Source organism: Xyrauchen texanus, chromosome 8 (genome assembly GCF_025860055.1).
Source record: "Xyrauchen texanus isolate HMW12.3.18 chromosome 8, RBS_HiC_50CHRs, whole genome shotgun sequence".
NCBI classification, from domain to species: domain Eukaryota; kingdom Metazoa; phylum Chordata; class Actinopteri; order Cypriniformes; family Catostomidae; genus Xyrauchen; species Xyrauchen texanus.
Window position 1 is genome coordinate 32,435,873 of NC_068283.1, and position 111,183 is coordinate 32,547,055.

A 111,183-nucleotide genomic window follows, 5' to 3' on the forward strand; every position below is an offset into this window, starting at 1 on the left:
AAGCATAAAAGTTATTGTATGCACTGCTGTTCATAGACTACTAGCTCCAGCGGTCATTGCTGCGTTTCTAAATGATAGCAACTCACCAGGACACTACACCAACTCTCCATTCATTCTCCTCTGACCATGCATTTATTTGTCTTTGACGGCCATCTGCTCTCGGTATTTCCTCATTCGCCCTCTCACGTCTAAACGGTTCGAAATTGTATGGCTGTGGGCCATCTTAAATGTTAACTGTGGGTCTTGCCACCTCTTCCTCATCCCAGTTAGACGCCATAGTAGTCAGTGCTAGTCTGCTAGAATTAGTTCAAGTAGCTGAGAACGGCTGAGGCTACATTCCACCGCGTCTACCTCATGTGACGTCATCGCCGAATCGCGTAAAAAATAACCGTTTCTAACCAAAAACTGGACTTTAACACCATTTTGGAGACATTTCTAACTTTATATACATATCTTGACTGCTTTATCTACCCATTAATCGACAGTGGTGTTTAACCTGCACCATGGGCTTTAAGATGTAAGGTGGGCTGTAGGACCCTGGGTGGGCCAAACAGTTAAGAGGGGTGGTGGGTATGGGTGTGGTTGATAAAGGTGGGTCAAGCTTATCACTTATCATCCAGCCCCCATTTTTTGGGCACCCATCTTTCAAGGCCCTTGCACCCCGGCTTCCCCAACTGAAGGATCAATGGTGTTTTGTTTTCTTTTCTTTGTTGTTGTTTTTAAACGAACATTGGAAATATGTGTTTAGGTTGGTAGGCTGCTATTAGACAACTATAAAAAGTATCTGAGGGCCCTTGTGATCAGCTTGTACTGTATGCACTTGTGTTCAGCTTTCTCTGCACTGAAAACATGTAGGCCTCTGTCTTATGAGTGGCATCACCCCTTGAAATGAGCCCTGTCACTGTGTTACCTTTTACCCCAGCGGCGCTCTTAGCAGCTGTGTTTAGTTCATGTTCGTATAAATGATGAGTTGGACCGGATTATCCCAAACATGCCGCTTTTATTTCTTCAGCACATATCCATACAATTATTCTGCTGTATTGCAGTGAACATAAATTCCCGGGTGGTTCAAGGGAATGTAACAGAACAACTCTATGGCTCTCCCATATTTTTTTACAGAGCCACACTACGACCACGCTTCTTCCCGGACTTCACTACCCATAAAACACTCCGTTAGAACTACAAAAACCACATTCTTACAATCTTAAAGTAATAGTTCTCCCCTCCACCCTTGTCCCGCAACACTACCCCCACTCTGGATGGTGATTATCTTTAACACCAATCCAGCACCCCTCATATAAACATGAAATGCATCAACATAATTTCACAGTGCAAATAACAGGCAGAAATACATTCAACATACTGTCTCCTGTTTTTTTTTTTTTGTTTCTTTTTTTCAGTCCAAAGGCAACTCCATTTGACGGAGCATACAGTCCATTTTTGCAAACTCCACTCAATAGAGACATTGGCCCATGTTATCTAACCCCACACGATGGGGTACACAGTCCATAAGGCAGAGGGGTAGCACGGTGCAGGGGGGCTTAAGAGTTCACTATGCACAGTCCATTATGAAAGCAACAGTAATCCAGTACAAATACGGTTCGAGTTCAGTAAGACGATGGAATTTCCTCTTCAAATTTCTCTGCCGAAAGAAGAAATTAGCAGAAGCCATTGCATTACATCCACACACACAAAAAAAAAATAGTTTACTCTTAGTTAACACAGCCATAGTTTTTTTCCTTATTCCAACACAACAAAACGGTTACAATCCACCCGGGTATGCACAAAAAAAAAAAAAATACATTAACAGACAGCACGTTTCAGATTTTTTTTTTTTTTTTTAAACAATTCAGTAGAACATTAGTGTACTGTCAACAAAGTTTTTTTTTTTTTTTTTCAACAATTAAGCATCAATTAGTCCAGTCACCAAACCACTTTGGTGGTCTTCTCACTCGTTGCGGCCTACCCCCTATTTGGCCGTTAACAGTCCCTGTTTGACTCTGTCGCACCGTGCTACCTTCACTGCACTGAACATCTTTATTCTCCTGTTCTGCCATTGGCACACAATATGTTTCGTCAAGTACAGGCACGTTGTCCATGCCGCTGACATTTACAGGTTCTTCCGTGAAGAGGCGAGTGAGGTCCAGGTCAAGATCACTGAACTCTGCTCCAAGACTGGGAATAGGAACCTCCTGGGGCTGCCAGGCTTCTGAGCCTTTAAACACCCAGCTGTTCTCCAGAGGTTGCCGGGAATGGTATGGCTTGAGCTTATCGTGATGAACGACCTTCACTTTTGTCTTTGGACTTTTCTGAATTCGATACACCAAATCATCCAGGTGTCCTAGGATAAAGTAAGGACCCTCATAAGCAGGAAGGAACTTCCTGATCTTATTTTTCACCCGTTTAGTCCCTTTTATGAGATACCACACAGCATCACCAACTTTATAGCGTGTCCTAGCAACTCTCTTGTCGTATTGCTTTTTGGCACGCTCAACAGATCGACCCAAAGCATCTCTGGCAATTTGATGTGCCAACTCCAGCCTTTCTCTTGTCTCAGCAATGTATTGTGGGGGAGTTTGAGCTGAGGTATTGCTGGGGGGCATTCCTGCTACTAGGTCAATGGGCTCCGTCAACTCCCGGCCAAAGAGCATCATATTAGGAGTGAAGCCGGTGGAGCTATGTTTGGTAGCTCGGTAAGCCATCACAGCAAAGGGAACCATGAGATCCCATTCCCAGTGACAACGTTCCGAAGTGGTGGCTAGGATTTTCTGGAGGGTAGCATTAAATCGCTCGACTTGCCCATCAGACTGAGGTCGGAAAGGGGTCGTTCGGGTCTTTTCAATTCCCAGTAGGTCACACATTGTTTGGAAGACCTCCGATTCAAAGTTAGAGCCTTGGTCGCTATGTAATGTCGACGGTGCTCCGTAGCGACACACCCATTCAGCAACTATAATCTCTGCAACGGTGACAGCTCGGTCATTGGGCAGGGGTAGGCTTCCACCCACTTGGTGAAATAGTCCTGCACCACCAGAATGTAACGATTGAAACGTTCAGTTTCATTCATGGGGCCCATCAAATCAACAGCGATCCTTTCCATAGGAACCCCCACCCGTATAGTGCCCATAGGCGCTTGAGGCCTCTTTGTGGGTCGGGCCTTTGCAGCACAGCTGGTGCACGTATGACACCAAAGTGTAACATCAGCTCGCATCTGGTACCAGTAATACCTGGTTTGCAGCCGAGACATTGTCCGCTCCACCCGAAGTGTCCACCCACTGGCCCATCGTGCATTTGATGCATGACATCCTGACGGAACACTTGTGGCAAGAGGATCTGTGGGTAAAACTCAGGACCCTCCATTAGATAGAAGCGCCGTACCAGAATGCCATCCTTTAGGTACAGTCTCTTCCACTGGCTCCAGTAAGCTTTAGTTGCCGGTCCATAGGGCAACACATTGTCCCAGGAGGGTCGTTCCACACTTTCCTCTAGCCACCTTCTGATGGGGGCAATATCGGTGTCAGTTGCCTGGGCAGAACATAGTTCCTCTGCAGTCCACCCAAAGAACGGAGCAGCACTTGCTATCATGACAGATTGTACTACCCCCACTGGACAGAACTCTGGGGTAGCAGTTTCAGGTATATTGTTTGCAGGTCTGATGTCAAAATCACACTGAACTGCCTGGTGACAGAGCTGAGGGCTGCTCAAAGAGGGTTCTTTGATGCTGCAGGCACAAGTTGAACGACATGGCCTTCTGGACAGCACATCTGCGTTTTCATGATAACGCCCAGGGCGATGCACAACCCTGAAATCGTACTCCCCAAGTTTCTCAAGCCACCGGGCCAATTGTCCCTCTGGTTCTTTCATTTTTATGAGCCACTGTAGACTACTATGATCTGTACGCACGATAAAAGGTCTGCCCAGCAGGTATTGACGGAAGCGTGCGGTGAACTCCACTACAGCCAACAATTCTCTCCGTGTGGTGCAGTAATTCTGTTCCGTAGGCGTCAACCCTCGACTACCGTACGCCAGCACACGTTCCTCACCATGTTGGAGTTGGGATAACACAGCTCCGATTCCAAAGTTGCTGGCGTCTGTATCGAGAATTAGGTCGCCACAGTCCATAGGATACCCCAGAACAGGAGCAGTGGTGAGTAGTTCCTTCAGCTTGTCAAAAGCTTGTTGGCTTTCAGGGGTCCACTGAAATCGGGCATGTTTTCTTAACAGGTTATGAAGAGGCTTGGCAACTGTTGCAAAATCTTTAACAAAACGTCTGTAGTAAGACGCCAAACCAATGAATTGCCGAATTTCATTAACATTGGTGGGCTGTGGCCATTCTTGAATCTTCTGCACTTTCTGAGGGTCAGTGGCGATGCCCTCCTCCGAAACAATGTGTCCCAGGTAAATCACCTGTCGGCGGAAGAGACAACACTTGGCGGGCTTCAATTTGAGGTTGGCCTGACGTAACCTCTCGAACACCTGCGCTAGGCGCTGAATCATTTCCTTGACATCCTTCCCCAGCACGATAATGTCGTCCAAATAGACCAGGCAGATTTCCCATTGCATTCCAGCCAAGACACGATCCATTAAGCGTTGGAACGTTGCCGGGGCATTGCAAAGACCAAAAGGCATCACATTCCACTCAAAAAGCCCCTTCCTACTACAGAACGCGGCTGCCTGTCGAGCCTCCGGAGTCAACTCCACTTGCCAATAGCCTGAGGCTAGATCTAAAGTGCTGAACCATTTCGCATTGGACAGTGTATCCAGGGTATCCTGGATTCGTGGAAGTGGGTAAGCGTCTTTAATAGTGCGTTCATTCAGAATTCTGTAATCCACACACAGTCGGTAGGTCTGGTCTTTCTTTTGTACCATAACAATTGGCGAAGCCCAGCTGCTATGGCTAGGGACAGCTAAGCCAGTGTCAAGATTTTGCTGGATCTGGTTATCAGCATTTTGCTGTTTCTCAAAAGCCATTCTCCTTGGCGGCTGTTTCACTGGCGGACCCGGCCGGGTTTGAATGTCGTGTTGCACCAGGTTAGTGCGACCAAGGTCTGTCGGTCCAGTAGAGAAAACATCCCCATAGGCACTAAGGAGTTCTGCCAGCTCACATTTTTCTGCTTCCCCAAGACCCACCGTACTCTCTGCATAAAGGGACTGTAGATGACTTGGAACAGCCATGGAGGTTGGGCTTGCAGATGGCAGCTCTGAGTTGGTGACTCGTACAACATCCGCAGGCTGGAGAAGCCCAGCAATGACTCCTTTCCTTATTCTCACAGCAACGGTACCTGGGTTATACAGCCTGATGGGTATTTGATTATTTGGTTGAGCATCAATTACAATCCGTGCAACCAACACCCGGTGTTTCTCCATGAACCCTTTTGTTGGGCACAGTAACACATCGCCCTGTACATTCTCTCGAAAATGGGCATTGCCTGGCACGATGTATTCACGTCCTGCCTCAAGGACAGCGGTGCGTGCTATTCGAACAACATGCACCCTGGGCTTGGTTTTAGGATTAAAGTAAGGTATTTGCTCACCGAACAATACAATTTTCTGGCTGCCAAAGTCGAGGCGTGCTCGTGCTTGCTCCAGGAATGGGTGTCCAAGAATGGCTTCTGTGCCCTCTATTACATCGGCTACAATGAAGTTAACACTGACTGTATGGGTCCCAACCTGTATCGGCACATGGACTTCCCCAAGAACATCAACATTTATAGGGCTTATTCCTTGCAGAGCCTGCACTGTCGATAACTCGAGCGGGGGTCGAACACCTGCATTAATAGCCTCATAGCAGTGACGAGGTAACACATTTCTCCTGGCCCCGCTGTCCAAGAGGGCACATAGCTCCATATTGTATAACAGTGTATGTATACACATTTCAGGACCGGTGCCCTTGACTTGAAGAACAGTGGAGGTAGGTTGGATGTCTGTAGACTGGTGTACTGCTGGAGTTACACGATGCAGATCGAGCCTGGGTGACGGGCAGTTCCGTCTCATATGGCCGATACCTTGACAGTTGTGACATATGATTTCTTCCCAATTCATTTTTCCTCGCTTATTGAATTTTAGTTGACGAGGTTTGGATTCGACTCTGAAGTGCTTCTGTCTCTGCCCAGGGGGTGACGACACTGAATTCTCTCCCTCACTTTCACTTTGTTCGGGGTATTCCCGTAATGCAGCTGCTCTGGTTCTCCGTTCCGTCTGTCTTAGGGTGGACTGCATGAGTTGGGTTACACTAGTGGCTGTTCGTCGTGTGGTTTCATATCTATGTGCGATATCATAAGCACGACCCAGCGTACGTGGGCACTCTTCCAGTAGTCTTTGCACGATGTCAGCATCTCCCATGGCATTAGTGAACACTTCAACACTGATAGAGTCCTGTTCTCTCTCAGAGCGATCTGCATAAACAATGGAGACTTTCTCATAGATATCATCCCTTAACACATGTAGCGGCTCACCTGTCTTGCGGACCCTCTGCCTCAGTTCTATCCCAATGGCAGCAGCGTGTTCAGATGATGGGCCGTACGCGGCGTCCACTTCCTCCACTATGCGAGCATAGTCCCATCGGCTCGACCTGGGGTTCTTATGGATCACTGCACCTGCTGCACCTACTAAACAAAACCTCATCTGCACAGTCATTGTCCTTTTAGACCAGCGGTTAGCTTTGGCGCAATCCTCAAAGCGATTTAGGAACTCTCTCCATGATGTTGAGCCATCAAACTGACCTGGTCGGAGCGTAGGAATTCTTTCTTTTGGGGTATTGCATTCCTCTCCGCTGTCAGATGATAGATCATATAATGCCTGGCGGGGCTTTCTTCCTCGCTGGCTGGGTCTAGCAAGCTCAGGAAAACAATGCTCATCAGCATCTGGGTAAACAGCATTACTTTCAGTCTCATAAAGGCTATGCTGAACTGTACAATTATCATGTTGACATGAACGGCGATTCATTGGTGTTATGTATTGTGACATTTGTTTAGCTGCAAGCTCTTTGCACGTGGCGTGTGGGTGGTTCAGATTCGCTGGAGTGCTCTGTATAAAACATGGTGTATCAATTCCACTGTCATGCATAAACTCATTTCCCACCTTGCTTTTAAATGGGTTGTTTTCTCTCATTGTTCGCTGATGCGACTCATAATAAGCGGGCCTGTAAACTGGAGCTGATTGAGGGCACGGGGCAAAACTTGTCTTAAATGGATTATTATTACTGTCAGTACCTGACATTTGAACATCCAATTCATTTAACCAGTCCGTGAATGAGATGGGCATACGTTTCTCCTCATTCTCTGCCATTACAGACATAGCAGGGTTCAACTGACTGCTCATATTTACATTGGAATATTTTCTTGTCATCCCCGTTTTCTCACGAACATCCGTCATTTTTGCTCCCTCTCTCTGATAACATCTGCTTCACAATATAATCCAGAATGTCCATATGACTCACCAAATGCGACGAACTTATCCCAAGACGAGCCCCCAGTGTTACCTTTTACCCCAGCGGCGCTCTTAGCAGCTGTGTGTAACAGTTCGTTTAGTTCATGTTCGTATAAATGATGAGTTGGACCGGATTATCCCAAACATGCCGCTTTTATTTCTTCAGCACATATCCATACAATTATTCTGCTGTATTGCAGTGAACATAAATTCCCGGGTGGTTCAAGGGAATGTAACAGAACAACTCTATGGCTCTCCCATATTTTTTTACAGAGCCACACTACGACCACGCTTCTTCCCGGACTTCACTACCCATAAAACACTCCGTTAGAACTACAAAAACCACATTCTTACAATCTTAAAGTAATAGTTCTCCCCTCCACCCTTGTCCCGCAACAACTGTCATTTCATTCGAAAATGTATTTTGTGTCTCTGTCAGAGTGTTGATGCATTTGTAGTTGTTTTGCAAAATTTAGCACTCTTTAGGAAGGTTATGGAGCAGATCTCTTTCTCTTCCCTACCACCACCCATTTCTTAACACACTCTGTATATCCTTTATATAAAAGATACATTTTTAAAAAAAAAAAAAACGTTTTTTCAGATTTCCTGATCAAACTACTTTGGTGTTTTCATTACAACCCCACCAAGCAAACAATATTTGTAAAAAAATGATTTTGTTTCTTGTGCTTTTTTATAAAAACCATAAAGAAATAAAGCCATAACTATATACTTTGGAGTCTCAAAAGGCACAAATTGCAAAGCAATATTATGTTGACAAGCCCCAGTGAGAAGAACTGACCACAAAAAAATGCTCAATTTTCACTACTGGCCAATTCATTGTCAACAGTCTTTACCTTGAGATTGTTAAATGGCTCAATGTTTCTTTATTCACATTTAAATGGAAAGATTTATCAGGACTTTACTTTGCCTATGTAAAAAAAAAAAACAGGACAAATTAAGAAATTCATAGACTGAATAATCATAGAAACTTAAAATACACAGACTACATTTCTTCTAAAAATTTTTTTTTTTATTATTAATCATTCATTTAATTTGCCCTTTCATGCTCAGATTAGAGCATGCAAAATTGGCACATTCAAGTTTCTACACCTCCTGTTTTCTCACTCCTGAGTGGAGCTAAACCACACCTAAGATTCCTATTTTTTTTCCACACACTGTCTATGTCCGGAATAGCATATTAACATACTACTCTTATTATTGCTGCACTAATTAGTATGTATACTGTGCACAGTATGCATATTTTCTGTATGCATGGAATACCCAGATGGCCTACTACTTCCATATCCATAGTGATAGATGAACTGGAAATAATATCAGTTGTGATATTTACCATCTCTTTCTTGACTCATTATTTAAACAGACTACAAAAAGTTTAACATTTTTGTTTTAAATTATATTACTAGATTTGAAAAACAAAAGTAGCATACTACCGTTCTAAAAATGTATCATGAAATATTGTCTGCTTTTTCACTTGGTATTTAAAAACAAAACAGCAGATAGCATACAGTGTATAATACTGTGCAGTAGAAGTAGTAAAGCAGTATTCCATTCTGAACATAGCCATTGTGATGTCATGTTTTCAAACATTCAGACATCCCTGTTTTTCCTGGCTGAGATTTGGGTCTAGAATTAGAATTCAGTGCTGCTAATCAAGCACACCTGAGTTCAAATTAATTTCCACTGATAAATGTTCTAGAGTATAGACTGGCACTTGTGATTAGTGTGACATGGAGGAGCACCTATAGTGAGCATGTTTAAAGCTGACTAAGGCAAAACAGCTAAAGGAGTGTTTAGGGTGTTTATGGAGGATGCTGATCTGGAATTATTTTCTTAATTAAACTCCTTCACAGTGCAGAGGCTAAATTAATTACATTTGTTTTCAGCAGTTATTTGCGTGTGTGCAAGATTATCTCAAAGTAACTAAAAACATGTGATGAATTTGTTGTCCATGTTCATATCTGATATTTTTTTAAGTGTGTGTGCACAGCTGCTTCTTTCCCATCACTCTTCCATGTGGCCAGGTTCTACCAGAAAGTCTCGGAACAAACATTAATTTACCATGTAGCGATAGACTGTGTGTAGTAACTTTGTGCTTTAGACCCGTCCGATGGAATGGTGCATCTCACAAAACCTGTCAAGAAAAATCCATGTCACATTTCACCCTAAAAGAAAAAAAATATATAATAATCATATTTTGCATTAAAAAGATTTAGTCTACTATTAGGCCCCTTGAATTTTTTTGCATTATGACATTATTTACAGGAAAATTAAGCACATTATTTAGCCTTTTTTATTTTTTTTTATTAAAATCAGTGAATGTTTTATTTACTAAAGTATAACAAGTGCTACCATGATGTATAAATATTTTCAAATAATAATGTTTTTACGTTACAGTAATGACCATGAGACTAGCATTACATTAATGAGAATTATGGTGAAAAATAAGATTAAAGGTATAAAAGGACATTTTATAAAATTATGAGCTTTGCATTTCTGCCTTTAAACCCTCAAAAGATTGGTCACCACTTCTATTGCAAGTGCCTCACTGTAAACTTGATTTTTGCCTTTTTTAAAGAAAAGGAGGGAATAGTAGAAATACATTTTTGTGGCAATCAACATTATGCCTCAAATGTGGTTACTTGAGCTTAACTTCTATTGAACCTGGAATATTCCTTTAATTATCCTGACAATAATTTCACGATGCAAAAAAAAGCTTAAGGGTCCTAATAGTAGACTTAAATTTTTTATGCAAAATATAATATCTTAATTTAGATTTTTGCCGTTAAATGTGACCTGGACACCTCATGAAATTCACAAATGTAGTTTACTAATATGAGTCTTCCTAGTAGAACTAATACAGAAGCTTCCATTTCTAGTATGCCTTTCATTCTCTTAACAACGAACAAAAAAGTTCAAACTTGCAGGTTTGCATCTAAATGTTGAACTCCTTTCTCAATGGAAGATGTATTTTGTGGAGGTGTACATACACAGATGTACATAAAGCAAGACATTGTTTGCTTCTAGGCTCATGTTTTACCTGTGAGTGGACTGACACTCCCCCAGGTGTATGCGAACAACACCTTGCTTGTGGAGTTTCAGTAATTGTTCAAACTCAGTCGGCATGGAGTGCACATTCTTCTTGCTCGCCCGATCATCGTAATAATGGTTGGTGATCGATCGATTGTCATGCGGATGTTTATTGAAAGGCCAAAAGCCATACAAATGGACGTTATTGCAAATCTCTATTGCTAAACTAGCCATGATGAGCCCTGTGCTGAGACGAACTGAGTTAAGGCCTCGCTCACGCCAGAACTTCTTCAGTCCCCTCAAGTACTCCGGGTTCAGGAAAACAGGCAGCAGGCCATCATTGCCAAAGTCCTCCAGTGTGTAAAAGGCACGCAGGGATACAGGTGTGTTGTGGCCATATGAGAAGGCAGGTAGCAGCAATAATGCGTGTCCGTAAGGATGAAGGCTTTCCGCAAATGGACGACGGCGCTCCATCAGTCCGCTGTACCTGGGTAGAAAACAGAAGGGAAGGAGAGAGATACTTCTGATTAGGTTTTACTTATTTTGTCTTATGATGTACCCATGATCTGAAAAGGGTCAAAGGAATGTTTCAGGGACAGATTAAGCTCTATAAACAGCATCTATGACAAGGAGGGCGTGGCCGGGCCTAGAGGATGCACGCCCGGCACCGAGTTGCCCAATCAGCAGAAGAGAGATAAGAGGAGGAGCGGGACACCAGAGAGAGAGAGAGAGAGAGAGAGAGAGAGAGAGATGCACGCAGCAGGGTTCGTGTGTGCACACTTTTGTTTAAGTTAAGCCTTTGTCAGTGTTTTATAAAACGTCTGTTGATAGTTAACCAGTTCCTGCTTCCTCCTTTATCCAACAAGTAGAGATTCATTACACTGGTGGCGAAACCCGAGATTGGGGGGAGACATGCCATCAGAGAGCCCTCGCCGCTGATGGAGGATTACAACGCCGAGGAGAGGATTGGTTTGATGGTACTGGAGTGGTCCACCAGGAGGCAGAGGAGCTGATACCATCCGCCAGGGAATAGAGTCGCCACTGCCACCCGCTATCAAGCTGGCCAGGACCATCCGACTCGGCAACGCAATTAAATTTGCCAGGCTCCCACCTCGTTTCAGCGGTTCGTTCCACCTCGATGCTTGGCAAAAACGCCAGCGCCTTACGGGCAGAGATTACAACTCTGTTACTCAAGGCAACGATAGAGCCCATCCCTCCAGCCGAAATGAAGGGTTTCTACAGCCCTTATTTCGTCGTACCCAAAACATTTGGTGGGTTGCGTCCAATATTAGACTTGCGAGTTCTCAGCCGGGCTTTACACAAACTCCCGTTCAAAATGCTCAGATTTTAGCAGATTTTAAAAAACAGATTTTAACCTGCATTCAGCATCAAGATTGGTTTGCGGCGGTAAACCTGAAGGACACATACTTCCACATCTCCATCTTGGCTCGACACCGACCCTTCCTACGGTTCGCGTTCAACGGCCAGGCATATCAGTATAAGGTCCTCCCTCCACTTTGGCCAGTCCCGGTCCACTCGTGTCTTCACAAAAGTCGCAGAGGCAGCCCTTGCCCCGCTATGGGAAGTGGGCATCCGCATACTCAACTACCTCGATGACTTGCTCACTCTCGAGAGTTACTATGCACTCACAGATAACAGATGCTCAGGCACCTCAGCCATCTAGGGCTTCAGTTGAACTGGGAAAAGAGCAAGCTCGCCCCAGTTCAGAGCATCTCTTTCCTCTGCATGGAGTTAGACTCAGTCTCGATGACAGCACGCCTCACAAACGAGCGCACGCAGTCGGTGCTCAGGTGCCTCGCTCTCTTTGAACTCGGCACAGTGGTTCCTCTAAAACAGTTCCAAAGGCTCCTGGGGCATATGGCATCCTCGGCTGTGGTCGCACCGCTCAGGTTGATGCATACGAGACTGCTTCAGCACTGGCTTCAGACTGGAGTCCCAAGATGGGCATGGCGCCACGGCTCATACCGTGTTAATACCGTGCCCTTCCTGCTGTCAGACTTTCAACCCTTAGACAGACCTCTGTTTTCTGCAGACTGGAGTCCCCCTACAGCAGGTGTCCAGACATGTCGTGGTCACCACAGACGCCTCTCAATGGGGTTGGTGTGGTGTGTGCAACGGGCACACAGCTGCTGGCTCCTGGATAGGGCCCCGGCTGCATATGCACATCAACTACCAAGAGTTGCTGGCTGTATTCCTTGCCCTGCGGAGGTTTCTCCCGCTGATCCGGGGCAAGCATGTCTTGATCTGTTCAGACAGCACCGCGACAGTAGCATACATAAATTGCCAAGGCATCGTGCGCTCTCGTCATATGTAATAACTCGCCTGCCATCTCCTCCTTTGGAGTCAGCAGAGACTAAGGTCGCTCATATCTCACTCATATCCCTGGCAACTTCAACACAACAGCTGTCTGGCCTAAGCTGTCGCATAAGGTCTCGCCCTGCGGAGAATGGAGGCTTCACCCCCATGTGGTCCAGCTGATCTGTGGATGGTTTGGCATGGCACAGGTAGATCTCTTTGCCTCCCAAGACAATTCCCAATCCCGCTCTGGTACTCCCTGACAGAGGGCCCTTTCGGGATAGTGCGCATTTCCCCCAGTGAGCCTTCTTGCACTGGTGCTGTGCAAGATCAGGGAGGACGAGGAACAAGTCACCTTCATGGCCCCTTACTGGCCCACTCGGACTTGGTTCTCAGATCTCACCACTCCTCACGGCAGCACCTCCCTGGGACTGGGCACCCTCTGGCATCTGCGACCAGACCTCTGGAACCTCCACGTCTGGCCCCTGGATGGGACGTGGAAGATCTGAGTGACCTACCACCTGCAGTCGTAGACCAAGCCAGAGCTCCTTCTACCAAGCAACTTTACGCCCTAAAGTTAAAGTTAAAAAAGTTACATTTGTGTTCTTCCCAGTCTGAAGACATGCGGAGATGTGCAATTCGGTCAGTGCTTTCAATTCTGCAAGAGAGGTTAGAGGGGAGGCTGTCCCCCTCCACCTTGAAGGTGAATGTAGCCGCTATCGCGGACTGGACTCTGTTGAGCTCAAGGCCCTCTCCTTGAAGACGGCCCTCCTGATCCATCAAGAGTGTTGGGGACCTGCAAGCGTGCTCTGTCAGCGACACTTGCCTGGAGTTCGGTTAGGCAGATACTCATGTCATCCTAAGACCGCGACCGAGCTACGTGCCCAAGGTTCCCATGACCCCCTTCAAGGATCAGGTCGTGAACCTGTAAGCACTGCCCCGGGGGGAGGCAGACCCAGCCTTTTCGTTGCCGTGTCCGGTACGTGCTTTGGGTATCTATTTGGACCGCGCGCAGCTCTTTGTCTGATTAGGCGGAGGCGGAAAGGGAATGTCGTCTCCAAACAGAGGTTAGCTCACTGGGTCGTTGACATTATCTCCCTGGCCTACCAGACCCAGGCCATGCCCACACCCTTGCGGGTTCGAGCACATTCGACGAGAAGTGTGGCATCCTTGTGGGCACTTGCCAAGAGCACCTCCCTAGCAGACATCTGCAGAGCAGTGGGCTGGGCAACACCCAATACCTTTTCGAGATTCTATAATCTCAGGGTTGAGTCGGTCCCGTCCCATGTTTTGTCAGGTCCGAGCCGGTAGAACTCAGTAATACGGAACAGCCGACCAGGTGTTCCGCTTGCACCTAGCGCCCTTCACCAAAGTGATGCAGTGCGCTCTCCCAGGTTAGCCACTAAGCTCTCGCTTCCTGGATGATCTTCCTCCCTAGCCTTCTGGCCTGCGAATTAAGTGGAGGAATTTGCGACTAGACACTTTACGAGCCTCTGTACTGGGGTAGATCTCCACAGGCCTAATTCCCTCTTCAGGCAACTCCCTGTGATGTATTTTCCGCAGGACGGTCCCACTGTCGGCAGACCACCGTCTCCCTTGGGCAGTCCTTCTGCCCCCAGTCACGGTGTTTGTAGTGCTCCTCCCTCATCAGGTAGGACCTACCACCGCGCCACTCCCACGTGTGGCTTGACAACCCATGTTGCGTATTGGCCACAAGTCACCTCCCCCCAGTCTGGGCAGGATGTGGTCTCTGCAGGGTCTTTTCCCCCTGAAAGAATAGGAACGGGAAAGATCGCCTTCCCCGATGCATTTCATAGCGTTTATGCTCTATGACGAGAAACATAGAGAGAGAAAAGGCCACAGTTGGCCGGCTTGCTTCCATGATAGTCATGTCGCCTGTTCCCCCTTAGGGGTGCTGGGAACCTAAGTTCTGTATATGACACCTTTTCTGGGGACGTTGGGGAGGGTTACTTGAGGCCGATACAGTTGCTTCTAGCACGCAGTAGCTTGCTTGCACCTGTGTCAGCAGTTCACGTAACACAGTCTAGTGCATGGCGCTTTTAAATGGGACTCCTTGTGTCACTACATTCGACACAACGTTGAGTAACCATGACGTTCCCCTTCGGTCAATGTTGTAACCTCCATTCCCTGATGGAGGGAACGAGACGTTGTGTCCCCCTTGCCACGACACTAGACCTACCACTGTAAATGGCCGTACCTTATTCTCGGCTCCTCAGAGCAAAAACATGACTGACAGACACATGCCTGCTTCCCTTTATACCCGTATGTCCGAGGCGGGACAAGAAAATTCTGTCTGCCAATTTCTCATAATCAGAGGTACACGAGGCTCTCAAGAAAGACCCCTTGTGTCACTACATTCGACACAATGTCTCGTTCCCTCCATCAGGGAATGGAGGTTACAACAGTAACCATGACACATTATGTAACACTTTTGTAAAACAAAGCCATGAGGGTGAGAAAATAACATAAATGTTATACACTCACCTAAAGGATTATTAGGAACACCTGTTCAATTTCTCATTAATGCAATTATCTAATCAACCAATCACATGGCAGTTGCTTCAATGCATTTAGGGGTGTGATCCTGGTCAAGACAATCTCCTGAACTCCAAACTGAATGTCAGAATGGGAAAGAAAGGTGATTTAAGCAATTTTGAGCGTGGCATGGTTGTTGGTGCCAGACGGGCCGGTCTGAGTATTTCACAATCTGCTCAGTTACTGGGATTTTCACGCACAACCATTTCTAGGGTTTACAAAGAATGGTGTGAAAAGGGAAAAACATCCAGTATGCGGCAGTCCTGTGCGCGAAAATGCCTTGTTGATGCTAGAGGTCAGAGGAGAATGGGCCGACTGATTCAAGCTGATAGAAGAGCAACTTTGCCTGAAATAACCACTCGTTACAACCGAGGTATGCAAAGCATTTGTGAAGCCACAACACGCACAACCTTGAGGCGGATGGGCTACAACAGCAGAAGACCCCACCTCATCTCCACTACAAATAGGAAAAAGAGGCTACAATTTGCAAGAGCTCATCAAAATTGGACAGTTGAAGACTGTAAAAATGTTGCCTGGTCTGATGAGTCTCGATTTCTGTTGAGACATTCAGATGGTAGAGTCAGAATTTGGCGTAAACAGAATGAGAACATGGATCCATCATGCCTTGTTACCACTGTGCAGGCTGGTGGTGGTGGTGTAATGGTGTGGGGGGATGTTTTCTTGGCACACTTTAGGCCCCTTAGTGCCAATTGGGCATTGTTTAAATGCCACGGCCTACCTGAGCATTGTTTCTGACCATGTCCATCCCTTTATGGCCACCATGTACCCATCCTCTGATGGCTACTTCCAGCAGGATAATGCACCATGTCACAAAGCTCGAATCATTTCAAATTGGTTTCTTGAACATGACAATGAGTTCACTGTACTAAAATGGCCCCCACAGTCACCAGATCTCAACCCAAGAGAGCATCTTTGGGATGTGGTGGAACGGGAGCTTCGTGCCCTGGATGTGCATCCCACAAATCTCCATCAACTGCAAGATGCTATCCTATCAATATGGGCCAACATTTCTAAAGAATGCTTTCAGCACCTTGTTGAATCAATGCCATGTAGAATTAAGGCAGTTCTGAAGGCGAAAGGGGGTCAAACACAGTATTAGTATGGTGTTCCTAATAATCCTTTAGGTGAGTGTATTTGGGTGAACTTTAACCCTTTAAATACAAGTCTTTAAAAGAAAATGTTTGTTCAACTTTATCTTAATTGGTTTTCATACTGGGCATTTTTGCTGCAGTCCTAATCGGAGTGCGGTTGTTCCTGCCATAATTCAGAAGATATGCATGTCCAGGAGAAGGCAACTATATCTGATGCTCACAATCTTTTTATGAAAAGACAGCTGGTTGTCCCAGCAATGTATTTGCAGTGCTGCTTATGTTCCCCTGCCACTCATGTTTTTTTTGTGCAATTGATGATGTCGTCATGCTTAAATTGGCAAAAACGCATGCCCAAGTTATTTTACTTCCTGAACAAGTGGGTACATGAGTACAGGTGGTTTTCTCCCTCATGAAAACAGAGTCACCGTTTCATTGCAACCAAGCTCAAACCACTTCCTACAGGTAGTCTTGGGTTTGTTACTACGGTCTGCTTCCCATTCCTCAAAACAGCTTTCATATGGCCAATTGTTCATGCAAACAGTGCTCTGTTTGGAGTAAACTGCCAGTTTGAAAGCCCCTTATACACTAAATATATTGTTTCTAATAGCACATATACAGTTGAAGTCAGAAGTTTACATACACCTTAGCCAAATACATTTTAACTCAGTTTTTCACAATTCCTGACATTTAATCATAGAAATAATTTCCTGTCTTAGGTCAGTTAGGATCACTACTTTATATTAAGAATGTGAAATATCAGAATAATAGAGATCATTATTTATTTCAGCTTCTATTTCTTTCATCACATTCCCAGTGGGCCAGAAGTTTACATACAATTTTTTTATATTTGTTAGCATTGCCTTTAAATAGTTTCACTTGGGTCAAACAATTTGGGTTGCTTCACACAATATGTTGCTGGAATTTTGGCCCATTCCTCCAGACAGAACTGGTGTAACCGAGTCAGGTTTTGTAGGCCTCCTTGCTCGCACACGCTTTTTCAGTTCTGCCCACACATTGAGGATTTGATTGAGGTCAGGGCTTTGTGATGGCCATTCTAATACCTTGACTTTGTTGTGCTTAAGCCATTTTGCTACAACTTTGAAGGTATGCTTGTCCATTTGGAAGACCCATTTGCAACCGGGCTTTAACTTCCTGGGTGATGTCTTGAAATGTTGCTTCAATATATCCACATAATTTTCCTTCCTCATGTGCCATCTATTTTGTGAAGTGCACCAGTCCCTCCTGCAGCAAAGCACCCCCACAACATGATGCTGCCACCCCCATGCTTCACAGTTGGGATGATGTTCTTCAGCTTGCAGGCCACACCCTTTTTCCTCCAAACATAATTGTGGTCATTATGGCCAATTAGTAAAATTTTTGTTTCATCAGACCAGAGGACATCTCTCCAAAAAGATATTTGTCCCCATGTGCACTCGCAAACTGTAGTCTGGCTTTTTTATAGCAGTTTTGGAGCAGTGGCTTCTTCCTTGCTGAGCAGCCTTTCAGGTTATGTTGATATAGGACTTGTTTTACTGTGGATATAGATACTTGTCTACCTGTTTCCTCCAGCATCTTCACAAGGTCCTTTGCTGCTGTTCTGGTATTGATTTGCACTTTTCACACCAAACTACGTTTATTTCTAGGTGACAGAATGTGTCTCCTTCCCGAGCGGTGTGAAGGCTGCAGGGTCCCATGGTGTTTATACTTGCGTACTATTGTTTGTACAGATGAACATGGTACCTTCAGGTGTTTGGAAATTGCTCCCAAGGAAGAACCAGACTTGTGGAGGTTCACAATTGTTTTTCTGAGGTCTTGGCTAATTTCTTTTGATTTTACCATGATGTAAAGCAAAGGAGGCACTGAGTTTGAAGGTAGGCCTTAAAATACATCCACAGGTACAGTACTTTGCAAAAGTCTTAGGCACATAAGATGCTTCACAAAAACATTTGTCTTAAGATGGTTATTTATATTTTCAGCTTTAGTGTGTCAATAGGATATATGCATTTTAGGCTCTCAAACATTTATTTTGCAAATAGAATAGAATTGAAGAGCAGGGAGCCCTGCAACAGATGGCATGGTCCCCACAGAGCCCTCCCACTGAATATTGAGTCAGTCTGGGATTACAAGAAGAGACAGAAGCAACTGAGACAGCCGGAATAGATAGAAGAACTGTGGCAAATTCATCAAGAAGCTTGGAACATCCTATATGCCAATAACCAAGAAAAACTGTATCCAGGTGTACCTAGGAGAATTGGTGCTATTTTGAAGGCAAAGGTGGTCACACCTAATATTGATTTAGCTTTTTTATGTTTACTGGACTTTGTATGACGTTAGTTGATAAATGAAAACTATTTATGGCATTATTTTTGAAGACATTCTGACTATGCAACATTTTTTCCAAGTGCCAAAACATTTTGCACAGTATTGTACACATACAATTGACTCCAATTAGCCTATCAGAATCAAATTTTCTAATTGCCTAAAGGCTTGGCATAATTTCCTGGTTTTTCCAAGCTGCTTAAAGGCACAGTTAACTTAGTGAATGTAAACTTCGGACCAACTAGAATTGTGACATAGTCAATTAAAAGTGGAACAATTTGTCTGTAAACAATTGTTGGAAAAATTACTCATGTCATGCACAAAGTAGATGTCCTAAACGACTATATTTTGCTAATATAAAATCTGTGGAGTGGTTAAAAAATGTGTTTTAATGACTTCAACTGTATGGTTACAAATCACAGTCACAGACTCACTTCTCGTGGAGGATGCTGGGATTTGCAGTCACCAAGTTTGTTTTGTTGCCCACATCTTGCTCATATTGGCTCCCCAGTGGCGGAAGGTTACATCTAAGAATACACAGATGGGCATAGGTTGATTAGGCCATTTTTATTGATAAGTAATCTAAAGAAATAGATGACTTTTTTGGGCCCACATCTAATCCAGTTTTAAAGCTGAAGTGTGTGATTTTTCTAATGTTAAGTATGTAACTTTCTTCAAATCCCAGCTAAATATGCAGAGACATAAGAAAGCCATTTGGAGCCTGATTTTCCGGAGACGTTTAAATACCGATACTATTAAAACTATAAACACTGTGGCAAAATTGTTGTTTGAGCATCCAGATCAGTCAGCAAAATTTGCTTAACCAATGACTTAAATTGGGGCAGGACTATCTTTTTGTTTGACCATTGGCAGACAGTGAAAGTGATTGGAAATAACCTGATTGAACGCTAGTGGCACAGAAATTACACACTTCAGCTTTATGCATATATTTATATTCCTTCTTGTTTGTACCTACTACTAATTTTAGGACTGATTGATTTTAGTGGGGTGATTTGATCCTCCTTACCTGATGACAAACTGGGCTGAATTAATTTGCTCTCCACAGCTGCTATTGGCTACAATACCTCCATTGCCCACCACTGCACAGGACTCCCAAGTTGCATTTCCAAAGGGTTGTTCCTACACACTCACACACAAATGCAAATGGTGCGCATGTATGCTACATGTGCTTATATGCCAGTATGTTTTAACATATTTGGATCACATAATACCTTAGTTAAGATGCTGAACAGGGCTTGTGTCACCTGCAGTGCCTTTCTCTTCTCTCCGTCATAGATAATCTTTGACCCCACTGGTGTGTTATTCTGTGTGACCACAGCTTTGGACACAGCATGGCACTTGCTGTTTAGTAATGACCTAAATTGAAACAGACACTTTAGACCCTAATACACTTAGTCTGTTGTGTTGCGGTCATATGAATATCTAATAATAATATAAAAAACACTTAGACATATAGGGCATCCCAGAATAGTGACTGATTTGGGATAATTTTGTAAATTGGGTACATGAAGACATTGGAAGCATTTGGAATGCTTCCAATGGTTTACTTGAAATAGAGAACGGTTTACTTGAAATACAATCATGGTTTTCTTGTAACTCTCTCAAACTCAATAGTAATAAAACTGAGGTTCTTCTTGTAGGTACAAAGTCTAATCTTGCCAAATCAAAACGTTTTGCTCTGAACATTGACAATTCCACTGTAATTCCCTGTTTGAAAATTAAGAGTCGGGGTGTTATTCTGGATAGCACTCTTTCTTTTGAAGGCACATATTATATAACCCGGTCTGCTTATTTCCACTTGCACATCATAAATCGTCATCGCCCTTCCCTCTCAATTCACAGCACTGCCACTCTCGTACATGCTCTGGTCACGTACCGCTTGGATTATTGTAATTCCCTTCTATTTGGTCTACCACAAAAACTTCAGCATTAATTACAGCTGGTACAAAACTCGGCTGCACGGATTATTTCACAAACTTCTAACTCGGTCCATATAATTCCTATTCTTCAACAACTTCACTGGCTCCCTGTTAAACTTCATATTGATTACAAGATTCTGTTATTGACTTTCAAGGCTCTTCATAGTCTAGCACCATCCTATCATCTCGAGCTTCTTCATATACATTCTCCTACCCGCACGCTTAGATCCTGTTGCTCTCTCTGTCTCTTGTGATACCTTCAGTTCGTCTGACTTCTATGGGATCCAGATCCTTTAGCAGTGCTGCTTCACGACTCTGCAAATCTTTACTGCCAGATATCCAAAATTGTGATCGTCTTTTCACTTTCAGATTCCTCCTCAAAACCCACCTTTTTAAATTAGCTTACTACAAATAACTCTTATTTATGAAGGTATATATTCCTATGATAATGCAAATATGTATATGTGATTTTAGTTTTTTATCTTTTATGTTCTCTTATTGTAAAATGTATTATGTCTGTAAGGTGTCCTTGAGAGTGTTGAAGGCACCTATAAATACAATTTATTATTTTTATTATTAAAGAAATCCTGGCTATGATCCATAATCAACAATACAGTGTTTTTATACAACAATGAACCTTGCAGGCACAGTTTGACCTTTAAGAAAACAGCTAATGGTCTTCTCTGAGCAACTGGTTACCTGAACGTTTTAAAGTTTGCCTCCTGTTTATTCCATTCATTTGAGTAGCTCTCCAGTGCTTTGGCAATTAACGCACTGTCTCTGAAAAAATGAAATACACATACAGGATAAAATGTATGATATCTTTCAGAAATGACATGCAGTCTAAAGGGATTCACAACCAACTACAGAAAACTGTTCAGTAAGGAATTAATACAATAAGATGCACGTGATGATCTAAAAACTAACAAATCTCAAAATTGAATAACGTGTCATTTCTTTTGTAACTTCAAATGACACTGTTTAAGTCTAACAAGATCTAATCTAGCCATAGAAACAAAGTCTAGCCATAGAAAAAGGCAGACACAGTTAGAGTCTAATGAAGATTAAATAAAGTCACACTCACCTTCATCACAAATCTTACCAACATCATGCTATTTTTCTGGTTCTTATAATAAAGATCAAATGCAAATTCACACACTACATCCCCAACTCAATGAGCATGCACACTAAAAAAAGCTACATTTATGATTTTTTGTAGATTAAAAAAAAAAAAAAAAAAAGCATAATATTCCATTTGGCACTTTGGTCTTTATTATAAAATTCTATGTTCTGGAATGGGGGTAAAATGTATGACAAACTTAAATAGGTAAGAACAAAACGGAAGAAAATGTTGGTGCCCACTGTGACACTGGTGTGAGACAAAAGCACTGTGATAAGTTTAGAGATGTAAGAGATAAGATTATTACTGGGTACCTTATTTCTTTATAATTAATTCAGTTATTATGATTTTTTGTTTCTGTTATGGGTACTGATGCTTTGCCAATATAATATGTAAAACAATCATGCCAATGGAGTACTTTGAAATTAGGGTTAGGGTAAGGATAATACAAGCATGTTTTACATACTTGCATCCCTTGCAAGGTAGTGAAGTATCTGGGCCTTTTTGTGGAATCTTAGATGAAGGACGGGGATTCACATTACTGTCGAGAGAAAGAGATTTAGAATTTTAAAAAAAAAAACTTAACTGATATTGCATAAATATGGGTTAAAATATTGTTACTGTGGCAATTATATTATTTCAGGAAATCAATAAGAGCACAACACTCAAACAAAACCACAGACTCCAATCTCCAAATAAAATTAGGAATTAAAAATAATGCTAAAGTATAATAAATACCACAAACAAAACACAAATTATTAAAATGTATTATATATTATTTAAAGGCATGCATTAACAGGTAAGTATAAACCAGAGTCTGTTAGCACCATAATTTTAGTATCACAGAGATATCAGAGAGGCCATTGTCAAATTTCCAGTTTTAGTGCCACCTAATATCCGATCTTTTCCACCAACTTTTCATGCTCCTTCAGGACCATGTTGCATTGGTGTACTAAATTTGATGAAAATCAAATGTTTCATTTAGAAGTTAATACAATTTAAATCTCATGGAGCAGGTCAGGAGAGCATCATATGTCACAGGTGTGAAAATTAAAGTAAACATGCAGTTTAATCTCAGAAAACCTGAACAGTTACACCAACTATGACTTTAGTTGTCAAAACAAACACACAACTGTTAAAATGAGGCTATCAACTTCCTTCTGTCCACATATGGGCAGCCCTGTGTAAACACAGAATAACTGACAGACAGAAAACATCTCCAAGCCTTCTGATTGGCTAAACAACGAATCTGAAATATTGTCTTGGACAGTGGGGGGCCTTGGAGTCAAAAAGGTTGAGAACCACTGTTGTAAACAACATCGTTTAGCTTTACAAAAAAGTGGGTTAATTTACACCATCAGTTGTAGTACTATTACTTTTACGTTCATTTATTATAATCACATCAAATAATTTATTATAGTATTGTAAGTATTTTAAATGTATCTTTTGAAATGAGCAAAACAAGGCCTAAGGAATGAAAATGTGTAATTACAAACCAGGTGTTTTTTTTTAACTCTCCGCTTCTCTCTGTCTGTCTTCATTTATCTCTCAATGTCTCTCTTTATTTATCCCTCTCTATCTCCCTATCATTGTTTTCTTGCTCTTTCTTCCACAACCACCTTCCATACTGTTTGCAAAATACAGCCAGACATCTCTGAGTTCAGCCAGATAAAGCTGAGAGTGATACTGTATATTCATGTGGTGTAATGATACTGTTGCATTAATTGATTTAAAGGAATAGGCCTACAGAGCTGAAATTTTCTTCTAAAAATCTACATTCATGTTCAGCACACAAAAAAGTCATACACATCTGAGATGGTATGAGGGTGAGTAAATGATGAGACAATTTTAATTTGAACTATATCACTAAAATAAAATACAAATACAAAATAGAAAAAGTATACGGGATCTTGCTGCTATGATCTTGCCCCCAAAAATTTTTTGCAACACTTTAGCTGTAGAGATGTAGTCTACATGTGTTCTGTAAACCACACATGACCTTTGCTCAGTAAATGTAGTGTTCTAGATAAACGGATGTGTTTCACTATTATTCACTTGCATTAGTACTTATATTACAGACATGTGTGCTATCGTAAAGTACAAATCAAAGACTTTGTTTCCTGTTATTTGGTACCTAGATAACAGAAGCCTCATTCACATTTACATTTAACCTATGGTGAAGAGCCCAGTGATTCTGTTCAGTAAAGTTCTCAAGGAGTTTAATCTCCCACATGCCTTGTTGTGATTAAAGGCCCCTGTTGCCAGTGTAACGGCACATAATAAGGGAAAGCAGGTCACGGCTGTGACAGCATTATTTCTTAATTTATATAACAGCTGAAGTTCAATCATTGGCTTGCCATTGTATTGATGTACTCAAAGCCCTGTGTTAAAGAACTGTAGATTTAAACACCTTTTACAAACATAAACAGATACTAGAGTCATCTTTACACTGCAAAGTGGCACAGAAGCTGCATGTGAAGTGGCATTTATGTGTATTTACACAAACTGTTTTATGCTGCTCAGTGCAGGCTAAATGCTTTTACACAACAGTTACAAATGCATAAATACTGTTATGAAATGAATGTTTTAAAAATAAAATATGAATAAAAAAATATTAAATGAGTGAAAATATGAAGTAATCATTTTAATTATTTATGAAACTAAATAATGAAATATATGACCTGTCGTTACAAAAACAAAGTTTAAGGCTGCTCTGATTTCATTAACACAGAAGCAAATCAGCATCAGAACTGCCTTTGATACCAGGGGCTGAGGTGGGTCAGAGCAGACATCATTCTGTCTCGCTTTTATATGGCAGTGTGTCTTTTCACAGAGTTTTGAGCAGGTACAGGCCACAGAGCAGGCTTAACTCGACTGTGTAAAGATGGCTTAACAGACAGTTAATATTTCCTCACCTTTCCCAATAATAAGATAATTTACTAATACATACATCATTTATCAGTAATATTATTGCTATATATTACTAATAATTATATATTATTTTCAAAAATGAAACTTTTAAACATATATATATGCAGGGTCGGGTTTATGATTTCTGAGGCCCCAAGAAACCAACCAAGCTGGGGCACCATTTTGAAAATATTTGCTTAACAAATTACATTAAATATATTTTAAATCGTAATTTTAAATTCATCCCATCAACCATTGAGGCCAAGTACATTTTTTAAAATATAAAAATCTAGTTAAAGATAATTAATGCATGTTTTCCAGTTTTTGAACAGGGTCTGCAAAACCTACTACTTCACCCAATAACATTTTGGAATTTAGTAGTTATTTATTAATTTTATAACCTAAAAATGATTGGTCATTATAATATGATACAGTATCTGTATTACTTAGAGGATTTGTTGTATACAATAGTAATATAATTCGGTCTTATTTACTTTACTTTAACCTGGACCTTATATTCTGACTGAAGCTGTATTTTATGTAAGCATTGTAGGCAACATTTGTAACTAACAATAAACATGCAAGGCATGGCAGCCCCTCAGCACAGAGCAGAAGGAAAAAAACATTGCCGCTTATAAAGCGCTGCAAAAATAAAATTTTGTTGCAGAACAATCTGGAATAATTGTAACAATCCCCTCTTTGCAACCTGAACTTGTTCAGAATGTTACAACTTTGTGACATCTGTGCTAAAAAAAAACAAAAAAAAACACACACAATCTAAACGTAGGTGTCTCGGCATGCATTTTTTAATCCTGATGCTCTTATTAAGCTGTGTATTAAGTTGTCTTATAAACACAGTATCTAAAAATGTGCCAGTCCTCCGTGAGACACTGAAGAAACAGTGAGATGCAGTGCAGCAGGTATGGACGTACCTGCAGCACGTGTTTACACAGGAAAACAATGGCAAAACAGAGCAGATGCAGGCAAAAACACGATCGGTGTGAACAGCCCTCAACTCATCCGTTTGGCCGTATCTGTGAGTGAGAGCACGTGCACAAAACAATTTCAGAAGGCCTATATATTTTTTAATAAATTACAAACCTGAACCCTACTTTTAAAAAAAACCTCACCTGTCCGACCTCAGCGGCTTCTAATGTGAACCACTTCAAGAGCGCTGACAACATCGTATTCGCACGTGTACCCAGAATAACATGTCACACCTCAAGCATTTTTTGAGGAGCTTTCCTACCGGAGCGGGGCCCCCCCCGACCGGGCCCCATGCAATTGCGTGGTTTGCGTGGTGGTTAAAACCACTATTGGCCTGGGTAGCTCAGTGGTAAAGACGCTGGCTACCACCCCTGGAGTTCGCTAGTTCGATTCCCAGAGTGTGCTGAGTGACTCCAGTCAGGTCTCCAAAGCAACCGAATTGGCCCGGTTTGCAGGGATGGTAGAGTCACATGGGGAAAACCTCCTCGTGGTCACTATAATGTGGTTCATTCTCGGTGAGGTGTGTGGTGAGTTGAGCGTGGATGCTGGAGGATGGCGTGAAGCCTCCAGACATGGTACCGCTCTGTGGCAACGCGCTCAACAAGCCACGTAATAAAATGTGCAGATTGACGTTCTCAGACGGTCTTTACAACTGAGATCTGTCCTCTGCCACCTGGATTGAGGCAAATCACTATGTTACCATGAAGACATAAGGCACATTTGGAATTGGTATACCAAATTGGGGGAAAAATGGGGGAAAAAGTAAAAAGAAAAAAAAAACCTCTATTCTTACATCACACTGAATCATTGGTGACTCCACTCCTTTGTAAGGCTAAACGATGCTTGTCAAAACTGTATATCTTTGTGCATTATAAAGCAAAATGCATTTGCATTAGAGACAGCATTTGTTCGGATCAGGAAATGCAACATATCCAATTATTTACTAATCTGATGCAAAATTCAGGCGAGTCACTAGACCCCTTTTACTTGGGCACGTGTCCCAGAATAAATCTGCCACAGTAAAAGCTCAAGTTTGAGTTTTAACAATTTACTTTATTTGTCAGAGCAATCATTTAGATTGATAACCCCGGAAAAAAGAAATTTGATCTAAATGGAACACCGTAACCCACCCAATCAACGCTTGTAAAAGCAACACAGTTTAACTTGAAACACTAATCTGATGCATGCTTGCAGAAATTCTTGTCCGTGTGGCGCGCGCCTGTGCGCTTGCTATAACCAAAGCCTCTGCAGCGCGCACAGCCACACACACACAAGTCCAGGGGCCGGTTGCAACAGTTATACGTTTGTTACAACTTAGCCTAGTTGTGGCATAAATGGGCACTAAGTCACAATTTACTTAGATGGCTCAGATGGTAGAGTGGGTCGGCTACCAATCGCAGGGTCGGTAGTTCGAATCCCGGCCCACACGGCTCCAAATGCCGAAGTGTCCTTGGACAAGACACTGAACCCAGAGTTGCTCCCAATGGCAGGCTAGCACCTTGCATGGCAGCTCTGCCGCCATTGGTGTGAGAATGTGAGTGTGGATGGGTGATTGGGACACAGTGTGAAGCGCTTTGGTAACCTCTAAGGTTAATAAAAAAGCACTATATAAGTGCAGACCATTTACCATTAAACTTAGGAAGGATGTAAACCTACGTATTAACTAAATATTTATGGAAGCCTCCGAACAGGAGAAATGGTTGGAATAAAAAAGCAGACTCATTTAATGACATCAATGTGCTCATGTTTTGCGTGATAGTCATTAATCATTTCGACATATATTATGATGTTGGCATTTACACTCGTTTACATTTACAAGAGAGAAAAAAAAAAAAAACGTTCTTTTAAGCAGCTCTCCAGCATGAAACCTTTCAAACGGAGCAGTTTTCATTGTGCATCGTGTCAACATATACTAAATATGTAAGATATTAAAATTAATAAATGTCTATTTTTCCAGCCTGTTGTATTAGCATTTATTTATCACCCCTTATTTATTTTAGATACAGTTCCTATATATTGTTATTTACACAAGGCAAATATACTATTTATTAAATCTACGTCTATTACGTATCATATTTTAATGGGGATATAATTTATTACAGCTGACAGTTACACGAGCAGACAAGGTTTGAACATTAACCGTAGCGAGATAAAACTTTAATTCACGGCTATTTAACACTTCTGTGTATAAATTTAAAGGCTTTTTATTGGATCAATACAGGTAAACCTCATATTACGTGACTATGCATTAATTTATGGAGAGTTTACAACCTACTAGTTAAGTCTTGCCTTAAGAACAGGTGGTGCAACCAAATTAAGCACTGATTTAGTTACAAACTAACTAGTAGTTAGTTACTAAACCCTTAGTGTGAACTTTACGTCCTAACTTACGTGAGAACTTACGCACAGCTGGTGCAACCCTACCCAGGTGTTGGCACGCAAGTTAGAATTGAGGTAGGCCATGAAAATATGATGAAACTAAAGTAAGTTTCTAAATAATACAGATGGTTTTATTTTGACATAAATTATTGGCTCCTGTATACAGATGGACATCAGAAAATTATTTGGACGAAGCAGGGATAGGAAACAGAAAGGAGAGATGAGTGATACATGATAAACAAACAACATCCTCAGCCAGAGTCAGGTTTCAAACATCAGATGATAAGCATAAAGTCTCAGGAAAACCTCTGTCAAGTCTATGGAATTGCAGAGAAAATAAACAAATTTTTGTGTTCTGTAGTACTGTCTTTGATTATGATAACATTGAATCAATCTTTTGGATATTAAATTAATCATTTAATTCACTAGCGCTAGTTTAAGACACTACATAAACAGTTGTCAGAAACTATGGCTGCTGTGTGCTAATTACCTAGTGACTAAAAAAGAACAATAGTTTGGCTTGTTTTGAGTTGTTTTGCAAATAAAATGAACGAGTTTCAAACGTCAGTTTAAACTTACACCAATTTTGTTAGCTAGCTAGTTATTAATTTATAGAAACTACACTTCTGCATTTATAAAGTTAGAGATAGCTCAGATAGTTTCACAAGCTAGCAACCAAACTCAGCCAGTTTAGCTACCAACTCTACCTAGCGACCAACTCCCTGCTCATTCTGATACCTTTCTGTCTAAAGCCATTTCGTCTGACATTGGATAATGCAATTCCATTGACTTATTTGACAGAGGTTTTCCTGATGTGTAATATAATGCAAATGTGCAAGAAAGTTTCTCCACTTTTGTTATTTTCATATACAGTGTATGCATTTTATGCCATAAAACATATTGAGAATGTTCATGTACAGTATGTTGAAGATACTTAAATATTTTCATAAAGATTAATATCTCTACATGTTTACCTTTCCCAGTACTTGTTGCAGTGTAGGAATAGTGGGTTAAGCAAGGTTTTATATAGTGCATTGTGTTGCTCATTTCTTGCATGCAGCAGGCTTTCAAAAAATAAAAAGCGATATGAGTAATGGGGGTCATGTGCCCCAGTAGACCTTTTTGTCTAGCAACGCCCCTAGCGAAACTTAACTTAAACAGTATAAACAGTGGACATCTCAAGTTCAACTTTTATACTTTCACACGTTTTCCCGCATTATAATTATTATTCCAGATAAATATCTTTCGAACCTTTTATTCCATTAAACCTCTCTTTGATTAGGCTACAAAAAAGCCCTCTTTATGAAACAATTACATAAAACAGTTAGAGATTAAAAACGAGGTAGCCTACTCACGAGGTAACTCTAACCAGACTGGCAGCAAAAGAGCCTGAAAGAGCACCATGAGCTTTCATCTTGGTCACAGTAGTCAGCAGTAGACCATCTCGTACTTTAACACTCAGACATTTTTAATTTCACTCTCGAAATAGAAATAAAGATAACACAAATGACCGACAGACTGACATACTCACTTGCTCACGAGGAAAATCCAGAAGGCCACACTGCAGAAAGAGCACAAGGTGATGACAAAAAGCAACAAGCGCATAATGTGCTCACACGCTCTCGTAAAATATCATTCAAATGCAGATGTTGCCATTTTCAAAGACTTCCTCTGACTTCCTCTGACTTCCCCGTTATATTATGACTGTTAAAAGAGCGCACCCTGTCTGTTTCTTTACCGCTATCTTCCTTTACGGCATGTTTTCTCCCTCAACTTCTCCGCCCCATCCCCACTGCCTTGCCTCTCCCTCCCTGACTCTTCTTTTCTTCCTTCTTTTAGACGTAACTGCTCTTGTGCGTCGACTTTGCGTTCGCCTGTTTATCTAGAACTCTCACGCAGCACGCTGTTGCTTTTCTTGCATTCTCGGCCCGCCCACACACCGCCCTCTCTCCCTCTCTCTCTCTCTCTCTCTCTCTCTCTATCTCTTTCGCAAGCACAAACAGACACTCTACATGGCAAGATATTCGTCGTGGTGAGGTTTAAAGTGCTGTTAGCCCCTCTGAAGTTATGGCCTGAGGAAGAGCCCAGTTTATTCATGTATGTGGATACAATATGGGGATAGAATTGTTCCAAATTCAAAGACAAATGGAAAGAGTGGTACAAATAGAAAGTTGGTTCACAAATACATTGAATAAGATCCACAAATAAATGTTTCACAAAAATAAGATGAATTCACAAATAAGTGCAATGATATTTGCATATAAAAAATATATTTACAATTGTATTTTTTAACTCACAAACATAACTCTGTCCAGCATTCATTTGTGAATCGCGCACATTTATTTGTGGATCGCTTCCTGTGCATTTGTGGATGGCTACACACATTTGTTGATTTTGAAATAAATTTAGCATCAAGACCACCCATCGGCTACTCAAGCCAATCGGATAACGGACACTGTGCACTGTAGCAAATTCTAGCTTCAACCAATCACGTTTCATTTCACAATCAAGGCGGAAACATGTTGCACCGAACTAATGTGTGAGATCAAAGCCAAGGCTTTTCAATATGGACGATCAGGGTGGATCGTGACAGGTGAGCAGTTGCACCTCGAGCTGAAACGATTAGTCGACGTTATCGGCAACGTTGACCAAAAAAAATTGTCTACAAATATTTTCTTTGTCGAATAGTCATTTATAACATGAGATCATATTAAACTCTAATGATGAGAGCAGCACTGCAGCTCGCCCCTGACTGAGGAGAGGAAGAATTACACAGATCACAGTCCAGATGCACTCTAAACTTTCCAAACAGCTTCAGGTGATGTAGTTTGCACAGTATGAGGTAATTATAATACAAAAATACCAAATAAGAACTCTCGTTGTGGAATAAGCTCTGGACAGAGCCTCTGGAATGACCTCCTTGGTCGTGTACATGGGCAGAGACTTGGAAACGACCTGCGTGGTTGTGTACATGGGCAGAGACTTGGAAACGACCTGCGTGGTTGTGTACATGGGCAGAGACTTGGAAACGACCTGCGTGGTTGTGTACATGGGCAGAGACTTGGAAACGACCTGCGTGGTCGTGAACATGGGCAGAGACTTGGAAACGACCTGCGTGGTCGTGTACATGGGCAGAGACTTGGAAACGACCTGCGTGGTTGTGTACATGGGCAGAGACTTGGAAACGACCTGCGTGGTTGTGTACATGGGCAGAGACTTGGAAACGACCTGCGTGGTCGTGAACATGGGCAGAGACTTGGAAACGATCTCCGGGGTCGTGAACATGTGCAGAGACTTGGAAATTACCTCTGTGGTCATGGGCATGAACAGAGCCTCGGGAACGACCATTGTGGTCATGAATACAGGCTGAGACTCAGAGACGAAATCCCTTCTCCTACTCCTCCCGTGAGGCTGAAGTTGGCAGTGTAGGCTCTGGGACAGACGGGGCTGGCAATGTTGGCTGTGGCAGACATGGGCGATGGCTCATTGGCAGAGTCAAACAGCGCGACCAGCTTTGTCCGATTTGTAAACAAATTACTCTTGAATCAGTTCTATAAGTGAACCACTCTGACTCCTAAACGTGTTGTAATGGTTTGATTCAGTCTGATGATGACATTTCTGACTCTGGAAAAAAGTATTTAGGATTTTGAAACTTTCACAACCTTATTCATCTTATTTGAATAAGACAGATTTTTATATTATATTATATATACACAATTGACTGTGGGTGAATTACCCTGTAAAAGATCTGCTCCATAAGTTTATGTGGCTCACAGCCACGCCCCCCTTTTTTTTTCTAAGTTGCAAAATACACAGATAAACCGTTACATAAACAGTTTATCATTGTTTAAATCATCATGTGTAGCATCATCTTTAAATGTGACAAGCCTCTTGCAAATTCCAGTATGTGCTAACTCTGAACTCTTTGGTGTGAGTTTGGGCATGTTTGCAGCAGCAGGATCTGACGTAATCCTGAAGTTCTGTGGTTTTAATCAGTGTCACAGTGCATCGTGGCTGTGTTACAAAGCATCTGTTAACTCTTGATTGGTTGACTTGAGAATCATAAATCGCAGGAAATTGCCTAAATGCCCAAGCCAAAATAAGAATTAGCAAAGTTATGAAAAAGTATGGCAAACAATCAATGATAGCTGGATTTAGATTTAGATTCTTCTCAGATGCTGGCTATTCAGTTTGTGCCCAACATAAAAGGTTGAATAAACATGCTTACTACAAATAAAGAGGACAAAATCATCTTTTAAAAATAAATCTAAATGACATTCACTGAATTAAAGGGAAAAATACTTTTTATTAAGTTTAATTCTGTAATCAAGTGTTTGTCTTGTTTTCCATTAAAAATAGTCTAAAAACCCTTAAAACAAGATAAAGTTACTTGAGAAGCAACATATAAGATATTTATTTGCTTATATCTTAAATATAAGTACATTTTGTATATAAGTGTATTTTTTCACATGATTATACTTCTGCAAGTGCAGTAAAGACAAAATATCCTTCTATTCAAGATCTATTCTCTAAAAGCAAGTCTAAATATCTTATATGCTGCTTCTCATGTGAATGCATCTTTTTTTAAAAGATTTTTAGACATTTAAAAATATTTGTATTTTCAATATTATATTCAACATTCTCAGATAATAATTTTTTCCTCTGCAGTATAGCTGTTAAAGTAAATGTCCAATGCTTTAAATGAGTTTTAGATATCTATATTGGAAAACAAGCCAAAACAAAAACAAATCATAAACGCATTTTGTTGCAGTGTATAATGGGGCAAAGACTACTAAAAATAAAATAACCTTTAATCATTGTAAATAGTGAAAAAAAAAGTAATTTATGACACTTCCTCCTTTTCCGTTCCCTCTCGTTTCTGTGAATTTATGATGCATGCACATTTTTATAATCACTGGCATAGGTACATGTTGCCTCATTCATACATCTACAAGGAAGCATTTATTTTTTTACTCAGTCAAACATTTGGCTGTCCATTTGAAATCCTCATACTGAAACTGATCAGTGGAGGCTTGCCATCCCAGATGTCCATGACTAATTTCTTCTGGTGAGCACAAATTACTCTGAAGGTTCTCTGAAGGTTCTCTGAAGGCTCTCACAGTGCAAGTCAACAGGGTCCAAATCTTTGAAGCTCAAAAATTACATAAAGGCAGCATTAAAGTAATCCATATGTCTTATTCCATCACTTTAGAAGCGATATGACATATATGGATGCAGTAGTTTAGTCTAGCGCATTAGAAGCATGCGGTGTATACATGGGCGTAGAATATGCAGGGTATGCGGGGAACATGTACAGAAGTGTACATAGATTCTCTAGAGATGCTCATGGACATAGGCGGAAATCGCTGGGGGTCGGGGGTCAGGACCCCCTTTCTGAGGGTTGCCCCCTAAAATATCATTAAAATATGTGTATTGTAAATAATATAATGATATATTCTTAAAATAATTGTTTAGGAAATAAAATAATACAAATGCAAACGGGGCAACAACAAAAAAAACCGTTTTAAACATTTTGAGTCCCCCCTCCACTGCCTCCGCCCCGACAAACACACATTCCGGTGGCGGGAGAGAAGAACAATGTTTTTGAGTAGTTGTGGAACTCCAGTAAGTCAATGTTATTTTATTCACTTCGGATGAGGTGATTATTTTCTCTTTAATATAGATGATGCTGAGTCATTAATAAATCATGTCAAAAAACAAATATATGATTGTGTACCAATGTACTTTTGTCACTGATGCAGTCTGCTATGTTAGCGATTATATTGTTTAACGTTACCCTTGTTTAATACATAGTATATCCCCACTCACACACACCCATAGAGTGTACGCATACACTACGTGATGTAACGTTAGTCTTGTAGATTAGACTAGTCCGGGTGCGCATTTAGATTTTAACGCTTTCACTGTGATTTAGTCGGTTTATATAATTTTATATAGTTAATCTAATATAATATCACATGAAGAGTTCAGTTTTTCTCCAGATATCAGCATGATAACAAATGTGATTTTGATTTTATACAAGTTTAATAAACAAGAATTTAATATTAAGATTTGAACATTTTAGACACCATATTGCCAGTTTTAGCTCCATTTTACCAACGAAAATAGTTGAAAACTAAGCCACAGCACTGTAATTGCGTCACTGAGAAACACACCGCCTTCATTTGCTAGGCATGGTAAATGTTTTTATGTATGTTTTAATTATAACTGTGAAGTAACAACGTTGCTATTAAATGTGATATATAAATAAATAAAAGTTGACGTTAAGTTCAAATTCCATTGTATTTTGGTGGCTTGATTGTGTAAACAACTTATTTACAAAAAATGTACGGTTTTGAAGAATTTTTTGGTCAATTTAGTCAGCTTTTTCACTAAACCAGAAAGAAACTTTGAGAAGAAGGATAATGGAACGGTCTCCATGCTACACTAATAATAGTAGTAAGGCTTTCCTCTGTGTACACGTATCCTTGCAAGTACAATTTTGCCTTTATTATTGGTGTCCCCTTCAAAAATTGCTCTTGAGAATTGTTATGTTTATTGCCCCCCCCAACATTTTGATGAAATTTTCGCCCCAGCTCATGGAGCAGCAGAAGGTGGGAACGCTGAACTGAAGACAGGGGCATGATAGACAGTCTAACTCAGCTGAGCAACCAATCAGACTCTGTTTCAGTAAGGGGAGGGACATTTAGCTTCTACAGTTCTACAGCTAATGTGCAAGCAGTGCTAAAGTCACCATAATTTGTGCTCTAAATTTGCATCAAGCAATAACATGAATGCATCAAGCAATAACATGACTGCATGTATTTCGATTAGCAGTTAAGATAACTAAAAATATTCTGGTCAATAAATTGCATGACTGATTTTTAAACTCTGACAATGAAAATCTCATTGATAACAAGCAAGCTAACAGTTGTACAACACTCTCAATTAAATAACTTTTGATTGTAAGCTGTCCCTGGGCTTGTTTTTATTTTTTCATTTCAATGAAAAGTACTCATTTTTGTAATGGCAAATTTGACTGTTTTTTAGACTCTCTAGCCCTTAAGATCTATTGCACTCTAACTCCATTTTTTTAAATGCTAGTGGCTATAGTTCTGCTGAATTAAATATAGCCCTTATGTGTACATACTGTAACTGATTGGTCTGGCAGTAATATAAGTAATTGATTCTGGTTAGGTAAATAAGTACATGTCAAAAGTTAACCTCTCTCTTTCTCTCCCAGTGTAATACGAGTGCTGAGTACAAAATAAGCCCACAGCAGCACCCCATGACTGGGAGGAAGTGTATGTGTGCAAGAGAGGGGTTTTACCCCCTTCATTAAAGGAGCTAATAATGGTCAAGGAATGCAATGGACTCTACCCAATCAAATGCATATCTGAGGTCATCTGAGTTTTAAGCTTCTATGTTCAGGCCTATAAGCTGTTTTAGTGAGTGCAACTGCACAAAATCCACATCAGAGAACATAAGTGAATGTAATATCATATACACTATTATTATAGTCATATAAGTGGATATCTGCATGCATTTACTTCCATGCACTACAAACTCTTAATTACAAACATACTAAATTCTTAGGTCAATGCTTGTAGACATAAAACCCTATACAAACACAGAGTTTGAATGTCACGAATGGCGCCGTTTTGTTTTTTATTTAATATAATGTGCTATTTCATGAGTTTGTTTGCACATATAATCTTTAAGCTATTAAGGTTAAACTTCTTTGGCTTGCTGTCCATGGAGGAGGGACTCAATGAAGCAGCTTCAACTCGAGCTCTGAAGTATCCCCCCGGGACTATTAATAGGAGTTGATTAAGTGGGGCAAGATGCCTATGGTAAAAGTGGAGTCGGGGAGGTGGAGGGATAATAAACAAACAGCTGAGACTGAAGACAGGTAAAGAGCTGCTTATATACTCTGGCTGTTAATTGAAAGATTTGATGGACTCGCTCCTCCCGAAATTACGTTTAGGAATTCAAATTGTGCTCAAGAATTGGAGAAAAAATAAATTGTAGTCACAGAGCCACAGTCTATTCCCTCCATCACTTAATATGCTGGAGGGAAAAACCCCATGAGACACTAAAGCATTTCCTGTGTTCTTCATGTGATCATGAGTGAATCTGAGAACACAGAAATCATTGCACTAGAGTTTTGTATATTTCTGAAGTTCAACTATACTTCATCTAAAACTATTTTAAATAACAGTTTTCAAATTATTGTAAGTACACAGTCACAAAAGTATTTTTGTCTAATTTTTAAATAGTATATATATATATTTTTTTTTTAAACAAAGTTTGTGCTGTTGTAATTCACCTAGGAGCTGGTTGATTTGGTTCACAGCTTTCAACTCTTTTATGGAGAATTCTATGAAAAGCCTATACGCCAAAATTGAATGGGAAAATGACACTCTATTAGCATAACATATATATATATATATGCCATGAGTATTACTTTCATTTACTATTATTTTGAATGGCCATGTAAAATGAAGCAATATGATAACAATTTTACCTGGTCGCAAAAAGTAGTCCGTTAATTTACCTTATGAACTTTCACCTTTTGATGACCCTTTATGCTTCGCAGAGCTAATGTGTGCTTCTAAATCACTTGCAACTTTATTAGTAACAACTGACACACAAGTGCCAGCTTTACATGTCGTATATTCTGCTTCCCGTTCATCTCCACCTGGACGAAAGCATGGGAATGTTTGTTGCAAATCTTCTGTAAATTTGCACTTTCGTTTGGCCATTGTTTCCACTCAGCTGTCATTTGCTGCTACAGTCAAGCAACTGTTTGATGTCGAACACAACAGCGCTTCGAGCGTTCGTGGAGAGATTGACAGGCAGTAATTTGGCCAATAGTTGCTGCAAGCCTCTTATAATCGACCAACTGGTGTACGAGAAGGCGGGACTTACAAAGAGGGGTTAAAGCAAAACAAATAACACACACAATTAAGTATTAGACCAGATGCACATCATAATGCAACTACATCCGAATCCCGGACATATTCGCAAATTTAGAAATCCCGGCCGGACGCTTTTTTTGGTTTGTTTTGTAGACAAAAATATAAATGTGCCACCACATAAATTTATTTCATTATAAAAGTAAAATTCTATAAAAAATAAAAACAGTTAATAATAAACCAAATAATAAAGAAAAGCAGCAAATAAGTGCCCAAAATAGATGGGAACTCCTTCAATACTGTTTAAAAAGCATCCCAGGGTGATTCCTCAAGAAGTTGGTTGAGAAAATGTCAAGAGTACATGTCTGCAAATTGTAGGCAAAGGGTGACTAATTTGAAGATGCTAAAAAATAAATATGTTTTTATTTATTTTGGATTTGGTTTTCGTCATAACATAATTCCCATATTTCCATTTATGCTATACCATAGTTTTGATGACTTTACTATTATTCTAAAATGTGAAGAAAAAAAATTATAATTAAGAATGAGTGTTTAAAAACTTATGACCGGTAGTGTGTGTGTGTGTGTGTGTGTGTGTGTGTGTGTGTGTGAATATATATATATATATATATATATATATATATATATATATATTGGTATGATGTAAGCAACATGGCTACAACTTATAAAATTGATAATGGGTGTGTTAGATTTACAGTGTGCGAATGATCAAGCATTGATAATAGTCAATCACATTAGCAGCACAGAGGGAACCCCAAATCAAATTCTGCTTTGGGCCCCATAAAGGCTTGGGCCGGCCCTGGAGGTATGCACCAGATGATAGAGGACATGAACTCATAAGCCAAGATCAACACAAAAGTAAGCACATTTTCAGATATCGTATCAACTTCCTATATAATTTTAAAATCTCGTAATATTATTTTCTTAAAAACATTACAGGATGAAGTTGTCAATGGCTGTTCAGTGAGAGTGGTGTCTGGTTCTGTTCAGTCTTCTGCACATGCGGATTGGATCAACTAATGGGTGCCTGCCTGAAGGAGTTGAGATGGTAGTCATTTTATGAGAAGCAACAATTTGCAAAGCAAATTAATTGTTTCAGTTTCTTCAAAAATGTCTTGCTATCTAGTTATGAGAATGGTTGTATGCAGCTGATTATGACTTCTCCTTTCGGCTGGAAGAAAATCACATCAGTGCACTGGCTGGATGTGCCCAGATCGCCTGTGCGTTCACTGCTCCAATGAGAGTGCACTCTGGCCGACAGGTCTGGTTCAGAGGCAGCCCAGAGTTTAAGAACTAGTGGATTCATCCAACAGTCAACTATCAACTCCCGAAGGAGTGTTATTCCACAAAACAAACTCCAGTCACTAGGCGGAACCATCAAAAGAAGAATTAAAAAAGGCACCATGTTTCCTCGGACAGTCAAGTATATGTCCAGCGAGTCAAGCTCTCTCGGGAGCAACATGAAAATCACCAAAATAACTTATTCCAATGACTCTATGAAAGACATCGCTTTCCCATCCCACTCCGCTTTCCCCCATTTTTTTTACATAACTTTGCACATAACTTCTACCTCTTGATGCCACTTGGACGGTTATGGTCACCGGCCATATACATATATTTACATATTTGTACTTCATTCTGTACAATGCACCATCAGTTTTATACTTCATTTGCACCTTGTACTGTATTTACAGACATTTGCATTGAGCTGGTCTCTGCTTCTCCACCTCATAACTTTGCACTCTAAAATAAATAAAAAAACATATTGTATATAATCACATATATATACATGTATATATTTTATATATACATATTGCTATTTGCACTTCTGGTTAGATGCTAACTGCATTTCATTGGCTCTGTTATAGTATTTTGCCCAATGACAATAAAGTTGAATCTAATCTTTATACATACCACCCCCAATATTTTCAGTAGCACCCTCATTGATTTTGATCAGGAACCGGGCCTGTGGCGAGGCTTTCTCTCATATCCAGTTCGTTTGCTGGCTTCCATGGCTGCAGCACACAGTGTTGTTTGCCTGCAAACTATTGGTGAGTGGGCGGGATCATACAGGCCAAAACATAAACAGAAATTCCGTCCCGGAATGGAAACTTCAAAGTAGAATAAACTGGCTGTAGCATTGTTCGGAGAAGACAGTATTTCAACTTAACATGTTTCCCTGATGATTATGGTCATTTTATGATTTAGTACAGTAAAAATATTTTTATGAATGTTTCTTTACATGGTTTAGAGGGCAAGTCACACGTTCGTCTACGGCACGCCACATTTTATTTTATTTTAAATATATATACACGACTAGATAAGCTGGTTCACACAGCAACTGCATTAAGTTTACAGGGCAGCAAAGTAAAATATTAAATTACACTATTTAATAAAAGTTTTTAAATATTATTAATACAATCCATCTTGTTTAGATTCTAGACCTAGCAACATATTATCAGATGGGGTCATTTAGACGTTTATTTGTACTTCTTGACAGGTAATACGGCGTTAGTCCATATTTGGGGCATGTCAGAGCGTGTTGAACAAACACACTCGTTGCCTTTTTAATAGCCAGTAAACTAACATCTAAACCAACGCACAAAGAGAAACGATGATTGCTATAATCTGTACCATTTAATATATACAATGTTACAGGATTTGAGTAGCGCTACAACACTTTTTTCTCTCAATCTGACACACCATGGCGATAATAGCAAACATTGCACTATAAATCTTCTTCATGTGAGGCTTGAATTCATTTTCGAAACCAGCACGAGTTGTGTCGCTCCTTAAAAATGTCAGCATTTTTTAGATAACGACACAAGAACATTAACTCAACAGACCTACGGTAAAACGTTGAAAATAACTTAACCTCATGGCTGCAACTGGAATGGTTTACGATTATACCTTTGTTTCAGAGGAGGGCGATAATTACAAAGATAATTTGGATGTGTTTCATGGGTTACAAAATTACAATAAACAATTTGATGTACCTTTTCCATATATAATCGACACTTTAACACTTTAAAGATTATTATTACTGTAATGTATCATCATTAATATATTTTAAAGAATGCTAAACTTCCCTCTACAATGGGAATGGTACAATCAACAAATGCTACACTGTGGGTGTTGTAGTCTTGTAGTGGTATTTGTAGGCCAGCTTTGAATTGCTGATTCATGAAATGGCCACACGAGGCCAATGTTTTACCAGCAGTTCAAATGCCTGTTTAATGACCTTGCTGTGTACAAAACTATACAGAGGCCAAATTAAATATTAAAATAAATATTAAAACAAATACTTAAATACATAATGAAATTGTTGAAAAATAATAATGACATTTATCATTAAATCACGAAATAAATCAATAAATGTCCCTTGTATTACATGTTTGCAGCCATTTAAATTTTTTCAACCCAGACACCAAGCTTGTGCTTATGAAAAAACAACCATTTTCGACTGAAATAACAATAGAAAACTGAACAATATCATCACACTGTTTCTCCTCAATACTTATCAGGCATACAAGAATTGGTGCTAAATATTTGTTGATGATGCTATTTAAACATCAGTTTATATTTTTTGGGTAAGTAACCACATAATAAGCACAATCTGCTTCCCTTTGGGGTTATGATCATGGTTTATTTTTGTTACAGGCAGAGATTCACAATCCAGAGATTGTTCCAGACTGCCAAACTCAAAAAGGGTTTTACAGCCACTATTTTCTGCGCATTCTGAATTACCTTGACGATTGGCTATTACTGGCCCAATCAGAGGCTCTGCTATGCGACCACAGGGACTTGAACAGCCTAGGTCTCAGTGTCACTGGGCGAAGAGCAAACTTTCTCCCAACCAACAAATCTCCTTTTTGGTGGATCAACTCAACTCCATGAGCATGCGTGCAGTCCTCACGAGCAAGCATGTACAGACCATTCTCCAGTCTCAGTTCAAACTAGTATGTGTGTCACCATGACTCATCGCTGCCTGGCTACTCTTGCACCATGGACAGCCCCAAGCCTTTATCAGCAATGTGTGATGCTGGGTCAGGATTTTATGCAGAAAGTGGTGACCACAGATGCAGCCAACACAGGTTGGGGTGCACTGTGCGATGGACGCCTGGCTTTCGGCACATGGACGAGTGCGTAAGGGGTGTGGCATATCAACTGCTTGGAAATGCTAGCCGTCTTCTTAGCAGTGAAAGTTTTCCATTCCGACACAGTGAATCATCATATTCTTATTTGGTCAGACGATATGTCAGTGGTAGCGTACATAAATCGCCAGAGCACTTGCTTGCTACCACTTGCTTGCTACCAGCCTGGCACAACCCCTCCTCATGTGGATTCCGCCATCTTCTCTCCATGTGTTCCGGCCCATCTGAACGGTGGAGCGGACATGCTGTTGTGCCAGGGACCGATGGCGAGGGAATGGAGACTTCATCCTCAAATGGTTCTGAGGATTTGGGATATGTTCAGCAAAGCGGAAGTCGACATATTTGCCTCCACAGCGACAGCCCACTGCCCTCTTTGGTAATCGATGTCCCAAGCCCCACTGGGAGTGAACGTCTTGGATCACAAGTAGCCAGCGAAACACAAAAACGCCTATCCCCCGGTGAGTCTACTTCACTCTGTCATCAGCAATGTCCAAGAAGACAAGGAAACGGTTCTATTGGTTGCGGAAATTATATTAGGCGGCCCTCCATAGGAAATACCTCTGAGGAGGGATCTGCTCTCTCAAGCGCAGGGCACGATTTGGCATTCCCAGCCAGAGTTGTGGAACATACATGTATGGCCCCTGAATGGAGCACAGTGTACGAACAGGAAATGGTTCAGTCTGTAATGTACACCATTTTGCATTCTAGAGCGTTGTCTACTACAAGACGCCTCTATGCACTAAAATGCCATGCATTTGCGGATTGGTGCTCTTCATGCAACAAAGACCCCGTGAATTGCTCCTTAACGGAGATCCTTACATTCCTTCAAGAGCAGTTGGACGAAGGTCCTACTCTGTCAATGCTTAAGTTATATGTAGCAACCATATCAGCATTTCTTGCCCCAGAGGCTGGTTCCTCTATAGGCAAACATGTTCTGATCATAAAGTTCCTTAGGGGAGCAAGGCGCTTAAACCCCCATTGCCCTGCTACGGTTCCAACATGGGACTTAAATCTGGTGCTGAGGGTGATCAGGAGCCCCCCGTTCAAACATTGGAATCCATTGAGTTGCGTGTGCTCTTTATGAAGACATGATATACATGTGCTGTCGTTGACAGTTCATGTCTGGATCTGGTCCTGGGCTTTCAAAAGCCACCATCAATCCCAAAAAATGCTATATGCCTAAGGTGCATTCCACACCCTTCAGGGCTCAGATAGTGCACCTACAAGCTTTCTCTTCTCCACCATCTAATTTAGATTAGTAGCAGTTAGCACATTTATTATGCCTCGTGTGAGCATTGCACACATACGTGGAGTGCACTTGCCAGTTTAGACTGTCAGATCAGCTCTTCGTTTGTTATGGAGGACACACAAAAGGCATGTCCATCTCCAAACAAAGACTCTCTCACAGGATTGTTGATGTGACTGCCCTCGCTTATGAATCACCGGTAGTTGGATGCCTTATTGGTGTCAAGGCGCATTCAACGAGAGGCATGGCTTCCTCATGGGCATGAATAAACGGTATACCAGTACAGGATATATGCCTTGCAACAGGATGGTCTTCGCAGAACACATTCGCTATTTTTTATAACCTAGAGAGCTACTATTCCTTCACACAGCGGGTGAGTCTAAGCTCCTTATAATGGGCTGGCTCCCAGTTATAATTTTAATACAGCCGCCTGTGTAGGATGCTATCCAATTTACTCCCACTAGAAGTCACAAGCACTTCCAGTAGAATAAATCCTCCCTCCTTTCCTCTGGTTATGAAAGGGTTAAATATTCTGGGTGTGTTATATGGCTCCTATAGATCCTCAGATTAAGATTAACTTTCCATCTGGTTTTGATCATATGGGGTTATTCATTTTCATACAAATTTAAAGATATATAAGTCACCGCCCGAAGGGCCGTGACCTCATGCACATATACTTTTAGGTGTCTCTACCCTGTAATCACGGTTCCCTGAGATGAAGGGAATGAGACATTGCAAAATTGTCCGCACTACTATTTCAGATTTTTACGAAAGAGTGACCCGTTCTTGTCCCTCAGTCAAAAATTCTGAAGAAATTATGTTTGGGTGCCTGCTTATGTAGGACAAATGCATGCCTAAAGGGGTGGGGCTCAAACATCATTGCCCATTTAAAATTGCCATTATGATACAAGGGCTGGGTTGTGGAAAAGCCTTTTCCCATAGCGTTCATTGCAATGTCCAAAACATTACCAAAATAAACCAAACATTCAAATCCGAATTTCTTTTGAAATATTCACTCAACGTTCGGGTCCTATAGAAGGCTATGCAGAGACAGTTTTTTCACAACCAGGAACACAACGATGTCTGGGGACCTAAGCTGCTTTCTCTCTCTGTCAACTCACCAGCCATGATGATTACATATGTTGCAGGGTTGAGGGTTATTTTTGTATATATATTACTCAAGGTCAGTAATGTATTCTTAATACTTTGGATTACTTCTTCAGCACTGGTAGATTTTTTCACTTGTTTTGACTATAAAACTCTGCCAGTACAGTAAGACAAAATACACATGTTAAAAATACTTTCCCTGAAAAACCTAAATCAATAAATCTAATTTATTTTGTTTTGAGGATTTAAAAAAAACTTTTTTTTACAGGAAAACAATACAAAAATTATTATCAAGAATAAGATTTTTGCCATAACATCAAAAGGTCTTACTAGAAAAAAAAATATTAATTATGATCCAATGTGACATGTACATGTAAAATGGCTAGAAATAGCATTTTAGCTTAGCGTAAAGCTGACAATTTACACAAGTTTATTTCTGTTTATTCTACTCCAATCTTATTTCAAACTTACTTCTCTGTCTGCTCGTATGAATGTAACACATCATAATAAAGTGTTTCACCGCTGTTTAAATGCACTTTGGATCACATCATTTATATGAATAAATGTTTTCCATCTGAAAGAACTAAATATTCAATGAATCAAATGACAATAAAATGCAAAGTAATCTCTTCAGTAATCAAAATACTTTTTGAATATAACTGTATTCTAATTACGAATGATTTATATTGTAACTGTAGAGGAATACTAATATTTTGTATTTTAAATACGTAATCCCGTTACATGTATTCCGTTACTCCCCAACACTGGTTGTGGTGGTGGGGACTATGCAAATTACACTACACTGTGACATCACAAAGTTGCTAGAAACAAGTCGTTTTTCTGTAGGGTGGAAAAAATAAATGCTGTTTCTGAACTGGAGAGGAAACTTTAAGGTCTAAAACTTATAGTATGTTTTTATACTACAATGACCTCTTATATGTCAAAATGTCTAGGAAAATTTGATTCCAAATCTTCTTTAAATGAAAAAGCATCCCAATGATAATGTTAAAATTAAATAAAAAAATAATGAAAACTATTGCTAATAAAACACAAGGGATGTTTATAGATTTATTTATTACTTTAATTATTAATCTATTTTTAGACAGTTTTTAACCATTTTATTACGCATTTAATCATTTATTTAAATACTTAGTTAATTACTTATTGTTGAGTAATTTGTCCCTCCACAGGAAACCATATCAGTCTTCTATATTAATAAAATGGCTCATGATTTTAGAAAATTAAAGTTTATGTTGCCCAAAACAGCTATTCTTTTGCAGAACTAATATTAAAGAATGTATATTTTATGTCCTCTATGCTGGCCCAGTATTGCATAATGGAAAACACAATGGACATAAGCCACAACACAACAGAAAAGGCACAGCACATCATAAATAAACCACAACACAACAAGATTAAGCCACAGCACAACAAAAAACGAATTATTTAAAAATCTAGATTTTTCTGTTGTTGTTTTATTTTGTTGTTTTGCTGCTTATTATGTTGCATTGAGGCTTATGCCCATTGTGTTGTGGCCCTTGTTTTTTTGTTGTTGCTGATGTTCGTTGTGTTTTGGCTTAATTTCGTTGTGCTATGGTTTATTTTCATTGTTTTTTTCACCTTTTGTTTTCTTTTCTAATTTTGTTGTGTTGTGCACAGCTGGTTCACCATAGTCCACCAACAAGGATTGCAATGGGAAAAAAAGAAACACATTATTTATACTGAATACATTTCTCAGGGAGGGACTAACAATATAAAAAGATAAATATAAAATATAATAGCAAAAAAAAAAAAAAAAAATATATATATATATATATATATATATATATATATACTGTATATATATATATATATATATATATATATATATATATATATATATATATATATATATAATTGCATACTATAGCATAGGATGTAATAAGATGATCATTATTTTCATGGAATGATAATAATTGTAAAACTGTTTTGTGGGTGTGGTCATCTCACAATCACATGAAGCAACAAAAACTGCGACGAAGCCATTATGCAGAGTGGAGTGGGGGATAAGAACAGCTCGCCACAGTCTATCATCGATCTTATTATAATGTGATTCGATCAACCAATGGGTACATGGAACGCCAACAGGCCCCTCCCTTTTCCGTCTGATTGGTTGATGATGGGAGGATGGCGTGTCCTGGTCCCTTCGTTGAACAGCTGGAGATTGGGCTCGAAGTATTTGCAAAGGGAGAGGGTTCCTGCTCAACGTCACCGTGGGCTGTAGTGACAGTCATCTGTAGGGGGAAAACCGTCTTCGTCTGTTTTTTCTTTCTTTTTTCTTTGACCATGAATAATACACTGAAAGCAGGCTATAAATGAAACCATAATAAACGAGTTTAAAGTTTAAATCAATGGTACAGGAGGGTATTATGTCCAGGACGCCTTCCACCTCAACCCAGGAAATCCAGATGGACGTGTTCGAACATCACGGCTCTCACGCTCAGGTAAGAGAGACGCAACAAGTTGCATGCAACAAATGAAAAGACGAAATATACACCTGTTGTCCACTGTGTAAAAACGACTGGTCGTTGTCGCGAGTGAAAAAACGCAGATTTTGTTTATTATAAAGATTAGACGTTACCGGCCATCGCTCGTATTATCGTTACTTGGCAACAAGGCTGCATCTCTGCGCGCTCGCTACTATTGTCTCTTAGTACAATTGTGCTTTGAGGAAAGCAAAAGGAAGTTATTTTATGGATGAGCTGCATTGTTTAAATGAATATGGATATTTGTTTGGTGAATACCACATTTCCTCCATCAATTATGGAGATAACATTATTTCGTCACATATTTTCTCAGTTGGCCTATGAGGTTCATGGATTTTACTTGTGAGACTCTATTCTTTTGATAAATGAAGAATCATTACTTTTGACAAGATTATAATCAGAAATCTTAATTCCATGTGCAAGTACTTTTTTTGTTTGTTTGTTAAATTTTAAACAATGCATTGTACCAGATTAGTGCTCATTTTATGTTGCATTTGTTAATAAGTTCATTAAATCTAAGTGAATTAACGTGTAGCAATACAATTACAATCAGCAATGAAATTATCACATGGATGACAAGACTGAGAAACAACAGCTACCAGATGGTAATATATGGAAAGGAAATATAAATCACTGTAGGCAAAGTTCGGGGGAAAAGAAAGTAGGCTATATCTATATATACAGTGAGGAAAATAAGTATTTGAACACCCTGCTATTTTGCAAGTTCTCCCACTTGGAAATCATGGAGGGGTCTGAAATTGTCATCGTAGGTGCATGTCCACTGTGAGAGACATAATCTAAAAAAAAAAATCCAGAAATCACAATGTATGATTTTTTTAACTATTTATTTGTATGATACAGCTGCAAATAAGTATTTGAACACCTGAGAAAATCAATGTTAATATTTGGTACAGTAGCCTTTGTTTGCAATTACAGAGGTCAAACGTTTCCTGTAGTTTTTCACCAGGTTTGCACACACTGCAAGAGGGATTTTGGCCCACTCCTCCACACAGATCTTCTCTAGATCAGTCAGGTTTCTGGGCTGTCGCTGAGAAACACCCTCCAAAGATTCTCTATTGGGTTTAGGTCTGGAGACTGGCTTGGCCACGCCAGAACCTTGATATGCTTCTTACAGAGCCACTCCTTGGTTATCCTGGCTGTGTGCTTCGGGTCATTGTCATGTTGGAAGACCCAGCCTCGACCCATCTTCAATGCTCTAACTGAGGGAAGGAGGTTGTTCCCCAAACTCTCGCAATACATGGCCCCGGTCATCCTCCCTTAATACAGTGCAGTCGCCCTGTCCCATGTGCAGAAAAACACCCACAAAGCATGATGCTACCACCCCCATGCTTCACAGTAGGGATGGTGTTCTTGGGATGGTACTCATCATTCTTCTTCCTCCAAACACGGTTAGTGGAATTATGACCAAAAAGTTCTATTTTGGTCTCATCTGTCCACATGACTTTCTCCCATGACTCCTCTGGATCATCCAAATGGTCATTGGCAAACTTAAGACGGGCCTTGACATGTGCTGGTTTAAGCAGGGGAACCTTCTGTGCCATGCATGATTTCAAACAATGACGTCTTAGTGTATTACCAACAGTAAACTTGGAAACGGTGGTCCCAGCTCTTTTCAGGTCATTGACCAGCTCCTCCCGTGTAGTTCTGGGCTGATTTCTCACCTTTCTTTGGATCATTGAGACCCCACGAGGTGAGATCTTGCATGGAGCCCCAGTCCGAGGGAGATTGACAGTCATGTTTAGCTTCTTCCATTTTCTAATGATTGCTCCAACAGTGGACTTTTTTTCACCAAGCTGCTTGGCAATTTCCCGTAGCCCTTTCCAGCCTTGTGGAGGTGTACAATTTTGTCTCTAGTGTCTTTGGACAGCTCTTTGGTCTTGGCCATGTTAGTAGTTGGATTCTTACTGATTGTATGGGGTGGACAAGTGTCTTTATGCAGCTAACGACCTCAAACAGGTGCATCTAATTTAGGATAATAAATGGAGTGGAGGTGGACATTTTAAAGGCAGACTAACAGGTCTTTGAGGGTCAGAATTCTAGCTGATAGACAGGTGTTCAAATACTTATTTGCAGCTGTATCATACAAATAAATAGTTAAAAAATCATACATTGTGATTTCTGGATTTTTTTTTATAGATTATGTCTCTCACAGTGGACATGCACCTACGATGACAATTTCAGACCCCTCCATGATTTCCAAGTGGGAGAACTTGCAAAATAGCAGGGTGTTCAAATACTTATTTTCCTCACTGTATATACACACACACACAATATTAGTAGAGGGTGATATAATATTAAAATAGTGTTTTATGTCTTTTACACTCAAATTGTTTTAACAATTAGTAAGTTTATGCATTTCAGTTTCATTGCAAAATTCCATAAAATTCTAAATGTGTCATTTTTAACAAAATAAAGGAATAACATTTTAAACAATCCGTTTAATAATTTGTGTGTGTGTGTGTGTGTGTGTGTGTGTGTGTGTGTGTGTGTGTGTATTAAAGGTTAATTAATTTAATTTAATGGAATTATGCCATGATATTGAAATGTGTAAACCTAAAAATATTTGTTTAGTGTAGGAACATTTATTTTGCCATTTTTAAGTTTCTGCCTTTTCTCTATTCTGTGGATTATTTCAGAGGATGGATGATGTTTGAATGTACACCTGTTCCATACAGGCCAATCATCATCCTGTCCAGCTTTTCACTTTGGGCTCCAGCACGGCTTATACTTGATCGGTGTGTAGATGGATGTTTCAATGGTGTTTCTGATTGTTAGAGCTGTATTTATATAATGGTTTTATATAATACAGTAGCGTGAATGTGTGACCTGTGCTGTAGAGAGGTGCTCTATCTGAATCATGTCTATACATAGCTGTGAGGAGGTGGAATGATGAGAAGGGAGTGTGCTTGTGTGTATGTGAACAGGTTGTTTGGGTAAGTACAGAAAAAGTATTAAGTCTCCTAGTATTAGTTTAATTTTGTCATTTTGAAAGATGAATTTGATCATAAATTAGAATATAAATTTGATTAATAACCCAACTTTTCTCTGTCATATTTTCTCTTCTTTATTCGTCGCTTTTCATTGTTTACTGTGATGAATTAGTGTTAACACTGTGTAGCTTTAAAATCCTTTCCCCTGCCCCATGGCACAGCTTTTCCCCTTAATTACCCAATTAGCCTCATTGGCTGTTGGTCAACAGGAAGTCCCTCATCACCAAAGCAATGCATCCCTCCTCCCTCCCTTGACATTTTGCTGGCCTTTCTCAGATCTAGTTTTGCCGATCCATTTTTTTACCTCTCACAAACCTTTTACACTAAACAGTTTCAGCTGAAAAGGAATGGTTGATAAATCTAAATAAAAAAGTTATTTTGTGTGTGTGTGTGTGTGTGTGTGTGTGTAAAGTGGAAGTTAGCCTCTTGTACGCAAAAAGATGCAATACAAATTAATGTACTGTATAAAAGGATTGAATTAAAGTTGTTAATTAAGCATGTAGAAACAATTAAAAAATATTACAAAATTACAAAATATTCAGACATATAGGCCTACAAATAAATAGAGTTGAAGTCAGAAGTTTACATACACTGAGGTTGAAGTCATTAAAACGCCTTTTTTAACCACTCCATAGATTCAATATTAGCTAATTGTAATTTTGGCAAGACATTTAGGACATCTACTTTGTGCATGAAACAAGTAATTTTTCTAACAATTGTTTACAGACAGATTGTTTCACTTTTAATATCTTATATATTAAAATATATCTTATAATATTGTTTCACTATATCACAATTCCAGTGGGTCAGATGTTTACATACATACGGAGTGGTGGTGGCGTAGTGGCTAAAGCACAGGGCTGTTAATCAGAAGGTCGCAGGTTCTAACCCCACAGCCACCACCATTGTGTCCTTGAGCAAGGCACTTAACTCCAGGTTGCTCCGGGGGGATTGTCCCTGTAATAATTGCACTGTAAGTCGCTTTGGATAAAAGCATCTGCCAAATGCATAAATGTAAATGTACATACACTAAGTTGTTAACTGTGCCTTTAACATTTTCATCAGAAAATGATGTGAAGCCTTTAGACAAATAGCCAATTACTTTCTGATAGGAGGTGTACCTGTGGGTGTATTTTAAGGCCTACCTTCAAACTCAGAGCCTCTTTGCTTGATATCTTGGGAAAATCAAAAGAAATCAGCCTGCCTGAATGTACAAAGTTCATCTGTAAAAACAATAGTATGCAAGTATAAACAGCATGGGACCACACAGCCATCATACTACTCAGGAATGAGACGCATTCTGTCTCGTAGAAATAAACGTAGTTTGGTGTGAAAAGTGCAAATCAATCCCAGAATAACAGCAAAGGACCTTGTGAAGATGCTGGAGGAAACAGGTAGACAAGTATCTATATCTACAGTAAAACAAGTCTTATATCGACATAACCTGAAAGTCTGCTCAGCAATGAAGAAGCCACTGCTTCAAAAGTGCAAATGGGGACAAAGATCTTACTTTTTGGAGACATGACCTCTGGTCTGATGAAACAAAAATTGAACTGTTTGGCCATAATGACCATCGTTATGTTTGGAGGAAAAAGGGTGGGGCTTGCTAGCCGAAGAACACCATCCCAACCATGGAGGTGGCAGCATCATGTCGTGGGGGTGCTTTGCTGCAGGAGGGACTGGCATCATGAGGAAGAAACTTTATGTGGATATATTGAAGCAACATCTCAAGACATCAGCCAGGAAGTTAAAGCTCTGTCACAAATGGGTCTTCCAAATAGACAATGACCACAAGCATATATCCAAAATTGTGGCAAAATGGCTTAAGGACAACAAAGTCAAGGTATTGGAGTGGTCATCACAAAGTCCTGACCTCAATCCAATATAAATTTCTTGAGCAGAACTGAAAAAGCGTGTGCGTGCAAGGAGGCCTTCAAACCTGACTCAGTTTCACCAGTTCTGTCTGGAGGAATGGGACAAAATTCCAGCAACTTATTGTGTGAAGCTTATGAAGGCATCCCAAAATGTTTGACCCAAGTAAAACTATTTAAATGCAATACTACCAAATACTAACAAAGTGAATGTAAACTTCTGTAAGCCAACTGGGAATGTGATGAAAGAAATAGCTGCAATAAATCATTCTCTCTACTATTATTCTGACATTTCACATTCTTAAAATAAAGTAGTGATCCTAAGACAGGGAATGTTTTCTACGATTAAATGTTAGTAATTGTGGAAAACTGAGTTTAAATGTATTTTGGCTATGGTGTATGAAAACTTTTGACTTCAACTGTAAGTAGTTTGAGAGTGCAGGGAGACTGATTTGATTATGGCATTCACAGTATGGGACGCGAGGTGGTCGCTGTATAGCTCTTTTTACAGGCTTCGTTAGCCATGAGTCTCTGATTGGTTGATCTTTCTCTGCAGGATTATGGGTAGTGTAGTTATTCAGCACAAATCTGCCATTAAATACGATTTTCCAAAATGAATTTGAAATAATGCTTTTTTAATGCAAATAGTGGGTTTATCAGAAGCATATACCAATGATTTGTAACGTCTGAGCCCATGGTAGGACTGTTTTTAAATGGGTCATGCCATGCATTTTGATTTTTACTTTATTATTTTCCATGAGGTTCACTTATAATGTTAGTAAAGGTTTTGGCAAAAAAACAGTCAAAATAGAGTATTAAATGACCCTTTTACACCCTTTCGCAGGCCCTCTGTCTGAAATGCTCTGTTTTCTGTGCTGTCTCCTGTAAGATTTTAATATTCTGTATTATGATTGGTTTACACCTTTCAAGTGCAAACAACGCTAGCCAACACTCACGGAACTGTTTATTCCAAGAATAAAAGAATCAACTAATTGCACTCAGTCCAGATAATCATTGATAGAAACATGCTCCAATTTATGTGACCCACACAATCAAACTACTACAGTTGTTCTGACTGAAATAACAATTGAAAACTAAACAAAGTCAGCATACTGTTGCTCCCAAATACTTACAGTATTAGGCATACAAAAACAATATTTGGTGTTACAATAATGCCTTATAAAGCTGAGAACAGTAAAAATAGTCCAGACTATAGCACAAGCTGCAAATGTGAAGGGTTAATATATCTGTATCCAGCTGTGATGGACAGTCAGCATGGCGGTTGGCCTCTGTAGTGTGGCTGATTCTATATGCATCCAAAGTAATGTGAAATATGGGATAATGGACATCCCAATGTGTTCATTTCAGCCAAAATACAGGATGTCCTGGCTAAAATGAGACAGATGAGACAGAAGCCACTAGTGTATACTACACTATTTGCTTTAGTTACACTCCAAGCTACACCCTCTTGCATAATACAATTATTTAATCTAACATCAACATTTTGTGAGCAATTAGGTTTTTCTTTGGTAAGTAACCAAAGCACAATCTGCTCCACGTTAGAGTACTGATCATAGTTTACTTTGCAATAAAAGTGTATGACTATAGAAACATCAGAAACAGTAGTATTAATTTGTTACATTCATGTCAATATAGTTGCCACTGCTTTTTCAATATAAGTCTCTTTTCAATAGAAGTCTCTCCAAGTCTGAATCATAATAGTTTCAAAAGAATCCTTAGAGAAATGTGCCGAACAAAACATATAATATCACACTGATGCAATCCGGAACTTTGTTTAAATAGGAGACTCATTCCTAATGTTGGGATCCTTCTGAAGGTTATGCAGCAATGCTGTTTTTCCACAATCAGGAACAAACAACGTCTGTGGACCTTACTTGACATTTTAATATTTTCATTGGTTAAAAGCAAATTACAGTAACAATATTACCATTTTCCAGTTTAACTACCTCAGCCGCTCTATCAATTTACAGTGACAATTATGTATATTGTTTAGGTGGGACTATTCAAATAAACACCCCTTTCCTACGCCACTATGGGGCCGATATCAAAACGAGTCATATTTGCAGGGTTGAACAATAAATGCTCTTTTCAGACTGGAGAGGAAGTTTTGAGTTCTGAAACTTACAGTATGTTTTTATAGTACAATGACCTCTTATATTTCAAAATATCTAGAAAAATTTTATTCCTCATGACATGACCCCTTTAAAGGTTTTTAAGTTATTGCTATAAATCAATTCCCCTATAGAAAAAAATATGGAATTTGTACTTGAAAGCAGACTGTTTTGCTCTATTATGCCATATTTTGATGTTAATCAACATTAAAAGACTATCCATACATATTTGTGTGTGGTTTTGTTCTTTCTTTGGTGTTAAACAAAGGCTATATATTTTCAGTTCAAACAGAGGTCTGTATAGTCAGACAGTGGCCTGAGAAATGTTTAAAGAGCTTGAAATCTTGAGTGGCCTGTAAAATGTTAGAAACCAAGAGCTAGACACATTAGTGACAAAGAAATGACCTTGTGGGTTGATTTATGTACTGTTGTTAGGAATAAGCTTACAGTTTGTTTGTGACTGTTTATGTTGTGCAGTTAAAGTAAAGAGAATCCGTCTGTCGCTGAAGTTATTGTTAATCTTCCGTCTTACTCGAAATATGTGTGAAAGTGAATAAAACCCATTGTTGTAGCACCTCTACTGTTTATTTCACCAGACAATTGCTGCAAAACATCAACAAGCAACATAAAACTAATTTTGCAAAAAGTTAGTGATATTAAAGTGATTCTATGAGACCAGGTTGTCATTGGCTATGTTCACACAGTCATTGGGATTGACAACCGTATTTTTTAAAAGGTGAGCCTCAAAATGTTTACAGTTGCGGCTTGAATACTGTCTGTATGAATGAATAACCAAAGTCACAACCTTATTATATTCTCCCAAAAGCCTTGAGTAACACCTGTAACCTTAGTGACAGACTGAAGTAAATATCAACGATGGGGACGACAATAACTCCAGAAAGTTTTATCACAATTGCCTTTATTAAATAAACAAATGTGATCGAGGCATGAGTTCACCCATCAGATCATAATGAATCGACAGCAGCTTTGACTGCATTTTAACCAAGAGCAGAGCTCAGCATTTGTTCTGCGAGGCTTGTGCACATGAGCAGCTTTGGTGGAAGACAGCTGCCGGGTCTTCGGAAGAGACACTGCTCATATCTCCATCTCTGTGAGTTAATTAAACTCCACAAGAAACACACGAGAGACATACGTTTACAGAGCACTGTGCCACTCTCATAATATGGTGTAATAGACAACTAGTTGTCCAGTGTGGTTTCGTTGACAGAGCACGTATTTGCTGAAAATGCAGTTATAAGTCCTGAAAATTTACACATTTCAGTTCGGTTACAGAATGCAGCTGTCTCTCTCATAAATAACTGAACTTTGTGTAGTATTAAGCATTCAAATAGAGGACTGACTACCACATGCTGCTGCTGTATGAAAATGGCCATTGTGTGCAATGTATTTAAATTTGTGAAAAAGAAGTTTAACTAATCCATTTGCATTGGGACTACATGAATACTTTTCTTTGGCATTAACATAGCACTACTGAAACTGGGCAGACATTGTGGCATAGTTTCAAATTTCATGTTATGTTATGTGTTTTTGAGCAAGATGAGTAAAGGAGGAGACTTGTTAGTGTAGTAGTACACAGAAATGCACAAAGCCATCACACAAACACTCGCAAAACCTTGTTAATTCTCCATCTTTCACCTACTCCTTCCTCATTTTATCATGTGTCATGAGGATAGTTATTATATAGAGTAGAGTTAGACCGATATATCAGCTTTACTGATTAATCTTTGCCAGTAGTTGCTTTTTGAACCATCGTTATCGGCAAAAATCTATGGCAATCGTTTTTCTGTCATTTCAGAAAAAGAGTGCCTGATGTGTTCCTATAAACGTCATGCTTTATTCACCAAATCTTGTTTTTGGGATTTGAACAATAAACTGCATCTGGGATTTTATTCATTTAGGCAAGGCAAAGCTAAGCAAGGCAAGACAAGACAAGGAAAGCACATTTCATTCACAATGGCAATTCAAAGTGCTTTACGTAAAAATTACTTGTGAAAAAGGATTTTGGTCTCGTTGTCTATGCCCTTCATAGTAAGAAAAAAATATTTATTTTTTGACATTCTATAAATCAATTATAAAAACTCTCGGCCGATTAATCGGTTATCGTCCTTTCTCACCACCTATACCTAACCTATATCAATTTTCTGAAAAATACAAATATTTGCAGATCCCTTTTGTGTAGGTTTTGAACATATTACAGTGTTGCCTGTTCCATCAGGATCTTTTAGTGCAACTAAACTCAATCAGCCTCCTTGTGATCTCCATGGCAACGGAGTCTGGCGCCTATGAATGCTACACAGAGGGCCCTGCCGAGGGCAGCCTGGCAATTGGCCAATGTCCAGGCCAACCAGTTTACAGAGTCACAGAGAACACAAGTGGACATGCGTAATTATGGGTAATCATATCTGGACACAGAGGCAGGATGTGGAACCCATAGAATGTGAGTGGACATGTATTGACAGAAGTGTCCGTTCTTTGTAACTGACCTTAATTCCTCTCTTTCAGGGAAAGTATGCAAAGAGGAAGAGCCGTTTTAAGCGCTCAGATGGCAGCACCTCATCAGACACAACCTCCAATAGCTTCGTCCGACAGGTAAGACAGACAGTTCTTTTCAAGTATCCCATGTCTCTCACTCCTGCATGTTCCGCTTTTGAATCAATAAGGACAGACTGTAATCCAACAGCCATTTTAAAACAGTTGCAGTCATTATGAATAAATGAACGTTACACTTAAATAGCTCTTTTCTGACACTACACTCAAAACGAATTACATAATGAACAGGGGACTCTCCGCAACAACCACCAGTGTGCAGCATCCACCTGGATGATGCGACGACAGCCATAGTGCGCCAGTGTGCTTTTCGGGTACATCCCTATAATTCTTGACCTAGTAGATCTCGGCCAGTCGAAGAGCTTTGATGATTGGTTAAAACTAATCGTGGCTGTGGTTTTGACTTGACACTATTTATTTACAATCGTGCATGCCAGCTGAGGAGATTTTATAATTTTCAAGCCCGTCTCTCTGAGGCTATGGTAAAAACAATGTTTCAACAGAAACAACCTATTTAATGACGTGTCATCTGCCTAAGAGTTGACGAACTTTCGCAAAATCACCCTCAACTAACTAATCTTACTGCTCGTACTATTTCTGCGGTAGTAGGCATACTACCTGAGTGAGAGAGAATGGAAGATAGAAAGGGACAGAAAAGCCAGAGCATGAGATGCCATTGAGAGCTGGGAGACTGGCCTAATGGCCTGTAACCAAATCTCCAAGAGCAGAGCCCAGAGAATAGAGCCAGGGAAAAGAGCGGAAGAGTAAAGAGCCTGCCTAGAGCATAAGTAACAATCCTTTTTATCCCTTCAGAACACCTTCAACCCCCACTGTACTCAAGTTGTGAACACTTGTCAAGCCCCAATACACAAACACTGCAGCCAGTAGGCTGATAGATCACTATCGGCACACTCTGGAACACATAAATTAATTTTTTTGTTTCAACCCTTCATATTGTTAGAAATGTTTATTATTGCTTAATGCATTCTGTTTCACATGCTATTTGAAAAAATAGTAGGCAGTAGACAGTGTGCAGTGATTGCAGTAGGCTAGTATTCCATTTTGAACATAGCCATCATCTTTTTGTAGAACTCATGTACACTTGACGTTTTAAACATGGTTCCTGTGTCATGCTGAAATGTGTCCTCATATCCCTAAGCCCTCCTCCCAGCCCCTGCTGAATGACATTTGCCTATCTGCAAGGGGTGTCATGCTAAAATACCTCCTTCGTGCTTGCCAGAAGGGGAAACTTTAGCCCCCTGCGCACACTAGAAAGATTGATTTCCCCCAATTCTTACGCTCTCACATACATATATGGGAAAAAAATACTGTAGATTTTTTTTACCAACAGTGCATTGAATGTGCAGTATTAAGTGATTCTTGCCTTTTATAGCTTTTAATTTAAACAACCCCCTACCCCAAGTGTTACATTTTGTCACGTAACTCATCCCACACCATTTGTAGTAAGCATATGAATGATAACACAAGTTGTGTTTGTTAAGAACAGGTGTGGTAATACCTTATAGGCAATTTTCACCTAGTAGAGGATAAAACAGGTGAAAAGAAATAACATTTACTTTGAAAGAGGAACCTGAGCCAGAGGGAACAGAATATCAGAATCAGAATCAGCTTTATTGCCAAGTATGCTTACACTGTCTACAACAATACAAACAATACCAAAAACAGCAGCAAGACATAGGTAATTAAAAACAGAAAAGAACACAAAATAAAAAATATATACGTACATACACTCACCTTCATACATACCCACATACACACACGTAGTGCAAATCTAATACAATCTGTATATAAAGAACAAAAAACTGTATATTATGTACAGAGCAATGTAAGTAATGGCAGAAGTGGATATGTTGGATAATATAAATTAAAATTAAAATTAAACTGTGTATTGCACATAAATATTGCTCATAATTATATTTATATTATATTATTATATAATTATATAATAATATTACAGGCTCGTTTGAAAACAGGATCATAGTAATTTATATATGTAGAATACTAAAACCAATGCATAAAACCCAGTACATTCATATTGGTTGAGGTCTAAATCCCAGTATTTAAAAATAATAGCCATTATGACATGATGTTTTTGTGGTAATTTTCCTTTATTACAATTAAATTTGAGCAAAGGGGAAATGAAAAGGGCATTATAATGATACAAATACCTCAAAGGGATAGTTCACATAAAAATGAAAATTCTGTCAACGTTTACATACCCTCATGTCATTCCGAACACAAAAGGAGAAGTTTTAAAGATTGTTCACTCTGCACTCTTCCACACAATGAACGTGGATGATGACCAGGTGCTGTCAACCATCAAAGAAGTTGTCCATATGCCCAATGCATTATATTACAAGTCTTCTTGGAAACGAGAGCTTTGTCTTATTCGCTGAAATATTGCCATGTCAGTTGTTGTCACCATTTAATTTCATTGTATGGAAAAGAGCAGCTTGGACATTCTGCTATAAATAATTCCTTTTGTGTTTCACAGAAAAACGAAAGAGTTACAAACTTCAAAAGAGACTGTCAATATTGTAAATAATGACAGAATTCAATTTTTTGTGTGAACTTACTTATTCCTTTAAAGAAAAACCTGCTAAATATACACAATAAAAAGAACATATATTTTCTTAGCTGTGATTTATTTTGTAAGCATGTGTTAGAATCTGTAAGGCTTTGTTTCATTTAAAGATTAGGATGGACAAGTTGCAAAAAACTAAAGACATGTACATGCCAAGTGCAGAGACAGAAAGATTAAGAATATACTGTATAGAGCTGTTTCAAGCATGTAGCTTATACCATAAGATGCTCTGTAAAGAAATCATGAATATTTATGGTGTTCGTATAGTAAACATTTGCCTGTGTCTTCCCCCTCTTTGTCAGCTGAAAATATGAAAACCTGTGTATGCCTTGGTCTCATTCACACCCTCACATATACACATATGAACAAATACACACACACACATACATGGATTTGCTCTTATACTAGCCAGGTTGCCATGGTGACAGGGCCGCAAATCTCCCCAGCAGGCTGCACAGTCGGAGGAGGAGGCAAATGGATTAGTGGGCTTGTGTATATATTGTAGGTGCATGAGTGTTTTGTTGCGTGTGTGTATATGGGTCAGGTTTTGCCTACATTGTGGGGAACAAATGTCCCCACAAGGATACTTAAACTTTTAATCGGCTACAATAAAAAACAAAAAATTCTAAAAGGTTTCTGTGAGGGTTAGGTTTAAGGGTAGAGAGTTACAAATATCATCTTAGTATAAAAAGAATAGAAATAAACAGAAAGTTATATATAGTATTTTATTTTAAAGGTTGTGTTTCTATTTTATTTTCAATTTGTCCTTTCAGTTCAGTTTAGATTTCAATAGCTTTCACTCAATGACTGTTATCCACACTTATACATTTTTGCCTCTCATCCACACTGAAATTACGTTTTCCTGTTGAGTGTTTCGAACGCTTTCCATTACCACATACTTGAAATGATAATGATAACTTTAGGAAACTGAAAACAGTTTTCAAACTTAAATAGATTAGTGTGGATGTGGTCTTTTGTGTGTGTGTGTGTGTGTGTGTGTGTGTGTGTGTGTGTGTGTGTGTGTGTGTGTGTGTGTGTGTGTGTGTGTGTGTGTGTGTGTGTGTGTGTGTGTGTGTGTGTTTTCAATAGTTTCAATTTAGTTTTTAGCATTTCAGTATGTCTAGTTTTAGTGTTTTAAAGCTGCCAAAGTCATTGGGCTCTATTTTCATGACCGCACTAGGCACAGCACAATGCGATTTTCATGCCATCACAAAGCTCAAGTGGGCTTGGGTGGGAGTGTTTGCGCTATCTGTGTTAATTGTATGTTAATGAAATGTCACAAAGCACAATTTGCTATTTTCCTGAAAAATAGGTCATTGCGCAAAGACATTTCAGGTCTACGTCTGTTTTCAGTGCAAAGTCCAAACTCATTTCCTACATTTGCAGTTTGGAGATTCCACTATTAGGTGGTATTAAGTCCATGTCCAAACTCTGAAAATATAGTGGGACATCACAGCTGTTTCTGTTTTATGAAACGTTTCATTTGTTTTGTCTGTATGTTTCAATAAATTAACTTCATTTTTAAAGGACAATCGACCGGTAGAAGTGAAGTGCATATAATAATCCTCAGCTTTACCTGAAAGGCAGATACAACCACAGTTAATACTAGCCATGATTTGTGTGTTACTTGATAAGAATGATTCATATTTACATTCCCAGTAACTTAACATATTCTACATCCAAATCCTGGCAAGACCCACAGTTTCCTTGTGTATAATTGGACCATGTCACTGTCATAGAAATATGCCTGACATTCCACAAGGACGTAGTTAAAGCACAACAGAACGTTGCTTGACAGGATATGGACTATAAAATAAGAAGCAGACAGGGCAGTAACCGGAGAAGAACCTCAGAATTAAATTGCACTTGACCCATCCCATTAGCGCTTTGAGCATGCAATTTTGCCAAACCCACTTGCGCCTATAATTATTGCATGCTTGCACAAAAATACCAAAACATTATGGCCATGCCCAATGACTTTACGCATGTGAATTATCGCATAGCACTCTTAAAATCGGGCCCATTGTGTTAACTAATATAATTTAAATATATGCAACTTATTACCTCATTGTAGTGGTATTTTTATATTAAATGAAGGTGGGTTTGTTAAGGTTTAAAATTTTAGAATATACTGTGTATCAAAAACTATTAACTGTTTTTTATTTAGTTTTGAAGTCATAGGCATGTGTTTTAAGTTTATTCAATTGTGTTACTTTTTCTTTTTATTTCAGTTAAAAGAACAAACATATGTGTTTTGGAAGTATTTTGTATGTGTTAATTATTGGCAAAATTGTGTGGTCGCAAACAGCTGGTGTCATATATCAGTGGCAGACATACACAAACAAAATATTGTATTGCGATGAGTTAATGGGTGTGGCTCTCCAGCCACTGTTTATTAGAATGAGAACTGGAATAATGGACCCTGTAACCTAGAGGGCTCTCCTGATGGATCAGTTTCTAATTTTCCCATTATTTTTGGTGCCGTTAGATCAGTGCTCTGTCATTTTGGCTCTGAGGCTGAGTGCTACTTGGCTCTCTGATGACTGGCTGGTGTGTTTGATCATGACTTCAAATGGCGGCTGCACAACAGAACATCACCTCACATTTACCTTTATGCAACGGTCACACCAGATGCCACACAAAAGCTGCCACCCGCTAGCTGCTTCGGTGCATGTGTGTGTGTTTGTGTATGCGTTTGCATGAGGTGGTTACTGTATCTGTTTATTTGGTTTGGATGCCTTTTTCTTATTTATCTCTTTGCCTTTGTTGCCAACAAAATACAATGGTCACAGATATTTAAAATGTGTTAGACAGATGAAGCAAAATTTTAAAAGCGTTTTCATGTCAGGTTTAGTTGGGTCTACAGATGAAGAGTACGGTTTCTGTGCCACTAGTGTTATCAAGCTACAAAAATTAAAACAAATTATGAACACTGCCCTTTACCATTGGTCAGACGTACAGATAGTCCAGCCCCAATCTCACACCATTGGTTGAGCCAATCAGAGGTGGGTAGAGTTGCCAAAAACTGTACTCAAGTAAAAGTAAAAGTGCTAACATTTAGCTAATTACTTGAGTAAGAGTAGGAAATTATCCAAATAAAAAATGACTCAAGAAGCCATTCGTTACTTTCCATTATATAATACACATTTAACATGTATTACAGAATTATTATTATTATTATTATTATTATTATTAATAATAATGGAAATTCTGTCATCATTCACCATCAGGTTGTTCCGAACCCGTATGACTTTCTTTCTTCCATGCAACTCAAAAAGGAGATTTTAGACAAATGAAATATAAATCAAATCAAGACCATGTTTTATTAATGCCTACTTTCACTATTTCATAGCTTTTAGTTGTTAGTTCAGTGTAGTTACAGTTTTCCAGTGTTGAAAGAATTTAGATCATTAGTTCTGTACACAGTACCACTACTCCCTAAACGTAGAATACGCAGCCTGCATATGGCACCAGATGCAGAAATGCTGTCTGTTTGCCCTCCAGTTGCCAATTACATGTTCGGCAGAGCAAAAGGCATTTACATTTAACTTGGATGTTTACATGGATTTATACTGTTAATCAGCCCAAAGTAGCTGTGATAGTTTCCATTACCCCTGCAAGGGTGTGGGGATAAGTGCATAAATACTGCGTATGACATGCGGGACAATGCGCATTGATATATTGATACAGAATCACCCTAAAAATTACCATCACAATGACACAGAAAAGCCTGTGTTATCATTAGAGCCACAACTTACCTCAGTGTGCTGCCTTAAGATGGAGCTACAATTTTAATCTTGAAATATCTGCTTGTCTTGGTGTTAAATTAAGTCATTGCATGACGAAACTTGACGAAACTGCTTTTTTCACTGTGAAGTGTGAAGAATGTTTTTCACTTAGTCTGAAGAGCTTGACTCTGCAACAGTGATGGACTCGCTTGAGTGACAGTCTGTGACAGTGCGTGCAGCTATGTGAACTTCCGCTGTTGTAAAAGTCCCATTCAATAATCTCTCAATAAATTACTCATTAATTAAAATTAAACCAGTGATGTAATGACAGGAACATTTTTCATTAGAAATTTACTTGAGTGAGAGTAAAAATAACACACTTTTAAACCTACTCTAAAAGGATTTTTTTTTTTTTTTTCAAAAAGTTACTCAAGTAAATGTAGCATGTTACTACCCACCTCTGGAGCCAATGTTGCAGTGTCGGGCTGTTCAGATCCTTAAAGGGATAGTTCATCCAAATATGAAAATTCTCTCATCATTTACTCACCCTTATGCATCCCAGATGTGTATGACTTTCTTTCATCTGCTGAACTCAAATAATACATATATATATATATATATATATATGTATATATATATAAATAAAAATCACACACATTTAAAACTACACATCTCTCTCCTCTTCCCCTCCTTGAGAGCCCTCCAAATATGCCCTATTGTCCATTAAACAATTCCAAGCTTCCCTGTCTCCTATATGACATTTCTTAGAATGCCGTCACCCTGCCCATCTCTATGCACCACTCCTGAAATGAGGGTGCCCCAGCCGGTAGATTAATTTTGGAGTAAAATTAATTTAAATGTAATGAAGCCCACCTGCCCACATTGCTCAAAAACCTTTTTATTAAAGGGTCAAAATTAACTCATTTAAATCACTAATTTTAAATTAACTAATTAAATCACACAAATCTGATGGGAATAAAATTCCTAAATACGTAAAGCCCTGTTTGAGCCACTGGAAGGTGCCTAGCTGAAAAGCCGTTACTTGGCAATATGCTATCAGAGCAAAAGCTTCAGATTTAGACTGTATCCTGAGAACTTAGAAAAGGAATTAATAATTCTATTGAGGCCAGGCATAGATCCAGTGGGGTCGGAGACAAATAATAAAATATAATCTGTGGAAAGCAAAAGCTTATGCGCCATACCTCCCACCACCACCTCCTTTCTTATCGTGGCTGCTAATGGTTTGAATTGTAGATGTTCACTATTAGTGTAATGTCTTCCTTGCTCTTTCACGAGCCAGCACTATATAAAAATACCCCATATTTTTCAACTTCCTGTGGGGAAAGGTGTGTTTCTAGAAGAAATCCTTTTTAATGGGGTGCCCCAAGCCATTCAGATTCCATGTGGAGAGAGACAATCCACTCATATTAACATTTGACATTTTGGCATGTAAGGCATGTATTTGTCAAATAGATTGTGTGTCAAAAACAGGATTATAAAGACTACATTCCAACATTAATGCACATTAATGAACATTCCCCAGAACCAAAAAAACATGTGCATTAACCCCGTGGACAACATCGCCAACTGGCGTCCATCTCTCCAAACTCAAACAGTCCATGTACACCTACGAAAGCCCCTGTGACAACTTTGCCGTCGGATTGCTCAAATCTATAAAACTTTCTATACAAATTTTGTGTGACAGTATTACACAGCAAAAGATAATCTATAACTCCAGCCAATAGGCAGAATAAACACAAAGAGCGTGTAGCTTCATCCATATAACTGTCCTAAAGGTGTATTATTCTACAAAATAAACTCCAGTCACTAGGTGGAACCAGTACAAAAAGATCACGCAGAATCTGAAAACATTCAAGCGTATGATCAGTGATCTGGCCCACCCGGCGGCAACCTGAGCACCACAACATGACCCACTCACTCCATTGACTTTATGAAGTCAATGTGAATGTTTTATGGCCATCCTTAGCATCTTTTCTCAATTTGGCCGTGAATATCAATGCAAAAGCAACCTTCCGCTGATTGCATTCCTTGAATCGATCACATTTCTCTCTTGTCGATTTCGCAAAGTCTGGGAATAAGAAAATGCTGTGATTCTTCCAAGAAAGCCTTCCTTTACTCCTCGCCTCACACAACACAAGATCTTTATCGGATGATCTCAGAGATTTGGCCAGAAATGATCGAGGCCTGTCTCCCTCAGAGGCTCACCGAGCCAGAACCCTGTGAGCTCGCTCGATTTCCAGCATATACCCTATTATACCGAGCTGACTCGGAAAGAGCCATTCCTGGCTTGTCCAGGAATTCCACCATATTCTGTCCCTCTGCTCCCTCCAGGACTCTATGGACGATATGGACGTTATTCTGCCGGCTACGGTTTTCCATGTCCTCTGATTTCTCCCAGACACGCTCCAAATCCACCTTGGTCACTAGTAGATTAGCAGATAATTCCCTCTCCGATGACTCCAGATAAACGATCCTTTCTCGACATTCCCCACTCTTGTGGCCACATCAGTAAATTGCGCTTCCGTGGCAGTGATCAATCGACGTATAACAGCTAGATCCTCCAAGTCAGCAGCGACTTTCGTCAGCATTGCCGACATGTTCTGCATCTCTCTCCAACCAAATCAGCTCCCAGGCCCACGGCCTGCTGCTCAGGGGTGTCAGCCCGAGCACGTAAGTGTCTTTTAATGTCTCCAGTGCCCAATGATTTTGAATTCTTTGTCATATTGTCCTTCTAGAACAGTTGTGGAACAGAGTGTATCGAATCTCACTTGTTTATGTCATTAAAAGATATCAAAACCAGCAAAGTGCGCAGAGCTTGCCGTTCACACATCTGATCCTCTCATGGTGTCACGTGACCTCAATCCATTTTAATAATATTAATGATCATTATAAATGATATCCAGTGTAGTATTAGTTCTAACAAACTGATTTTCTGATTGGTGTGGATGAAGGGGTACTTGAGCCTTTGTGAAGGGGCTGTGGGGGGTACATGAGACAGACAACATTGGGATACATCGGTGTTGAGGCTCTTGAGGGTCAAAGGTAAGATTGCCCTCTAGTGGTTTTTACAACCAGATACTACTCGATGATTTCAGCATATGTCTGGTAATGTTAGGGTCTATATATTATATATTATTATTTAGTTTAATTGCACTCTGTTTAAAGGTATTCACTTAGTAGATGTTTTATGCTAAGCAGGTTACAAGGATGGTCATTTTTAAAATACATGCTCATGCTCATACAATCAGCATTTTCCACTAGGCTGTTGGTAGATTTTAGAACTGACACAACGCTTCTGATAATTGTTATCATGGTTATCATGATAATGGCTAAATATTGCATGACTGATATATAAGTCTATATCACTATTAAAAATGACTCATTCTGGTGACATAAGTAGGCTGCTTTGCTAGAGGAAGTCAAGGTGTTGAAGTGACTGACTGAACACATGTGTAGGCTCTTCATCTGACAGGCTCAGTGAGTCAGGTGCCATTCTGTCATGGTGGGGATTGCTAAAGAGGGTCTTTCACTTCCTCCTCCTTTCATTCTTTTTCTTTCTTTATTTATTTCTCTCTCTCTTTGGCTGGCATTTACATTTCTTCTCTTTCTGGTGCTCAGCCCTTCATACAGAAGCTAAACATGAAAGAGAGAGAGTGAGAAAGAGAGAGAGATCTGCCCCTGCCTGCCACAGCTAAATTTAACCCCCCAGTCTGCAAATGCAGCACAAGTCCTGCAATTTGACCCCTCCCCCCCCCATTCTCTCTCTCTCTCTCTCTCTCTCTCTCTCTCTCTCTCTCTCTCTCTGTCATTCCCCCCTTACAAACTCAGTACAGGTTTCAGCTGTGTATTTGTGTATGTACTGTATGTGTGTATGTGGGTGTCAGAATGACACAGGAGGGGAAGATGGGGGTGTTGAAGTTAGCAGAGCAACTTGCCACTCTGTGACACACACTTACATTTCCCTAGATATTTTCTGAACACACACTCCCATCACAGCTACACTCACACTCACCCACCCTTGTGTGGCACACACACATCTTGTTTTGTGTGGACTCGGATCTTTGGGTGTGACTCTGTGTTACCGTGGCAAGGAGAGAGTGCCATGGAGACGAACGCACGGATCCATAGGCCCACAATGGTAAGAAAGACCTGGAGTTTGTGTGGGGATTAATTATATGTACTAATGAAACTGTGTTGATGTAAAAAAAAAAAAAACGAATTAACTGCCTAGGACATAAAGATATTTTCAATTATCCATAGTCTTTTTCCTATTCAACCCTCTCTCTACATCTCTCTTTTCTTTCATTTCTCTCTCTCTCTCTCTCTCTCTCTCTCTCTCTCTCTCTCTCTCTCTATCTATCTCTCTGCTGCCATTTGATTCCATTTTGGGCTGGGCAGCTGCTTAGGCCTGCTGGGTTTAAATTAGACTTCCAGCACCCCTCAAGGATCTCGCTCCTACTGGATAACCTGACAAAGGGCTCTTTCCCTGGGTTTCTTTCCAGTCTTGGCACCCATGGAGTATGGTGGTCAAACAAAACCACATATGCCAACTAATAGAGCTTCCTTTGATTCAGGTCATTATGGAATGCTAGCAAACGCCACATTGTATTCACATTTGTATGTTTGCAAAATTAAAGGTGTAAAAAGCAGGCAAAACTGCTAAAAATAGATAGATTTGCCCCTTGAAGGTCTCTGTGTTGTTCTGTCTTTTCTGAGCGCTGAAGTAAAGCAATTATCGTTAATAATTTGCACTTTACAAATTCATCCCGTTATTAATTTTATCTGACTCCAATTTTATATTAATCTGATTTTTAAGTTGACCTCTAATTTAGATTAAGGCTCTAATTACTTTCTGATCATTCTTTTATTTTAATCTTTTAAGTTATTGATTACTCTAAATCCTCTTCTATTCATTTATATTTTGATCAGTTTGTAATGAGATTCAAACTGATAGTCTTTAAGTGGCTTCCTCCTACATTAAAGCTTCAGTTATGATATAAATGATTCTTAAATGGTATTCTCCTGCTCGGTTCCTCCAGAGCGGTTTCTTCTATTTTAAAGACCCAGTATTGATATAAATGATTTCAGAGGAATACAGAATAAATCAAAAAGTAACAATTTATTTGCCAGATAAAATTTTCAATTTTAAATTCAAGTCAAAGAACATGGCAGTTGAGAAAACTACATGTAATTGCAAAGCATGGGAGATCTGAATGCAGATTCCTGTTATTAAATTTACACACATTGAGGTGTGGGATCATCTGACTACAGAGAACCCTGAGCTCTGGGCCAGCTTTTAATAAATATCCAGACAGAATACACATTGTGTACCAAATGGTATCCTTTGAACAAAGAGAATTTGGGGGTTAATGGGTTCTTGGCTTCCTGGTGTTTAGCCTTCAAGGAGGGGGATAGACCTCCAGAATTATTCAGTATTTGGCAAAGACCTTATAACTTTGTTGTCATTAAATTTTACAAACCTGGGAAAAAGAGCACTATACCAGACACACTGAGACATTTTAAATGATACCAAACATGTTACTAGTTACATTATTTGTATACATCAGATCAGATCAGATCTTAGGTGAGTTTGAGGTGATTCTGAGCTGAAGGGGAATGGATGAGGAGGAGAGGGGAGAGAATGGGACAGATGTGGAAGGGCAAAAATAAGGTGTGAATTTGCAGTCTTCGCTGAGTGGGGTGTGGTGCCTCAGGAAGAGTTGCTAATTGTGAGAAAGTTCATTTGTTGATTTTTTCAAAGATCATACATTTGCTCTTTGCCTTTGAATGCATACACATTGGCACCCTGCCTTACAAAGGGTTCTTAAAGGAACTTTTTTGGCATGGGACACAGGGTTCACACAGTTATGAAAAACCTGGAAATGTTGAGGAACTTATTAGATTTTAAGGCCTGGAAAATTAAATTAATAATTGGAAATACATTTTAAAAAACAATGGAAATTTGTACATTCAAAAAATGTTCTAGTTATGCTTAGCTCTAAAATATTTTATTGGCTAGAAATTGTTCTTTACAAGTGCAATCTGTAATAAATTATTTTAAAAATATACTTTTACAAAAAAATATAATTACAAAGGCTGGTCGAAAGGTGTAGTAACCCTGTAAATAAATTCTGAAAAGTATAAAAAATCTGAAAAGGGTTAAAACGTCTCTGATTGTGTCCATGTGATTTGTCATACAAGATGAGGTCTAGTAACAATGAGCCTTATAAGCATTTCATTTATTTGCTGTACTACATGCAAGACTGTGAAGGAAATCGTCTAGGTTACTGTTGTAACCTCCGTTCCCTGATGGAGGGAACGAGACGTTGTGTCAAAGAAGCGACACTAGGGGTCTCTCTTGAGAGCCTCGCGCATCTCTGAACTTGAGAAAAGGCCAATGAGAAATTGGCAGACAGAATTTGCATGTCCCTCCCCCGGACATACGGGTATAAAGGGAGGAAATCATGCGTCTGTCCATTCAGGTTTTACACTGTGGCTCGGTTCAGCGTTTTGGCTTGGAGAACACAACGTCTCGTTCCCTCCATCAGCAGTAACCTAGACGTTCCCCATCTGTCGCTCACTTTGACATTGTGTCGAAGAAGTGACACTAGGGGTCCCTATTCAATCACGCCATGCGCTGAACCGTGTACGTGCGCTGCTGATGCAGGTGCGGCCAGGCAGTTGCATACAAAAGCGACAGGCTGCGGCAGACTGCACGTACCCTCCCCCAACGCCCATCCACAAATGCTGCCTCATTGTTCCAAAGAAAAAATAAGAATGGACAGACGCATGATTTCCTCCCTTTATACCGTATGTCCGGGGGAGGGACATGCAAATTCTGTCTGCCAATTTCTCATTGGCCTTTTCTCAAGTTCAGAGATGCATGAGGCTCTCAAGAGAGACCCCTAGTGTCGCTTCTTCGACACAACGTCAAAGTGAGTGACAGACGGGGAACACTATGTATTTGTGTAGGCAAAGTTTAAAAGTGACTAAAGCTTGATTAGCATCTACAATTGATAAAATGAATTAATTTAGAATTTTTTTAAAAAGACCTAAAACAGTCTTTTTACATTTTTATGATGAATAACCATCTTTTATGACTTGGAATTTTCTGGTTTGATAGAAAATTTGAATTTGAAGTCTGCTCATTACTCTGGAAATATATTCACCTAAAATGCGCTTTGTGTAGTAACATCTACATTAATTTGTTTGATTCAGGTAATACATTTTATTTAACTTCACTGAATCAACCCTAATGCTTAAGCCATTAATTATTATTTCTTTAAACCCTTAATCATTTGAATGGTTAGATTAGTTAGAAATAGCTCCTTAAGGCAACAACTTTTTATAGTGTAGCATCTTAAATTGATCATGTGAATTTAATTCATTTTTTTTTAATGTTAGACTTAAGATTGGTATGAAGAAAAATGTGTAATCAAATGTGAAGCCTTTTTTCTGAACAGATTTAGTCTCCCAATGTTTTCATAACTCTTTCTTATATTGTCATTCTGGGTGTCTGGCTTGTCAAATCTAAAGTATTTTTGTTAGATACAGTTTGGGTGCCTAAAATTTATCTGGCCTTAAAAGTTTATTTTCAATATTTTTAAAAAATTCTGTGAAGTAGAATAAAACTTTGATTTATTGCTTGAAGTGGGGAGTCTTAATGCTCAGGATTGTGGAGATAGTAAATGTTGTTTTAACAACTTACATGAGCAAACCAAATTCAGGGTTTATTGAGCAGCATCTTAATATTTTCTGTAGGGGTCAATGTATTCATACAGTACATTAATATTGTTTGTTTGTTAAATCTGTGCACATGTCCTCACCATTATTGGTCATTCTGTGAAGACTGTTCAGGAAGTACCCAGAACAATTCAGTTGTCCCAAGGTCACTGTTGTGCTTTTGGAACAAATTAATTCAGAAGCGTATGTCTTTATTATACACTTCTGAAGGGACGTACTATTTGTTATTATTTACTGTTACACTCATAGATCAACTCTGTAAATGGTGAAAGTATGACGTCTGACACAAACAGCATACACTGTTCCTCTGCTTGTCAGTTTTAGTTGCCAAACCTTTTTAAAATATGCATTTATTCTGTGTTTCTTAAAAGAATGGTTCAACCAAAAATGAGAAACACAACATAAAATTTGAAATTTTAAAGAATGTACTGGTCACTCTTTTCTGTGCAATTACAACAACTTGAGATTTCAAGAATAAAAAATAAGACAGCAAAAGCACCATAGACAGAATAGTGGTCCATACAACTTGTGTTAATCATATGATAGCTTTGTGTGAGAAACAGACTAAAACTGAAGTTGCTAAACACAAAGATACTAGAGCAGTGATGCATAAATCAGTGGACCACATTTATTATACTTTATGGAGCGTTTGCATCCTTTGTGAAGCATGAAAGCTCCAGTTTCCATTCAATGTAACTGCACTGAAAAAAATTGGCCAGTACATTCTTAAAATTTTCTCCTTTTGTGATCTACGGTTGAAAGAAATTTTTTACGGTTTTGGAATGACATTCAACATATTCCTTTGATTAATAAGAGAAAACCTCCCCTCCAGCCTCTCCTGCAGAAACGAGAGCACTGATCCAACTGCGAAAACACCAATTCACGAACAAGCGCCACTTCAGGTCATAAAGTTGCCTGGTAGAGGGAGCTTTGGTTGGTTGATCATGTCTACGATAGCAGGTGGTAGACCACTTAGATATTCTGCATCCCGTCCAGGGGCCAGACATTCCGGAGGTTCCAGAGGTCGGGTCGTGAATGCGAGGAGTGTGAGATCCGAGAACAAAGTCTGTGCGGGCCAGATGACCCAGGTTGTGGCTGTGAGCGGCGCCCGGACCTGAGGAACCGATCATCTAGCTGTGAGGACTGCGGGAAGGACAGAGGGTTCCAGTCCAACCCCACGCAAGCATGTTGGCCATTTGGGCATCAGCCTCAGACTGGGCAGGCCGACTCGAAGGCAGCAGCCCAGTCGAGTCTTCCGCGTCAGACGCTGGGACACTCTCTGATGCAGCAGCAAATTTATCATCCAGCTCGGCTGGTCCGAGGGAGTTGTCGGACTGGCTGTGAAGCGAGCCGCTCTCACCTAGAGTTGGGACGGAAGTCAACGAGTGTGCCGGGGGCGGTTGGTTCGTCAGGATTTACCTGGCAAAATCGAGCCTGCTGCCATCCCCAAATCACCTCCATCGCCAGCTGGGTCATCCTCAATCCCGTGGGAAGAAGGAGTGATGCGGGGGGGCGGCTGGAGTGGCGTTCCTTTTTTAGGAAGGAAAGCCGTGACCGCAACGTTGCCATGGTTAAGTTCTCGCAGTAAGAACAAAACCATCCACAAACGCCTCCTCAGTGTGATCGTGGCCCAGACACACGAGGCAGCGTCTATGACCGTCAGGAGCGGAGCGATATCGACTGCATACAGAAACTACACAGGCGGAAGGGCATCTTTAAAAAGACGTATCCTGAAAAGAATGTTCAACGCCTGCTTTGTGTGCTCTTTTAGACAAAATAAACTCTTTTAAAGAAATACTCTCTTTTAGAAGCGCTGTCGAAGGGCCCTGGGGCAAAGCTGCACTGGCGTGCAGAGAAGGATAAAGCCACTGATATGTGCCGTAGATCCAACAGCAAATGCTCTGCAGAGGTGAGTGGAACAGAAGTGATCTTAGCTCCCTGATCGCACAACCGCTCTGCACGATTCCCTCCTTTTATACCCGTATGTCTGGGGGAAGGACAATTCTTGTCTGACAATTTTTCATTGGCCCTTTCTCAAGTTCAGAGGTAACCGAGGCCTTCAAGAAAGACCCCTAGTTTCGCTTCATTCGACACAACATCAAGTGAGCGACAGGCTGGGAACATCAGAGGGAACCACCATAATTAATTTTAATCATTTTAATCTTCATTTCTGATAGAGAGGCCTAGTTGTTACAACTAATCATTCCACACTGTGGATATGTATGTGTGCTTGTCTATGCGTGTGTGGGAGAAAATATTTTTAGAGCTTCCTCTCCACCTCTCCCACACATTCCCTTTTTTTCTTTTCGTCCTATTTTTCGCTTTATATCTTTCTCCACTGGCCATCATCTTCTGGCATATCTTTTGTTTCTTTCCCTGCTCTGTGTTCCTGTAGTTTTGCCACTGATGTGTTGACTAGCGTGAGACTGACAGTGTAATTGATGTACAGTGTTCACGGGCTGTTTCTACACAGCCTAAGCAATTTTACACACTGAAAGATGTCAGTGAAAATGTCAACTTTGTTTATGAGCTCCGCAGTGCCTGAGCTAATATTATTGTTAATTCGCTGTTACTACAATGGATCCAACTTCATAACATTTAGGCCTGTGATATTTGAAAGTGCTCTCAAGTTGTTGTTGGCATGGTTTGCTACTGATCTTGAACACTGCCAAACAAATACATGGTTGCAGTTGCAACAGACATAAAACAGGACTAAGGTGCAAATACCGGAATTAAAAAGTCAAAGGGATCTTGAGTCAAAAAAAAAAGATAAAATTAATTAAATGTAGGGTTATTTCAGTTGTGGTGAATTGGTTTAAATGTTGTGAATATGCATTCTGTTTTATATTTTATATTATATTAGACATTTCCTCTCATTGTAGTGGAGGGTTGCACATAGAGTAAAAGATCAATCCATGGCTTTTCAGGTTCAATATTGAATCGACCAAATAAAACTAAAATCAATTTATCTGAATATCTTTCTTTTTCATTTTCTTTTTTCTTTTTTCTTTTTTGCCCAGCACTAGTTCACAGTGACATGCTGGTCAAGTTCTAAAAAGGTGTTATTTAAGAAATCTTGGAAAAGATTCCAAGTCTGAAGCTTTATATGACATTTTTAATACCAAATTTAAGCTGTTTTTCACTGATAATCTTCCCCCTCTCAAATTGTATTCTGCATTCTGCATATCCAGACTAACGAGATAAACTATTATACTATAGAATTGATCAAACTAATGGTGATTTTAGAAGAACAAAAGAACTTTAGAACTGTAGATGAGAGAGGAAAAGATGAGGCTGAAGGGGAATTACATTTTCTAAAAGATTTTAATGATCCTTACTAGTGAAAAACAAAATGCCATTTGAAAATGTTTGGGCCCTTGGAGTCAGATTTTGCTTTTCAAAACTGGAACTCTTTGCCTGGTTTATGTAACACCTTTCTGAATCCTTTGTGTGTGTGTGTGTGTGTGTGTGGGTGTGTGTGTGTGTGTGTGTGTGTGTGAGCGTGTATTTATCACTTTGTGGGGAAAATGTTTGACCTTGTGGGGACATTTTGTCGGTCCCCATGAGGAAAACAGCTTATATATCATACTAAATTATGTTTTTTGAAAATGTAAAAATGCAGAAAGTTTTCTGTGAGGGTTAGGTTTAGGGGTAGGGTTAGGTTTAGGGGATAGAATATAAAGTTTGTACAGTATAAAAACCATTATGTCTATGGAAAGTCCCCATAAAACTTCGAAACACTACGTGTGTGTGTGTGTGTGTGTGTGTGTGTGTGTGTAGTGTCTGTGCCAAGTCTAAAAGTGATTTGTTTAAGGGATTCAGTCAGCTCACTATATTATCTCTTTAAGAAGCATGTACAACACCTCTGTTGTAAAAGTTATAGTCTAGCAGCCTTGGAGCTATTTCCAATGCTGTCTCATGAAGTTGGTGATAGGATAGTTAGTCTGTGTGTGTGTGTGTGTGTGTGTGTGTGTGTGTGTGTGTGTGTGTGTGTGTGCTGGTTTACTGTGACTCTCTGTTTTACTATGAATAATTTAAAATCATTGCATATGGCATATATCAGCCTGACACATTCTCATCTCTATTTAACACACACACACACACACACACACGCACACACACTTCCACTCTCACCAATATTTGACAAACCTAATGCACTCATGTTAACACGTAAACACATCCAATGAGTCATTCTTGCATCTGTCCGCACGCCTGTCCACACTTCCCACGAATAAGAGTTCGCCGACACCTGAAAAACAGACAGAGGAAAACGAGAGGAAGGTGGGGAAAGAAAGAGATGAGAGGAGTGGGAGGCTTATATAAAGCCTCTGACACTGTGCTGTACAGAGCACTGTACTGCATTATCTTCATGAACTTTATACCCAGACTCTAAAACATCCATAAGTGCACAAAATCATACACACACACACACACACACACAAGCACCCGTCACTTTTCTTACTTGTTTTGTGTCTTCTTCTCTTTCAATCCCTCCCACACTCTTCCTGCCAACCCGTTCATCTTGTTCTGTTTTTCATTCACAAATCTTTTACATAGATTGTGTGATTACTGAATGTTTGTTTTGATGTAATGTGCTCACTTTTACTGATTGATACAGTATACAAATTAAACAGTGAAATGGCATGACGAGCAGTTTTCTTTCCTTTTGAATTTATTTTTTATTGGAGCAGAAAATATAAAGAGTTTTGATTGGACAAAACTCTGTGTAATGAAAGATGAGTCAGAAGAGAAAATTTTAATATCAGCTAAAAGATAATTTTGTCTATTTTCACAAGTACTCTAGCCTGTAGATGTCTTCAAAGCTAATAGACTTTGAGTACAAGCAACAAAACTTAAAAATTAATCTTTGGTCATCTTTTTCAAACACATAAATAGATACTGTATTGTGTTAAATAAGGCTATTAACACAGATTCACACTCACTCCCTCTCTGTTGTCCTCTCACAGGGCTCAGCGGACTCCTACACCAGTCGTCCTTCAGACTCTGACGTTTCCCTGGAGGAGGACCCCGAGGCTCTCAGAAAAGAAGCTGATAGACAAGCTCTTGCCACCCTGGAGAAGGCTAAGGTGTCTAATCTTTCTCTATTTTCTGATGTCTGTTTATCTCTCTACCTTTCTGCTTCATTTCTCCATTATTCAGACTCTGCCATGAATGGTCATGATATAGAGTACTTTATTTCAGCAAGAATTTTCTGTTCCTCAGCCCCCCTGTTCCTCAAGAGCATTATTATTAAATAGATTTGAAGTTCTTGAAAGAAAAAACAGTGCTCCCAAGGCCATTTTGCTGTTGTCATGATACTCAACACATAACGTAATATGTTCAGTTTAAAAGTGGCTATAGATCAATAGATGTAAATAGATGTTCAAAAAAGTACAATCACAATACATTATGCAAATATTATAATTACCTCAAAGCTAAATGATTATTTCAATGGCGAAATGTCAATGGGAGATTTTCACATTTTAATCTTAAATTTCTTTATGAGTAAAAACTTTACAAAAAAATTGTTTGCACAACTAAAGGCCTTTTCACACCAAATCCGTTTTTTTTTTTCCATTGCAATTGCTCATTCCGATGAGCTTTTTAATGGGAACAATGAATTCCCATGCCGTTATTCACATCAGGTCCGACAAATCGCCCACCGACAATTCAGAGTTTGTCAGTCAGAAAACTGACTGACAAATGAGATAAAAGCATTTTGTTATTTTTTGCTGCAGCTGCTCAATCCAGTGTGTTGGTGGCGCTAATCAACTGGCAAACACCTGCGTTGGACATTCAGCTGACACACTCCCCTGAAAATGAAATGCTTAAAAATAAATAGTTGCAGTTCATTAACCCTTGGTACTGCAAATGTAAACCTGGTCTGTTTTTTGAAAGCCTGCCCATGGTTCTTTTGTTTTAATATTCATTATTTAATATGTATATCACTACGAGATTACACACTGCTATTTTTTATTGCAAGGATAATATTGCAAAGTTATAATGCAATAATTTAAATAAAGAAAAGGCCAGTGTTTTTTTATATTATTTTTTATATTATTCATTTTAATATTATACATTTTTAATATCCTTACAGTAATGCATATTATTCCATGTGCATTTATATGACTTTACCTTGTGTTATGTTATCCAGGCATTATAAAAAGAGAATATGGTTTGCGATTCCATTCAAGAAGCAAAATACATGAGCAAATAAATATGCTATAATAAATAATTCAAGAAATGTGCTCTTTACTCATCTCACTCGCATAAAAATCAGCATTTATAGGGCCTGTGTAGCTCAGCGAGTATTGACGCTATACAGGGCATGCTTAGTGACTCCAGCCAGGTCTCCTAAGCAGCCAAATTGGCCCGGTTGCTAGGGAGAGTAGAGTCACATAGGGTAACCTCCTCGTGGTCGTGATTAGTGGTTCTCACTCTCAATGTCGTGTGGTAAAGTGTGCGTGGATCACAGAGAGTAGCATGAGTCTCCACATGCAGAGCCTCTGTGGATTCGTGCACAATGAGCCATGTGATAAGATGTGCGGATTGTCTCAGAAGCGGAGGCAACTGAGGCTTGTCCTCTGCCACCCAGATTGAGGTGAGTAACCGGGCCACCACGAGGACCTAATAAGTAGTGGGATTTGGGCATTCCTAATTGGGAATAACAATTATTATATACTCAACAAAATGCACCATGGAAAGAATAAATCCTTAACAATATTCAATATATTAATCTCTAACAGCTGAAGATGTGGGCAAGAGACTGGTATAAATGTTTGCAGATTAACAACGGCACTGCCTACTGTACAGGGGTGAAATAATTTTTTGTTGAATTTTTTATGGACTTTGTATGAATAGACTTTCCATCAGAGGTCCGTCTCGCAAAATCATCACAGATTTGGTGTGAACAGGCCTTAAGGCTAAAATTATGTCCAAAAAAAGTTTGAATGGAGTACATTACAGTTTTTCTGAATTGCTAAAACACTAAACCCCATTCTCTGAATCAAATGCTCTGTGGCCTAAACCCATTTGTCAAATCAATCACTCTTTCTTTGCAAAACTCTAAACACATTCTCACTCACTAAAACACATTTCGCACTGTGATGCACATGGGTTGCAAAACGGTAAACACAGGCAGCAAATGTTTAACGCAACTACAACACAGTTGTCGTCGTTTACCCACAATGACTCAAAATTGTTCACACTTTTTTTGTAATGATGTGAGAACAAGATGCTGATGCAGAATTCATCTCTCATTGACTTTGATTTTGCAGTTGCACAACATTTTTGAGTGAGTGTACTGTAATGTGTTTTTCTTTTAGAGTGTTCTTTGTTCTTTGGGGTTTTGTAGTTGGACAACTGTATTTATACAGTATGCAAGTGCTGAATGTACATACATTCAAAACTGTATTACATGCAGTATTTACAGTATACATAAATTTCACTGTACTACTGTAAATTGTGATTACTATTCTTTTTTTTTTACAGTAATTGCAAATTGTGTTCACTATATACAATCAAATAAAAATCTGTAACTGCATGCCCTGGACGCTGTGTTCTCCATTTTCTGATGTTGTGTCTTTTGAATGCTCTGTAGTGTTTAAATATTGACTTGATTTGTGCATGATCTGAAAGCATTGTTTGATTTTGAGTACAGATTAAATGGTTTTGAGGTGATTGTTTGATTTTGCCAAAAGTGTCAGGGATTTATTGAATGTAGTTTGAAGATTTGGTTTTGTGTTTAAAGTTGTGAGAAAATGGGTAAAGGTTTCAAGAAATGTGTATTCAGAAAAACTGTAAGCGGTTTGAGCTGAATTATTTACTTACAGTTATACGTTTGGTACTAACAAACCCCTAACTAGGATGTTTGAGGTATATCAGTACTGTTCTTTCTTGCAAAGACTGTAATTATACCAAACAGCACAGATTTTATCGTTAAAGGTGAAGTCTGTAATTTGTATAACACTAGTGATGCCAAACAGAATTCCAAAAACCCCAAAATAGTCCTGGCCCAAACTCACACAATTGGTTGAGCCAGAAGCTGGCATGTCAGCAACAAACAGAGCAATTATAGAATTTGATAGACCGACAGAGCCATGGTTTTTGCACTTTTTTGGAACTCAACCTACAAATGACTTACTTTTAGTTGTCTCTACACATTAGACTGAGATAGGAGAAAGTATCTGAACATATTAAAAATTCCACGCTTTCTTCTTTAAGGACAACTATTAATACAAAGATAATAGCTTATACTTTCTTTGGGAATTCTTCACAGAATAGTCAAACATAAGTGGCCATTTTTAATAACCACCCTGAGTTTTGTGCTCTATACCAGTGATTTTCCACTCTAGCCTTGGAGAAACACCTGGATGCAGGATTTTGTTCTAAACCTGAATTAGCACACTTAATCAGATGTGTTGACTGAAGCTTGGCACACATGCCTTCTGCTTGCTGTTCCTTCAGGACTTGAGTTTGGAAGCAGTATGTTACAGAATTGTGTCCATTCTTTTCACAGTATATGAGATAACTTCCATATGTGAGCTTTAACATTACCTGTTTTTCACCCACTTTCATTTATTTCTCCATTTCTCTAAAGACCAAGCCTGTAGCGTTTGCGGTGAGGACTAACGTTGGCTATAACCCGGGCCCTAACGATGATGTGCCAGTCCAGGGCATGGCCATCTCTTTTGAACCCAAAGACTTCCTGCATATCAAAGAGGTCAGACATACTTTTCTTTGGTCTGATGTATTATGTAATCACTGAACTATATTTGTGAAACACATCACAAATTCTTTCTTTAACCCCTTGATATTGGTATGATATTTGAATTCTAAACATTCATATTCAAACATGACATATTTTTAAATACTAAGACATTGTGGTTTGTCTGTGTTGTGTTTTTCTGTTAACAGAAGTATAGTAATGATTGGTGGATTGGGCGTTTGGTAAAGGAGGGATGTGAGGTGGGGTTTATCCCAAGTCCTGTGAAGCTTGAGAGTACACGTCAGTTACAAGAACAGAGAATGAGACAGAACCGCCTTAGCTCCAGGTAACAGCCAATCATGGCGGACCTTAGCAGGACTATCTGCCACTCACAAAACATGCAGATTAAACATTGTCATGGTAAACTTGGAAATATCAGAAATTGGGTTTTCCATGCTGAAAAGGTCATGAAAAATTAATGAACATTTTTATTTGATGTGTGTGTATATATATATATATATATATATATATATATATATATATATATATATATATCAGTATATACAGCCATGGCCAAAAGTATTGGCAGTGACATACATTTTATGTTTTGCAAAGTTTGCTTCTTCAGTATTTGTAGATACTTTTTTCACATGTTTCTATGGTATACTGGAAAACAATGATTAGCTTTTCATGAGTTTTAAAGACTTTTATTGGCAAATATATTCAAAAGTCAATATTTACAGTGTTGACCCTTGTTCTTCATAACCTCTGCAATTCGCTCTGGCATGCTGGATATCAGCTTCTGGGCCAAATCCTGACTGATGGCGATCCATTCTTGTCTTATTAGTGCTCAAAGTTGATCACAATTTGTGGGCTTCTGCTTGTCCACTCGCCTTTTGAGGATTGACCACAGGTTCTCTATGGGATTAAGATCCAGGGAGTTGCCAAAATTTCAATTTAATGATCTCTGAGCCACTTCATTATCACTCTTGCCTTGTGACATGGAGCTCAATCATGCTGGAAAATGCACGGATCATCACCAAATTGCTCCTGGAACGTTGGGAGAAGTTGCTCTTGCAGGATGTTTTGATACCATTCTTTATTCATGGCAGGGTTTTTGGGCAGAATTGTGAGAGAGCCCACTCCCTTGGATGAAAAGCAACCCCACACATGGATGGTCTCAGGATGCTTCACTGTTGGCACAACACAGGACTCATGGTAGCGTTCCCCTTTTCTTCTCCGGACTATCGATTTTACAGATGTCCCAAACAGTCGAAAGGGGGCTTCATCAGAGAAAATAACTTTGCACCAGTCTTCTGCTGTCCAATCCTTGTACTTCCTGCAGAATTTCAGTCTGTCATTGATGTTTTTCTTGGAGAGAAGTGGCTTCTTTGCTGCCCTTCTTGACAGCAGGCCATTGTCCAATAGTCTTCACCTCACTGTGCAGATGCACTCACACCAACCTGCTGCCAATATTGAGCAAGCTCTGCACCAACCTGCACCAACCTGCACTGGTGGTGACACGATTCCGTAGCTGACTCCTCAGGAGGAGACGGTCCTGGACACTCTGAGACGTCCTGAAGCCTTCACTGCAGTTGAACCTCTCTCCTTGAAGTTCTTGAGAATCCGGTAAATGGTTACATTTATGCATTTGGCAGACGCTTTTATCCAAAGCGACTTACAGTGCAATTATTACAGGGACAATCCCCCCAGAACACCAATGGTGGTGGCCGTGGGGTTCGAACCAACAACCTTCTGATTAACAGCCCTGTGCTTTAGCCACTATGCCACCACCACTCCAAATGGTTCTTTTAGGTGCAATATTCTTTGCAGCAATTTCCTTACATGTGAGACCATTTTGATGCAAAGCGATGATGGCTGCGTGTCTTTCTTTAGAGGTAACCATTGCTAACAAGAACACAATGATTGGAAGCACTTCTTCCCTCCTTTTATAGCAATCAGTCTGCTCTTATAATCCAATAAGAATGATAGAGTGATTTCACCTGACTAGTACTTGTTCACACTGTCCCATGTGCTGCTGATATGATTAGTGAAATTAAGTGAGGGTTTTTGTGATAAAGTTCTTTTTTTGGCCAATGAAGTTTTTGCAATTATTTAAAATGCATCTGATCACCTTGCACAATAATCTAGAAATGTGAATCAACACCACAACAACAGAAGAAGAAAACACAAAATTTATGTCACTGCCAATACTTTTGGCCACGGCTGTATATTTATATATATATATATATATAAATACAACCACTCACAGACCACATTATTAGGAAACCTGTACACCTACTCATTCATAGGATTATGTAATCAGCCAATCGTGTGTGATTTCAATGCATAAAATCATGCAGATACTGGTCTGGAGCTTAATTAAATGTTCACATCTACCATTATCAAAGATAAGCCTCAGCTTTCAGTTCTTGGCTGACAAAAATGGAACCCGATGTGGTCTTCTGCTTTTGGAGCCCACCCGTCTCAATGTTCGATGTGTTGTGCATTCTGAGATGCTGTTCTGCTCTTTACAATTGTACAGAGTGGTCTGAGCCTTTCTGTCAGCGCCAACCAATCTAGCAATTCTCCGTTTACTTCTCTCATCAACAAGGCATTTTCCGTCCGCTGATCTGCCACACTGGATGCTTTTTTGTTTTTGGCACCATTCTGTTGAGTGCTGTGCATGAAAATCAGCAGTTACAGAGATACTCAAACCAGCCCATCTGGCCCCAACAATCATGCCAAAGTCGAAATCACTGAGATCACATTTTTTCCCAATTCTTATGGTTTGTGTGAACATTAACTGAAGTTCTTGACCTATATATGCATGATTTTATGCATTGCACTGCTGACACATGATTGGCTGATTAGAAAATCACATGAAAATGTAGGTGTACAGGTGTACCTCATAAAGTGGTCGGTGAGTGTGTAAATATAATCTCAGCAAAAAAAGAAACGTCCCTTTTTCAGGGACACTGTATTTTAAAGATAATTTTTTTTAAATCGAAATATCTTTACAGATCTTTATCGTCAAGGGTTTAAACAATGTTTTCCATGCATGAACCATAAACAATTAATGAATGTGCACCTGTGGAATGGCCATTAAGACACTAACAGCTTACAGACGGTAGGCAACTTAGGACACTAAAGAGACCTTTCTACTGACTCTGAAAAACACCAAAAGAAAGATGCCCTGGGTCCCTGCTCATCTGCATGAACGCATAAGGACTGTAGATGTGACCAGGGCAATAAATTGCAATGTCCGTACTGTGAGATGCCTAAGACAGCGCTACAGGGTGACAGGAAGGACAGCTGATCATCCTTGCAGTGGCAGACCACATGTAACAACACCTGCACAGGATCGGTACATCCGAATATCACACCTACAGGACAGGTACAGGATGGCAACAACAACAGCCTGAGTTACACAAGGAACATACAATCCCTCCATCAGTGCTTAGACTGTTCAGAGTAGGCTGAGAGAGGCTGGACTGAGGGCTTGTTGGCCTGTTGGAAGGCTGGTCCTTTCCAGACATCACCTGCAACAACGTCGCCTATGGGCACAAACCCACCTTTGCTGGACCAGACAGGACTGATAAAATGTGCTCTTCACTGACAAGTCGCAGTTTTGTCTCACCAGGGGTGATGGTTGGACTTGCGTTTATCGTCGAAGGAATGAGCGTTACATCGAGGCCGGTTTTCTGGAGCGGGATCGATTTGGAGGTGGAGGGTCCGTCATAGTCTGGGGCGGTGTGTCACAGCATCCTCGGACTGAGCTTGTTGTCATTGCAGGCAATCTCAATGCTGTGCGTTACAGGGAAGACATCATCCTATCTCATGACCCTCCAGCATGACAGTGACATCAGCCATACTGCTTGTTCTGTGCATGATTTCCTGCAAGGAATGTCAGTGTTCTGCCATGGCCAGCGAGGAGCCTGGATCTCAATCCCATTAAATGGAAGGGAGAGGGCTATTGCCATTCCCCCCAGAAATGTCCAGGAACTTGCAACTGCCTTGGTGGAAGAGTGGGGTAACAACTTACAGTACAGCAAGAACTGGCAAATCTGGTGCAGTCCATGAGGGGGAGATGCACTGGAGTCCTTAATGGAGCTGGTGGCCACACCAGATACTGACTGTTACTTTTGAACACCCCCCCCTTTGTTCAGGGACACATTATTCCATTTCTGTTAGTCACATGTCTATGAAACTTGTTCAGTTTATTTCTTAGTTGTTGAATCTTTTTATGTTCATACAGATATTTACACATGAACATTTTCCTGAAAATAAAAACAGTTGAAAGTGAAAGGACGTTTCTTTTTTTGCTGAGTTTATATACATGTCCAGTAATTACAAACGACTGGAAAAGTCATGGAAATTCATTGGTCAGATATTGTTGGAATCCTGTTGAAACATGAATATTTTGCATTATTAGCAATGTAACCACTAGTCACCTTAATACATGTTAAGATTCTTTCTGTTGCTGTCTCTCTCTTTTTAGTAAGTCTGGTGGAAGCTCTAGTCTTGATGTTGCCACAGGTGCCCGGAGGCCCACCCCACCTGGAACAGGTATGATCGGACACTAATAGTGTAATTGTTGTTCTAATATGTTGGTGATATGACAGGGTCATAACAAACCACCCTAGACATTAAGGGAGTCATGTCCCCTCCAATATTCAGAATGGTTGATCCAAATGTGTTTTTCAGTTGCACTTAAACCTTTAATTTCTTTAATAATTGGTTACATCATTTGAGTTGTGTAAGGCATAATAGTCAGCCAGTTGGTCAGTTATACAGTGATGCTATGGATTTGGGTCATTATTCTTTAATATTTGACCACTGAATGTCAGACTCAACCAATCAGGATCAAGTGTTCTATGAGCAGTGTAAAAAGGCATGTATAGATCCCAATCCCCCACAAAAACAAAACAAACACAAATTAATTACTACTAAACTGGGAACTCAGTGACAATTAGTGAGAATCAGACCCTTAAGGATTCCATCTGCCCTCCTCTTTCCAATCTTATCACTTATTCTTTTAGTCAATCACTAGCTATGTTTATCTTTTCTCCTTTTCTCTTTCTCTTCACCATCAGTTCCTAATTGTAGTCCAAATCTTTCTCTCACTGGGCTTCTTGTGGAGTATTTTATCCATCATGGCAATGTCATAGCTCTGTGATTTTGCTTATTTTGTTCTTCTCAAAAAGTTTTTTACTTTTTAATTTTGCTTCTGCATTGTAAAACAACTTTGTTCTCTTCATCATGTTTCTGACTCAGCAAAGTCTGTACATCATGCTGCTCTTCTTCCTTTCATTCTTTCCATTCCCTTCTTTCCCTGTTTCTCTCTGTGTGCCTTTCTCTCTTTTTCTGCCTACTAAACCCCGCCCACCTCCCAATCGGTACCCTTCCTCAGCTGACTTGTCCCTGGGGCTTTATGATGATGCACTGGATTCAGATGTTGAGGAGGTGGAGCCTGCCGACACCCGTGACCATAAGGGTGTGGGCGGAAGTGTCACCTCCCCTCAAGGCAACCTGCCCCGCCTCCCTTTCTTTAAGAAGGTAACCGTGGTGATAACCCCAGATTGCATCAAAAGACAACCCCCTTCATTTGTGACTAAAAATCAGACTCACTCCTAAACCAAGCACCTGGGTCTCTGAAAAATTAGTGGAGTTGTTGCTGTTTGTGTGTGTATGTGTTCGTGTATAACCAGGGTTGGGGAGTAACGGAATACATGTAATTGGATTATGTATTAAAAATACAAAATATTAGTAACTGTGTTCCACTACAGTTACAATTTAAATAATCGGTAATTAGAATACAGTTACATTCAAAAATAATTTTGATTACTGAAGGGATTACTTCATTTAGTCCTTTCAGATGGAAAACATTTATGCATATAAATTATTAGATCCAAAGTGCATTTGAACAGCGGTGAAACACTTTATATTATGCTATTTGCTAGCCATTTGACATGCACATGTTACCAGTAATGATCATATTTTTTTATCAAGTAAATTCACATAATTTCTTTTTTTCTAGTAAGACCTTTTGATATTGACTCAAAAATCATATTCTTGATAATAATTGTGTTTTAATTGAGACATACTGAAAATCTATTTAGACATTATTATTCCACTTCTGAAACTAAACTTTGCTCCTAGAGCTTTTAAGATACATGCATCAAACTCAGCACAGACCTTCAGACTTATCACAAATAGTGTGCTTTATCTTTTCTAATTGATCGGAATTACAGTATTCCAGTATCAGACTTCCGAAAAGGCCTCGTGTCACTTTGACTTCCATTCAAGGTACGACATTTTTTTGTAATAAATCCTTAAGAGCATTCAAGCTACATCCTAAAACTCCACCACTCATACTTTCTATCTATCACTCCATCACTTTCTTTTTCTATCTTTACATAACTCTTTTTATTCTTTCTTTTCACATTCACTTTAACACCCTAGCAACTGCATACAACCTAGCAACCATTTAGTGCACCCTAGAAACCAAAACCCATTGACTGCCATTCAAAATGGCTTAGATGGATATCTCCTGATCAGAGTGTCATAGAGTCTTCAGGTTTGTCTCATTACACTCAGTCCAGCAAGCAGCCTTTTTTAGGATCACCCTGGCAACTTTCTAGCAACCAAATGGATTTACCCTAGCAACCTTATAGCAAAACACATATCTCTGCACCACAACATCGTAGAGAATTCAACTTTGGCTTATTTGACTCAGATCAACAAGGAACCTTTAAATATCATGCTGGAAAATACTTAGCTACAACCTAATAACCATTTAGTGCACCCTAGCAACCAAAATCCATTGACTTCCATTAAAATGAGCTTAGATTGATATTTCAGGATCAGAACATCATAGAGAATTCATTGTTGGCTCGTATGACTCCAGCAAGCAGCCTTGTTTGTATCCCTCTGGAAACTGCTTAGCAACCAAGTGAGCTCACCATAGCAACCAAGTAACAAAACATATATCTCTGCACCAGAACATCGTAAACAATTCCGATTTTGTTAATTGGACTCAGGGTAGCAAGGAGACTTTAAATTTTCCCCTTGGTAACTGCCTAGCAACCAGATGGGGTTACCCTACCAACCAAATAACAAATCATATATCTCTGCACCAGAACATCATAGAGATTCTGGTTTTGTTCATTTGACTCAGGGTAGCAAGGAGCCTTTTGAGTATCACCTTGGTAACTACCTAGCAACCATATGGGGTTACCCTAGCATCCAAGTAACAAATCACATATTTCTGCACCAGAACAATGTAGAGACTTCTGGTTTCATTCATTGGATTCAGGGTAGCAAGGAACAAATGAAATATATCTGAACCAGAATCAATCAATCTATCTATCTATCTGTCTATCTATCTATCTATCTATCTATCTATCTATCTATCTATCTATCTATCTATCTATCTGATAGACTGAATGGTCTTATAATCTTTAAACTTTGAACTTTGAAAACTACTACTTAAACTTTTAACTACTTCAAACTTCAAACCTTAAAATTTCAAGCTTTTACAACTACTTCAAACATTCAGACTAAGCTTTCTCAAGCCAACTTAAAAATTTCTCAATTAACTTTTTATCTTGTTTATTTTTTTCCTGTAAAAATATCTAAAAACAAGATCAATTTGATTTATCTTGTTTTAGAAACAACACAGAATAAGATATTTAGTTTTTTCAGAGAATGTATTTTTAACATGTGTATTTTGTCTTACTGTACTGGCAACGTTTTTTTAAGTGAAAAAATCTACCAGTTCTAAAGAAGTAATCCAAAGAATTTAGAATATGTTACTGACCTTGTGTAATCTGACAGAATATGTTACAAATGACATTTTACACAATATATTCTGTAATCTGTTGTGGAATATATTTCAAAAGCCACTAAAAAATGGAAAACTAGACTGACAGAAGTGTCAGGATCCTGACAAAGAGATGAGATGAATGCATTATTAAGCTTGATCCAGAAGACTTTATGGATGCACTCAGTGTCCTAATTAATACTACATTTTTAAGGTGAAGTCTGTAATTATTCCAATGTTAAAATCCAAAAAAACAAATGGATCTCTGTAACGTCTCAGTTATTGGCTCCTTGGTAAATTCACAGTATGCCCACTTCTTCAGACACTACTACACAACTGAGCTTTAGGCAAGATGTAAATATGTGAAAACCAGTGAGATTGTGTTTATACTGGGAGAATGTTTAAGATGGATATGGATGAGCTATCAAGCCATAATTTATCAAAGCCCTTGGAAAACCTGATTTATTTGCAGCAGGGTCAGCAATTAACAGGGGCTCTGGAAAAATTGCCACCAAAACTGATACAAATCCCCAAAAGTTCAAAATGTGTGGGAATAAATATTCTCCCGGAATGATTTCCTTGGTGTTTTATTTGTGATGTCTGATCTGACATATTCCTTAATATTATATTCTAGGTCTAAGTGTAAATTTTATTGTATAAAATATAAGATAAGAAATGCCCCTGATCAATCTAGGGGGAAAATAATGCCTTTTAATGGAAAGTTTATTTCAGACACTGCTGTTGCAAAACTAGTAAAACTAGTAGTGAATATGCAAGAAACCTAGATAACAAGATCTTCTCTGACTTCATATAAGTTCCATCTTTTCTGCATTTGACTGCATCTGACTTTTTGATTCATTTTCTCCCAGCAACCTAAGTGTATTAACAATTAGTCACTAACAAAAACTGCTTCTGTTTGTTTGTTTGTTTGCTTGCATGCCGTTTTTGTCTTCCCACGGGTGCGTGTGTGGAATGATAGGTGGGCCTGCCAAACAGAAACAGAAATCGGTGAGTCATGCCAACAACAAACTTTTGTATTTTTGTCTTGGTACTTGTTTTGAAGAAATCAGAGTCTTAAGGCTATTGTCATTTAAATGTATTGTTCGGCCCTACATCTGCCAAACAAACAATGTGAATTTATTTCAGATTCTTTCTGTCAACAATTGTTTGAGCCACTAAAGCTTTTTTTTTTACTTTTCTTTTATTATTCAGAAAAGCCAGTTTAATAATTTAAATACTGTAAATAACAGATATAACATAACCTTTTCTTCATAGCTTTTCCATATCCTCCATAGTTTTAGAAGGAGGTTATGGCATATTCGGCTCAGGCTTTAGGTACCAGTCCTGTGTTAAAAGGAAAGCTCATAAAAAAATGCATATTCTGTCATTTACTCCCACCCGTGTTCTTCCAAACCCGTATGACTTTATTTCTTCCATGTAACACAAAAGGAGAAGTTAGGTAGAATAACAACCTCAGTCACCATTTATTTTCATTGTATAAAAAAAAAGCCTGACTGAAGGAACCATTCTGCCTAACATCTTTGTGTTGAAAATAATATGAGTTTGGAACAGCATGAGGATCAGTAACTGATGACAGATTTTAAACTATCCCTTTAATGAATACTGCTCGGAAATGGACAACCCTGGGTGTCTGCTATCCTCTTGCAGACGCTCACAAGATGAGGCAAAAACATTTGACAGGTTTCCACGGTTTTCATTTCCATTACAGGTCCGTGACACAGAGCTTAGCCCACACATGTCATCGTCACGGTGGCTACCGTCACACAAGCACACATGAACCGACACCTGATTGGGAACAATAGAGTACTCCAAATTATAACATTATACTATGGACATTCCTGTTATTTGTAGATATCTCCGTAGTCCATAACTCTAATCTGTCAGATATTCAGATGAGTGGGATTGGGCCATGGAGAATGGGAATCAATTGAGCAAAGAATTCCAATTTCTCCCCCTCTTTTTTATTTTCACACACACAGTCTCACTCTTGATGGAGTGGAGCCCCTCCACAACATGGAAAAGTCTTATTTTAGATTAAACTGTAAGAATGACAGAGGGGCAGGGTGGAAAAACAAGGAAGAAAGTGGAAAAAAGTATTGAAATAAAAAGGAAACAAAGGATGGTGGAAAAAAAGAGAAGTTTTAACAAGTATAATGGGAACAGTGCTATTTTAAGATATGTGCAGATGTTTAAGTCAGTTTTGCAATAATTTAAGCTGTACAATTGGCTTGCATGGATATGCATCTATTTACAAGTCAGTCACAGATTTGTTTGTGTGGGATGTGAAGGGGTTCTATTTTTGCAAACCACTAACCGTGTGTGTGTGTGTGTGTGTGTGTGTGTGTGTGTGTGTGTGTGTGTGTTTCAGATGGAACACGTTCCTCCTTATGATGTGGTGCCTTCAATGAGACCCATTATTCTAGTGGGACCATCACTTAAAGGCTATGAGGCAAGACTATGTACATTCCTAACTCTCTATTTATAATCTATAATTGTGTTCTGCTTTGTTCACATGTATGTCATGCATTCATATGTAGTGAAAAATGTTCTAATTTTTGTTACAGTAATTTTGTAATTGTACTGTATTTGCTTAATTTAGAAGCAAAGCTCACTAGAGGGCCTTTCCCACTGGCGGTAATAAAGCCTGTACAGTTCCCTGGGACTAGTGCTTTTCGCCGCTTTCGCACCTAAGGAACTATAGTTCCTTGAAGACGTTTTAGAGTATGTTTTTAGCTCCAACTTCGGGAAGATATTTTGGGGCATATAGGGACTGTGGGATGTGCTGTAGCCTGTGATTGGACAAAAACCTGCATTGAGAAAGGAGAGGAGCTCCATAGCCACTAATAGTAAACAAACTAGCTGCTAGCCTGCTACTGAGAGGACTGTGGGAATTTTACAATTCTCTTAACAGAAATAACAGAAACAAACAATGTATCCAAAGTGAATCCACCATTTCACATGTGTGCATACGTGCATGTGTGTGTGTGTGTGTGTGTGTGTGTGTGTGTCTTCATGGAGAGACACGATTTGAGTTTATTGCATCTGTACTGTCTATACAGAAAATTAAGTGAATTCTGGATTACTACGACTTTTCCTGGGATGACGGATATAAATAATATGTTTATCATGAGTGGGTAATTTAACTTTATTATACACCAAACCATCATTAAAACTAGTTTACATGAGGGAAGTATTGCGTGCCTGATACTGCGTGGTTAACTTGCATCAAAACGTCTTTAAGTCAATGAGTGAGAATTTCAGTACAGTAATTTATGTTGAGTCATAAAAGATTTTATTGTAAATGATTGTGTTGATAAATAGGTTTATAGTGCAAAGAGCGCTTTCGCAACCTCGTCTCACCTCTCACTCCGGCTGCAGCACGGAGCATCGCACATGCGGCTCACAAGCGCAGTTTAAACTGTAACCTGAAGACACAAGCTGCGTCTGAAAACTGGAAAATGCTGCCTTCTGAGGTTGTATAAGGATGGTTGAAGGTAGGATGAAATAAGGTGCCTTTTAAACTGTTCAGAGAGTTCCATTCATCCAAAAACACCATTAAACCATTAACTGAGAAGGCAGCTACCTACATTTTCCAATGCAGCCAAAGTTTGTATAAAAAAGCCCCACATCTGATCCCGGCATCCTTCGTCAATGTTGTTGATTTCGTTGTTGTTGCTATTGAAATGTGCATGCAAATAAAGTCAGAATAAAAACTGTCGACGATAGATAACGTCACTATTGTGGTTACTTTGTGAGTGCGAATGCAACAGGGGACAATTCTCCTTGGGTTTCCTGTTCCTTGTAAGAGTTCTCATCTAGAAAGATACTAAGGGAAAAGAACAAGGACTCTAGGTATGAACGGGCCTTATCACTATAAGTGAGTTCATGTTCCCTGAAGCATCTGACACACTTTGCCCCACAACTACAATTTTGGGGAAAATTATTATATATTTTTTTTAGGTGCACAAAGTAATTTTTGGAAGTATGTTGAAGTAATGTACATTGGCTTACAGTGACACCAAGTGGCTTGCAAGCTGCATCATTCAAACAGTAGTTTCCAGTTATAAATGCCATTGTGGAAACTCACTATTCACAGTCAGCCATGATTAATTTAATCCATGAATGAAACAGTCCAATAACAGGGCGGTTACCGAGATTAAGCGAATAGTATTCAGCTGGTCATGTGATGCTAAAATGGCTGCCCCATGGGGCACCCCTGCTCCATGTAGAATAAAAGAGCTTTTAGAAGGTTACTGATATGACTGAACTCTTCATATCACATGAGTGGTCATGATTTCATAGATTTGTTTCAATATTACTATTCATTTCTTTAGACGTAAAACTTTTTATAAGATGAAAACATTTACTGAATTAACCTTTAATTATTCATGGCTAATATTTTGCCAAACAGCTTACATGTTTTTTTACATTGATAATTCTATGTATGATAAATATTTTTAAACCTGGATAAGTTTGCTTTGACGTAACATTTATGTAACCTGCCATGTAGAAAATGTACTTTGAAATATGAAGAACATACAAAGTGTTTTTTAGCATAGAAATGTGAAGCACTTTTCTCATGTGCACAACAGGCAGCGTTACATAATGAGCCCTTTCTAAACATATGACAAAAATTGTGCACAGTTTGCTAGATTAAGGGGGTGGCAAAATGTTCCCACTGACACATCCTACCCCACTCTCCCCTATTGTTCAGGACATTTAAAAAAAGCAGTGAGGTACTTTTGGTAGATTCGTTTTTGACATACAGATTATAATGCTTGTGTGTGTGTTATTACATTCCAGGTGACAGATATGATGCAGAAAGCTCTCTTTGACTTTCTAAAACACAAATTTGAGGGCAGGTGGGTATCAAAATGGTGTGCTTATGCAACTGTGGTACACATCATGATCATAAAGTGGTTGTTGTGTGGCAAAGATCTGATGTCATATTAACGTCACAATCTCTGGCAACATCATAATATGCTTGTGTAATAACTGGCATGCCAGGGTCACAGTGTTAACGTTTGTTTTTGTTTGTCCCAGAATATCCATCACCCGGGTGACAGCAGACATTTCACTTGCCAAACGTTCCGTCCTTAACAACCCCAGCAAACACACGATCATCGAGCGCTCCAGCACCAGATCCAGTCTGGGTATGAAACACACATGCACACTGATGAATACACAAGAGAGCTCCCTCATGTGGTATCAAAGCTAAAGCGAACGAAACATGTGGTTTGGCAACATCCTATCTCAACATACATTGACAATGTTAATGCGGACTTTTAATGTCAATGTGAATTGCCATTGCAACCTATAGGGTCCATCTTGATGTAACGTTGACTGAAAGGCCTATTCACAACAAGAACGAAATAAAAGCAAAGCGAATCAAAAATGCCAAACTATTTACACTGAAACAAAGACAAAAATCAACCTATACAAACATTATTTGTCAATTATTGTAAAAAAAAAAAAATTATTGCCAATAGGTCCATGAGTATGCATTGTTTTCATTCAAGTCTATTTTTATTTTTTTTGCAGCAGATATTTGTATAGCTGTTTAGTCTAATTTTAGCGGGTGAATCAGTAAAAATGTTATGTCAAGCCCTGTCAGATTTCACAAGTGTACACTAGTACACATTTTCTCTGTTTCCTGAACATTTTTCTTAATGTTTCCTCTTCCTCTGATATGTCATGTCTGATCTGCCTCTTTTCTCTTTTTCATCCTACTCTCTCCTGTCACACCTTTTCACAACACACTTCCTCCCTTTGTCTTTCTCTCCACCTTAGACGTGCTTGGTACGTATATTCACATCTCACTTCATCCATCCATCCATCCATCTAACTCTGCATCTGTGTGTTCTTTTTTCTGACCTCTACCTTGAGTTTAAAGTGAACAGTCTTGTTGGCACTGTTGGAAGTAACCAACTAAATCAATTTTCAGTAGCGTTACAGTAGGTCTGCTATCACTAGTGTAGTTTTTCCAGTAACAGCCCCCCCCAACTAAAATGTTTGTTTAAACTAAGGTGCAGTTAAAGTCAGAAGTTTATATATACCTAGCCAGATACACTTAAACTGAGTTTTTCACAATTCCTGACATTTAATTGTAGAAAACATTCCCTGTCTTAGGTAAGTTAGGATCACTACTTTATTTTAAAGGTGCAGTATGTAAGATTCAGAAACGCTTGTTATTAATGACACCTGTGGCCAGTAAGTGAACTGCAGCCAGCTACCTGTTGCTTTTGCTCACGCTCATGCACACACCCCAGGCACTATATTTCACATACTTTGCAATTATGTCCAATAAAAAGAACGCCAATTCAGGGTTGGTTTTGATCCACAAAATCTAACGAAGGTCCCTCCAGGAATCAAATGCCCAGCCAATGTTATCTAGTTACTCTATTTATCGCTCTTCCACGATAACGTTTCTGCTCAGCCAGACGGGATTCAGTAGATAAATGTTTTTTGGGCGGTTTATTTGTCTTACTTTGTGTAGTCGGTGTTGTGCTGGGAGCTGGACATTTTCTGGATTCCATTAGGATTAGGATTTTCCCGGAAAAAATTACCCACTCCCTTCACATGAAAATCAGTCTACAGGAGAGTTCCGGTTATGCCACCAAGAGGATGACAGCCTAATTTTCGATCCCCCGATGGTTTTGTGAAATAACCCCCCAAAAATCATGACCACAGTAAATATTCTGTGTAATAATGGAGAAAGGGGTTACTACAAGAAGTACAATGATGAACGTGATAGAAAATTACCCTGAAGTGATGCAAGATAGCTGAAGTAGCTCTCCGAGTTCATCTCCACATGATGAAGATAGCTCAGAAGTTAGCCTGCAATGTATTCTCAATGAACTCCGGGAGTTCAGAAGGGACAATAAGGTACAGCTTTCCGACATTAAACAAGAACTGAAGAGAACAACTGACAGACTGGATGAGGCAGAGATGAGAATTGAGTAAACAGAGACCACGCTTCAAGCAACATCAACATTAATCAAGTGGCTACCACAACGCCAGGCTAATCTGTAAGCCAGGCTGATAGATCAGGAGGGGCATGCGTGCAGAGACAATTTAAGGATTTATGGAAATCCCGAAGATAAATAAGGCACTGATATGGTTGGCTTTCTGGATAACTTGTTGAAAAGTGCACTGGACTTTCCCCATGACAGAGAGCTTGGAATTGAGTGAGCACATCAGACACTAGCACCGAAGCCGAAAAATCCGCAGGCAAAGCCACGGTCTATAGTGGTCAAGTTCGGGAGCTACCGGATGAAAGAGGAGGTGCTCAGGAGAGCCTGGCAGAATAAGAAGTGTTTTGCAATGATGCCCTCTTCTATGTTGACCATGACTTCCCTCCTGAAGTGCTTAAGAAACGTTGTGTCAAAGAAGCGACACTAGGGGTCTCTCTTGAGCGACAAATATGCCTCTGATCTACGGAAAAAGGCCAATGGGAATTAGTCAGACAGTATTTGCATACCCCGCCCCCGGACATACGAGCATAAAAGCGGGCAAATATGTCACGTTCATTCAGAAATTTTGTTTGGAGCCGATGGTCGTTTATGCAGTCAGCTGCGAATTACACACCCATTCCTGTTCCTCTGACGCTGCCTGCTGTTGGATTCTACGGCGCATTACAGCGGCTTTCTCCATTCTCTGCACGGCAATGCAGTTTGCCCCTGGGCACTTCGACAGCGCAGTTAAAAGAGTTATTTTCTCTAAAAGAGCAAATACACAGATGGCGTTGAACGTCCTTTTCAGGACACGTCTTTTTAAAGATGTGTTTCTGCCTCTGCGTAGTTTCTCGATGCGGTTGATTTCGCCCCACCTCTGATGGTCATAAAAGCTGCCTTTTGAGGGAATGAGATGTTGTGTCCTCCCGGCCACGTTGCTGAGCCGAGCCACTGTAGTGGCCGGACCATTTCTGGCTTCTCAGAAAAATCCTGAATGGGTAATGTCCGGGGGCAGGGTATGCAAATACTTTGACACAACGTCTCATTCCCTCCATCAGGGAACGGAGGTTACATCCGTAACCTAGACGTTTTCCAAGCTGCTTAAAGGCACAGTTAACTTAGTGTATGTACATTTCTGACCCACTGGAACTGTGATATTGTCAATTAAAAGTGAAACAATCTGTCTGTAAACAATTGTTGGAAAAATGACTTGTGTCATGCACAAAGCAGTTGTCCTAAACAACTTGCCAAAAGTATTATTTGCTAATATTAAATCTGTGTTTTTATGACCTTACACTTCAACCTAAATGTATGTAAACTTCTGACTTTAACATTATAAGGCGGTATTTAGGCCAGCAAAAGATGAACTCTCTGAGGGGCCCATGTTTGAACCCTGTACTGTATGCACCAAGTGACCCAGGTGTTTTTCTTGTGGTTTATGTAATAAGGGGCTAGTTAAATACTACTGTTTATCACTATATTTTGAGCTTAAGTTGTATTAAGTAGGATTAGTTTGGTTATATTAATAAGGCATTCAATTATATATATTTTTGTTTGTTTTACTAGCTGTGTTTAGTGTAAATGTATGTGTTCAAGTTTAATGTGGTCACCTAAATAGAAGTCCTTGTTGTTTTTATGCCAGAAAATTACTGCTCTGTATCCTTGAAATATATTATGCAATTTTATTAAGTTGTTTAATTAAAAAGGAGTTGACCCTTAAAAGGATTGAACGTAGTAGTTCAACTACTTGTAGTGCTGCTGCCTACTTTATCTTAAGGTTATCTTCACTGTAGTTTATCTACTGCATTTTACAATATGAGTTGCTTGTAGCTAGGCAAGTTTCAGTTGAAATGTAGGATGAATTCCTTGTTTTAACTCAAACGTTATCGAATGAATGGACTTTCTGATTCACTGTATAAAATGATGTTGGTTCACATAAGTGCAGCTTTAAAGAGATTTCACATAGATCAATGTAAATAACCACATACTCTTTGCATTCACTCTTCTGGAAGCTGCTGTCATTCCTTTCAGCGTTCCATTTACCTACAGTTAAATGGAACTAAAAGCTCACATGCCAGCTACACACTCACACACGCATTTTATCTAGCGGACCATAATTAGCACCACGTGCATGATAACTACTAACACAGCAGAAGGTTTGAGTCTCCGACTGTGAAATTAAACTGAGGGGTAAGTCGTTGTGAAATTCAATTTATTCATTGAATTTGGAGGTGTGGAGGTGTGTGTGTGTGTGTGTGTGTGTGTTGTCAGAACTGCAGTCTCTGATGAACAATGCAAAAAAATGTCTGAAAACTGAAAGATACAAAATATTTAAGATGCATTCCTGGAGTTTTAAGATCTTATGAAAAGTAGCCTCCCAGGTAAAGGATGTTTACATATTTTTACTTGTACTGATTAACATGTGAATTTTTGTAGTGTATAGATTACCTTTTGTCCACAAACATTAGTACACAAAGTACACTAACAAAGTGGAGATGTATGTGCTTACTGTAGATTTAGTTGAGCTCATGCAGATTTGTATCTCTCCCTCTGGCAGCTGAGGTGCAAAGTGAGATAGAAAGAATCTTTGAACTGGCTCGAACACTCCAGTTAGTGGCTCTGGATGCTGATACAATCAACCATCCGTCTCAACTGGCCAAGACATCACTGGCACCTATCATAGTCTACATCAAGATCGCCTCTCCAAAGGTAAATACTTAACTACAAAATATATGACAAATTAAACTGATTCACAAACATTTGTCTTTTGGGTTAAATGTGTTTACACACATTTATGTTATGGTATCTCCCTCTCTATCAGGTGTTGCAGAGGCTGATAAAGTCTAGAGGTAAATCTCAGGCCAAACATCTCAATGTCCAAATGGTGGCAGCTGATAAACTAGCGCAATGTCCTCCTGTGAGTATGTATGTGTGTGTAGATGTATGTGGATAGGTTTGTAGGTGTATGAAAACTTGTGTGCTTGTCTAAAAGTATATGTTATTTATTCCAACAAATTTTAAATCTATTTACATTGCAGGATTGTATAATTTTCTATTTGTTCTGATGTGGTGGGTAAGTTTTGAAGTAGCTAATGCCTCCTACACACTGCACTACTTTCAAAGATGTCGGATTGTGGTACCGTTCATATTACACAACTGCCTGTGTTGTCATTGAAGTCGAAGTGTTTTCAAATTACACGAGGAATCGGCGACAGGGGTGAACACGTTACAAAACATTTCAATGTTGGGCTCTGTCTGGACTCCAAATTACATTTCACAACAGAGTACACGTGAGAAGTGATTCGAGCTACGAAAACAAATGCATGATCATATCTTATGCATTTCAGAATATAATGTATATTTTTAATCACATAATCATAATGTGTTACGCATCATATATTTTATTGGTTACAATATGAAAAAGTACCTCTATTTTTTTACCTGACTGTAACTATTTGCTTATCTGACTGTCCAAGTGAATTAGCAATTTCTCTCCAACTCTTTTCTTTCTCCGCCCCGTTGTGATACAGTTCAGAGGAAACATCAAATCCTGTCAATGTTCCACACATTTTTTCTCCATTGCTTTGGTCCAATGAGATACCACAGCTATGCTAGTTGATGTTCTGTTGCAGGTACATCACGACTCCTTCCACTTCCCGTGCCCCGTTTCTTGCTCTCTCATTGGCTGTAGGTCAACGCTGCAGTTGTATTCAGTCAAAACACATTTCACATTGCACGATTTTGGAATCGCAGACAGGTCCATATATTTAACATTCTAGATATCTCGCTGACATTGGTGATGCCTTGGTGATGTGTCAGCGATCACGTCTTTGATAGTTCATACACTGTGTTTGTCACTCATGGGAGCGAGCTCTGATTTGCCTATGATTTCAGGCTTTTGTCGGCGATCTCCACAAAACTGTCGGCAAGCGAAAATCCGGCTTAAAATTGTGTAGTGTAAACTCGGCGTAAGTGAATAGTTACAGATAGGTGTCTTTAATGGGATAGTTCAGACAAAAATGTAAGTTCTATCACCAGTTACTCACACTCATGTTGTTCCAAACCCGTATGGGGTTTGCAGTTTGGCAGAATGTTAGCCTTAAGCCCAAAGTATACTTCAGTTTTGTCATGAACGCTTAGTGTCTGCATACAGTCAGGCTCAAAGCTTTTATAAAATATATTCCATTTGACTGTGTGCGTATGAGCACTATGACTGATATGAGATAGTGGACCATTTCTCTTCAGGAGTTTAGACCCATAATGATTTATTCCTTCAGACTCGAAAATACAGATACTGACCTTCTCACACAAACTCTTGACATGCATATCCACCTTTGTCTCCTGTTGTTTAGCGGCGATTACATCTTCTTGCACTTCTTCAAGAAAGCAATGGCTCAATTGCGAGTGTTGCCACCTTGTTGTCCCACTAATTATTGCAAATAATTTAGGTAAACGATAGCATAAAGAATAGCAAGCCCTTAAAGTGTGAAGAGAAAAGGAAGTAGGCTCATCAGTATGCAAATAAAATGCTCAAATCATCTGAAGCATGCTAGAATGTTACAAATCAAAGAGATGTTTTTAAATATTAAAGGAATATTCCAGCTTCAATACAAGTTGAGCTCAATCGACAGCATTTGTGGCATAATGATATGTACCTCTTTTTCTTTAAAACCAAAAAAAAGCAAATATTGAGGTTACAGTGAGTCACTGTACACAAGTTTAAAAAGAAAAAATAATGCAAGTGCTTTTATAAACTTTTAAGCTTCGTATTTCTGTGTTCAAACGGTTTTTTTTTTGCAGGCCCACTAAATGGAAAATTATACCTACATACCTGGTTAAAAAACTATGGTTGTCTTCAACATATAACTTACAATTTATCTCTCATTTCTCTCTTTAAGGAGCTTTTTGACATAATATTAGATGAGAATCAGTTAGAAGATGCATGTGAACATCTGGCTGAGTACCTGGAGGCCTACTGGAAAGCCACACACCCTCCTAGCAGCAACCCACCCAACCCTCTGCTCAACCGTACCATGGCTACAGCCGCCCTGGCTGCCTCGCCTGAACCCGTCTCCAACCTGCAGGTACAAGTGCTCACTTCCCTTCGTCGCAACATGGAGCTGTTTGATGGCTCCCCTCCGACAGGGGAGGGGCATGCAGAAGAGGAATGTGCCCTCTAAGACTTGGATTATGATGAGACGAAGGAAAGGGTCGCTCATCCTCAGTGGCAAAATAATCTCAGAAAATTATTGATGGCTGCTCAAGAGATAGGAATGCCTGTCTGTAATTCTGTTTTCGGTCTCTGCTCCTCTCTGACTTATCTCTCAATGATTACAAGCAATGTAACACACATACAAACAAAACATGCTGCCCTACAAAATGCAGCAACTACTCAAACACTGAAACTGAGAAAAATGGCTTTAGTGTGGATATTGTAGTTACTCCAATTTTCACACTAAAGTTTTCTGTAAATCTGTATGTACTCTAACATGCACCTTAACCCACGCACACCATGATTACCATAATCATAAGTCCTGAGTTGTCCACCATGCATGCCATGGTCCACACAAACACACACACACACACACACACATCACCTCTCCCTTCATTTGAAATCCAATGGCCTCTTGTCATCTGGGAAATATAGTTTAGATCGCTACCCTCTTTCAGGTTGCCATGGCACCAGCCCTGCAGAACGCACTCATATCCATTATCCTATTAACACAGAGTATAAATTCTAATGGAGCTTGCGTATGTGCATTGGCACCAGTGTTGTTTACCCAAGTTAAATGAAAGTGTGTGTTTGTTTGTCTGTGTGCAGAAGTGACAGACGGCGAGTGAGAAAATCTTTAGTGAGTGAGGCAGACAGGACATGGATCAATGCCTGTGTGTCAGTGTGTGCATTTTGACAGCTCTCTCACCGCAATCTGAACAAGACTAAACGAGCATCAGTCTGCTCAGTCTTCACAGTTACACGGTTGTTAGAGTGTGATGCTCTTTTCATAAAAGAGGATTTATTGTGTTATAGACACGGGACAGATCAAATATTCAAATAACAGTCATTTCACTGGATTTCTTCTAGATAAAAACTAAAATATATTTGATAAAATTGTATATATTGTTAAAGTCGATTTTAGAGTATTTGTTTTAGAGTTGATTTTTCTCCAGAGGTTGCAGTGTGAACTAGAGATGCTCTTTGACTCCAAAGATGGCTGTCCTAATTTTGCCACAATGACTGGATTTTTTTAATCATCAGCATATTTAACACTTGAAGCTTGCTCATATTTTCATTTAGCAATGTGTTTAAAATGACCACAAGTGGGTGCTAATGGTTAGTCTGTTTTTTACATGATGTGCATTTGTGTGTGTGTCATGCTTTGAGTTTGTCAGATGCAATTAACATTCTAATGTTCTAATTATTTTTATTGAGAGATTTTGTTGCTTTTTCACAAAAATATGTTTTATTGCATTTTTACAAGAAAAACATAAACTTAAGGTAATATCAGAGGCAGGGTCGTAGATCCCCCACCCCCAATAATAAAAGCATGCCAGTACAACATTTTTTTAAATTAGCTGATTTTTGGTAGTTGTCAGCTTATTGGTGTGGATATAAACTCTATAATACTATAATAGCTTTTTGAAACCATACAAAATGTAAAAATGCAATGTATGAATTTAGTATGAATGTGTCTGACTCCCAATGTGCTCTGCCTTTTTACTATAAAAGCATGCATAATGTATGCAATTGATATCTTAACACATAAGGTGATAGCATTGACTGGAATGTGTAACATGCTAATCTTACTTAGTATCTTTTTTTTTTTTAAACAAAATGCTGTACTCTAACCTCTGTATTGACATGCCGCTTGCTCTGTTTTGTGTGTCTGCATGCGCATTGGCCTGTTGCGTGTTTTGGGGGTGTGGCTTGATGTAGGGGCCATTCCTGGTGCATGGAGAACAGAAGAGGGAAGTGACTGAACGTGGCAGTATCCAAGACTACCAGAGCGACCTGGTTGGCAAGCAGCCGCTGTGCTCTTCACGCAGCCAGATGCAAACAGGGGGGCGGGGTCTGTCACGGCAGGACACGTTTGATTCCGAGACCCAGGGCAGCCGTGATTCCGCCTACACCGATGACATGGAGACAGATCCATATGAGGAACCGGACCCATGTCGCTACCGCCTAAATCCTGCCCACCATGCTCCTCGCCAGGCCTCCTGGGAGGATGAAGGGGCAGAACCTGATCAGGAGAACCTCAATGTGGTCCCACCACCAGCCAATCAGCACCAACGTGGACGAGGCAAGCTGAGGGATCGTTACTGTCAGGATGGAGAAGGTGGAGGGTCGACCATGGGCCGTAATCATAACCAGGAGGAGTGGAGCAGAGATGTATATATTCGCTAGAGCAGGTTTACTTGGAGAACAAGGGCAACATTTCCTCACCTTCATGTTGTTCCTTAGTCATAAGGCTTTTTTTTCCGTGGAGATGTTAAGCAGAATATAAGAGACTGATAGCCTCAGTCACCATTCACTTTCATTGCATTGTTTTCCCAAACAATGAAAGTGAAAACATCTCCTTTTGTGTTCTACGGAAGAAAGAAAGTCACTCCGGTGACCGAATTGTGATTTCTGAGTAAACTATCCCTTTCAGGCAAGGTCCACACTAATTTGTTTTTATTTGAAAACGCATCAATTTAGCTGAGTTTACACCTCTTATCCATACTAGAACTCAGTTTTCTTCACTAAAAAATATAGTGTTTCAAAAACACTCTCCATTTCTTGATACTTTGGAAAACTTTTAACATTTCAAACTTAGCCTTAGCATTAGGCCACGTCCATGTTAATCTGGTTTCATTTAAAAACTCTATTTTTAGTTCTTGAAATGCTTAGTTTTTGTGTTTTTGAATGATGAGAGGTGTAAACATAGCGAAATTATGTGTTTTTTAACTGACACTTATTAGTGTTGACACGACCTAAGATAATCCAAATCAATCAGAATCAAAGTTAGGATTCTGAAATTGCCGTTGTTACAAATTAAATAAGATAGAATTCTACAGTGAGAATGTTACTGTAATACAACCCCAGGAAACAGGAGAACACTAGAAGATGAGCGTGTGTGTGGGGTGGGGGTTAATTGTGTAGAATGATACTAAAGTAGAATCTCTATAGTTGGATCTGTTTACAACCCAAAAACACAAAATCATTGAAAAATGCTGTACAGCTGACACTCACAACATTCACATTACCTAATCAAAACTCTCTGTCAATATGTATTTAATTTTATCCTGTTTTTAAGAAGGGTGGGTAGAAAAACCCATGATTTGTTTTAAATTTGTCTTCATTCTAATTTACTTTGTATAGTACTGCATGAATCCTAATCATTATGAGGTTAGTGACTGTTCCTGCTGAGCATTAAATATGATTCAGAATGTACCACCAAAATCTTGCAAATGTATGAATGTGTGTATGGTTTAGTGTGTTTGAGTGCGTGCGTGCGTGCGTGCGTGTGTGTGTACTCTGTAGTCTTAAACAGGGTCTTTCTAATTCATAAAAGTCTTGGGAGTGCTCCACCATTTTGATTTCCTAGACAACACTACTGCAGTGCATGTTTTTTTGCATATTTAAATCTATTTATTTTATTTATTGAGTCTCAAAACAAGGTCTATCTTGTCTTTAGCCTATTAAAACCTTTACTCTCTCCAGAGTGCCACCGCTGCTGTGTGCTCCTTCAATCTGAGAGGGGTGCTGTGGTGCTCATGTACAGGCTATAGTTTAATAGGGCTAACACGCTGACATGCATCAACAATGTGCACCAATGTTAATCCACATCTGTAAGCATTTATAAAGCTTAATATGCAAATATATAAAAAAAAAACTCACATTATGGTCTGAGAGACACCTTTCAAGCTAAATATTAGTATGAAACTTTTGAGACCACTTATAAAGGCAAATACAGGTTGCTGTGACATTAGTCAACAAAAATAGCTTTGTGTTGATTGTATCTGGCTCTGTCCCGTCTTCTGTGCCTGTCCGAGGGCTTTTAGCATTGTGACGCTAATGTACCACTGCCATCAGATGCCACATGTTCTGCCTTATTTGCACATTAGTCACACTAGCCACCAATCACAAGTGCCATAATCTTTCATTAGGCCATGCCCACTACAACAGTGATGGGTTGCCTTTACTCAGTGCAACACATACAGTTGTTTTTGTGGGTGTGATTGTAGTCTACGCTGCCATTTTGCCTGGTTTCTCTACCGACATGTTTGCACTACCTTGATGCTGTCATCATTTACTCACCCTCAAGTCATTCCAAACCTGTTCACTTTCTTCCATGGAACACAACAGGAGAAATGTTGAACAATGTTGATGCTTCTCTTTTCCATACAAGGAAAGTGAATGGGGACTGAAGCCCACAGATTACTTCGGTTTTGACGTGAATGCTGAGCGTTTGTATACTTAATTTGACTGCATGCTTACAGGTCCTGTATGCGAACGCTCAGCATTCACCTTTTCTTCTGTGATCTACGGAAAAAGAAATTCATACAGGTTTGGAACAACATGAGGGTGAGTAAATGATGACAAAAACTATTTTGGTGGTGTGAACTACCCCTTTAAGCATGTTCAGCTAAAGGTATTTATTGCATGAGAGTTTAATTTACTTCACACTGAAAGTATACAATATATTCATACTGACATATATACATACGCTAGTCAACATACTCTGTCAAAGTCTGACTGCCAAACTCATGCACCTGCTGCTGCTTTTTGTGTTGTTATATCTGTGGCCAATTTTTAAGACAGGTGTGCGGGAGGGGGGGGGGTATGAGGAAATTTTTTTCGTTTACAAACTGGTAATTACAAGGGTATTATGCTATAAATGTGGTTTATGAGGACATTTCTAGTGTCACCATAATTCAAATAACTTTAAAAAAAAAAAAAATTATGTAAAAATACAGAAAGTTTTTTGTGAGGGATGGGTTTAGGGGATATAATCTATAGTTCGTACAGTATAAAAATATTTTTTTCTGTGGAGAGCTCTCATAAGGACAGCCGCACCAACGTGTGTGTGTGTCTGTGTCTGTGTCTGTGTGTGTGTGTGTGTGTGTGTGTGTGTGTGTGTGTGTGTGTGTGTGTGTGTGTGTGTGTGTGTGTGTGTGTGTGTGAAACGGGAGATATCCTGAAGTCTTTAATATTTTTTTGTAACCAGAGCATTGGTGAATGTCTTTGAGCCACTTTTACCCTCAACTATGTTTTAAAAGATCATCATAATGAAGTTAGCTAAATATACAAGTAGATAGCTTACTAAATAATGTTATTGTTGCATTATCGCAATCGTTTCAAAATATAAAGAAAAACATATTCTTTGGTGCCTGAATGTAGCTCCATTTTACTTTTTGTTTTTAATCTGTGGATAAATTCATATTTTAATTAAAAATTTTACTCTGCATCAACTGTTTCCTTTTCTGTTTGTATTTTCATAACAGTTATTTAGGCAAAATGGATGCACAGTGTTAAAAAGGTTCAGAGGGGAAAAAGGGGAAAGAAAATTCTGTCGTCATTTAATTACCTTCATGTTGTTCCAACCCTACAGTGTTAGTTTGGAGTAAATGATGACAGAATTAGCATTTTGGGGGTGAACTATCCCTTTAATTCGGTTCACAAAGGACTTGTGGGAAGTATGAGCAGACATGAATTGGAGTGATAAATGGAGAGGAGCAAGTAATAGGTGTGAAGTGATGGGGGAGGAAAGAGTGAGAAAGAATATCTGGTGGTGGGGGGCCAGGAAGAACACAAAAAGGAAGGAATAAGGAAACAATACAGGATAGACAGTGGGTGTGAGAGAAAAATGAAAAGATGTTTATCACCTCTCATTTATTGGGGCAATCTTGGTTTACAGCCAAACATCTGAAATCGTGTGTTACATTTGTAAAATGTGCTTAATGCTCTCATACAAAGTACGAGACATCTGCTCTTGATAAATGACACACTGGGCTGAAACAATTGAAGGGATAGTTCACCTGAAATCTGAAAATCTGTCATCCTTTACTCGTCCTTATTTTGTTTTAAACTTTCAAACTTTCTTCTTTAGAACATAAAAGATGTAATGCAGAATGTTATCCTCAGTCACTATTCACTTTTATTGTATGGAACAAAGTTGCAATGAAAGTGAATGGTGACTAAGACTACATGCTGCCTTACATCTCGATTTGTGTTCCACAGAACACAAAAGTCATACTGGTTTGGAAGAACGATGTTGACAGAATTTTTATTTTTGGGTGAATTATCCCTTTAATATGTTGTTGAGGTAGTTTACAAAAATCCTGAAAAGATTGCATTTTATAAGAGAAATATTTCCCCATTTTGGTCTTGAGTGACATATAAGAAAAGAAGTGTCTTGACTTAAACCAACAATAGATTTTGTTCACAGGTGACTCATTTCATTACACACACACACACACACACACACACACACAAAAGACGACAGCAAAGCCTTTATGCAACTGTCGGGCAGGTGTACGGATAACACTTCACCACACTCATGTCATGCACGAACACTTTAGTGCAGACATACGCCTTGCGGATTGCATGCTTCTTCAATTCCTGTAGCAGCAGGTTTCAGATGCATGTGTCATTATTAAATATACAAAGACATTTAAGAAGAAGCAAATCTTTAAAAATGAGTCACAATAAAGTGGTGCATACTTTGCAAAAAAAAGAAAACACACACAAATCCTCAGGTGTGGGTGTACATGTGAATTGCGTGAAGTCTGGTTCAGTTCAGGACATTAGCGTGACATTTTTAGAAAGACTGTGACAACAGGAAATTCGTCATGGTCAGATCAAATCTGCAAAGTGGAACTGAAAGAGTATAATTCTCGCATTGTTTCAAACCTGTATGACTCTCTTTCTTCCATGGAAACCTAAGAAGATGTTTGGTAGAGTGACAGATTCAGTCACCATTCACTTTTATTGGATGAAACAAAGTGAATGGTAACAGAGACTAACATATTGCACAAGATCTCATTTGGTATTCCACGGATAAACGAAGGTCATAAGAGTGTGAAACAACGTGAGTGTGAGTGAATTTTTGGTTGAACTGCCTCTTTAAGCCTCTGATAAGTTTACTTAAAGGAATGGTTCACCTAACAATGAAAATTCTCTCATCATTTACTCACCCTCATGCCATCACAGAAGTGTTTGACTTTCTTTCTGCAGAACACAAATGAAGATTTTTAGAAGAATATTTAAGCTCTGTTGGTCCTCACAATGCAAGTTAATGGTGGCCTGAACTTTGAATCTCCAAAAAGCACATACAAGCTGCATAAAAGTCATCCATATGACCCCAGTGGTTGAATCCAGGTAAAACGTTATGTTCGGTGCGGGTGAGAAACAAATCAATATTTTAAGCACATTAAAATATTCACATTCTTCTTCTGTTGTTTTTGGTGATTCGTATGTTTCATGTACATCGCCACCTACTGGGCCGGAAGGAGAATTTACAGTAAAAAAGGACTTAAAGGTATAGTTCGCCCCAAATGTTTTATTCTCTCATAATTTACTCACCTCATGACTTTGATCTATTTCTCACCCATCTTATATCACTTCTGAAGATATAGATGTATCCACTGGAGTCTTATGGATTATTTTTGTGTTCCCTTTATGTGATTTTTGGAGCTAAAAATGTCTGATCACTATTAAATTCATATTGTATGAACCTAGAGAGTTGAAATATTCTTTTAAAAATCATCGTTTGTGTTCAGCAGAGGAAAGAAAGTCATACACATATGGGATGTCATGAGGGTGAGTAAATGATGAGAAAATATAATTTTGGGGTGAACTATTCCTTCAAGAATCTGATTGATCTCTGATTGCTAGTGGGTTGATAAAAGGCCTGTGAGGCCACTGAGATCAAATAGAAATAGTTGAGTAATGTTATTTGAACCAGTCTCTGTTATGCAGCACTGTTGGTGTTTTAACTAAATCAAGAGATCAGAGCCCAGAGATTTCATATAGTCAGACTACAGGGATGGATGTGCGTTTGTTATTGTGGTTCACTCACAGAGCTTCCAGGGAATTCTCTTTTACTTTAGGGCAAAAATAACTTTCCATGAAACAGCCTCTAAAATTCCCCTGTAATACGAAAATTAAACGCACCAAGACAAGCACCTCCCCGTTCAGAGAAATCGAAAGGAATTTGTGTCATTTTCGTAGGCGTCCAATTGGGATCGTCGTTTCGACTACTCGTAAAACGCGTGACGTAGGCTTTGCGTCATTACTCATCGTTTAAAATATGCGGACGCGCACAGAAAACACGACGAGATTCTGTAATCCCGGTCCGGTTATGTGTATCAGAGCATTGGGGTAATCGGACAGATATCAGTCGAATAAATAACCAACGCTTGAGGAAAGATTCTCTTAACATTGTGACCATATTAGAGACATTTTTGACGATACAGAACAATATTATCGTTTGTTCCATCGTTGGTTCACTGTTTCAACTGAGCTGTTTAAGTATTCAAAGCCCGGATTTAAAGATTCAAAGGAGTCGGTTGAACAAATTCACCACATCTGTCGTGCAAATTCAGAAAACTAGTTGTGATTTATCTGCAAATCCCTCCATTCATATTCACTGGCTGTAGAAATGGGATTGCTGTTCGCTAAACTGATGACTGTGTTCGGAGACAGAGGTGAGAGAATGAAAAAGAGGATGCTTTTATTTTATTATTATAATTTTTGTATTTTATTCACTGATTATCGGACCTTTTAAGATGCTTTTAAAATGGCTTACTTTTATTGAGCCTCTTCAGTAAAAAGAACAGCCAATTAGCCTTCCGTCCTATTGAAAAACTTCACACCCTGTATTTTGTTGTAAGTCACACTGTGTCCATTACACTGATATCATACTTAGAGAAATGTAACACAGAGAAGCTACGTTTGTTTTACTCATAGTGCTAATGCATGTTTGTCTTAGGATGTTCTGTTCTGTTGATAACATGTCAGATAAGCATGTCTCGGTATGCGCTCATGTAGGTTCAAAGATCAAATGAGTTTTTGCTGATCTACTGTTATTCTTAACCAATGTAATCAACTTTTCTGAACTTCTTGAACTCAAACTAATATCTGAAAAACACAGGGTTGTCAGAGAAGTATGGCATGGATTGTATTAGTTTATATATATACTGTCAGGGTTGGGAGGGTTACTTTTGAAATGTACTCCACTACAGATAACAAAATACATGCTGTAAAATGTAATTTGTAACATATTCCGTTTACTCAAGGTCAGTAACGTATTCTTAATACTTTGGATTACTTCTTCAGCACTGGTAGACTTTTATCACTTGTTTTGACTATAAAAATTCTGCCAGTACAGTAAGACAAAATACAGCCTTGGCCAAAAGTATTGCAGTGACATCAATTTTTTGTTTCGCAAAGTTTTCTGCTTCAGTTGTTGTGATGTTGATTCACATTGTTTCTAGATTATTGTGCAGAGTCATCAGATGCATTTTAATTAATAAAAAAACTTCATTGGCCAAAACATTAACTTTATCACAAAAACCCAAATTTCCCTTTTTTTTTGGCCCTGGCACAAAATGACCAGCAAACATAATTTCACTAATCATATCAGCAGCACATGGGAAAGTGTGAATGAGTACTAGTCAGGTTAAATCACTCTATCATTCTGATTGGATTATAAGAGCAGACTGATTGCTGTAAAAGGAGGGAAGACGTGCTTCCAGTCATTGTGTTCTTGTTAGCAATGGTTACCTCTAAAGAAAGACAAGCAGCCATCATCGCTTTGCATCAAAATGGCCTCACATGTAAGGAAACTGCTGCAAAGAATATTGCACCTGAAGAACCTTTTACCGGATTCTCAAGAACTTCAAGGAGAGAGGTTCAACTGCAGCGAAGAACGCTTCCACCAGTGGAGTGGTGGTGGTGTAGTGGTCTAATCACATAACTGGTAATCTGATAATCAGAAGGACACAGTTCAAGCACCTGTAATAAGTGCACTGTAAGTTGCTTTGGATAAAAGCGTCTGCCAAATGCATAAATGTAAATGTCCCAGAGTGTCCAGCAAGCGCCAGGACTGTCTTGACCTGAGGAGTCAACTACAGAATCGTGTCACCACCAGTGCAGAGCTTGTTCAAAGCTTGCTCAATGCACTCAGGTTGGTGTGAGTGCATCTGTACACATATTGAGGTGAAGACTTTTGGACAATGGCCTGGTGTCAAGATGGGCAAGAAGCCACTTCTCTCCAAGAAAAACATCAAGGACAGACTGAAATTCTGCAGGAAGTACAAGGATTGGACAGCAGAAGACTGGTGCAAAGACATTTTCTCAGATGTAGCTCGGATTTACACAAGGATTATTTCTGTTTCTTCCACTCCAAACATACTTCACACTTCTCTGTCTGCTCGTATGAATGTAACACATCATAAGAAAGTGTTTCACCGCTGTTTAAATGCACTTTGGATCGCATCATTTATATGAATAAATGTTTTCCATCTTAAAGGACTAAATATTAAATTAAACAAATGACAATAAAATGCAAAGTAGTCTCTTCATTAATCAAAATACTTTTTCAATGTAACTGTATTCTAATTATGAATGATTTATATTGTAACTGTAGTGGAATACAGTTACTTATATTTTGTATTTTAAATGTGTAATCCCATTACATGTATTCCGTTACTCCCCAACACTGTATACTGTATATATAATCATACAAAGCATTAGTTTGTGTCTTTTGTTTTTGTGTCCACACTGACGTCCCCTTCTTTCCTTTTAGAACATAAAGTAATTATTGTTGGATTGGACAATGCTGGGAAGACCACCATCCTTTACCAATTGTAAGTGTTTGTTGTTGTTTTTTGTTCTTCTTAAAAATATATCATCAGGATAACCACATGCCGTTCATACCACCAGAACAATGTGTCTCATTGGCATTATCTGTCGGTTGTGCTGTATAAACCAGTTACATGTATGTAGTTAAATTAATGTGCCACTCAGCTTTTGAAGCATGTATTTGTACATTGGTCATTTCTGTGATTTTTGACTGGGGTTCTCTCTAGTTTAACTAAAGAAGCAGTGCAGACCTCTCCCACAATTGGCAGCAATGTAGAGGAAATCTCCATAAAGAAAACACGCTTCCTTGTCTGGGACATCGGCGGGCAGGATAGTCTCAGAGCTAGCTGGAACTCGTATTACTGTAACACGGAGGTGTGTATCATTATGTCCCTCTCCCTATCTCAGGGGCAAATGCAGTAAAATTATGTGAAAGATGAACATTTGCATGCTTGTGTCTTAGAGTGTGATCTTGGTCAAAGACATTATTGTGTCTAGGAATACACTTTAGATTGTATACTAATTTTCTCCTTTACTGTAACAGATTGTCATCCTGGTGGTTGATAGCACTGATCGAGAACGTTTGACTGTGACCAAAGAGGAACTTCATCGCATGCTTGCTCACGAGGTCAGTTTGCATTCAGCTGATTAATGACACTTGTTATGAAAATGTCTTGATGGGAATTTGATATACTTGGCACATGTGTGAAAGCCTGACTAATTTCCCTTCCTGTTGTCTGTTTCTTCTGCATTCTTTCTACTACTCGCTCCTCCACATAGGATCTGCAGAATGCATCAGTACTGGTTTTGGCAAATAAGCAGGACATGAAGAACAGTATGTCTGCTGCAGAGATCTCCCAGAGTCTGACACTCGGCTCACTCACCGCTCGCTCGTGGCATGTCCAGGCCTGTTGTGCTCTCACTGGAGAGGGGTATGTGTGTTTCTTTGGTTATAATGTAGGTGTCTAGTCCATATGTGTTTGAAATGATTTAGGGGAATTCAGGCAAGTTTGCAAGCTTGAAGCTTAATTAAGAAAAACTGGTGTGGGCCAACTTTATATCATTTATTGTAACCAACTCTTTCTCTTTCACTCTACAGTTTACCCGCCAGTCTAGACTGGATGCAGTCCCGTGTTTTGGCAAACTAACTCCAGCAGTAGAGTTTCTTTAACCCCTGGTACAGTTAAAAGAGTGACCTAGGCCTGCTCAAACTATTGTCCTGCTCTCAGTGCCTCCATCTGGACAGCAGCCAGCTTAAATGCTAACACCTGGAGGAACACACCTAATCCACTACCGCCAATTATACTCTATATACCAGATGAAGATTGGATACTGGGTGTGTGTGTGCGTGCGTGTGAGACTGAGAGTGCTTAAATATGTATGTGTAGACTCGTGCAGGTTTGTGTATTATGTGACTCCGTTCTAGTGGTCCACATTGTTTACATCACAGACTTATGAAATGATCTGATCATGATGTGTTGGTGTCACTGTTAAGTATTCACCTCTGGGATTTTTTTAAACAAACTTTACAAGTGGAGCAATTACCTACAGACAGCCATCTGAGAGGGGCAATGGTTCAAATGCCTGTACTGGACCGTACTGAGCCACTAAGCTATTGAACAAGCATTATTTGAATTATTTAAATTGAATTGTATGTATGTTGTACAGATATCTGCATGCTGAAATGAGCAAATTGTTCAAGTATTTTATTTTTTAAAGTAGACTGGATATCCATAGTATGTTTTCTTACAACATTTTGTACAAAACCTTTTGTACAGATAAAAATGTATGCTAAAAGTGCCTTTTCTGCCTTTGGTTTGTGTTATAAAATGTCTCATTGAGACAATTGTATATAAATAGAAATATATATGAGTGAAATGTTTATGACTGAAAATGGTATTGGACTGTAGAGCAGGTAGAACAGTGTAGTTTCAGAGAACAGTTTACACCCAGTAAACAGCCACAGGTCCTCTAGCTACACAAGACAGGTGACCATTATTAGATCAATTAGTAGCCAACTACAGCCCAATTTCCACTGACCATTCAGATGACAATCTGTCCCCTCCCC

The 111,183-nt window shown here is 39.3% G+C and overlaps 3 protein-coding genes across 5 annotated transcripts; 2 read left to right on the plus strand and 1 right to left on the minus strand.

The window, feature by feature from the left end:
* Window positions 1–8,433: 8,433 nt before the first annotated feature.
* On the minus strand, window positions 8,434–29,975 carry LOC127647703 (alpha-2,8-sialyltransferase 8F-like). The gene is made up of 8 exons (XM_052132125.1): window positions 29,644–29,975; window positions 22,303–22,377; window positions 21,416–21,496; window positions 20,009–20,153; window positions 19,804–19,916; window positions 19,211–19,303; window positions 10,484–10,960; window positions 8,434–9,577 (listed from the first exon to the last, which is right to left on the minus strand). The coding sequence occupies exons 1-8, from the start codon at window positions 29,715–29,717 to the stop codon at window positions 9,541–9,543; spliced, it is 1,095 nt and encodes a 364-aa protein (XP_051988085.1). The 5' UTR covers window positions 29,718–29,975; the 3' UTR covers window positions 8,434–9,540.
* A 15,791-nt stretch (window positions 29,976–45,766) lies between these two features.
* LOC127647681 (voltage-dependent L-type calcium channel subunit beta-1-like) lies at window positions 45,767–103,428 on the plus strand. 3 transcript variants are annotated; one of them, XM_052132088.1, is made up of 14 exons: window positions 45,771–46,041; window positions 55,621–55,707; window positions 74,730–74,849; window positions 78,362–78,484; window positions 78,679–78,815; window positions 82,971–83,038; window positions 83,883–84,028; window positions 88,684–88,764; window positions 91,119–91,177; window positions 91,359–91,468; window positions 95,826–95,977; window positions 96,090–96,185; window positions 98,167–98,352; window positions 100,203–103,428. In XM_052132088.1, exons 1-14 carry the CDS (start codon window positions 45,949–45,951, stop codon window positions 100,668–100,670), a joined length of 1,926 nt encoding a protein of 641 aa, XP_051988048.1. In that variant the 5' UTR covers window positions 45,771–45,948; the 3' UTR covers window positions 100,671–103,428. The 3 variants fall into 3 exon arrangements, with proteins under 3 accessions (XP_051988050.1, XP_051988048.1, XP_051988049.1); XM_052132089.1 differs by lacking the exon at window positions 83,883–84,028 and adding an exon at window positions 87,274–87,302; XM_052132090.1 differs by having other exon boundaries at window positions 45,767–46,041; window positions 98,167–100,345.
* A 3,141-nt stretch (window positions 103,429–106,569) lies between these two features.
* LOC127647939 (ADP-ribosylation factor-like protein 5B) lies at window positions 106,570–110,896 on the plus strand. Its single transcript, XM_052132469.1, has 6 exons — window positions 106,570–106,957; window positions 109,060–109,120; window positions 109,343–109,490; window positions 109,660–109,743; window positions 109,896–110,047; window positions 110,215–110,896. The coding sequence occupies exons 1-6, from the start codon at window positions 106,912–106,914 to the stop codon at window positions 110,261–110,263; spliced, it is 540 nt and encodes a 179-aa protein (XP_051988429.1). The 5' UTR covers window positions 106,570–106,911; the 3' UTR covers window positions 110,264–110,896.
* The last annotated feature ends 287 nt before the right edge of the window (window positions 110,897–111,183 follow it).

What these genes read in the sequence shown, in the direction of transcription:
- LOC127647703 (XM_052132125.1), bottom strand. Translation starts at nt 29,717, where the DNA reads ATGCGCTTGTTGCTTTTTGTCATCACCTTGTGCTCTTTCTGCAGTGTG. An exon ending in GCAAACTTTAAAACGTTCAG is followed by an intron (nt 20,154 to 21,415) that starts GTAACCAGTTGC and finishes GTTTCAATTTAG; the next exon opens with GTCATTACTAAACAGCAAGT. An exon ending in TGTTCAGCATCTTAACTAAG is followed by an intron (nt 19,917 to 20,008) that starts GTATTATGTGAT and finishes GTGAGTGTGTAG; the next exon opens with GAACAACCCTTTGGAAATGC.
- LOC127647681 (XM_052132088.1), top strand. Translation starts at nt 45,949, where the DNA reads ATGGTACAGGAGGGTATTATGTCCAGGACGCCTTCCACCTCAACCCAG. An exon ending in GCCTCCCTTTCTTTAAGAAG is followed by an intron (nt 84,029 to 88,683) that starts GTAACCGTGGTG and finishes TGTGTGTTTCAG; the next exon opens with ATGGAACACGTTCCTCCTTA. An exon ending in AACTAGCGCAATGTCCTCCT is followed by an intron (nt 96,186 to 98,166) that starts GTGAGTATGTAT and finishes TCTCTCTTTAAG; the next exon opens with GAGCTTTTTGACATAATATT.
- LOC127647939 (XM_052132469.1), top strand. Translation starts at nt 106,912, where the DNA reads ATGGGATTGCTGTTCGCTAAACTGATGACTGTGTTCGGAGACAGAG. An exon ending in ATCGCATGCTTGCTCACGAG is followed by an intron (nt 109,744 to 109,895) that starts GTCAGTTTGCAT and finishes TCCTCCACATAG; the next exon opens with GATCTGCAGAATGCATCAGT. An exon ending in TGTGCTCTCACTGGAGAGGG is followed by an intron (nt 110,048 to 110,214) that starts GTATGTGTGTTT and finishes TTCACTCTACAG; the next exon opens with TTTACCCGCCAGTCTAGACT.